The sequence below is a fragment of the Zalophus californianus genome, chromosome 13, assembly GCF_009762305.2.
Source record: "Zalophus californianus isolate mZalCal1 chromosome 13, mZalCal1.pri.v2, whole genome shotgun sequence".
In the NCBI taxonomy this organism is placed as follows: domain Eukaryota; kingdom Metazoa; phylum Chordata; class Mammalia; order Carnivora; family Otariidae; genus Zalophus; species Zalophus californianus.
The window spans coordinates 36,883,810-37,009,776 of record NC_045607.1 but is presented as its reverse complement, the minus strand read 5'-3'; the positions used below and the strand labels follow the sequence as shown (position 1 = coordinate 37,009,776).

At 40.9% G+C, this 125,967-nt stretch overlaps 3 protein-coding genes and 1 pseudogene across 5 annotated transcripts; 2 read left to right on the top strand and 2 right to left on the bottom strand.

The window, feature by feature from the left end:
- Positions 1-7,867: 7,867 nt before the first annotated feature.
- Positions 7,868-8,170, top strand: LOC118356230 (60S ribosomal protein L39-like). Its single transcript, XM_035723797.1, has one exon. It carries the CDS (start codon positions 7,883-7,885, stop codon positions 8,153-8,155), a length of 273 nt encoding a protein of 90 aa, XP_035579690.1. The 5' UTR covers positions 7,868-7,882; the 3' UTR covers positions 8,156-8,170.
- A 15,058-nt stretch (positions 8,171-23,228) lies between these two features.
- Positions 23,229-30,243, bottom strand: FAM205A (family with sequence similarity 205 member A). The gene is made up of 4 exons (XM_035723795.1): positions 30,017-30,243; positions 29,345-29,384; positions 28,762-28,822; positions 23,229-27,350 (listed from the first exon to the last, which is right to left on the bottom strand). Exons 1-4 carry the CDS (start codon positions 30,158-30,160, stop codon positions 23,525-23,527), a joined length of 4,071 nt encoding a protein of 1,356 aa, XP_035579688.1. The 5' UTR covers positions 30,161-30,243; the 3' UTR covers positions 23,229-23,524.
- On the bottom strand, positions 29,370-64,264 carry FAM205C (family with sequence similarity 205 member C). Of its 3 annotated transcripts, none has more exons than XR_004819550.1 (7): positions 64,088-64,264; positions 63,549-63,594; positions 62,963-63,023; positions 61,209-61,693; positions 57,800-58,299; positions 48,542-48,611; positions 29,370-29,384 (listed from the first exon to the last, which is right to left on the bottom strand). XR_004819550.1 is itself a non-coding variant. In XM_035723796.1 (5 exons), exons 1-5 carry the CDS (start codon positions 64,229-64,231, stop codon positions 58,073-58,075), a joined length of 963 nt encoding a protein of 320 aa, XP_035579689.1. In that variant the 5' UTR covers positions 64,232-64,264; the 3' UTR covers positions 57,753-58,072. The 3 variants fall into 3 exon arrangements, 1 of the variants encoding a protein (XP_035579689.1); XR_004819551.1 differs by having other exon boundaries at positions 57,800-58,021; XM_035723796.1 differs by lacking the exons at positions 29,370-29,384; positions 48,542-48,611 and having other exon boundaries at positions 57,753-58,299.
- Positions 64,265-96,091: 31,827 nt separating this feature from the next.
- On the top strand, positions 96,092-96,902 carry LOC113934327 (annotated as a pseudogene).
- The last annotated feature ends 29,065 nt before the right edge of the window (positions 96,903-125,967 follow it).

Sequence of the window (125,967 nt, the reverse complement as noted above, 5' to 3'; positions counted from 1 at the left end):
ACTCTGACTGATGATGAACTGATGTAGGCTCATCAGTTGTAACAAATGTACCACTATGATGGGGGATATTGATAATGGAGGAGGCTGTGTGTGTTGTGGGGGCCAGAGGTATATGGGAAATCTCTGTACCTTTCACTCATTATCTGTGAACCAAAATGACTCTAAAAAATAAAGTCTATTAAAATTTAAAGCTTTATTTTATTTTTTTAAAGATTTTATTTATTTAATTGACAGAGAGAGAGAGAGACAGTGAGAGAGGGAACACAAGCAGGGGGAGTGGGAGAGGGAGAAGCGAAGCGGGGCTCGATCCCAGGACCCTGGAACCATGACCCAAGCCCAAGGCAGACATTTAACAAACTGAGCCACCCAGGTGCCCCTAAAATTAAAAATTTTAAAAGCAGCAGGCCACCAGAATCCTGGACTCAGCATATTCTGAATCTGTTAAGAGGCCAGAGTTAGGTCAGAAAAAAACAATAGGAGATGAAGGGAAGTGGGTGGGTGATGGTATTAAAGGCAGCACTTGTGATGAGCACTGGATGTGGTATGTAAGTTATGAATCACTGAATTCTACTCCAGAAACCAATATTTCACTGTATGTTAACTAACAAAATTTAAATTAAAAAAAAGAAAAGAAAAAAGAAAAAGGGTAAGGTATGGAGTATAAGGACAGAGGCTGAAGAGGACAGGAACTATTTCCTTTGAAATTCAACAGCTTGGTAGCATGCAGCCAGAATAGTTCCATTATTTTACTGGGTGTATCAAGCCTAGTCAACAGTCTCATCAGACTAATGTTCTAAGAGCCTTCCTCAAGAAAATGCTGTAGGATGGAAGAGATGACCAGAATGCCATTTTCAGTTGAAATAGGCACCGTTTACACTCTTCTTTGGTCAGTAAGGATTGGCTCCTTGTAGATCCTCTTAAGTACTAAAATAAAATATACATTTTAGTGCTGGAGAAGGACATCATACATAGTGCAAAGCAATAATATATGGCATTAGTATGCATTCTCTTGATAAAATTCTCCAATGCTTAAAAAATCCATCCTTCACATAGCTGCTGTGAGAAATCTGATTTTTTGAAAGATTTATTTATGTATTTATTTGAGAAACAGAGAAAGAGAGAGAGAGAGAGAACACAAGTAGGGGCAGAGGGAGAGAACCTTCAAGTAGACTCTCCGCTGATCGCAGACCCATGAGATCATGACCTGAGTCGAAATCAAGAATCTGATGCGTAACCAACTGAGCCACCCAGGTGCCCCTTAGATTTTTTAAAATACAGATGCTGAGAAAGATGTTTTCTCTTTCCTCTGAGGCTGCTAAACTGGAATGACATAATCCTGAAACTGCCTGCAGCTATGTTACTACTGTCCCAGTTTGGCTCAGTAGGTGTGATATTAAAGAGAAAAATTGTTTGTGATACTTGTTAAAGAATAAGGCAGACTTTACTCAGGGTGACTATCGCAATAGATATAGGGACCACTACAATGGGTTTTGCAGTAGAGGAGAGATATTGGGCCCAACCCCAAATATAACAAGGAAAAGTGGGAATTTATAGCCAAGGAGTGGGGGGGTGGTGGTGGTCAGTGAATGGAAAATTGAAAGGAAACATCAAGGCTAAGGGAGGAGTCTAGAAAAACAACCTAACATTCTTGCTGAAGGCAGGCCAGGGAGATCAGACCTCACCTGGGGGATGGTGGAAGATGAGGAACCCTATCAGATATTGAGGGTGATCAGATATCAAGGATGGGGGATTCTGGTTGAATTGACTCAGTGGGATTCTTGCAAACTGGACAATGCAGGGGTAACACAGAAGCTCAAAAGTCAGGGCTTGGTTGAGAAAAGAGTTCAGAGGAGCCTGACTAAACTTTGGTTAAAGAGAGACTCTGCCAGTGAAACGGGGTCACAGAGAGGAAATCAGATCCAAGATTGGAAAGAAATGATAATTTTTGAGTATGTGAACTCAGCTCCACCCCTGGATTTCCCAATTTCCTGTTATATGAACCAATAAATTTATTTTTGTCCTTCAAATTTATTTGAATTAGGTGTCTGTCATTTGCAAATGGAAGAAAGCTCATTAATTTGAAGAGAGAATTGATTTGATGAATAAGTTTGAGGTGATGGGTAGAAGATTAAAAGCAGTCAGTCAATGGCAAAATAAGAGAGTATACATTTCTAAGCTAACACATCATCATACACAATATACAAACTTCCTATATACCATTCTTACTGTGTTCTCAGGGCTATAGGCTTAAAGGGAGTATTATATAAATGGCATAGAAATATTTGTGAAATTGGGATTCCAGAACTGAACAGTTTTGCAAGATTGGGCAATATAATAGCTGACACTTATTAGATATGTGCTTTATTCTAGGCATGCTAAGTGTTTTATATGCATTATTTTAATTAATCCCCATTTCATGGACTCAGAGACATCAAGATATTAAGACCTATTCCAAGGACAGATAGCTACTAATTACAGTTTTAGGATCTGAACATAAATCTATGCACTATAAAAAAAGTTTTATTGAGATATAATTCACATATCATAGCATACATACCAGATTCAACCATTTAATGTATGCAATTCAATGCTTTTGGTATATTCACCACTACTATAGTTTTTGAACATTTTAATCACCTAAAAAAAAAACCACTATACCTTTTAGCTATCACCCCCATGTCCTCCCCAACCCCCAACCCTAAGCAACCACTAATCTACTTTCTGTTTTTATAGATTTCCCTGTTCTGGACTTTCATATAAATGGAACCATAGAGTATGTTATCTTTTGTGACTGGCTTCTTTCACCTACTATTATGTTTCTGAAATTCATCATAGCATGTATCCAGTACTTAATTTTTTAAATATTTTATTTATTTATTTGAGAGAGAGAGCACAAGGGGGAAGGGGCAGAGGGACAAGCAGACTCCCCACTGAGCGCAGAGCCTGTCTCGGGGCTCGATCTAATGATCCTGAAATCATGACCTGAGCCAAAGTCAGACGCTTAACCTACTGAGCCACCCAGGTGGCCCCTCAGCACTTCATTTTTTATGGCTGAATACTATTCCTTTGGAGATATCACATTTTACTTATCTACTCATCCATTGATGAATATTTGTGTTGTTTCCACTTTTGGCTATTATAAATAATGCTGCTATAAATATTCATGTACAAGTTTCTGTGTGGACATGTTTCATTTCTCTTGAAAATACACCTAAGAGTGGAATTACTGGGTCATATGGTAACTCTATGTTTAATAATTTGAGGAACTGCCAGAGTGTGTTCCAAAGTGGCTGCACCATTTTACATTATCATCAGCAGTGTAAGAGGTTTCATTTCTCCAATCCTTGCTAACACTTGTTATCTGACTTTTTGATTTGAGCCATTCTAGTAGGTATGAAGTGTTATCTCATGGTAGTTTTGATTTGCATTTCTTTGATGACTAATGATACTGAATGTCATTTCATGTACTTTCTGGCTATATGTATATCTTTGAAGAAATGTCTTTCAGATCCATTGCCCATTTAGAATATGATTGTCTTTTTGTTATTATATATATATATATATATTCTAGATGCAAATTCCTTATTAAATATGATTTGTAAATATTTTTATCCCATTCCATGGGCTGTATTTTCACAATCTCGATAGTGTCCCTTGATGCACAAAAGTTTTTAATTTTGGTGAAATCCAGTTGTTTTTTCTTTTGTTGCCTGTGCCTTTGGTGTCATATCCAAGAAATCATTGCTAAGTCTAATGCCATGAATATTTTCCCCTTGTTTTCTTCTAAGAGTTTCATAGTTTAACTCTTATGTTTAGGTCTTTGATCCATTTTGAGTTAATTTTTGTATATGGTGTAAGATAACTTCATTGTTTTGCATGTGGATATCCAGTTGTCCCAGCACCATCTATTGAAGAGACTATCCTTATCCCATTGAATAGTTTTGGCACTCTTGTTGAAAATCAGTTGGCCATAGATGTATGGGTTTATTTCTGGACTCCAATTTTGTTTCATTGATACATACATCTATCCTTGTTGACAAAGTAACACACTGTTGCTTTATAGTAAATTTTGAAATGAGGAAGTGTGAGTCCTCCTACTTTATTCTTTTTCAGGATTATTTTAGCTATTCAAGATCCCTTGTAATTCCATATGAATTTTATTTTTATTTTTTAAAGATTTTATTTATTTATTTGACAGAGAGAGACACAGCAAGAGAGAGAACACAAGCAGAGGGAGTAGGAGAGGGAGAAGCAGGCTACCCGCTGAGCAGGGAGCCCGATGCAGGGCTTGATCCCAGGACCCTGGGATCATGACCTGAGCCAAAGACAGATGCTTAACAACTGAGCCACCCAGGTGCCCCTCCATATGAATTTTAGAATCAGCTTATCAATTTCTAAAAAAAAAGTCGGCTGGGATTCTGGTAGATATTGTGTTGAATCTGTAGATCAATCTACGGAATACTGCCATCTTAATAATGTCTTCTGATTCATGAACATGGGATTTAAAAAATCTTTACTTAGATCTTTAATTTCTTTTCAATAATTCTTCATAGTTTTCAGAGTATAAGTTTTATACTTCTTTTGTTAAATTTATTCCTAAATATTTTATTCTTTTTGATACTATTAAGTTTTGAGAGAGCTTTAGAAGCCAGTATTCACAGGTGGCAAGACGGATGATGTGGTGTCATAAGTAATAATATAACTAGCATTAAAAAAATAGTATTAGGAAATTAGACAGGCACGAAGACTTATATTATTTCAAGACACACAGGTTCTGAGAAGTTATGGCCTTGTGAGTACTAAGACTATTATTACATTCTTCTCATGTGTGAGATGTAAAATTAGCCAGCATTAGTGCATAGGAAATAAAGACAGAAAGAGATGGTACGTAGACAGTACCAAGAATCTTTATGTGCACTGATATGACAGCAACAAATATGTAAGTACCACTTTTATACCCATTATCCCAAACTTCATTAATAAAACATTATATCTCACATGGGATCATGAATTTTATAACACATCTTTTAATAATATTATTTACACAATCAATGTCCTTGAAAAAAATATTTCTGTGGGATGATGCATATCCTTACGGTGGTTCTGGAGGCGGTGCAGTAAAACAAATGGTTAGAAAAATGGGCTCTGGAGTCAGAATACCTAGATTCCATGGATTAGCTATGTGATCTTAGGCAGGTGGTTTAACCTCTCTGTGCCTCTCTGCATCTGTATAATCTAAGCAATGAAATACAATACTTTATGGTGATGTTGTGAAATTTAAATTACTTAATATATACAGTGTTTATTATCTGGCATTTTGTTTAAAGGTGGATAGCTGTATATAGTACTGTACTTACTTTATATTCCCTATTTCTAAGTTTCATGATGGTAAGGACAAAATAAGTTTGTCTTTGTATCCCCCACAGGATGAAGTGAATTTTATTTTTGAATTTATCTGTAAACATGAAGTATATTAAAAATGTAAATATTAAACATTTAAAAATAATTTAAATAAAAATCTTCAGCATATCATTTGTATTTCTTCAGTTACTGCTTTATAATTAGCTGTTAGGGACTTCATGACTTCTGACATTCTTTTTGTTACCCTCACTTTCTTCAAAGCACCTAGTTATGGTGTAATGCACGTCAGAGCCCTCAGAACCGCTAACGGGGTAGTTTTGAGGGATGAGGCTGCAGCAGCAAAGAGTGGGTCATATCAAGGTACAGCTTTGCTGCTGGAGGTGGAGGACCAATAACCTCAGAAAACAGCGCACAGGAACAGTTGGGCCAGCAGAGCACTTTGTGACGGCTCATTTGGACACTCCGCAGTGGGGTACGGCCAAGGTAAGAGCCCTAACGCGCGGGTCGTCCGCCCGGAGGCCTTGACGGGGCACTTGGGTCTGACGCGAGAGGGAAGGGCTCGGGCCGAGGCCGCTTGGATGAGTCATTCTCACCTCCCCAGGCAGGTGCGGGTGGCAGGACGCTTCGCCTAGGCGGGCGGGAGCCGAGAGCCGCCGCGGAGTCCCCTCTCGGGACGCCTCCTCCGGGCGGGCACTGACCTTGTCGCTGGCGGCCCGACTGCCGAGAGGACCCGGCAGACCCCGCAGAGCCGGGCGCTGGTCCGGGGCGCCCACTGCCTCCCGGACCCACAGGTCGTCGGAGCCGGCCGCCGCCCTCCTGCGCTCCCTCGGCGGCTCAGTCCCACGCGAGGTCGCCCGCTGAGCCCAGAGGGCCGCGCCGCGAGGCGCAGAAGGGCGGGGCGGGGCGCGCGCCCACCGGCCCGCGGAGGTCGTCTCGCGCGGGCGCACGCGCCGCAGCCGCGCGGGGCGGGGGGTGGGGAGGGTGGGTGTGCTTGGGGCGCGCGCGCCGCCGCCGCTGCCGCCTCAGCCTGCTGCTCCGCCCGCGCCGCCTGCTTCCGGCGCTCGGCCCCAGCACGCCGGCTCCCGAGCGGCCACGGGCGGCGCGGGGTTCGCGGTGTAGAGTCCGCCAGTCCCGGACTCGCGTCCCGCACCCTGACGGTCCCGGTAAGCGGGGGCGGGGGCGGCGGGGACCCGGCAGGCACCCTAAGGGACGGGTCTGCGGGCCTCGGACAACCCTTTGGGGACTCTGAGGTGTTGTGTGGGAGCCGTCCCTAAGGGAGTCCTTGAGTACGGGGATAAACCCCCAAGTGTCCCTGCCTCTGCCCCTTGGGAGAGTCCCGGAGGCGGTGCGGGGAGCCGCCCCCAAGGAGGACCCCTGTGTGAATGCAGACTCCCAGGGCTCTCTCTGCATTTGCTGCCATGGGGAGGCGCAGTGTGGAGGCACCGTCCCCGCAGAGAGACCGTCTGTATAAGTACCGGAGGGCAAGGGTGGTCTCTGGTGGTGTCTCAATGGAAGACCATTTGAGAGCATAGCGGAGCCTCGGGAGCCTGCGCGGTGGAGATGGAGCCCACAGAGGACCCCTGTATAAAGGAATACTTTAGACTGTGCCCTAGAACTGCCTGGAAGGAACCTCTGACAGGAAGGAGAGGAGCCTGCCACGGGATCTAGGCCAGGAGTAATTCCCCATATGCCCACAGGACTTTGGCCTTGACCTTTCTAGGGCTCAGTGTGCCCTAAATTGCGTCCCTCCAAGGTGGCCGAGAGGCTGGGGCCCTGCGGGACTGCTGCCTTTGTCCCTTCCAACCCCCACCCCATTCGAAATTTTATTCTCCGTGGTAGCGCAGGTTGTCTCCAAGCTGGATTTTTGTGGAGGCAGGAACTTCTATTAGAGCAAAGGGCATTAAGGGAAGGGAGGACCGGTGAGGCCTCTGAAGCAAAGATAGGAGACTTGGGGTCCGGGGCTTGACTGTCCACAAGCAAGCCGTTAAGATCGGGTGGAATAATTGATGCTGGCAGGTCCTGGAAGAGAAAGTCCTTTGAAGGAAGAAGAATGCATGGGATTATTGAGCTCCAGTGTGCTAGGCACTATACTATGTTTAAACATATAACTCTTAAAACAATCTTGTGAAATTATCCCTTTACTTAAACTGAGACTCAGAGATTTTAAGCAATTTGAAAAAGGTCACAAAGCTTGGAATCCTGAAATCTGTTTTTCGGGGGTTTTTTTGGGAAGAGATATCAAAGAGAGAAGAAAGAATGTATGTTTGCTTAAGTTTAAAAGGTAAAATTATATAAAACTCTTAGAAAAAAACAGGGAAATATCTTTACAACCTTGGATTTGGCAATGGTTTCTTAAGTATAACATCAAAAGCACAGACAACAAGAGAAAAAATAGAAAAATGGACCTCCTCAAAATTTAAACTTGTGCATCAAAGGATTCACTGAAGAGAGTGAAAGGACACCCATGGAATAGGAGAAAATATTTGCAAATCATATATCTAGTAAGCAATTAATATCTACTATGTATAAAGAGCTCCTACAAGTCAACGACAACAACAACTACACTCAGTTCAAAAATGGAAAGGATGTGGCTTTTTTTCGCCGCCATCCTGCTCTGCGTGGCTGGCTGCTTCTCGCCATGTCTTCTCACAAGACTTTCAGAATCAAGCGATTCCTGGCCAAGAAACAAAAGCAGAATCGTCCCATTCCCCAGTGGATTCGGATGAAAACTGGTAATAAGATCAGGTACAACTCCAAAAGGAGGCACTGGAGAAGAACCAACCTGGGTCTGTAAGGCGTCACACGTCATGAGATGACACACCTAATTGGCATACATATTTAATTAAGCTGCGTAAAGATCATGTGTTCTATCATTCTGTAAACATCCTTCCTACCTGGCCATAGACTTGTCTTATCATGGAAATGATTTTTCTCTCTGACTATTCCTCTGCACCAGTAGGTTGGTTCAGTAATAAATTTGAGACCTCTCGGCTCTAAAAAAAAAAAAAAAAAGGAAAGGATGTGAATAGACGTTTCTTCAAAGAAGATACATAAATGGCTAACCAGCACTATTCTCAAAAATAGAAAATAATGGGAGGATATGGAGAAATTGGGATGCTGGTACATTGCTGGTAGAAATGTAAAGTGATGCAGCTGCTGTGGAAGTGTTTCATGGTTCCTCAAAAATCTAAAAAGAATTTTCATATGACCCAGCATTTCTACTCTTCAGTATATATCCAAAAGAAATGTGATATGATATGGAAACTGGCCAAATTACAAATTTGGTAGCTCTCTCCTGTGATCAAAGAAATGACCCACTTCTGTAGTATTGGTTACCTATCATCATCCCTGCTAACTGCAACTCACCAATCAGGTTCCGTCTCTGAGGAAGCACAGTGGATATGATGAGTTCACGATTACACTGTTTCTAGAAACAAGTTCTAAAGAATTGGTCTTCTCAGACCCTTATGGCCCACTTTGAACTATAGAGAGGATACTGACACTGTGATCTCAAACTCTTTGCTTCCTCCAACCATCTTTGCAGTATTTCTGTAAGAAAGATTTATTCAACACTTGTTCTGTGTAAAGCAATGAGAACTATTCTGATTGTTCCTCCTTCCTGAACCCAAAGAAAATCTGGAGCTCCTGTTTCTACCTGTGAAACTTACTGATTTGGGTTGTTTTCTCCACTTCCCTTTTCAGAGGTTTCTTTTACTTTATTACTTCCTGGGGGACATCCCTCCCCATCGTCTACAAGATCACTGTTATATCTTTGAGCCTTTCACAGATATCTGCTATTCCCATATCAAAAATCAAATGAAGGCACAAAAGGGTAATTTACATTTAATATGTAGGATGAGATGGTTCCAGCCTGTTAGGAAGGTTGCAGACTCTCCACAGCTATGTGTCTTTATAGAATGAGCTGAGGGAGAGGAGTTACCTAAATGCCTTCTCCTTCCCTGTGTCTTCCCAAGCTCATACTGTGAAACAGCCCCCTTTTCATCCTAACTCTATTTGCTCTTGTAAATAATCTCACTGAACTTTAAGCAAGTGCTCTGCAGAGAATGGGTGTGCCTTGTACCCACACAAACTGCATGCTGCCCACATATACCTTACTGTCAGACACTTTTACTTTCATGGCTACAGCAGTGTATTAGTTTTTTTTTTTTTAAAGATTTTATTTATTTGAGAGAGAGACACAGCAAGAGAGGGAACACAAGCAGAGGGAGTGGGAGAGGGAGACGCAGGCTTCCTGCCGAGCAGGGAGCCCGATGCAGGGCTCGATCCCAGGACTCTGGGATCATGACCTGAGCCAAAGGCAGATGCTTAACGACTGAGCCACCCAGGCACCCCGTGTATTAGTTTTCTATTACTCTGCAACAAGTTACCACAAATGTAGTGGCTTAAAATAATACACAATTTATGATCTCACAGTCTCTGTGAGTCAGAATTCCAGCTTAGTCTTCTGTTTATGGTCTGACAAGACTATAAAGTATTCGCTGGGCTGTGTTCTTATCTGGAGGCTTGAATGGGGAAGAATCTTCCAAGCCCACTCAGGTTGTTGGCAGAATTCATTTCTTTGCAGTCATATGACCAAGGACACTGGATTCTTGTTGACTCTTAGCTGGAGGCCACACTCAGCATCTAAAGGCCATTTACAGTTCCTAGAGGGTACATGGACTTTCCCAACGAGGCCACTTTATCAGGCCAGAAAGGAGAGTCTTAGAATAAGTATGCTAGAAGACAGTCTTATATAATGTAATATAAGTACAAGAGTAACATCCTATTACTTTTTCCATCATTCTGTTAATTACAATTAAATCACAGGTCTGTCCACACTCAAGAGGATGGGATGACACAAAGCACGAACACCAGGGGTTGGGAACATGGGAGAAGCCACCTTGGTACTCTTTAGCCACAAAGAGTACCAAGGAAAGGTTTAGGTTGTCATCTGTTCTCATTTCTTCCATTTTGTTTGACTAAATGGGCCTATTCTACTTTCTTTTTTTTTATTTATTTTAATTTATTTTTTTTAAGATTTTATTTATTTGAGAGAGAGAGAATGAGAGATAGAGAGCACGAGAGGGAAGAGGGTCAGAGGGAGAAGCAGACTCCCTGCTGAGCAGGGAGCCCGATGCGGGACTCGATCCTGGGACTCCAGGATCATGACCTGAGCTGAAGGCAGTCGCTTAACCAACTGAGCCACCCAGGCACCCGGGCCTATTCTACTTTCTTGTCCCATTGGGATTTACCACCACTTGCCCCTGACCCCTGAAGGTTTTTTTTTTCAAGCCCTTCTCAAGTTACCACAGATTCTTCAACATTCATGTTGTCTCCATGATAATATCTTCTATCTCTCTTTTCTTCTTTGATAAGGACACAGAAAACCCCAATTCTACTTATCAGCTAAAAAAGTAATCATTAAGCATAATTTGTGGGGTATTTCTGAATTGATTTTCTTTTTAACCTGGGTATCTCTCCTAGGACTTATTCCAGGACATAGAAAGCACTTTTTTTTTTCTCACCATTCATTTGTTTTTAACCATTGCTAGTTATGGTTGAGAGAGACAACCTACTATGGGCTCTTTGCATCCCTGAATGTTTTTACTGGGTATGCCAAGAATGTAGGACACTGACTGCTTTCCAGGCCGTTTCTCAGAATTGTATTTACAACAAGCAACCTTGAAAGATAAGGAAACATTTCTCCCTAGACAAAGATCAGACTTGCTTTTTCTTCCTATAAAAGGAGTGTAACCCCAAACCTTAGCATTCTTCTCCTGTAACACAGCCCACTGTATGAGTAGGCACCGGTCATACATCCTGTGCCACACCCAAGGCATTTGATAGACATGGGGAACTGATACAACAAAACAAAACAAAAAAACATGCTAAAGCTCTTGCTGTGGCTGTTCTGTGAGTAATAAAATCCTTGATAACTCACCGAGGAGTCTTGTGTCTTCTGCCAGCATTCACGAAGCAGTAATAGAATATCTTGCTAACTTTAAAACAGAGTAAAATCTAGGGATGTCTGGGTGGCTTGGTTGGTTGGGTGTCTGGTTCTTGATTTTGGCTGGGGTCATGATCTCAGAGTCCTGGGATCGAGCCCCGCATCAGGGTCCATGCCCAGCGCAGAGTCTATTTGAGATTCTCTCCCTCTGGCCCTCCCCCAACTTGTGCTCTCTCCCCCACCTAAAATAGATAAATAAATCCTTTTAAAAAATAGAGTAAAATCCCAGCCCCTGCACAGTTCTTGACAATCACTACCACTTGTTTTTCTAGAGGTTAGAACTGATTTTGTTAATTTCTCAAGCACCTTGTGCATATTTTGGAGCTTGTAGCCCTGAACCAAGCCCATCTTTTGGTCCCCAGGCCAGGCTGGATGTAGACGTTGGGGAAGGGGTCACAAGCTTGGATAGCTAATGTCTGAGTTGTGAGTGTCCACCCAAGGGTTGCAACTGTTGGGTGAAGATTTTGGTTTGGTGAACTCCTGACAGAGCCTAAGTAGTGTTTGACAATCTCTAGGGTGGCTGGGGTGCAGAGGAGTCCTATACTAGAGGTTCTGGTGCCTGGTGTTCAGAAGTGAGGGGTAAGTGGATTAGGGAGGTACAATGGCTGACTTCAGCTTTATCTCTGTTGATGAGTTCATTGTGAATATATCCTTTCACTAGATTGAGATCCTGGAGTAGGGGGAGAGAGGTGTGCTAATTCACCCTTATTCTCCTCCAATGTCAGTAGATCCACTTATCTATTTAGGAGAGACACCTAGGCCAGGCTCTGAGGTAGAACTCCTAGGTATTATTGTTGCAAGAGTCTGGAATCCCCACATCCCTTCAGCCCCCAGTCCTAGGCACATTTACTCCTACCTGGATGGGAGTTCCAGGGCAACAGATGCTCCCAGCTTGACATTAAGGAGCCAGGAAGGGGTATAGTGGGAATTTGAGCTCAGAGGCTGGGCTAGTTCCAGAACAGGGCTTGGAGTGGGCTGGGCCCCCGTAGGCTTTTCTGTCTAACAAGGGTCAAAAGGCCTTGGCACCTTGGTGCTCCTGGGTTCCCAGCTGAACACTGAGCCCTCCAGGGACATCCTGCTCTGATGACTATGCAGGTGTTACTGAAGGAGCTACTGAGTTCCTGGAGTGCAGATAACCCATACTGTCATAAGTGTGTGATATTTGTGGGACTAGTGGAGGTGCAGACATTACTCAGTGTATAGCTATCTAGGGTTAGGTAACTGCCTAGAATAGCCTTGATGTAGTTGGTTACAGATTGGAGGTAGACAGTGGTAAGCATAAGGCAAGGTAAAGATTTTGGGAGGTAATACCCACCAGCATTATTTTGAAAGGTCTGCTTTATTCTTCCCTTAGGGTTTGTGTCTGCTGAGAGGCTGGGGGTCCGGACCTTGCAGTAAACTGGGGACACTCCTGGGGATGGAGATGGGTGTATAGGTGAGGGATGGGGCTGCCGAAGAGGGCAGTGGACTCACTTGCTGATCTTGTCATTTCTTTGAAGCCCACAACCAAGTTGTTGAGACCAGAGGTATGCATGTGAATCCAAGACTGTCCTTACTAAAGGACAAGCAATGGGACAGAAGTTAGAAAGCAGGGTTTAGAGGAGGGAAAGACAGGCCTGGTTGAAGGTGGCCTAGGAGCTTTATGGAGGAGAGCAACTTTGAGGGATGAATTTGGCCTGTATTTGTGTTTGTAGGTCTGCAAGATGGTCTGTATGTGTTTGCAAATGTGGAGACTGTCTTTGTGCCGGCATGTGTGCCTGTGCCAGCTCTGCTCCTGCACGTCTGACTCAGGGTGTTCTTGAGCCTACGTAGGTGTGTTTCCTGGACATGTCTCCGGGTACCCTGAACTAGTTTTGGAGTGGCAACATTGAATTTGTGTCTTTGTGTTTATGCATCTGTGTGGCTGGATGTGTGTGTCCATGTGCCTTTGACTATGTGTGGGATTCTGCTCCGGCCTCTCACTTTACCCTGCCCCTCTCCCCTGACACTCCCCAGCTGCCAGCATCATTTACCGCAAGGAATGGCTTCCGTTCCCTTCCCGCTGTCTGGATTCCCACGGGTCCAGCTGCCTGCATAGGGTCCTGCCCCTGTGGCCTCTGTAGCAGGCTCGACCTTGGGAGCGATACACTCTGGAAAGCCCCCAGTGCGCTCCTTGCCTGGCCACAGACCCAGAGAAGTTACAGTGGAGAAGAGGGGCAAGGCGGGAAAGGGGGGGCAGTTGGCAGGGCCCACCCCTCCTTCTGGAAACAGAGATCTCCCTCTGGCCCCTTCCCAGGCCTCCTTTCCCTCCTCATGCTCTCATCCAGACCAAGTATTCAGGGTCCCGGCCTCGCTGTCTCTGGGGATAGGAATGAACAGTCCGCGGCAGGCCCAGCCAGAGCCATAGGGCTCTTGTCCTCTGTGTCCCCCAGCACCTTACATGTCTGCACTGTGTTCCTTCCTCATCTCCCCACCTGAAGTCCAGGCGGTCTTCCCTTCTTTCCTCTTCCTGCATTGGACGCAGCAACTATTCTTGTTCTTCATTCTCTGACAGCCCTGGCCTCTGCCATGGGCCCCTGACCCAGGTGGAAAATTAGGCTTTGGATGGCTGGGAAAGAGCAGAAGCCCAGCCTCCTCTCACGTGGTGCAGAATTCCTGTTCTCATTCTGTGTTCACTGCTGTGCCTGGCTGGGCTGTGGTACGCAGGTACAAAAATGAAGCAGTCATGGTCTCTATCCTCTAGCACTCAGTGTTGGACAAGAGGAGTGATTTTGTGGAGAAGCCACTTTCCTCCATCACAGGTAGTCAGTTGCCTGAAATTCTCTCCATAGAATTCTTAGGTGTCCTCGGCAGAGGTCGAGGGAAGGGCTCCAGAAGGTCAGAACCTTTCACCATGACATGTTATTTCAGAGGGCCAGAGGTGAACTCCAGAGTTTCCGAGCAAGCACTGATACATTCCTAGCATCTACCACCAATTCTGGAGTTGTAAATTCTTGAGTTTCTGTCCTCCATGAGGCCATTTATTCTGATTTTAACTTCTGTTGAGCCTAGGGAAAGCTGGAAGGTGGGGCTTGTGCTAGGGTTATGGGATGGGATGAACAAGGCTTCATCCTTCAACAACATCCTGTGTGAGTCACAGGCTCTGACCCTGTCCTCTCTCAGCTCTTGACTTTGCTGAAAACTGAGAATCCTGAAGGTGTTTGTTCCAGCTCATCTTTATGCCCTCAACCCTTTGTTGTAGGACTTTAGTCAGCACTATGAACTCACACTGCTCTGGGACAGGTAGGAGCCTTAGGGGACCATGGAAAGGACCTGTTCCACCTAAGTCAGGATGTGTGTACATTAACCTTGGCTTCCCACGTGATGCTGCTGTGACCTTTCTGGGTCATTCCCTTCATGCTGCCCCCCCTTCCCCTGTATCTCCTTGCTCTGTGGCTGTCTGCCCAACTCTCACCAGGCAGGGAGGATGTGCCTGTCACAAATCTCCTTTGGTCTTTGGGGATGCTTTGGGAAAACAGCTGGAGGGTGTTGGCTCATCAGGCCTGGGCCTTGTATCTTCTCACTTTGGGGGCCACAACAGAGGCTGGGTCCTCATCTAATAGGCCCAGAGTCACCATTCAGAGGAGGAACACATTCATGCTTCTCTCCATCCTGGGTTTTCTGCATCCTGCTAGCAGTGGACAAATTGTGGTAAGTGCTAGGGTCCTATCATGGAGGAGAGTCCTGCCACCACCTCTTGATTTGATGGGATGTTGGGTTTCATAGGGAGACTACACCACTTTGTGCACTTCCTCTAGCTCTTGGCTCCTATGTGGTAGGTCAGAAGGTGGGAATGCAGCTGTTTCACCTTCTGAGAAATGTGAGGTATCCAAAACAGAGGTCCATCCCATCCACTCAGGGCAACCTTTCTTTTCTGCCTTCCAGTTCTCTCCTCCCACCCCTAAACCTCCCTAATCTCTAAACACTAGGATGCTATACCTGCCCTCTTTGTCTCTAGCTTCATGCACTAGGCCCCACACATCTAGAACTTCTCTGAAATCTCTCCCACTGCTCCAGTCATCTGAGAGCATCTTTATAGACATGATCAGCAATGGAAATACTTTTTTATGCTCACCTGGCCTCTCTGTTGGGACACCTACTCCATAGGCTCTAATAGTAATTTGCCATGGTAACTTCCAGAATCCATCTCTACCTCCAGCTTTTGGTTTTGGTTCTCCATACCCCTCTCTCCATCCCCGGCCATGGTCTATTTCTTGCTTCTCCCTTATCCTTTTGGGCCTTTGCCCACACTCTGTTACATGTGAGGGAACCTTTTTTTCTTCTTTCTCTTCCTTCCTTCCTTCCTTCCTTCCTTCCTTCCTTCCTTCCTTCCTTCCTTCCTTCCTTCCTTCCTTCCTTCCTTCCTTCCTTCCTTCCTTCCTTCCTTCCTTCCTTCCTTCCTTCCTTCCTTCCTTCCTTCCTTCCTTCCTTCCTTCCTTCCTTCCTTCATTTTATTTGAGAGAGAGAGCATGAGGGAGAGAGCGCACAAGCAGGGTGAGGGGCAGAGGGAGAGGGAGAAACAGGCTCGCTGCTGAGCAGGGAGGCTGAAGCTGGGCTTGATCTCAGGACCCTGGGATCATGACCTGAACTGAAGGCAGACGCTTAATGGACTGAGCCACCCAGGCACCGCACGTGTAAGGGAACCTTTCTTGTAAGCCATGCTGTCTTTCCTCAATGCTACTTTCTACTTACCACCAGTGAAGTGGTACTTTTAGCCAAGGCCATCTTTTGGACATGGGCATTTGGTCCTATCCCCTACTTCTACACCACCTCATTACTCCAGCAGTTCTTTCTTTGTTCTCCCTTATCATCTGCCTGACATCATTTCAGTCAACATCCAACATGTTATGTCTCTCACTTTTTTTCCCTTACTGTTTTCCGTAATGGCTGCACCAATTTAAATTCCCACCAATAGTACACAAATGTTTACTTTCTCTATATCCTCACCAACATTCATCTCTTGTTTTCTTGAGTATAGTCATTGTAACAGGTGTGAGATAATATCTCATTGTGGTTTTGATTTGCATTTCCCTGATGAGTAATGTTGAACATCTCATCATGTACCTGTTTGATATTCAAATGTCTTGTTTGAAAAAATAGTCTAATTAGTTCCTCTGCCTATTTTTATTTTATTTTATTCTATTTATTTTGTTTTTATTTAAATTTCAGTTAACATACAGTGTAATATTAGTTTCAGGTATACACTGTAGTGATTCAGCACTTCCATACAACACCCAGTGCTCATCACAAGTGTACTCCTTAATCCCCATCACCTATTTAACCCATCCCCTCCAACCTCCCCTCTGGTAACCATCAGTTTATTCTTTATAATTAAGAGTCTGTTTCTTGGGGGAACCCTCCTACACTGTTGGTGGGAATGCAAACTGGTGCAGCCACTCTGCAAAACAGTATGGAGGTTCCTCAAAAAGTTGAAAATAGAGCTACCCTATGAGCCAGCAATTGCAGTACTGGGTATTTACCCCAAAGATACAAATGTAGTGATCTGAAGGGGTATGTGCACCTCAATGTTTATAGCAGCAATGTCTACAATAGCCAAACTATGGAACGAGCCTAGAGGTCCATCGACAGATGAATGGATAAAGATGATGTGGTATATATACACAATGGACTATTATGCAGCCATTAAAAAAACGAAATCTTGCCATTTGCAACAACATGGATGGAACTAGAGGGTATTATGCTAAGAGAAATAAGTCAATCAGAGAAAGACAATTATCATATGATCTCAATGATATGTGAAATTTGACAAATAAGGCAGAAGATCATAGGGGAAGAGAGGAAAAAATAAAACAAGACAAAACCAGAGAGGGAGACAAACCATAAGAGATTCTTAATCTCAGGAAACAAACTGAGGGTTGCTGGAGTAGGGGGGGTGGGAGGGATGGGGTGGCTGGGGGATGGACATTGGGGAGGGTATGTGCTATGGGGAATGCTGTGAATTGTGTAAGACTGTTGAATCATAGACCTGTACCCTTGAAACAAATCATACATTATATGTTAATAAAAAAATAAGGGGCCCCTGTGTGGCTCAGTCATTAAGCATCTGCCTTCGGCTCAGGTCATGATCCCAGGGCCCTGGGATCGAGCCCCGCATTTGGGGTCCCTGCTTGGCAGGAAGCCTGCTTCTCCCTCTCCCACTCTCCCTGCTGTGTTCCCTCTTTTGCTGTGTCTCTCTCTGTCAAATAAATAAAATCTTTAAAAAATTAAAAAAAAAAGAGTTTGTTTCTTGGTTTGTCTCTCTTTTTTTCCTTTTGCTCATTTGTTTTGTTTTTTAAATTCCACAAATGAGTGAAATCATATGGTATTTTTCTTTCTCTAATTTCAGTTAGCATAATACTCTCTAGTTCCATATATACTACATTTTCTTTATCCATATGACAGTTGATGGACACTTGAGCAGTTTCCATAATTTTACTATTAAATCAGACTTTGTTGTTGTCATTGATGTCACGCACCCCCCTTTTTAAAAAGATTTATTTGAGAGAGAGAGAGAGCACGAGTGGGGAAAGGAGCAGAGGGAGAGGAAGCAGACTCCCTACTGAGTGTGGAGCCCCACGCGGGGACTCACTCCCAAGACCCCGAAATCATGACCTGAGCCAAAGTCAGACGCTTAACCAACTGAGCCACCCAGGCACCCCTGATGTCACTCACCTTTTAAAAAAGTCTTCTCTGGGTCTCTCTTCCTCCTACTGCTATTTCCTCATTTTTCTGCACTTCTATGAAACAAACTTCCTTGAAAGAATTGACTACACTTGCTAACACCGGTTATTCTTCTTCCATTCTTTTAAGATTTTATTTATTTGAGAGAGAGAGAATGAGAGCAAGAAAGAGAGCACATGAGAGGGGGGAGGGTCAGAGGGAGAAGCAGACTCCCTGCTGAGCAGGGAGCCCAATGCAGGACTACATCCTGGGACTCGATCCTGGGATTCCAGGATCATGACCTGAGCCGAAGGCAGTCGCTTAACCAACTGAGCCACCCAGATGCCCCACCTTCCATTCTTTCTTGAATCCATTCCAGTCATGCCTTCATGTCCATCATTCATCAGACTATTCTCAAGGCCATGAGTGATTCTGTGTTGCTGAATCTAATGGTCAATTCTAAGTCCTCATTTTCTTTGGCCCAATCACAACTTTTGACACAGTTGCTCACTATCTCCTTGCAGTATTTTTCTCCTCTTGGCTTATGGTATACCACACTCTTCTGCTTTTCCTTCCTCCCTGGGTACTGCTTCTTAGTCTCCTTTCTTACTGGATCCCCTTTTCCCTCCAATTTCTTACCGTTAGAATATCCCAGAGCCCAGTCCTTTGGGTTTTTCCTTCATTTCACTCATTCCCTTGGTGATCTTATCTAATCTCATGGTTTTACATAAATCAGCCAATCAATCAATCAATCAATCAATCATCTCTCTCTGAGGACCATCAGGTTTCTGTGTTTATTTTTTTTTAATTTTATTAATATTTTATTTATTTTACAGAGAGAGAGAGAGCATAAGCGGGGGAACTGCAGAGGGTAGAAGAGAAGCAGGCTTCCCACTAAGCAGGGAGCCCGATGCAGGGCTTGATCCCTGGACCCTAGGATCATGACCTGAGCCGAAGGCAGTCGCTTAACCGACTAAGCCACCCAGGCACCCCAGGTTTCTGTGTTTAGAATAGATTTTGGAGGTATGGTCTCAGGAAGAATCAGAGAGGTTAGTTATGATACTATTCCAATAACTGTAGAGGCAAAGGGAGTGCAAAGTGATTATGTTCTGGATTCTTTTTTTAAATTTAAGATTTTATTTTTTAAAAGATTTTATTTGACAGAGAGAGAGAGAGAGAGAGAGCACGCAGGGAGCAGCAGGCAGAGGGAGAAGGAGAAGCAGGCTTCCCGCTGAGCAGGGACCCTGATGCGGGGCTCAGTCCCAGGACCCTGGGATCATGACCTGAGTCGAAGGCAGACGCTTAACTGACTGAGCCACCCCAGCGCCCCAAGATTTTATTTATTTTAGAGAGTGTGTGTGAGAGTGGGGGTGGGGGGGGCAGAGAGAGAGGGAGAGGGACAAGCAGATAAGCAGACTCTGTGCTGAGCACAGAGCCCATGCGGGGCTCCATTGCATGACCCTGAGATCATGACCTGAGCTGAAATTAAGAGTTGGACGCTCAAATGACTGAGCCACCCAGGGGCCCCATGCATTCATTTTGAAGGCAGAGATTTTCTCATGGATTGGATATGGACTGTTAGAGATAAAACATCAAAATGACACCAGTGGTTTCAGCCTGAACAACAGACAAGAGGAGGTGCCATTAACTGATGTGGGAAATACTGCAATTAGAATAGGTCTGGTATGTGTGACTGGGTGGTGGTAAGGGAGCAGGGAATCAGGATTTCACTTTTGAGATAAATATTGGACATCCATGTGTATGTTTTTTTTAAAGATTTATTTGAGAGAGTGAGAGAGCATGAGTGGGGGGTGGGAGAGGCAGAGGGAGAGGGAGAAGCAGACTCCCTACTGAGCAGGGAACCCAACTCTGGGCTCCATCCCAGGACCCTGGGATCATGACCTGAGCTGAAGGCAGATGCTTAACCAACTGAGCCACCCAGGCGCCCCTGTATATGTTGATTAGACAATTTGGAGGCATGAGACTACCCCCATAGAGTAATGATCTCCATGGAGGCAACGCCTGTGTCTTGGTGATTGTTTTGTCTGGCATAGTTCCTGGCACACAAATATTTTAATTGTCAAATGCAAGATGCCTCTCAAGGTCATTTTTATTGTGACCCTTTTATGTGACCCTAGGGTCCTCCTCATCAGCTGAGTATTTCCTCCTGTGGCAGGATCCCATAGACCATAGCACTCATCACATTGATGTAGTAATTTATCTGCTTCCTCAGGCCAGACTTTGGATTCAAGTCTATTAAGGTATTACCATGCACAGCCCCTATCCTAAGCCCTGGAGATATGAGATACTATTGTAATTTTTTAGGAAAGAGAGGACATGAAACTGAACTATAAGCAGAGGCATTAAAAAGAAAGGAAAGGGGAAACCTGAGAGATATCAAAATTAGAACCCAGAGAGGGACACCTGGGTGGCTCAGTCAAGTAAAGCGTCTGCCTTCGGCTTGGGTCATGATCCCAGGGTTCTGGGATGAGTCCCGAGTTGGGCTCCTTGCTCCGTGGGGAGCCTGCTTCTCCCTCTGCCTGCTCTGCCTGTTGCTCCCCCTGCTTGTACTCTCTCTCTGAAAAATAAATAAAATCTTTTTTTTCCTAATAAATTCTTACTTAGACTTGTGGTTTATTTCAGATCGAAATTGTATCATCTTCCTGTGAAATATGGAAATGTATGGCCAAAACCACCAACTCTGCCTTTGGCAAATTCTTGTGGCCTCATGAAAACATGAACAATACTGTTTAGACTGTTTTGTCTATAAATACTGACTATAAATAAAGTCTTAAAAAAATTAGAACCCAGTGACTGACTTGATGTATGGTCTAAAAAAAAAAAGTAGATGTATAGTGATACCATTCCGGGACATTAGAAAGCAGTTTGGTGGGGTAGAGGATATTTGGAAATTTTGAATTAATCTGCATTGTCTTTGGAGCAAGATGGAGTTTCTTCCTGTCTGTTGGCTATACAGTTGGAGCTCAGAGGAAAGACTAGAGCAACAAAGTGACTTTGGGAATCACCAGTATATCAACAGTAATTGAGGTTTGGGGTTTGGATGTACAGTTGTCCCCCTTTCCAGATAAAGAAATTGGTGCTCAGAAATGTTAAGTAACTTGCCAAATGTTAGAGTTAGGATTTTAACTCTGATTTCTTTTCACATGCCAGTCTTGTGACTTTGGCCTTAAAATCTGCATCCTCTCCAAGGGTCACACATTTGGCTTGAAAATTGTAAAAACACATGCTCAAGGATTTTGTAATGTTTTCCTTGTGTTGTAGTTTTGTTGCCCTTTATTCATGCTTATCATCTTTTTCTGAAATCATTCTCTGGTCATTTCAGTCAGAAGTTTCCTTCTGAAGGTGACCCAAATCTTTTATTCATACTTAACCTTATATCGAGTGGAATAAGCACAACCTTCAGCTGTGCTGTTCAGCTGTAGCCTCCTTAAAGGCCAGGATTTCAGTCTTCCTTCCAAGGACACCATACCTGCCCCAACCCAGTTAATGGAGAAGGTAGGAGAGGTCCAATCACACCTCCTTGGGAGGTCAAGGAATATGAGTCTGATGGTCACCATTAAGAGATTCACTTTGTGGCCAGGGTTACATAGGCTGGTGGTGGTGCTGGGGGGTGGGAGTGAGGTTGACTGAACAGGAAGTGGGAAAGAGCTCTAATACTGCCTTAGTATGGCAAGTTATTGGAGAGGCCTCATAAAACAAGTCTGTAGAAGGAACTTCATTTAGTCTATGTATGAGGGAGTGTGTAGACAAGATATGGTCAGATCTCAGCTTGCCTCTCAGTCTTCCTCTTGGGGTTCTCCATTACATTCCAGGGGTTTCAGAGAATTTCACATCACCTTTCCATTAATGATAAACAGATATTACTATGAAATAGCCAATTATTGGACATTCCAGAAAGATCGAAGGGGCCACAGTCCCTGTTCAGTGCTGAGCAGTTTATCTGCTTTAGAGCCTCATGTGTGGCACTAAATTCTGGATCCCTGTCCACTTTCCATGACTGTTCAATGGAACAGAACACTATAAAACGCTAAAGGTTTTTTGTTTTGTTTTATTTGTTTGTTTTGACAGTCAAAATGAGTGGTTCTGGTGCTTTTTGAAATGTAGGGGGACATAAGAAATGGGGAATGATGACAGGCACCGAGGGCCGGAGTAGTCAGACTAATTGGTGCTATCTTTGCCTGGGGAGAGGACAAGAGTCATCCTCTGAGGGGAAGATACCAGGCAGATCCTGGGAGAGGATACAGCTGAGTTCAATACCATATAATATGCATGAACATATATACACTTATATATGTGTATGTATATTCAGGAAGGCAAGACTGGTGGAAAGGAGGAAAGTAGAGAAGGATTGAGGTTGTAGGTGGCACAGAAATAAGACATAGCAGTGGGGCTGGGTACAAGCTGCTGGCAGTACTTGACAAGACTGGATGTGTTTAGAAAACTACTTGTGTTTGTGGGTCCTTTCCCAGCAGCTTCAACACTTAGCCAACCACTCTTAATAACACTAAGGGCAAATAGATTGAAACTCAGATTTACTCACCTACTTCCCCCAAAAGCACTTGAACCTTGGGTTGGCTTCCTGGCTCCAGGCTCTTTTGAGTGCAAAGTAAATTGGCTTTGCTCCCTTATACCCTGCTCAGGAACAGTCAGCCTCTGTCCCAGGTACTCAGACCTCCATCTACATGCTCCCCTTCCCTGATTCTCTCCCTGCCTGCCCTTGGGAGGGGAGGACAAGCCCCTCTTCATGGCCTACTGTGATCTTCATTCCAAGGGTCACTATTCCATGCAGCTGGCCGGCAGTGGAGGCGGGATATAGGCAAGAGAGTTACAGCAGCTTCCCAGATGAATTCTCCAGAAAGATCTTGCCAATAACCAACAGGGAGCAGAGCAGGGGAGATTTTATCGTTTGCTTTTGACATCCTGTCATATTAGCTACATGCTTTTGAATAAACACAAAGTACCTCCTCAAGGTGGGAGTGCTGTGGCACTCCTCTGAAAACCTCCCCTGCAGACCGTGGGCCTTTACGGAAGTCATCAGTGAATTCTGCCTGTGGGATTCCTGGCCACTCCTCCTCGCCACTACTATCCTCGTGTCCACATTGCTCCTCTGGGCCTAAGGACACCAATGGGAAGCCATGCTAGAATTCAAGCCTGACCTTTATTTACCTTACCTTCCTTCTCTGCTCAAGCCCCTTTATCCACAGTCCAGGGTGGGCTGGGAGGAGTTGTGTGGAATGCTGACCCAGCTTAAGTGTGGGTTAAAGCTCCTTCTCTAGATGGGAAGGACATTTTAGCCTCCCCTCGTACCTTCCCTTAACACACCACAGTGGAGAGAAGGAGGAGACAGTGCTTTGCTTAGAGACAGAGAGTGTATTTTGGGGGGCACTCTGCCCCACCTGCACACTAATGAAAATGACAGTAGCAGTCCTCTTCAAGGGACACAGATGTTGGGGGAGCCTACCAAGTCTTTTGACTGTGTTGGGTCTTCTTGAGCAGACCGTTTCCCTCTGAGGTGAGAGGTGAGATCCAGGGTACATTCCTTGGTTGGGTGGCACAAGCCGCTTGAGGACAGTGCCGAGGGCAGTGGCGGGGGTGGCCCAGGACTGAGGCAGAATGGAGTCGGTGAGAGCGGGAGCGGTGCCGGAGCTTACTGTCTGGGGAATGGGGACCATCCAAGAAGGCCAGGCCCACGTGCTTCTCAGTGGGGGAAGATCGGGCCTTGGAGTCCCCTCTTATCCTCTCTGTCTTGGTTCGCCCCATGGGACTTTTGGCTGGAGCCAGGCCCTTTTCTACATTTTCTTTTCTGGTGTTGGCCACTTTCCCAGCTATAGAGAACATGGATTCCTCATGCACTTTGCCTTTTGCCTTGGAGTTAAAACAGTGCAGAAAGGATTTCATCTTACTTCTCAAGCCTGATTCTGGAAGGCTGGGCCTCTTGTGGGTATGGACTGGCATCACCTGTCCCTGCAAAACCTGACCTTTCAGAGTTTGGCCCCGCAAAGTCTTACTGTGAATGAGTTGGCCCAGGAAAAGCTGGCCCTGTGATGCCTGGGGCACCACAGGTAGGGCGTTCTTAGGAATCCTTGCTGGTTTGAGGATGACATTAAGCTTGGTTTGACTGCTGTGCAGGTCATTCTTCTCAGATACCTTCACCCCAGGGATTCCTGGAGGTGGCTCTGGGAGCTTCATCTGAGGGTGATGCCGGGTACTGTGCTCACAGGGAGCATCAAGAGGAAAGCTATGGCTCCGTCGCCAGGGGCTATGGGGCGTCCTGTTCAGAAGTATCCCTTTTGGCCTCTGGGCTTCATCAGGGAGGCTTATGTCTCTTGTAGAGGAGTGTGCAAACCCTGCATCCCCTTCTCCGTGGTCCCCTGCCAATTTGGGTTTCCCTGGGTCCTCTCTCTTTTCTGACAGCATGGGGACTTGGGCTGAGTCCTTGCTGTGGCCAGGGCTTTGGGGCTCAGGGCTCCAGGGCTCCTCCAGGCTGGGGCTGTTCACATTGGCCTCCAAGTGAACACAAAGCACCTGGGCCTCTGTCATGTCCCCACTGGGTTGTGAGGTCCAGTGGGCAGAACCATGAGGTATTGGTCTTGAACTAGGTTGCTTCTGGTTCTGCTGCACTGCCTTTAACTCAAGGGCCAGCTGTTCTTTAAGGTGGAGCCATTCTGGATCTGGGACATGAGGAGTGTCTGGTGGGATGGGGAGATCCTGGAGCCATGTTTTTCCTTGGTTGTTTAGACTCCCTAGAGACTCCTGTGTGGATGTGTTGTCTGGGGTTGCTACAGTTTGTTCTCTGGACAACCTTGCCTTTATGGGAATTCCCAGTTGTATCTCTAGGATCTTCTTTCTTAGATGGAAATTTAGTTTGGCTAAAATGGGTTTCTTGAGTGTGTAGGGCCCAGAGGCCTCTGCCTGGCTTTCTAGAGGCACCGTCTTGATCACTTCTTCCACCTGCTCTTCAACCTGGAGCTCATCTTCAATGTCTGCACAAGTCTCGTTGGCATCTTGAAAGCATGGCCCAGGACTCAGACACCGCTCTTCAGATGAGATCATCTGAGTCAGAGGTTCACTTGGGAATTCACCAGGCCCAGCCACCATTCCTGCGATTACAGCTTGGGTAGAGATTGCCGGTGCCATGGCCCTAGAGAGAGCCACATAATAAAGAGCAGGCAGCCCTGACAAGAAGGCCAGGTACTTGTGCCGCAAAGTTGTCTCCAGTTTCTCAATGGCTCCCTCGGACAGGACTTGGGACAGCTTAGTGTGTTCAGTGACAGCATCTGGTGAGGCTTGTTGCTGTTGATCAAGGGCCATTGGTATCCAGGGCACAGCTTTTTGTTTTAGGGCAGGGTCAGTTGCTGCCTGTAGCTCCAAGGGCTTGCTTTCTGGGATGCAGGTGAAGGGAGCCACTTGCAGGTCCCCAGGAATTATGCACTGCCAAGAGCTATATACACGAGCAGGGACCTTGCCCTGGTGAATCTGCCCACATTTGAAGTTGATGTGGCCCTGCAATATTGCCTTGGCCTGGTCAAACAAGTGTGGCATGGAGACTGGCCCTGGGTCTGTGATGGGTGAGAATGGGTCACTGGCCCCAGTGGCCTCTAGGGCTGTAGGTTGGGGATGCACGTTGGCTAGGGCTGTGCTGCTCCAGGACAGAGTTGACTGATCAGTGGGGGGCAGGAGCAATTGGATGGACTCCTGGATCTTTTGGGGCAGGCCCCAGCGGTGGTGAATCAACTGCCGCTGGAGGTGGAATTCTAGCAGCCTCCGGGCATGCTCCGGGAAGAAGACTAGTTCCCTAGTGAGGACTGTGATGGGTCTCATTGGCCAGGAAGTTTTCACTGTCTCAGGAGACTGGGCTTTGCCACAGGGTCTATACTGCTTGGGGTTCTGGGTGTGCTGAGGTCTCTGGAAAACAGCTGGCAAGCCCCACTGAAGCTGGAGCTGCCTCTGCAGCAGGTGCCACTCCAGGGCATCACACTCGGCCAGAGTCAGAAATGGGACACTGATTTGAGGTTGTGGGTCAGATGGAATGACCCAATTTGGGGAAGGTGGGGAAGAGGGTGTGGCAGACTGGGGTGGAGTTTTAGGTAGCAGAGGGAGAATGGAGAGTTCCTTGAAGAGAAAAGAATCCTTCAAGGGATGCTTGGACATTCTCCCATTTGTGGAGTAACTTTGAGAGCCCAGGAAGGTGTTAACCAGGGACTCACTGTGCAGAGAAGGGAGTCCACAGAATAGCTGGCTGTATTTCTGCTGCAGATGGTCCACTGAGTCATGATCCTGGTACCCAGGAAGTGCATAGAGGCCACTTGAGTCTTTAAGGGCTGGAGAGGTCAAGGCCAGAGCCATATGGTTTGGGATTTGCTGGTGGTGGTGTCTTTGTTCTGGATCCATAATGGACCATTCAGAAACCCAGAAGGCCTGGGTAGGCTGGCTGGCCATACATGAACCCCAGGTCTGGTAGGAATAGGTTCCGAATTTTTCAATAGAGAACTTAGAAGTATTCTTCTGGATGAAAGAAACTGGTTGGTTATTTACAGGTTGGTAAAACAACGGCGGATTTGGCATAAGCTGCCTCAGGGACTCCACCACACGTTTGGGTAGCCCCCACCTCTGGAAATGCATCCATTTTTTCACATGTACCTCAAGAAGCCTTAGGACTTCAGGACTGAGGAATGGCAGGTGGGCAGGGAGGACAGTAACCATATGCAAGGCCATAGGGTGTGTCAGGGTAGTGATTTCTCGGTTCAGGGTCTGCATAGAGACCTGGGAATTCAAAGGCTGTTGCCCTTGGTTTCCACAGACAAGGGTGGGGCTGCTCTGCATCATCTCCTGCTGGTTCACTGGAACCCTAGGCTCCTCAAGTCTTGAACAACACAAAGTCTCTGGGCCCCTGGGCACCTCTGGCATTTGAAATCCCTGCCCCAGCTGGAGGTGTTCAGCCCAGCAATCATGGATCCTGACTGTACCAGCTGACTGGACAGCTGACTGTGTTAAGGATTTCTGATCCACTAATTGCAACACTGGGGGGGGTGCAGATCGAAGTGCAAGTGCTTTGGAGTATAGGGAATGTTGCTGCAGACTCTGGTTGAAAGACACAGTAGACATGGACAAAATCTCTAGGCAAGAGGAGCCCTGCAATGGCCCCGATGAAGGGGGAGAGATCAGGGTGTTCTCACCCACCAGCAACTGCTGAATCTCCAGAGCCATGGCATTGCAGATGGGGCAGGTAGGATCTGCACACAGGAGCTGCCTCACACTTCCCTCCTTAGGAAGCCAGTCCTGGCTGGGAAGGGAGGATGGCAACAGTTACTGATGGAATGACACCTACTTTTTTCTTTTGTTTTGCCTTTTTAAAGTAGGCTCCACACCTAGCATGGAGCCCAGTGCGGGGCTTGAACTCACAACCCTTAGATCAAGACCTGAGCTGAGATAAAGAGTAGGATGCTTAACCAACTGAGCGACCCAGGCACCCCAACACCTGCCTCTTTAAATATGTGTGGCCTGGAGATTTGGTCCACCCTCCCCTAGTCCTGGAACCCTTGGGGCCTGTACCCTCATGGTGTTTACCCATCTCCTTTGCCTCCTAGGAAAATGCCATTGGCAAATTATGTTGGGCTGGGCTGGGCTGAGGGTCTGGAGCTTGTTGGGCAAGGTCTCAGACAACCCATGGGAGTGCAGGGCCGTGAGAGACTAAAAGGTGGGGTGTATTGTTTGTTGATCTATGTTGAGAAGCTGAACCAGGAGAAGGAAACCAGGCAGAGGCAGGGAGCCAATGGTTAGCTGATGGGGCATCACCAGGAACATTCCCAGGAAGAATCTGGAGTCTATCTCATCTGGGATTAAGATGGCCACAACCCAGGGGTGCCTGGGTGACTCAGTTGGTTGGGTGACTGCCTTCATCTGGGGTCATGGTCCCATGGTCCTGGAATCAAGCCCCGCATCGGGCTCCCTGCTTCTCTCTCTCCCACTCCCCCTGCTTGTGTTCCCTCTCTCCCTGTCTCTCTCTCTCTCTCTCTGTCAATTAAATATATAAATAAAATCTTTATAACTAACTAACTAACTAACTAACTAAAGAAGGCCACAGCCTGGCATTCAGTATTCCTAAACTGTGGAAAATGAGGTCTTTGTGGGAACTCTGCATTCTGGGGACTATGGAGTGTCCTAGCTCCTGCACATAGCATCTCTTAAAGGCCAATCCCATTCTTTAGAGATTTTAAGAAGAGGATAAGATGACACGATCCTTTCTGAGGTCTGTCCCAGGAATTGGCCTCTCTGAAGAAAAAAACCATGGAGGTAATATCAGCAGGTTCCACGGGTCTGCCCTTGAATAGTTGTAACTATAAAGGGAATATGACATGGTGATTTATTTATGCATGCATTTATCTATTCTCTTGACTGGATAACTTATCTGTGGCTGAGTACAAACTCATGTAGAGTCGTCAATGAATTACATAGCAAAATCCTGAATTTCAGGACCACTGTGAACCTAGCCCAGAGCAGAACTGGAAGACTCCTCCTTCCTGAGACACCTGATCCCCCTCTGCCCTGACAACCCTCGCAACCAGTCCTCAGCATCCACTGTGTCTGACTCCCTCCCAGACATTATCCCTCTTCTCCTCCCTGCTCCAGGCCAAGCAGAGAAATCATCACAGGCCAGGCCGGAGGTTTGGAGACTGCAAAGAGCAAGTGATCACCTTTTCATGATAGAGAGCAGCTCCCACGGCTTCTCAGCTTCTTCCTGGCAAAACCTCCTAGCTGAAAAACCAGGACAGTGTTACAAGGAATGAGAGGATGCAGGGACATCCTATAGCAAGCCGCAGGCCTTTGAGTAAGAAGAGGCTGAAAACCCCAACAGTCAATGCTCTAAGGCACGTCTGTGTACAACTTAACCTGCTGCAACATGTTGTCCTGGACCTAATTTCATTTGATCATCACAACCACACCGTGAGTGAGGCAGGCTCATGATATGCCCATTTCATGGATCACAGACTGAGAGATGAAGCGACTTCCACAGGGTCATAAAGCTAGTAAATGACACAGCTAAAGGCTTCCGTCCTACTTCCTCATTCTTCATTCCCAGGGGCAGGGTAAGGTAGAGGATTTTGGAACATTCCTAGGCCCTGATTTCCCACCCAAGAAAGTCTTCTGGGAGAATTTGTCAACTGGGGTAATTGGAGCCTTCAGTGGTTAGAGCACCAGGCTACTTGTTGGAGTAGGAGTAGGAGTCAGGGGAATCTTGTCCATAGTGAGGGGAGTCAGAACAGAGACAGACCTTACCTCTTGTTGCTGCATCTCTTATCCTGACTTTTCTGTGACGCTTAAAGACAAAATGTTAGAGTATGAAGCTGGGATACCATTTCTTTTCATGATTAAAACATGACAAAGCTAATACACATTTCCCAATCCCTTTCTATGTGTCTGTCTATATTTTATTTACTTTCCTAATTTTCCTTTCCATACCCGTTTCTTTTCACCTCAACATTTCCCTTCTCTGCTTGTTTTTTATTTATTTCAAGGCTCTTCCATACTCAATACCTCTCATTTATTTCCCAGGAAAAGTTATGCATGAGGTTTATGATGAAGCAAGAGAAAGAGTAGAATAGATTAAAGGGTGTGTAGGTGTAATAGCCAAAGGATTCTGTTAACAAATGTCTATAGAAACCACCAACCAGAAAAATCCTGCTTACTGGGAGGTATTCTGAGATCCAGGATGTAGATTCCATTTCATCTAGGCCCCAACCCAAACCAGATTGAGATTATTTTCAACTAGAATACACTGTAGGGTGGCCTGGAAAGGAATTATTACTAGTCTCTGAGAAGTACCATATAAAAGTTACTGAATGCATGGTATAAAAATTGGGGAGTGGTGGTAAAAGAAGAGACTCTGAGATCTTAAAAGCTTCTTATCTGAGGCTTAATTAGTTCAGTCATGGTCTCATGTTTCCCTACCTGGCAGCAGATCCTTTTAGGTTCCAACCTTAATCCACAGTAACTCCTTGTTACTTGCCAGATAATTAGAAGAATAATGAAGATGAAGACATAGGTATATAAGGGATACTTGAAATCCCACAGAACAACAGTATGGCTCAACATAGTCTAAACCGCATTGGCATGAGGAGAGCAACCATCCCTATATCTAGGCATTCAGGGTCCTGGTGCCTAATGACTCCCAGTGCTATGCCTTGTCATCTCCACCTCATAGATGATGGAACCAGGCCACGAGACTGCATCACAAAGCCCTTCTGTTTCGCAAGGCAGGCGTAGTGTAAAAGACTTTTATCTGTTTAGGAAAGCTTATATGGTGATTTAGTCTGTAGAAGAAGGTGTCCAGTTGTCTGTAAGGGTTACAGAGCCTGGGACTAAAGGTGTCTACTCATAGGCAGTGTCTATGCCTCCACTTTGTCTCTACTCTGCAAACTCTACACCAGCCTAATGTCTTGGCTCTCTCCTTTACATCTAGTCACCCGTCCCCAGAAAACTGAATGTTTAGGGACATAGGCACCTTTTGAGGAAGAGTGGCTGGGACAGAGGAATCTCCATTAACTCCCTCACCTGTACTAGAAATATATCTGTGAAGCACACATGAAGTTAGGGAGAGCAGAGTCTGATTATGGCTTGAGAATGGAGAGCTTTGATATTACAGGCATTGGGTGATGGGGAATCAAAAGTATATAGAGGGGACCATGGCTTATATAGGAGGAAAAGGGCAAGGTGACACCTTTAACTGACATTGTGGGAAGCAGGAAGGAATGCCTCCTGGTGTGTGTGGTCTCAAGCTTACAGATAGGTGGGAAGAGATATAAACACTGCCTTCCATGGAGATAGAGTAAGGAGATTCATTTATTGACCTCTTTAAAAGTTGGTTTTCTAGAGCAGTTTTTACCATGTTATAGAATTCTGTCTGCTCATGAATATGACTACCTCCAGAGAGGGGTTAGTGGCCACTTCTGACTTAAGGTCATAAACTAGTTGGTGATCATGGTTAGATCTACTCAGCTACTCTGGATATAAGCTGTTTGCCTCAAGGAGGGTTTTTGGTTTTGTTATTTTTTTTTAACTTGGATTTTTGAAACCTTTAAGCAATCCAGTTGTTTTCTAATTTATTTCTAATCTATTCTCTGCCCATTTATTTATACATTTATGTTACCTAATTGACCTCTGTGGTTACTGTCATATTTTTCCAACACTGAACTTCTGAATTTCCTTGAGAGTCTTACCCTGGTGACAGCAGTCTCGTGGCCAAAAAAATCCCTGTGCTCAAAATCTCTGAAGAGGCTATTTTGGTCTCTTCTCCAGCATCCAGTCCTCCACCCAGCTGGCATGGTGAGCCCTCAGTATGTGCTCATCCCTAAACTGGTTATAGTGTCATGGGTACAAAGTCGTTTGAGTTGTGTTGCCTTCCTGCTCTCAAGACACTTAACTATCTGGTTACCAAGATAAGACTAATTCACACAAAGCAGGAGCTAGTAATCTAGAACAAATAAAATTACATACTCATTTGCAAAGTCTAGGTTATAAATATCCCATTTTAGAGGAGAGAAACCATAGTGAGGGATCAGGGTGGTCAGAGAGGGCTCCTGGGTAGAGTGACATAGGAGTTGGGTCTAAAAGTGCAGGCTGTGGGGAAGGAGCAAATTCCAGGTGGGAGAGAAACTTACGAACAAATGCAGAACACAGAGCAATGGGCCATAGAGTGCATTTGGCAGTAAGAAATGCAGTCTATCTAGCAGAGGTGGAGATGGGTGGATTGGAGAGGACTTGTGACAGAAGATTAGAGTAGCAGGGATGAGGTCTCTTGATGGAGGGCCAGTGCATTTAATTGATTTTAATTACTGAAACTGTTTTAAAAAGTAGGCATACATATACATAGTACAACATTCAATGGGCAGAATAAGGTATGTAGTAAATATCTCTGCTCACCCTTGTCTCTCATTTCCCATTTTTCCTCTCTTGAGCCAGTTATTCCTATCAGATTTCTGTGTATCTTCCCAAACTAGTCCAGCATAGCCAAAAACAAATGAATTATGTTTTTCTTCACAAATGGAAGTATAGTATGACAGCTTTTCCTTTTATTTCATTTAATAATACACATATATCTTGTACATACCATTAAATTAATGGCTGTAATGTCTTCCTTGTTATGGCTATAACACAACTCATCTTAATTCTTTATTAATGGATATTTAGTTATTTACAGTCTTTTGTTCTGAAGAATAATGCTGACACAAACCTCATATATTTATAAATCTATGTACACATATGTGAGTATATTTGTAGGAAAAATTCCTGTGAGTGAATTGACACTTGAACAATATTAAGTTTTTTTGATCCATGGATATGGTATATCTCTCCATTTATTTAATTTAATTTCTCTCAGAAATATTTTTTGTACATGTTTTGTACATATTTTGTGAATTTACCCCTATTTCACATTTTATGATACTGCTTTTTAATTTTATTTTCTAATTTTTATTGTTAATATGTAGAAATAGAATTTGTTTGAATATCTTATATCCTGCAATCTTGTTAAATTCACATTTTAGTTGTAATAGCTTTTTTTAGTGAATTCTTTAGTATTTTCCAAAATGATGATAATATCTGATCATTTTCATCTTCTTTTCCAATTTGAATGCATTTTATTTCTCTTTTTTACCTTATTGCACTGATTAGAACATTCAGTATAATGTTGAATAGAAGTGGTGAGAGCAGACATCTTTGCTTTGTTACTGATCTTAGGGGGAAAGCATTCTTTTTTTCTGCTCCTCAGACTTGTTAATTTCTTTTTCCCCCCCTTTTTATTTTATTTTATTTTAAAGATTTTATTTATTCATTTGAGACACAGAGATACAGAGAGAGAAAGCATGAGCAGGGAGAGAGGCAGAGGGAGAAGCAGGCTCCTCGCTGAGCCAGGAGCCCGATGTGGGGCTCGATCCCATGACCCTGGGATCATGACCTGAGTCGAACGCAGACGCTTAACCATCTGAGCCACCCAGGCATGCCCCATTTTAATTTTTTTTATTATGTTATGTTAATCACCATACATTACATCATTAGTTTTTGATGTAGTGTTCCATGGTTCATTGTTTGCGTATAACACCCAGTGCTCCATGCAGTACATGCCCTCTTTAATACCCATCACCAGGCTAACCCATCCCCCCACGCCCCTCCCCGCTAGAACCCTCAGTTTGTTTCTCAGAGTCCATAGTCTCTCATGGTTTGTCTCCCTCTCTGATTTCCTCCCCTTAATTCTTCCCTTCCTGCTATCTTCTTCTTCTTCTTTTTTTTTTTTTAACATATAATGTATTATTTGTTTCAGAGGTACAGGTCTGTGATTCAACAGTCTTACACAATTCACAGTGCTCATCATAGTACATACCCTCCCCAGACTTGTTAATTTCAAATGTCCTGTCTATACATCTGCTGATTCTTTCTTCTGCCTGCACAAATCTAACATTGAATTCCTCTAGTGAACATTTCCATTTACTTATTGTATTTTGTCAGGTTCAGAATTGTTAGTTGATTTTTGTTTTTGTTTTTAATAATTTCTATCCCTTGGGGCACCTAGGTGGCTCAGTCAGTTAAGTGTCCAACTCTTGGTCTCAGCTCAGATCTCTATCTTATGGTTGTGAGTTCAAGCCTCACATAGGGCTCCACAATGGGTGTGGAGCCAACTTTAAAAAAAAAATTTCAAGATTAGGGGTACAGTCAACTGTGTCAAGTGCTAATGAAAGGTCTAGTAAGAATAAAATAGAAAATGATCACTCAAAAGATATGAGTCATTTGTGACCTTGACAAGGTCCATTTCAGTAGAGCCATGGGAAAAAAGCCTGGTTAGAGGAGGTTCAGCAAACAATGGGAACTGAAAAAGTAGGGCAAATGAATAGAGATAGACATTAAAAAAATTTTGCTGTGGGGTGCCTGGGGGCTCAGTCGTTAAGCATCTGCCTTCGGCTCAGGTCATGATCCCAGGATCCTGGGATCGAGGCCTGCATCAGGTTCCCTGCTCCACGGGAAGCCTGCTTCTCCCTCTCCCACTCCCCCTGCTTGTGTTCCCTCTCTCCCTGTGTCTCTCTGTGTCAAATAAATAAATAAAATCTTAAAAAAACTTTGCTGTGAAGGAAAAGCAAAAGAATTGTTTGATAACTAGAAAGAGTATAGGATCAAAGGATGTGCATGAGAGAGAGAAAGGAGGGGGGAAGGGAGGGAAGGAGGAAGAAAGTGGGAAAGAGGAGGGGGGAAGGGAGATTTGATAGTACTACCACATGTTAGTGTGTTGATGAGAATGATCTAGATAGGAAGAAATTGATGGAAAGTTGGAGGACTACTTGGTGCAGTTTAGCTTAGAGAAAAGGCATATTATGTGAATACAGAAGGAGGAATATTGGTAGAATTTGTACTGAGAAAATGAGAACATTTCTTTTCCAATTATACTTATTTTCTATATGAAATTATAATTGTTCCTCACCTCAGTGTTAGGGGGAGAGGATAATATAGATATAAAGAAAGTGAGGGTGGGAAATGGTTAGCTTGGGAAGATTTGAGAATTATGGTAACATATGTAATATGAATCCAGTCAGCATTGATTTTCTCCTGCAAGGCTCAATAGCTGTGTGAACTAAACAGATTATTTAGTTTGGCCAGAGTGTGACTTTTACCAGGCAAGAATTATGGGCAGAAAAGAGAAGCAAGGGGCTTTAGGTGTTTAAAAAAGACCATTTTTAGTGCTAGGCCATGGACTCTAGACTGGCTAAGAAAAGTGATAAGGGTGTACGATGTGAAAAAGTTTGGTCATTGAATTGGAATTCATAATAGCCAAAGAAAAGGAAACAATCAATTGAATGGACAATTAAGTATGCCATATCCATAAGATGAAATATTATTTAGCAAATGAAGTATTGGTATATGCTACAACATGGGTGAACTGTGAAAACATTATGTTAAGTGAAGAAGCCAGTCACAAAAGACCACATATTGTATTATTACAATACATTTTCGGGTGCCTGGGTGGTTCAGTTGGTTAAGCGTCTGCTCAGATCATGATCCCGGGGTCCTGGGATTGAGCTGGGCTCCCTGCTCAGCAGGGAGTCTGCTTCTCCCTCTCCCTCTGCTCCTCCCTTGCTCGTGTTTGCTCTCTCTCTCTTGCTCGCTCACTCTCTCAAATAAATAAATAAAATCTTTAAAAATAAAAACAAAAATAGGGGCGCCTGGGTGGCTCAGTCGATAAGCGTCTGCCTTCGGCTCAGGTCATGATCCCAGGGTCCTGGGATCGAGCCCCGCATCAGGCTACCTGCTCTGTGGGAAGCCTGCTTCTCCTCCCACTCCCCCTGCTTGTGTTTCCTCTCTCACTGTGTCTCTCTCTGTCAAATAAATAAATAAAATCTTTAAAAAAATAAAAATAAAAACAAAAATAAAAAGAAATGAAGAAAACTACAAATGGTAAGAATACATGTAAACATATATTTTTCCTATTATTGATATCTCTTTAAAGATAAGTGACTGAACAGAAATAACAATATATTGTGCATTTAAAAATATATGTATAAGTAAAATATATGACAACAATACCATAAAGGCATGGAATGGAGAAATAGAAATATACTATTATAAAGTTCTCATACATGAAGTGGCATAGTATCACTTGAAGGTAGTTGGTAATAAGTTTAATAGTTAAACTGTAAACCCTAACATAACCACCAAAATAACAAAAATATTTATAGAAAATCAAATGAGATCAAATGAAATCACAGAAAACACTTGAAGGCAGAAGAAAAGAGGAAAAATGGAAAAAGGACACAGAAAGTGAATAGTAGGATGATAAGCTTAAAACCAACCATATCAATAATAACAATTACAATAAAAAAGCAGAGGTTGTGTGATTACAAAAGCAAAACTGAATTGTATGCTGTCTATAAGAAACAAATTTCAAATATAAAGACAAATCTGCTAAAAAGATAGAAAAAGATAAACCATGCTAACTCTAATAAAAAGAAAGCTGCAGGGGCGCCTGGGTGGCTCAGTCATTAAGCGTCTGCCTTCAGCTCAGGTCATGATCCCAGGGTCCTGGGACTGAGCCCCGCATCGGGCTCCCTGCTCCGTGGGAAGTCTGCTTCTCCCTCTCCCACTCCCCCTGCTTGTGTTCCCTCTCTCGCTGTGTCTCTCTCTGTCAAATAAATAAAATCTTTAAAAAAAAAAGAAAGAAAGCTGCAGTGGCCATATTAATATTAGACAAAGATTTTACAACAAAGGGTGCACAGATAAAAGTCATTTCATAGTGCTAAATGGGTTAATTTATCAAGAGAACATAACAATCCTAAACATTTATGCTCCCAATAACATAGCTTCAAAATAAGTAAAGGAAAAAAGGATTGAAGGAGAAATAAATCTATTATATTCAGAGATTTTAATAAATGATAGAATAAGTAAAAAAAAGTCAGTAAAATATAAAAGGCTTGAAAACTGCTACCAATTAATATAAATGTCAGTTATAGGAACATTTCACCCAATAACAGCAGAATATAAATTTTCTTTAAGTGCACATGAAACACCAAGATAGAAAATATTCTGTCATAATGCAAATCTCAATAAATTTAAAAGAATTCAAGTCATACAAAGTATGTCCTCTGATCACAATGGAATTAAATTAGAAATTAAATTACAGAAATACATCTGGAAAAGCACCAAATATTTGAAAAAACAACACATTTCTATATAACTCATCAGTAAAAGGAAAAATCAAAAGGGAAATTAAAAAGTATTTTGAACTGCATTTTAAAATATTTCTGAATGAAAATTAGAATACAATTTGTGGGGTGCAGGAGAAAGAAATATATAGTACTAACGAGTTATATGCATAAAGACTCAAATCAACAATTTCGGGTTCCGGGGTGCCTGGGTGGCTCAGTCGGTTAAGCATCTGCTTTCAGCTCAGGTCATGATCCCTGGGTCCTGGAATCGAGCCCCGCATCGGGCTCCCTGCTCAGCGAGAATCCTGCTTCTCCCTCTCCCTCTGCCTGCCACTCTGCCTACTTGTGCTCTCTCTATCTCTCTGTCAAATAAATAAATAAAATCTTAAAAAACAAAACAAAACAAAACAAGATTTCAGGTTCCACCTTAGAAACAAGAAAAAAAGAGCAAATAAAATTCAAAGTAAGCAAAAGGAAGGAAATAATAAATATGAGAAATCTATAAAATAGAAAATAGAAATAAAATAGAAAATAGAAATACAATAGAGAAAATTGATAATTCCAAAAGCTGCTGCTTTGAGACAATTAATAAAATTGATAAACTCTAGCCAGACTGATCAGGAAAAATAGAGGATTGAAATTACCAATATAAGGAATGAGGGATGGACAGCACCACCAATCTTACAGATAACAAAAGAAATAAGAGCCTATTATGAACAACTTTATGCCAATAAACTCAACAACTTAGATGAAAATGACAAATTTCTGGAAAAATGCAAACTACCAAGGCTCACTTGAGAAGAAGTAAACAACCTAATAGTCCTGTATCTATAAAGGAAATTGAATTTTTAGTCAAAGACCTTCCCAGAAAGAAATCTCCAGCCCAGGTGCCTTCATTGGTTAATTCTACTAAATATTTATGAAAGAAATAATACCAATTCTCCACAAACTCTTTTAGAGTAAAATTGAAGAGGAGAGAATATTTACCAACTTGTTCCATGAGACCATCACTTGATGACAAAACCAGACAAAGACATTACAAGAAATAAAAGTACAGACAAATATCCCTCACAAGCATAGATAGAAAACTTTAAAACAAAATTTTAGCAAATTGAAACAAAAAATATATAAAAAGGATAATACATCATGACCAAGTGGGGTTATCCCAGGAATGCAGAGTTGGCTTAATATTTCAAAAATCAATTGGTGTAATTCATCATATTAACAAACTAAAAAAAAAAAAAAACACAATATGATCATGTCAATAGATGTAGAAAAGACATTTGACAAAATACAAGATGCATTCCTGATTTTTAAAATTAACAGACTAAGAAAAGAATTCTTCCAGCTGATAAAGGGCATCTGTGAAAACCCCACAGCTAAGATCATAGTTAATGACGAAAGACCAGATGCCTATTCGCTAAGATTAATAATAATACAAGGATATCTATCCTTAGAACTTCTATTCAGCATTGTTTTTTTTTTTTTAAGATTTTATTTATTTGAGATAGAGGGAGAGCACAAGCAGGTGGAAGGATAGAGGGAGAGGGAGAAGCAGGATCTCCACTGAGCAGGGAGCCCAACATGGGGCTCAATCCCAGGACCCTGGGATCATGACCTGAGCTGAAGGCAGATGCTTAACGACTGAGCCACCCAGGTGCCCCTTCTATTCAGCATTGTACTAGAGGTTCTAGCCAGTGCTATGAGGCAAGGAAAAGAAATAAAAGGCATCCAGTTGGAAATAAAGAAGGAAAATTGCCTTTATTCACAGATGACATGATCATTTATGTAGAAATCCTGTGGAATCTGCAAAAAAAAAAATGCCGTTAGAACTGTATCAATGGGACGCCTGGGTGGCTCATTTTGTTAGGCGTCGGCCTTCGGCTCAGGTCATGATCCCAGGGTCCTGAGATCAAGTCCCACATCGGGCTCCTTGCTCAGCACGGAGCCTACTTCTCCCTCTGCCTGCCACTCCCCTGCTTGTGCTCTCTGTCTCTCTCTGACAAATAAATAAATAAAATAAAATAAAAACTGTATCAAAATCCTAGAGGAGAACATAGGCAGTAACCTCTTTGACATTGGCCAAAGCAACTTCTTTCAAGACACGTCTCCAAAGGCAAAGGAAACAAAAGAGAAAATGAACTTTTGGGACTTCATCAAGATAAAAAGCTTCTGCACAGCAAAGGAAACAGTCAACAAAACAAAGAGGCAACCCACAGAATGGGAGAAGATATTTACAAATGACACTACAGATAAAGGGCTGGTATCCAAGATCTATAAAGAACTTCTCAAACTCAACATGCAAAAAACAAATAATCAAGTCAAAAAATGGGCGGAAGACATGAACAGACACTTCTCCAAAGACATACGAATGGCTAACAGACACATGAAAAAATGTTCAACATCATTAACCATCAGGGAAATTCAAATCAAAACCACATTGAGATACCACCTTACACCAGTTAGAATGGCAAAAATGAACAAGGCAGGAAACAAATGTTGGAGAGGATGTGGAGAAAGGGGAACCCTTTTACACTGTTGGTGGGAATCCAAGTTGGTACAGCCACTCTGGAAAACAGTATGGAGGTTCCTCAAAACATTAAAAATAGAGCTACCCTATGATCCAGCAATGCACTACTGGATATTTACCCCAAGGACACAGATGTAGTGAAAAGAAGGGGCATATGCACCCCAATGTTCATAGCAGCAATGTCCACAATAGCCAAACTGTGGAAGGAGCTGAGATGCCCTTCAACAGACAAATGGATAAAGAAGATGTGGTCCATATACACAATGGAATATTAGTCATCAGAAAGGTTGAAGAATACCCATCATTTGCATGGACATGGATGGAACTGGAGGGGATTATGCTAAGTGAAATAAGTCAAGCAGAGAAAGACAATTATCATATGGTTTCACTTATGTGTGGAACATAAGGAATAGCATGGAGGACATTAGGAGAAGGAAGGGAAAAATAAAGGGGGGAAATCAGAGAGGGAGATGAACCATGAGAGACTATGGACTCCAGGAAACAAACTGAAGGTTTCAGAGGGGAGGAGGTGGGGGGTTGGGTTAGCCCAGTGATGGGTATTAAGGAGGGCACGTATTACAATGAGCACTGGGTGTTATATGCAAACAGTGAATCATGGAACACTACAACAAAATCTAATTAAGTACTGTATGGTGACTAATATAAAAGAACTGTAAGTGAATTTAGCAAGGTTGTAAGATATAAATAAAGCTGGTATATAAATTCAATTGTACTTCTGTATATTAGTGATGAACAACTGGACATTGAAATAAAAAAAATACCATTGAAAATAGCATAAAAACATGAAATACGGATAAAATTCTAGCAAAAATGTGCAAGACCAATGCACTGCATCTGCAATACACTGCTGAGAGAAATTAAAGGCTATCTTAAAAAATGGAGAGCTATACCTACCTGTCCATCAATCAGAAGACTCAATATTATTATGATGTCACCTCACCACGCTTAAGAAATTGACATGCTCATTTAAAAATTCTTCTGGAAATACACAGGACCCACAATAGCCAAAACAATTTCGCAAAAGAGTAAAGTTTGAGGGGCGCCTGGGTGGCTCAGTCGTTAAGCGTCTGCCTTTGGCTCAGGTCATGATCCCGGGGTCCTGGGATCGAGCCCCGCATCGGGCTCCCTGCTCCGCGGGAAGCCTGCTTCTCTCTCTCCCACTCCCCCTGCTTGTGTTCCCTCTCTCGCTGTGTCTCTCTCCGTCAAATAAATAAATAAAATCCTTAAAAAAAAAAGAGTAAAGTTTGAGGATTAATACTAAATTACTTCAAGACTTATTATAAAGCAACAGAAATTAGGACAATGTGGTATTAGTATAAATATAGACAAATAGATCAATGGAACAGAATAGAGAGTTTAGATATAGACCCACTCATGTATGGACAGCTAATTTTCAACAAAGGAGAAAGTCTTTTCAACAAATGGTGTTGGAATAATTGGTTATCAATATCCAAGAAAATGAATTTCAATTCCTACTTCATGCCATATACAAAAACTTATTCAAAATGGATTGCAGATCAAATGTAAAGCTTAAAACTATAAAATTTATAGAAAACATAGAAGAAAACCCATGAACACGAGTTAGGCAAAAATTTCTCAGATATAGTAATTCTGAAAGTATGATCCATACAAGACAAAAGGGATAAATTGTATTTCATCAAAATTTTAAAACTTCTGCCTCTGAAAGACAATGTTAATAGAATACAAGTCATATAGTGGGAGAAAATGTTTGCATGTTATCTATCTGGAAAAGAACTCATACCCAGAATATATAAAGAACTCTCAAGACTCAACAATAAGAAAGCAAGCAACCCATTTTTTCCCCCAAACAACACAATTTTAAAAAGAGAAAAGGATTTAAATACACACTTCACTAGAGAATTTGTGAGGCACAGGAATGTTGTATCCCAAGGCCTTTGCTGTACTGCAGTACATACATTGAAAGCCCTGGAACTTATCAGAGTTTCCCCACTTCCCGTCTGTATTACTATTGCTGCATAACAAATTACTGTAAAACTTAGTCAGTTACACCAACACATATTTATTATCTCATGCTGTCTATGCGTCAGGAATCCAAACATAGCTTAGTTGTATCCTCTGCCTCATGGTCTCTCATAAGGTCAAAATCAAGGTGTCAGCCACGAATCTGCGGTCTCATCCAAAGTTTCAAACGGGGATCTGCTTCTAAGCTCACTCAGTGGTTGTTGGCAGAATTCAGTTCATTAGGCTCTTTTGGACTGAGAGCTTTAGTTCCTCACTAGTTGTTTGCCACAGGCCAACCTCAGTGGGTAGGCCTCTCCAATATGACAGCTTCATAAAAGTGTGCACATTAAGAAGGCAATAAAGAGAGCTGGCTAGCAAGATGGAAGTAATAATCTTTCGTCACCTAATCATGGAAAATGATACTCCTCAATTTTGCCATAATCTCTTGGCCAGAAGCATGGTACTCAGGAGGGGATTATACAGTGCCATGAATATCAGGAGACAGGGCTCAACAGGAGCCATCTGAGAGACTGCCTACCACACTAGTCACAGGAAATCGAGTTCTCTAGGTCAGTTTATTTTTAAATTTCTGAAATCCAAGGACATATTTCCTTCTTATTACTTTAACCATACGATTTCCAATCAATTCTTTGAGCTAATGATAATTCTATGTGAAAGTAGGTTTCCTTGCCTATTTCTACCCAGCACCCAGTCTGGTTTCATACTACCTGAGCCACAATGCAGGAGAGTGGAGGGGTCTCTGTAGATCTAAGTGCCTGCCTTTCTGTGTGCTTTTACTTCCTTCTGGAATGACTATTCTTTATCCATTGCAGAAACTCTTATCTTTCAAGATTAACTTATGCAACATCTCAAAAAGCCTTCCACTTATGCACCCTACACACATATACTCATACTGCATTCTACAGGCTGAGTGAGGTCCCATTTGTTCATTTTACCAACATTTATTATGAGGCTGATGTGTGCTTGATACATACTAGGTTGCACTCTGCAAATGTTTGTAGTATCAAAAAATAAGTTAATGGTGATAAACAGGATGTAATGAGTACATTAAATAGGACAAAATCTGTGTTTACTGAGTCCAGAGCAGAGAACAGGCAGTGCCTCTCCATCTTGCTAGAAAGTTCTGCCTGCTAAGTGCAGTCATACCAGCCAGTCACTGATATGGGATATTCTTTAACTATTGCTCTGCTTCTGTGGAAAGCCAGCACTGTAGCTTTTCATGAAGATTCACCCAAGGCCCCCAGAGGCTAAAGATCATGCCATAATTTTGTCCCCATGTATGTTAGAGCTTTAGGGGCTTTCAGTAAATATTAAGCAACAGCAGGATCTCACAGATGCCTCATTCTCTTGAGCTGAGTCCAGGAAGACTCAGTTTCAGTCCTTGGAAACCCCAAAATAACTCAGTTAATTTAGGGTGGCCATATTTTCTGGGCTGACTGAAGCTAGTGCTGCTGTACTGGATAAACAAGGGTAAGTGGAGTGACACTGAATCTACAGAGATGGAAACTAAAAATAGCATGCCAAATCACTCTGGCTAAGAATAGGCTCCAAAAGCACTGTGGTGATGTACTCCATTCCTAAAGCAACAGCCAGTGACTGGAGAACAGGCAAATCACTTAAGACTTGGATTTCCTCAAAAAACAGGAGTTTCATGGAGGGGTAAAGAGACTTTTTTTCATATAAATTCACAATTTATTTATTTATTTATTTATTTATTTATTTATTTTTATTATGTTCAGTTAGCCAGCATATAGTACATCATAAGTTTTTGTTGTGGTGTTCAACGATTCATTAGTTGCGTAGAGACTTGTTGTTCTTTTGGTTATGTTTAGAGTCTCATCACTGTTAATAACAGCCAGATGTGCAGTGAGTTCAGGGTGTTGTTATGTGCATTCTACATTTTTTTACAGACCCTAGTTCTGTTGGTTTTCCACTTTCTATGTTAGGTATATGGCTTTCCCTGAGGCTCTCACACAATCATTCAGGCACATGCTTCCAGAAGCCAATTATCAACCACTCTGAAAATTTTCACTGTTATGTGCAGATGCTGCTTGTGCTAAATTTCTCCAGCTCAAACCCAGGACAGAAGAGATGCATTTTGAAGCTTCCTATACATGCCTTTGGGGCAGCTGCCCTCCTGTGGGCCAGTCACAATGCCCCAGGACACAGCATATATGCAGCAAACTTTTGACTTTGGTGTTTTGGTCTCTCTTTTATCATTGTGGTTATGGAAACTGGCTAAATTCTACAATTTTGTAGCTCTCCCCTGTGGCCAGAGAAATCACTTGTAGCTACTATATAATTGCCTATTTTCACCCCTGCTAGCCCTGAATCATCATTCAGGCTCTACCTCTGGAGAAGCAAATTGATGTGATGAGCTGGTACCTGTGTATTTTCTAGAATTGAATTTTTAAAATTTGTCTGATCAGTCTCTCCGGTCCATTTTGAGGAAAAGAAAAGGTACTGATACCATGATCTCAAGCATTTTCTGTTGCCCAGTCATTGATGCAGCATTCATTCAACAAAGATATATAAAACACATGCTTTCTGGAAGGTAGCAAGAATCATCTAGATTCGTTTACCTCTCTTCTGATCTCAATGAAAAGTTGGGGCTTTCTTTTCCACCTTTTGGGCCTTCTTTGGTTGCTTCCACCTGTCCTTCCTTTCAGAGGTTTCTTTTGCTTTGTTTTTGCCTAATGAAGCCCTCTCACTTTTCAGGAGATCACTGTTATTTACTTTCTCAGTTATTTAGCTTTATGGAGAGAGGTTCCTAAACTGCCTTCCAATTCCCTCTCTCCCTTCTCCTGATGCAGAGCAGCACCCCTCCTCCCACTTTGCCCTTAAAAATGAGCAAATTCTCTGCAGAGAATATACATATTTTATACACATATAAACACACAACCCAGTTGCCATGTATATCTTAGTACCTTAGAAAAACATCTAGACAGACTTTTTGGCTGCAGCGGTACCAAGGAAAGATTCAGGTTGTCATCTGCTTTCATTTCCTCTAGTTCAAACAACCAGATGGTCCTATACCTTTATACTTTTTTGTCTCTCTGATTTTGCTCTTCTTCTTCAAAACTGAATTCACTATATAAACTTTAGAATCAGATTTTTTTGGGAATATTTTTTAAAATTTAAACTCAATTTAATTAACATATAGTATATTACTAGTTTCTGAGGTAGAATTTAGTAATTCATCAGTTACATATAACACCTAGGACTCATTCCCTCAAGTGCCCTCCTTAATGCTAGAATCAGTTTATTGATATCTATAAAATAATTTGCTGGAATTTTGATTGGAATTGCATTGAATCTATAGATCAACTGGGAAGAACTGATGTCTTGATAATGTTGAGTCTTCCTTTTCTTTAAAGGTGAAATATCTATTTAGTTTTTAAAAATATTGTTCATTAGAATTTTGTAGTTTTCCTTATATACCTAGGAAAGCAATGGACTTTTGTATATTAATCTTATATCCATAACCTTGCTATAATTGTTTATTACAGTTTTGTCAATTTTTTGGATTTTCTACATACGCATTCATGTTATCTGTAAACAAAGATAGTTTGATTTCTTCCTTACCAGTCTGTATACCTTTCATTTCCTTTTTGTGTCTTATTACATTAGCTAGGCCTCTCCAGACATTTGTTTTTAACTGTCACTAACCACTACCACTTGTTTCTCTGGAAATTCAAGCTGATTTTTTAAATTTCTCAAGTATTCCACGTGTACATTTTGGATATTTGGGAACACTCACTTTTAATCAAGGTGTCTTTTTTATCCATTTTAATTTTTTTTCAAATTTTACTTTTTAAATTTTAATTCCAGTGTAGTTAACATACAGTGTTATATTCATTTCAGGTGTACAGTATAGTGATTCAACAATTCCATATATTATTCAGTGCTTATCAAGATAAATGTACTCTTACAAACCATGAGAGACTATGGACTCTGAGAAACAAACTGAGGGTGTTAGAGGGGAGGGGGTGGGGGGATGGGTTAGCCTGGTGATGGGTATTAAGGAGGGCACGTTCTGCATGGAGCACTGGGTGTTATATGAAAACAATGAAGCATGGATCACTACATCAAAAACAAATGATGTATTGTATGAAGACTAACATAACATAGTAAAATAAAATTTTAAAAAAGGTAAGTGTAGTATTAATCCCCTCCACCTATTTCACCCATGCCCCCACCCACCTCCCCTCTGGTAACTGTTTGTTCTATATACTTAAGAGTCTGTTTTTTGGTTTGTCTCTTTTGCTTTTCCTTTTTTCATTTGTTTTGTTTCTTAAATTCCACATATGAGTGAAACCATGTAGTATTTGTCTATCTCTGACTGGCTTATTTTCCTTAGCATTAAATTCTCTAAATCCATCCATGTTGTTTCAAATGGCAAGATTTCACTCTTTTTATGGCTGAATAATATTCCATTGTGTGTGTGTGTGTATGTGTATATATATGGTATATGGTACATATATATATACCAATATATACACCACATCTTTCTTATCCATTCATCAATTGATGGACAGTTAGGTCCTTCCATAATTTGGCTCTTACAAATAATGCAGCTGTAAACATAGGGGTGCATGTATCCTTTTGAATTAGTGTTTTTGTATTCTTTGGGTAAAAATCCAGTAGTGTGATTTCATAGGGTAGATCTATTTTTAATCTTTTTGAGAAATCTCCCTACTGTTTTCTTTTTTTTTTTTAAGATTTTATTTATTTATTTGAGAGAGAGAATGAGAGAGAGAAAGCACATGAGAGGGGGGAGGATCAGAGGGAGAAGCATACTCCCTGCTGAGCAGGGAGCCCGATGCAGGACTCGATCCAGGGACTCCAGGATCATGACCTGAGCCGAAGGCAGTCGCTCAACCAACTGAGCCACCCAGGCGCCCTCCCTACTGTTTTCTATAGTGACTGTACCAGTTTGCATTCCAACCAACAGTGCATGAGGGTTGCCTTTTAAAACTCTCATTCCTTGCCAACACTTGTTGTTTCTGTGTTTTTTATTTTAGCCGTTCTGACAGGTGTGAGGTAATATCTTATTGTGTTTTTGATTTTCATTTCCTTGATGATGAATGATGTTGAGCATCTTTTCATGTGTCTGTTGGCCATCTATGTGTTTTCTTTGGAGAAATGTGTGTTCATGTCTTCTGCCTGTTTTTAAATTAGATTATTATTTTTTTGGGGGGTGTTAAGTTGTATAAGTTCTTTGTATATTTTGGATACTAGCCCTTTACTGAGTATGTCGTTTGCAAATATCTTCTCCTATTTGGTAGGGTATCTTTTAGTTTTGGTTGTTTCCTTTGCTGTGAAGAAACTTTTTATTTTGATGTAGAACCAACAGTTTATTTTTGCTTTTGTTTTCCTTGCCTCAGGAGGCGTATCTAGAAAAATGTTATGGCAGATATCAGAGAAATTACTGCCTGTGCTCTCTTATAGGGTTTTTATGGTTTCAGTTCTCACATTCAGGTCTTTAATCTATTTTGAATTTATTTTTGCATATGGTGTAAACAAGTGGTCCAGTTTCATTCATTTGCATGTAGCTGTACACTCTTCCCAACACCATCTGTTGAAGAGACCAAGGTTTGATCCTCTCCTCCATTAACCATTAAAAACTTTGGCCTCATTCATTAAGCCTAGTTCTTTTGTGTCCTCACAGTTTACTCTCAAAATCAAAGCCATATCAATTCAAATTGACAAGATCTTGTTTGGATTTTGTTGTTTTCTTTTATTTTACATTTTCTGCCTTTAGAGAGGGGAAAATGTGGCTAGGAAAGGAGCCATCTCAGGTAAAAGGAACAGAAGTGCTCTTAGAGTCTGGTCAGGGTTGGAAAGCGTTGGGGTATTTGGGTGTTTTTCTGGGAGGAAGATGTGGAGGGGTGTTGTGTGGGTTTTTTTTTTTTATTTCTTTTACTGGTAGATGTCCATTTTAGTTCATTGAAATTCCTTTAAAGACAGTCTCCCAAAGCCACTGTAATGACATGATTAACAACTGAGATAGCTTAATAGTGATTCTTGTTATCCTTATAGAGAATAATGGTTGTAGCAGGACTACAGTGTATTAGGAGGTGCCTGTAGTTAATTTGCTGATACAATATTAATGAGTCAGTTCACTTAAAGTGTAACTCCCCAATTGGCTGGGCTTTGTTCAATAACTCTTATTATGTTTGTCTGAAAAAGCCTGTAAGGATTAAATGATTACCACTGATTTTCCTCCAAGGAATAATTCTTGAAAAGTTAAAATTTCAAGTATGTTTATTCTAGGTCTTTGAACAAGTGTTTCTCAGCTTTTAAAATGTAAACATTTTATGACTGCTCCCTAAAACTTCTAATACAACTTCTGGGAGGGGGCTTCCCCAAACTATTTAGAGAACTGGTACCTTCTGTGTCTTCCCAAGAAGGAAGAAGATACTGTAAACCTCCACTGTTTTGTAGTCTATGTTACAAAAAAAAGGGGGGGGTAATGTGTTTTTTTTTTTTAAGATTTTATTTATTTATTCATGAGAGGCAGAGGGAGAGAGAGAGGGAGAGAGAGAGAGAGAGAGAAGCAGAGGGAGAAGCAGGGAGCCCGATGCGGGACTCGATCCCAGGACCCTGAGATCATGACCCGAGCCGAAGGCAGACGCTTAACCATCTGAGCCACCCAGGTGCCCCGGGGTAATGTGTTTTAATATTTGTCTTCCAAATATAAATATGTATATTCTAATTAATATGCTTTTTCAATCCACTCATTTCTCTCCCTCTTCTTGGAGTTTCTTATAGACACCTCCCACCTGCCCAGGATCCATTCAGTTCACCATTTAAGAATCATTGCTCTAGACTTTGTATTCCTGTTGAGATTGTTTCCACATTTTAAAAAATTTTCATTTATTAGAGAGACAGAGATAGTGAGAGAGAGCAGGAGCAGGGAGGAGAGAAGGATGTGGGGCTCGATCCCAGCACCCTGGGATCACGACCTGAGCCGAAGGGAGATGCTTAACTGACTGAGCCACCCAGGCACCCCTATTTCCACATTTAAATCACTAAAAACAGTGCTCCAATAAACATTCTTTTATATATATTCACAGGTCAAAAAGGATCAGCCTCTCATATAGAGTACTTTTTTTTTCAGTCAAAGGTATATTAGTAGCTGTCCATCTCTGTTAGACCTTCCAACCACATAGACTCTTAAGACAAGCTTGAGAATTCTGTTCTTGCACCACAGAAGTTAAGGGGAAGGCTTACCTTATACTCCACAATGTTGTCCTTGTCTTTTAGAGGTAGCCATCTTTAAATCAAGACAAAAAAGGTAGTTCTGTAATCAAAAATGTAAAATTATCCTAAGGCTGTGTTTCTCAAATTGTAGGTCCAGACTCATTGGGAAGTCATGAAATCATCTGAGAGAGTCACTATCAGGACTGTTTTAATGAAATAGGATAAAAAGTATAGAAAATATCAGGGAACGTCACATGTAGTAAAAGTAGGACTGTTTCACAAAACTTTGGGTTCAGGTCTAGATCTACAAACACATGTTTATAACTGTGTATATACAGCTATATTTCTTGCTATGGATCACAGTAAAAAAAATTTGATGGGGCACCTGGGTGGCTCACTTGGTTAAGCATCTGACTTGGTTTCAGCTCAGGTCATGATCTCAAGGTTATGAGATTGAGCCCCATATTGGGCTCTGTGCTGGGTGTAGAGCCTGCTTAAGATTTCTTGAGAGAGAGAGTGGGAGGGGCAGAGGGAGAGGGAGAGAGAATCCCAAGCAGACCCCATGCTGAGCACACGATGGGGGGGTCTCAATCGCAGGACCCCGAGATCATGACCTGAGATGAAACCAGAAGTGGGATGCTTAACCAACTGCACCACCCAGGTACCCCAATATTCTGCCATTTTTGTATCATTTATACTTTCACTTATTCCCTACCACCTCATTCTATGATCATCATCATCATCATTAATATATGATCATTTTTGGTAATATTTACATACATTGAAGTGTACAGTTTTTAGCTGTATACTTTTGACAAAAGGATATTACAGTATAGAACATTTCCAACACCCTGGAAAGTTCCCTTGTATCCTTTTTCAGTCAATGTCTAACCTATAAGAAATAATAACTGTTTTGATTTTTTTCACTTTAGTTTTTCTTTCTCTAGTTAGTGTGTTCTTTTTTGTTATTGCTGAATAGTAATCCATTGTGTGAATGTAACACTAGATTTTCATTTTTTACTATTGTAAATAAAACTGCTATGAACATGCCTATACATAAAAAAAAAAACACAACATTCTCTCTCTCCCCCTCTCCTTCTGCCCCTGCCCCACTTGTGCACGCTCTCTCTCTCTCCAAAAAAAAAAAGTAAAATAAAAATCTGAAAGACTTACCAGAAAAGTTTTCTGAGAAAAAATGTGGCCTTGGAAATAATAATTGATCACGAGGAAGGTCCACAGTGAAGGATTGTGTGTCAGTTTTTTTTTTTAAGATTTTATTTATTTATTTGAGAGAGAGCAAGTGGGGGAGGGGCAGGGGGAGAGGGACAGAGAATCACAAGCAGACTCCACGATAAGCAAGGAGCCCATCATGGGGCTCAATCCTAGGACCCTGTGATCGTGACCTGAGCCAAAACCAAGAGTTAGCGGCTCAACGGACTGAGCCACCCAGGCTCCCCTCAGTTGTTGTTTTTTTAAGATTAATTTGTTTTAGAGAAAGAGAGAGCACACATGAGAGAGCACAGGGGGGAGGGGCAGAGGGAGAGAGTCTCAAGCAGACTGCACACTGAGCAGGGAGCCTGACTGGGAATTTGATCTCACGACCCTGAGATCATGACCTGAGCTGAAACCAGTTACATGCTTAACTGACTGCACCATCCAGGTACCCCACCCTTGCTTTTCTTTTTTTTTTAAGATTTATTTATTTGAGAGAGAGTATGCATGATAGCACAGAGCAGATTTTTAAATTAAATTTTTTGTGTATAGTCGACACACAATGTTATGTTTCCAGTGTACAACATAGTGATTCAACAAGTTTATGCCATGTTCACCACAAGTGTAGCTACCACCTGTCCACATACATCACTATTACAGTATCATTGACTATATTCTTTATGCTGTATCTCCCACTCCCTTCACCCATTTTGCCCAACAACCCCACCGGCTCCCCTTGGGAAACCATCAATTTGTTCTCTGTATTTATAGGTCTGATTCTGCTTTTTTGTTTATTCATTTTTTTATTCCAAATATTAGTGAAATCATATGGCATTTGTCTTAGTCTGCATTATTTCACTTAGCATATACCCTCTAGGTCCATTCATTGTCTCAAATGGCATGATCTAATCCTTTTTATGGCTGCATAATATTCTGTTATATATATAAGGGGGGTGTGTGTGTGTGTGTGTCTTCTGCACCTTCCTTGTCCATTCATCTATTGATAGACATTTAGGTTGCTTCCATATCTTGGCTATTGGAAATGGCTGCAGTAAACAAAGGGGTGCATATATCTTTTTGAATTAATGTTTTCATTTTTTTTGGGTAAATACACAATAATGGAATTATTGGATCTTATGGTATCTGTATTTTTAATTTTTGAGGAACCTCCATACTGTTTTCCACAGTGGTTGTACCAATTTATGTTCCAGGTTGTATGTCAGTTTCACATTCTCCTCCCCTGGTGTGGTGTGCCTGTTCCCCTCATGGGGACCTGCTTTCCCACCTCACCATAGAGCACAGCTGGTGCTCATGAGGCATGTGGACAGTGTCTGGAAACTATAGACCCAGCCTCTTACTTCAATAAACTCCTAGGTGAATAGCCTTAAAAATGTTTACACATTGACACACAGTCCTCCCCTGCCCCATAGCTGGATACACCCTGGCTGGATGCTTCAATTAAGTCCATGGACTTTTTAAAGAACTTGGAAAAAAAGTGTGAGTATGCTAGATGTTATGACAGAAAGGGAACTCTGTGATTTCTCTGTTCCAGTACTCCATGATAGATAGGGAAACTGAAACCCGAAGTGGTAAAACTTTGTCTTCTGGGTCACAGAGTGCTATATGTAAAACTAAAAGAAGCCACCTTGTTGCCAACTCTGGTATTTTTAAATGATATAAAAAAGTATGTAATTAATTTGCAATGTAAAAAAATTAGAAAATACACATTAACAAAAGATGAAAAATAGAAACATACATATATTTTTTCTTTCAAGAATGAGATTATGAGAAAATCTATAGGATCTTGGGTTTGATGATGACTTCTTAGATGCATCACCAAAAGCTCAATCTATGAAAAAAAATTAAGTTGGACTTCATTAAAACAAAAAACTTCTTTCCAAAAGACACTACTAAGAGAATGAAATAACAAGCCACACTTGGAGAAAATCTTTGCAAAACACATACCTGATAAAGGACTGGTATCTAAAATATACAAAAAATTATTAAAACTCAACAATAAGAAAATAACCCAATTTACAAATGGACAAAAGACCTGAACCCTTCACCAAAAAAGATACAGAAAGATATTCAACATTATATGTCATTAGAGAATTAAAAATTAAAACCACTATGAGATACCATTACACACCTATTAGAATGGCCAAAATCCAGAACACTGACAATAGTGAATGCGGTAAGGATGTGGAGCAATAAGAACTCTTATTCGTTGCTGGTGGAAAGGCAAAATGCTGCTGTGGAAAACAATTTGGTGGCAGTTTCTCTAAAAGTTAAACATAAAATTACCATATGATTTGACAATTCCACTTCTAGGTACATATCCAAAGGAATAGAAAGCAGGGACTCAAGCAGATACTTGCACACCAATGTTCCTAGCAGCATTTCTCACAGTAGCTAAAAGTGGAAAAAATCCAAGTGTCCATCAATGGATAAATGGATAAGAAAAGTGTAATATATACATAAAGTGGAATATTTAGCAATAAAAAGAAATTAAATACTGATACATCTACAATATAGATGGATGAACACATTATGTTATGTCAGAAGCAAATAAGCCAGACACAAAAGGAGAGATATTGCATGATTCCTCTTATATGAAGTACCTAAAATAAGGAAATTGATAGAGACAGAAAATAGAAGTTACCAGGCGCTGGGGTAGGGTGGGGTTTGGGGGTTATTGTTTAATGAGTATAGAGTTTCTGTTTGGGTTGATGAAAAAGTTTTAGAAATAGTGATGTTGGTTATACAACACTGTGAATGTACTTAATGCTACTGAATTATACACTTAAAAATGGTTAAAAGAGTAAATTTCATGTTATGTATATTTTACCACAATTAAAAAAAAAAGGATGAATGGCTGCCAAGGGTTTGGGGGAAGGGAAAAAGGAATGATTAGGTGGAACACAGGGAATTCTTAGGGTACAGACACTATTCTGTATGATACCTTAATGGTGGATATACATCATCATACATTGGTCAAAACCCATAGTATGTATAACACAAAGAATGAATCCTAATGTAAACTATGAACCTTGTTTAATAATAATGAATCAATACTGGCACATCAATTTTAATAAATATACCACACTAAATGCAAGATGTTAAAAGAGGGGAAACTGTATGTGGCCAAGGGTGGGAACAGGTGTATGGGAATTCCCTGTACTTGCTGCTCAATATTTCTGCAAACCTAAAACTGCTCTAAAAATAAAATCTATTAATATTTTTAAAATGAGACTGTAATATGATTATTTTTGTAACTTGCTTTTTTCACTACTATGTTCATATTTACTATCATCCTTCCAGGGATTCAGCCTGGACAGTGAAGGGCAAGTAGAGGGTGGTGATGGGAAATTAGGCCAAAACAGAGATAAGGCTGTGGAAAGGAGGATGAGATTCAGAGGATGTGGGAATTTAGGAGCAGGGGATATTTTACCCAAAGACCTACAAAGTAGAGAACTAGAATTTTGAGCAGATGAGCAAAGATAACTGAGCCCTTGAAGCTAAGGATCTCCAACAGGTTAGGAATTTGAGTAGGGCAGGGAGTTTCAACTCATGTTCATGGAATCCTGGTCCCCTGCTGGCATGACAGAATTGAGCAAGAGTAAGGAAATAAAGTCTCACACACTTAACTCCTGTGCTCAGAATATTCTATGACCTCCCTGCCATAGCGGAATGAGCAGGAAAAGAGTCTAGCAGTTATAGTCAGCTGTTTGAAATTTCCGTGATAGAAATCTACTGGGGGCAGGTAGGAGCCTGTGGGGGACCATGGGAAGGGCCTGTTCCACCTAAGCCAGGATGTGTGCACATTAACCTTGGCTTTTCACCTGATGCTGTTGTGACCCTTCTGAGTCACATTCCTTCTCTTGGGCATCCTCCTACATGGCTCTCTGCCCAACTCCCACCAGGCAGGGAGGATGTGCCTGTCACAAGACCTCCTATGATCTCGGGGATGCTTTAGGAAAACACGTGGAGGGTGTTGGCTCAGCAAGCTTGGGTCTTGGGCCCCCTCACCCTGAGGGTCACAACAGGGGCTGGGCCCCCATCCATTAGGCACAGAATCATCATTCAGAGGAGGGACACACTGATGTTTCCGTCCTGGGTTTTCTGCAACTTGCTCGCAGTTGGGTCCTATCAGTGGAAGAGAGTCCTGCCACCACCTCTTGGTTTACCGGGATACTGAGTCATTCTGGATTTCCTTACCAATCAGTGGAGCAGGACTGTCCCATAGTCCCCCATACCACATCATAGGGAGATTACAGCACTTTCCTGCACTTCCTTTAGCTCTTGGTTCCTGTGTGGTAGGTCAGAAGGTGGGAATGCAGAGTTGGGGAATGCAGAGGTGCCACCTTCTGAGAGATACAAGGTGTCCAAAACAGAGATCCATACCTTCCACTCAGGGCAGCCTCTGTCTTTCTGCCAGGTCTGGTATGTGTGATTCTGTGATAGAGGGGGACAGGGAATCAGGAGTTCACTTTTAAGATGAATACTGGACATCCATGTGTTTATTTTGATTAGGCAATTTGGGCATGTGAGACTGTCTACCCAGGAGATCATGATCTGCATAGAGGCCAGGCCTGTGTCTTGGTGACTGTTATGTCTGCCATAGTTCCTGGAAGACAGTAAGTACTCAAATATTTTAATTGTTGAATGTAAGATGTCTTTCAAGGTCATTTTTATTGTGACACCTTTATGTGACCCCAGGGTTCTCCTTATCAGCTGAGTACCTCCTCCTGGGACAGGATCCCATATACCATAGCACTCATCACACCGATGTAATAATTTTTCTGTCTCCGTAGCCTGGTCTCATGGTTCGGGGTTTTAAATACATCTATCTATCTATCTATCTATCTATCTATCTATCTATCTATCTATCTATTTATCTATCATTTATCTTCTTCTTCTTCTTCTTCATCATCATCATCGTCATCACCTATGTTTTTCTATTTATCTAGTTGTCTGTCTGCCTAAAGCCTAGGCCCTTCCATGAACTCCAGGGTCATATGCTCAAATTGTCTAATCAATATATACACTTGAATGTCCAGTATCTATCTCTGTGTGGAAGTGAACTCCTAAGTGAACATAATTTTTAAAAATAAATTTAAAAAAAGTGAACTCCTGATTACCACTCCCCCTATCCAATCACACATATCATTCTACTCCAGTCCTAGCATTTCTCACATCAGTTAATGGTAACTCCCTATTGCCAGAAGTTTGGGCCAAAAACATTGGAGTTATCCTTGATTTTTTATTTTTTCTAACTGTCCACATCCAATCTATCAGTAAATGGATATCAGTATCCTATTGTCCTACTCAAAATGAATCCAGTATCTAAACACTTCTGGTCTCCTCTGCTGCTAAGATTACTGGAATAATCTCATGACTAATCCCCTTGCTTCTATCCAAGTCTATACCCTCAACACTGCTGTTAGTGGGCGCCTGGGTGGCTCAGTTGGTTAAGCGACTGCCTTCGGCTCAGGTCATGATCCTGGAGTCCCGGGATCGAGTCCCGCATCGGGCTTCCCGCTCAGCGAGGAACCTGCTTCTCCCTCTGGCCCTCCCCCCTCTCATGTGCTCTCTCTCTCTCTCTCTCTCTCTCTCTCATTCTCACTCTCTCAAAATAAATAAATAAATCTTAAGAAAAAAAACACTGCTGTTAGCAACTCAGCCTGGGTGATCATTTTAAAACATAAGGCAGATTTAAGCAGATCCTCTAACAGCAACTTCCATTTACCCAAAAAGTCAATGACCTTTGCAATGACCTTCCAGGCCTTACCCCATTTGGCCCCTTTACTGCTCTGATTTGTCCTCCATTCCTTTCCCCTTTAATGATTACTTTGCTTTGGGCTCACTGTTCTTCTTCCTTGGAATAGCTCAAGCATGCTCCAGCCTCCAGACCATGTTTCTGACATGAAAGTTGCTCAGTTATCCATGTCTGACATGAAATTTCCTCAGTTACCTATGTGATTTACTCTCTAATCTCTCTCTAGTCCATGCTCACATTTTTTAAAAATTTTATTTATTTATTTGACAGAGAGAGCACAAGCAGGGGGAGCAGCAGGCAGAGGGAGAAGCAGGCTCCCTGCTGAGCAAGGAGCCTGATGAGGGACTTGATCCCAGGACCCTGGATCATAACCTGAGCTGAAGGCAGATGCTTAACTGACTGAGCCACCCAGGCATCCGACATGCCCACATTTTGAAAAAAAAATTTATGTATTTATTTGTCAGAGAGAGAGAGAGAGCACAAGCAAGGGGAGCTGCAGGCAAAGAGGGAAGCAAACTCCCCACCAAGCAAGGAGCCCCACATGGGGCTCAATCCCAGGACCCTGGGATCATGACCTGAGCCAAAGGCAGACACTTAACCAACTGAGCCACCCAGGCACCCTCATGCCCACATTTTTAGTGAGACCTGCCCTGAACTCCCTATTTAAAACTGCACCCCACCTAAGTCTTCCCCAAACTTCTTACCTTTTATATATTTGGTCTTCTTCTACATACTGTATTTTTTACTTATGCTTCTTTTTTTTTTTAAGATTTTATTTATTTGTTTGACAGAGACAGCAAGAGGGAACACAAGCAGGGGGAGTGGGAGAGGGAGAAGCAGGCCTCAAGCAGGAAGCCTGATGCGGGGCTCGATCCCAGGACTGTGGGATTGTGACCTGAGCCGAAGGCAGATGCTTAACGACTGAGCCACCCAGGCGCCCCTACTTATGCTACTTTTATCTCCCTCCCTAGTGTACCATCAATGTAAGCTCATTAAAGACAGATTGTTTTTTCTTCTTTTGTTCATTGCTGTATACTCAGTGCTTATACAAGTGTGGGCGTATAGTGGACACTCAGTATTAGTTGAAGGAATGAAAAAATGCATGAGTGAATGCTATCCATTCTCTAGTTTGGCAATCTCACTCTGATCCCTCAAACATTTTAATATGCTTTTGATTATCATAGGTACTTCTCCAGCAAGTTACTGTTCTCTTACATGGCATACCCATTTGCTTGACACCATACATTTGCTCAGTTTGTACTTTCAGCCTGGGGAAACCCAGAGATTCCCCACTTCCTTCCTGGACAACTTCTTATCCTTTGAAACTCAGTCTACGTATCACCTCTTCTAGGAAAATTTCCATGAACCGCCCCCCCCCCCGCCAAATTAGGTTAAGTGCCCTGTGTGTATTTCCCCTACATCCTCTAACCAGTCCTTATCACAGTGCTTTTAGTAATTTTTATTTGACAGTCTACTCCATGATTCCATAAGCTCAATGGAGGAAGGCCTGGTGTTGTTCACCATTGTGCTCCTAGAGTCTGGCATAGTACCTGGCACATAGTAGTTGAATATTTGAACTGTTGAATGTAAGACTCAGGTCAAAGTCATTTTTATTGTGATCTTTTTGGGAACCTTCTCTTCAACTGATCTTCGTTCTAGGAGGCATTTATCCCATGCAACTGAAAGGCAATGGGGGTCAAACTGGCAACAGGCTACAGCAGACTCCCAGGTGGGTTAGCCCTTTTAAAGATCTAATCAATAATATCAGGGTGCAGAGAGGGGAGATTCTATCATTTGCTTCTGACACATGTCACATTATCTGTGTTCTTTTGTGTTTATCAAGGATGAGCATTGTGACACTCCTGTAAAAAACTTCCCTTCAGACTGTGGGCATATATAGAAGTTATTGGTGAATTGTGCCTATGGGCCAAAAATGCACTAGATTCCTGGCTGCTACTTCTTATACTATCATCATGCCCACATTGTTCCTCTAGGGCCCATAGATGCCACAGGAAGACATGATAGAATTCAAGCCTGGTGCGCCCTCAGTGCACCTTGGACAAGGGTGTTCCTTCTTTGCTCAAGTCCCCCTATCCACAATTCAGGGTGGGACTGAAAGAATTGTGTGGAAAATGCTGATCTATTTGAAATATGAGTTTAAGCTCCTATACTGTATGGGAAGTATTATCTACCTTCTCTACTCTCTACATCACATACAACCTTGAAAATAAGGAGGCACAAACAGGTGGTTCTTTGCTTAGAGGTATAGAGTATATTTGGAGAGGGTCCTGTCTCACCTGCACATTAATGGAAATGATGACATCCTTTTTCATGGGCATGCAGAGGATTGGGAACCTACAAACTCCTTTTTCCTGGACTGGGTATTCTCTTTGTGTAGACCAGTGCCTTCTGCTGAGGTGAGAGCTGAGACGTGGGATGGATTTTCTGGCTGAGTGGCACAAGTCAGCTGAGGACAGTGCTTGGAGCTGTCTTGGGAAAGGCACAGGAACCAGGAGCATCTGGGCGGAAGGGATTGTTGCTTGAGTTCATTGTCCAGAGACTGGGGGGCATCAAAGAAGGTCATGCCCTCCTCCTCTGTTTTCTTCTTCAACTTGGCTCCTCTCACAGGGTGTTTGGTGGGGGGGTGGAGTCTTCTCAACCTTTTTTGTCATGGTTTTGGGCATTGTCTCATCCTTAGAGAGGAGAATGGATTCTTTATGCCCTTGACCTTTCATCTTGGGGTTAATCCAGTGTGGAAAGTGCTTCACCTTATTTCCTAAGCCAGCTTCTGCAGCTTCTGGAAGAATGGGATCTTGTGAATATGGGCTGCTTTTAGTAGACCCTGCAGCTCTTGACCCTAGAAAGTGTGGCCCTATAAATTTTGGCCCTGCAAAGTTTGGATCTCAAAAAATGTGGTTAGTTTCAATGCTGGACTTACAATTTGGCCCAGCAAATAATGGCCCTGTAAGTTGGTCATGTAAGGTATGGCCCATTAAGCTCTGGCGACTCCAGTTTTGGCATTCTGAGGAATCCTTGTTTGGGTGAGATCATTCAGCTTGCTTTAACAACCTTACAGACCATTCTCGTCTGGCCTTTTGACCCAAGGAATCCTAGGGGAAACTCTAGGAACTCAAAGTAAAGGAGAAACTGGTGAAGGTGCTGATAGGGATCAGTCAGCTGAGGGGATGGAAATGGTGGCTCTGCAGATCCAGATAGACCCTTGCTAGTTCCAACTCACTCAAGGCAACCATCTTGACCTAACAAATTATACTTGAGAAAGATCCTGGAGATACATTTGGGAAGTCAGGGGTGCTAAGGGTTCTATTTATGAGTCCCTCCTGGCCTCTGAACCTCAACAGAGTAGATGTTCTCTCCGGTTAGGGAGAGTTTCAAAGCTGCACCCCCTTGTCTGTGATTCTCTGTTGCTTTAAGTCTTCCTGGGTCCTCTGTTTTCTCTGCTGAGGTAGGGAGGATAAGGGTTCCAGGGCTCCTCCAGGTTGAGCTTGTTCACACTGGCCTCCAGCTGAATACAAAGCACCTGGGTCCCTGTTGTGTCCCCAGTGGGTTGTGAGATCTTGGAGGCCCAGTGGGACTAACTTGCCTTTGGTTCTCCTGCACTGCCTTAGTTTAACGGCAAGCTGTTCTTTAAGGTGGAGCATTCTAGAGCATATGGGATGATACCTGGTGGGATGGAGAGATCCTGGAGCAATGTTTTTCCTTGGTTGTTTAGACTCCAAAAGGAGTTCTAGGCACAGATATTCCTTGGGACATCCACAACTTGTTCCTGGACTCCTTTGTCTTTATAAGACTTCCCAAATGTATCTCCAGGAATTTCTTTTTTAGGTAAAAATTTAGTATGGCCAAGATGGGTATCTTGAGTGAACAGGGGCCAGCAGGATGTCTGGCTCTCTAGAGGCACCATCTCCATTCACCTATACTTCAACCTGGAATGCTTATGCACTGTCTGCACAAGTCTCATTGGCATCTTGAAAGCTGGCCCAGGACTTATACATTGGTGTTTAGATGATATTGAGCCATAGGTTCTACTGGCCCCCAACAGGCCCAGACACATCTCTGTTATTGCAGATTGGCTAGTGATTGCCAGGGCCATGGCTTTGGAGAAAGCCACATAGTAAAAAGCTGGCAGCCCTGACAGGAAAGCCAAAACTTGTCTCCAGTTTCTCAATGGCTCCTTGGGAAGATACCCAGGCAGGTGCTGATCAGGATGATCAGTGACAGCAGCAGGTGAGGCTTGTTGCTGCTGGTCAAGGCCTATCAGTATTGAGGATGTAGCTTCCTGATCCACGTAGGGGCTGACAGCTGCCTCCACGTCTAGGGACTTACTTTCTGGGCACAAGAAAACCAAGCTGTTGCCAGGGCACTTGGAATGCTGTACACCCAATGATTTCTAGTCCCAACAGCTGCAAATGTGAACAGGAACAATGCCCTAGCAATTTTTATACCTGTAGTCATTGTAGCTCTGCAACACTGCCTTAGCTGGGCAATCAACTGTGGACCGGCCCTGCTCCCACAGTGGATCAGAAGAGGTCACTATCCCCACTGGCCTCTAGGTCTACAAGCTAGGGGACACTCACACTGGTCAGTGTACAGCTCTGGGGCAGGGGCTGCTGGTGAGGAGGAGACAGGAGCAACTGTCTGGACTGCTGGATCTTCTGGGGCAGGCCCTTGCAATAGTGAATCAATTTGCTAAATCAACCACTTCTGAAAGTAGAACCCAAGCAGCTCTGGGCATGTTTCAGGGAAAAACCACCTCCCTCTTAAAGACTGAAATGGGCTTCTCCTAGCAGGTAGGCCCCTGGGGACAGGCAGAAACATGTCTCAGGGCTTAGTTTTGTAGGGTTCTCTGCATCTACAGAGATTTCTGGGCAACAGCTGGCAAGCCCCACTGAAGATGTGGCTGCCTTTGCAGCTGCTGCCACTCTAAGGCTTTACACTTGAATAGAGGAGGAAGTGGGATATTGATATGGGTTCGTTGTTAGTCAGAGGGAGAAGCCCAAATTTGGGGATGTGAAAAGAAGATGGGGCTAACTTAGGTGGAGGAAATTTTAGACAGTACAGAGATCAAGAAGAAATTATTGAAGAAAAAGGGACTGGGGCACCCCTTCTGTGGAGAGATCTTTATGGGCAAACCGAGGACTCATTGTGCAGAAAAGAAGAATCATAGAAAGGTAGCTATGTTTCTGCTGCAGATATTACACTGAGGCCTCAGTGGGTCCTCCAGGCAATGGATAGAGACCACTTAGAAACTGAAAAGTAGTAGAGGGTAGAGCCAGAGCCATGGAGTTTGGGATTTGCTTGCAGTGTATTTGCTCTGGTTTCATAGTGGATCCTTCTATAACCCAGAAAGTTTGGGCAGACTGGCTCAATTCTCATGAACCCAGGTCAGGGAGATAGTCCATATTTTCAACAGAGGCCTTAGAGGTAGCATTATGATGAAAGAAATGGTTGGTTTTTTTCTCCCAGGCTTGGAAAATATTTGGGACTATGTGTTATAAGCTGTCATAAAAACTCTTCTAAAGATCTTGGGAGCCCTCAGGTATAGAAATGTATGCATTTATATATATGTACTTAAGGATGCCTCAGGGCTTTGGGGAAATAGGAACATGCAAGGCAATGGGGTGTTTTAGGTTCATGAGTTCTGAATTCAGGGAAAGAAAGAGAATCAGATATTCAAGGGCAGCTGACCTTGTTTCTCCAGCACACATTCCGAGTGGCTCTTCCTCTTGTCCTGCTGATTCCCGGGAATCCTAGGCGCCTCACTTGAAGAAGAAAGATCTCCTGCATCCCTGGACACATCTGGCACTTGAAATGCCTTCCTTCGCTGAAGGTGTTCAGCCTGGTGATCTTGGATGCTGATATTGGTTGACTGGGCAGCTGACTGTGTTAAGGATTTCTGATCCGTTAACTGTAACTTTGTGGGGGTTACAGATGGAAGTGAAAGATCTTTGGAGTGCAGGGAACCCTGACTCTGCTCCAAAGGGAGACTAGACTTGGACAAAATCTCTAGGCAAGAGGAGCCCTGCGATGGTCCCGATGAAGGGGGAGAAATCAGGGTGTTCTCACTCGTCAGCAACTGCTGAATTTCCAGAGCCACAGCACTGCAGATGGGGCAGGTGGAATCTGCACACAGGAGCCACCTCACACTTCCCTCCTTAGGAAGCCAGCCCTGGCTGGGAAGGGAAGAGGGCAACAGTTACTGATGGAGTGACACCGGCCTCTTTTTGTTTGTTTGTTTTGTTTTGCTTTTTAAAGTAGGCTCCATACCTAGCATGGAGCCCAATGCGGGGCTTTTTTTTTTTTTTTTTTTTTTTTATGTTATGTTAGTCTCCACACAGTACATCATTAGTTTTTGATGTACTTCCCAATGCAGGGCTTGAACTCACAACCCTTAGATCAAGACTTGAGCTGAGATCAAGAGTGGGATGCTTAACCAACTGAGCCACCCGGGCACCCCAACACCTGCCTCTTTAAATATGTGTGGCCTGGAGATTTGGTCCACCCTCCCCTAGTCCTGGAACCCTTGGGGCCTGTACCCTCATGGGGTTCACCCATCTCCTTTGCCTCCTAGGAAAATGCCATTGGCAAATTATGTTGGGCTGGGCTGAGGGTCTGGAGCTTGTTGGGCAAGGTCTCAGACAACCCATGAGAATGTAAGGCCATGAGTGACTAGGAGGTGGGGTGTATTGTCTGTTGATCTATGTTGAGAAGCTGAACTAGGAGAAGGAAACCAGGCAGAGGCAGGGAGCCAATGGTTAGCTGATGGGGCATCACCAGGAACATTCCCAGAAGAACCTGGAGTCAGTCTCATCTGGGGTTAAGAAGGCCACAGCCTGGCATTCAGTATTCCTAAACTGTGGAAAATGAGGTCTTTGTGGGAACTCTGCATTCTGGGGACTATGGAGTGTCCTAGCTCCTGCACATAGCATCTCTTAAAGGCCAATCCCATTCTTCAGAGATTTTAAGAAGAGGATAAGATGACACGATCCTTTCTGAGGTCTGTCCCAGGAATTGGCCTCTCTGAAGAAAAAAACCATGGAGGTAAGATCAGCAGGTTCCACGGGTCTGCCCTTGAATAGTTGTAACTATAAAGGGAATATGACATGGTGATTTATTTATGCATGCATTTATCTATTCTCTTGACTGGATAACTTATCTGTGGCTGAGTACAAACTCATGTAGAGTCGTCAATGAATTACATGGCAAAATCCTGAATTTCAGGACCACTGTGAACCTAGCCCAGAGCAGAACTGGAAGACTCCTCCTTCCTGAGACACCTGATCCCCCTCTGCCCTGACAACCCTCGCAACCAGTCCTCAGCATCCACTGTGTCTGACTCCCTCCCAGACATTATCCCTCTTCTCCTCCCTGCTCCAGGCCAAGCAGAGAAATCATCACAGGCCAGGCCGGAGGTTTGGAGACTGCAAAGAGCAAGTGATCACCTTTTCATGATAGAGAGCAGCTCCCACGGCTTCTCAGCTTCTTCCTGGCAAAACCTCCTAGCTGAAAAACCAGGACAGTGTTACAAGGAATGAGAGGATGCAGGGACATCCTATAGCAAGCCGCAGGCCTTTGAGTAAGAAGAGGCTGAAAACCCCAACAGTCAATGCTCTAAGGCACGTCTGTGTACAACTTAACCTGCTGCAACATGTTGTCCTGGACCTAATTTCATTTGATCATCACAACCACACCGTGAGTGAGGCAGGCTCATGATATGCCCATTTCATGGATCACAGACTGAGAGATGAAGCGACTTCCACAGGGTCGTAAAGCTAGTAAATGACACAGCTAAAGGCTTCCGTCCTACTTCCTCATTCTTCATTCCCAGGGGCAGGGTAAGGTAGAGAATTTTGGAACATTCCTAGGCCCTGATTTCCCACCCAAGAAAGTCTTCTGGGAGAAACTGGGGTAATTGGAGCCTTCAGTGGTTAGAGCACCTGGCTACTTGTTCCAGGGGTCATAGAGGGACAGGAATCAGAGGAATCTTGCCCATAGTGAGGGGAGTCCAAGGAGAAACTAGGACTTTACCTCTTGATGTTCTATCTTTAGCCCTTTGTTTGACTCTCCTGTGATGCTTGAAAACAAAAAACTTAAGACTATTAAGCTGGGCACCTTTTACTTTTTGTGTCTAAACGAGACAAAACCTGTAAATATTTCCCAAACTTTTTCTATATTCCAATTTTATACACTCTCCTACCATTCTTTCCCCTACTCTATCTTTTTCACCCATCATTTCCCTTCTCTTATTACTAATTCATTTTAAGGCTCTTCTATACTCCATATCTCTACCCCCATTCCCTGAACAAGTTCTGTGGGGAGATCAGAATGAGACAGGAGAAAAGAGGAACAGATTAAAGGATAAGAGGTCTAGTAGCCAAAGGATTTTAGCTATCCAAGGTCCTGAATGTCTCCCAGCCAGAAGAATCAACCCAATTTGGAGCTCTTCTGGGATCCATGAGGAAACCCCCATAAAAAAGTAGGGGTCAGGGTAACAGGAGAAAGTAAGGAGATAAAATTTTCTTGTTTGGGGCTTAATCAGTTCAGGCATGGTCATTGTGTTTCCCTACCCGGCAAGAGCTCCTGTTAGGTCCCAACCTTAATTCTTGGTGGCTCTTTTTCACTTGCCAAATAATTAATGCAATAATGATGATGGAGCCATAAGTGTATAAGGAATATCCAACATCCCACAGAAGAAAGGTAAGGGTCAACATAATCTAAACCTCACTAGCCATCTCTCTTCCTAGGTTTTCAGGGACTTGGAACCTAATGCCTCCAAATTCTAGACCTTGTCATCTCTGCCTCACAGAAGATGGAACCAGGTCACTAAACTACATCACAAAGCTCTCCTATTTCAAAAGGTATGCAGAGCATCACAGGCCTTTATTTGTCTAGGAGAAGCTCATGTGATGCAGTGTTCAGATGAGGTGTCTGGTTGTCTGTTATGAGTTGCAGAGCTTGGGCCCTAGAGGTGCCAAGGTCATGGGCAACATATATTCTTTCATGCTCTATTCCCTATAACCTGATGGCTTAGCTCTCTCCTTAAGACAACAGTCTGGCACCTATCCTTAGATAAGTTAGTCTTTATGTACATGTATGCCCTATAAAAGAGAGACTGGCTAGGTCAGAGGAACTCCATGAACTATATCACCTGTACTGGGAAGATAACTAAAAAAAACACACAAGAGGCTAGGACATGCATTATCTGGTTAACTATTAGAAAGTGAGGATTTTAATGTCACAGGCAATTTGTGGTCAGTATTAAGAGGTTCAAGAAGAGGATCATGTCTGATCTGTCAAGGAAAGGATATAGCTGCTGCCTTTGAAAATAACTATCTGAGAGTTAAGGATTCTTCCTAGTCTATGGTCAAGCTTGGGATGGGTGGAAAAAGACTGTAAATACTGCCTTCCATGAGGCACACAAGTGAGGTTCTCTTCTGGAGCTTGATTTTCCAAAGCAGCCTCTATAGATCTTTCAGCATCCTGCCTATCCCTGGAGATGGGTCACTGGCAACACTTTTGATTAAGGACTACAAACTTGTGGTTCTTTGGTTGAATCCAACATGGCTGGAATGTTTGGCTAAATGTTTTATGAAGTTTGAATTTGAATACCTTCAGGCAGGGCAAGCTTTTTCCTGTTCAACCTGTTACCCACCACTCTTACATCCACTGATTCACATATTAATGTTAATGTCATGACCCCTGTCGACATTGTGAGAAACCTCCAACACCCTAGGACTTCTGAATTTCCTTAAGTTCTTGCCCTATTGATAACAGTGGTCCCATACTCCCAAAATTCTTAGGCTCAACATCTCTGAAAGTGCTACTTGGTCCTTCCTCCAGTCTACCACCAGACAGGTGTGGTGAGCACTCAATCTGAGGTCATCCCTAGACTGGGCAATATCAAAGGCACAAACACATGTGAGTTGTGTTACCTGCCTGTTCTCAAGACACTTAAGAACCTAGTTAAAAGATAAAACTAATTCACATGAATCAAGAATCAACCTTATTAGGACTTGGGGAAGAGGGGATTAAGGAGTTATTATTCAGTGAGTACAGAGTTTCTCTTTGGGATGATGATGAAAAAGTTCTGAAAATGGATAGTAGAGATGACTGCACAATGCTGTAAATGTATTTAATGACACTGAATTATACACCTAAAAATAGTTAAAACAGTAAATTTTATGTTAAGTATATACCACAATTTAAGAAACAAAAGGCAAAAAAACCCTACCAATTATTAGTATGAGGGATCTTTTTTATTAGCTATAAGGAAGAATACTCTGAAAATGATTTCATAAAAAGATGAGTGAATGTTTTTTTAAGTGTCTTTTTTATATAGAACAAAATGCAAACAAAGTACATCCTTACATTTAAGATAACTTAAGAAGAGTCTCACCCTGATGATGGGATGAATTTGAGCCATTTTAACATCTTTCCTGAACTTACAAATACCATTCTACAAAAATAAGAAGACTTTTTCAACCAAAGAGTGCTGAATGTCAAGTTAACAAACAGCTTGCCTCACCTTCTTAGTAGCAGGTCGAGATACCTACAATGTAGCTTGAATCTTTAACTTTTATTATTCCTTCCCAAGCTGCTCGTGCTTTCTGCAGCTGCTGCTGCCTTCTATGCTACTTCAACAGTCCTGTCTTCCATTAACCTGACCTAATGTGGCCCTGCATGGTGTTTGGTGTCCTCCTCCCCTGGGCTGTGAATATATGTGATTAATAAACTGCTGTCAATCTGCTGACAATCTCAACCACCTCCAGAACCCTAGGACACTCCGTCCCTCACCAGTGGGATGAAGAGAAGGTGAACAGAATATTCTCTGTCCTACCCAACCAGCTCTGCTTCCTGCAGCTGCTGCTGCCTTTTTACTGCTGAAACAGTTCTCAGTCTCCTCCTAAACCCCTGCCCATGATAAAACCATCAGATTGCGCAAACCTTGCACTTGCTCCAACCAGTGCACTATTTACCTTACAGATAACCCACACAATGCCATCCTACTAAGCCATTAAAACCATCTGCTGCGAACCCCTCTGCAGCAACTCCCTCACCCTTGTTCCTCTGTCTCCAAACTCAGGAGTTAGAGCCAAAGACAATCTTACATGTTTTTGCAGAGTAGGCCGTTAGTACAGGTTTGTTTACTGCCTTGGTACTCATTGATGAAGGGTCCTTGAGTGGTTAGGACAGTGGGATCAGTGTCTTCCCAAACAAAGGCACATTCATGTAATGAATACATCGATGATGTGGGCATGGATCTTCACATTTGCTCTTCCTGCTTCACAGTTTATAGTGAAGAGCAAACAAGGGAGACGAAGCACCTGAAAAGCCTCTGTGGACTCTGGAGGGCTACACAACTATAAATTCTTTTCATTTGTTTCGAGAAAACTTACCAAAGCCAGACTCTTCTTCTATGAGTGTGCCACAGTGCCACAATTACTGTAATAGTAGAATTTCTTCAGGAAACGGTTCACAGTTGTTGACTCATATGTACCATGGGTCATATCAGAGCCCCATAAAGAAAAATCCTGAAAGACATACCACTGATGTGAGTTTGTCCCTCCACACAAACCTTACAAAGGAGTTCTGCTGTGTCTCAGTATCAGAAAATATTACTGAACATCTAAGATGTGCCAAGGTGCTAGGGACAGAGAAGCACAGTGTGCTATTCAGCAGCAGCATTTTTATAATGAGTGTTTTTATTAATGCCCAAGAATCAAAATTTGCAGGGAGATGGACAGGAAACCCCATAGTAATGTCAGGCAGCAAGACCAGGAGGGCTCATGCAGCAGGTTACAGTAAGCGTTAAATGTAGCAAGCAGCCAGCGACACTAGAGGGCAGCACCTGCCCACCCAATGCTCCTGGTCGAGCGCCCTCTTAGTGACTTTTTTTAATCAAAGATTTTATTTATTTGTCAGAGAGCGAGAGCACGAGCACAAGCAGGGGGAGCAGCAGGCAGAGGGAGAAGCAGGCTCCCCACTGAGCAAGGAGCCTGAGGAGGGACTTGATCCGAGGACCCTGGGATCATGACCTGAACCAAAGGCAGACGCTTAACGACTTGAGCCACCCAGGTGTCCCCTGAATGACTAACTTTAAAAGGTCATCTGTTCTAATGGCTCTCAATCCTGGCCTTACATAAGAATTACTGGGAAGCCTGTAAAAATACAGATTTCCTGGCCTCAGCCCAGACTTAATGAGTCAGAATATCTAGGGGCAGAGTCCAACAATCTATATATTAAGTATCAAAAATAATCATCAAGCAATACAGCACCAAGGTCTGGGTGTATATTTAGGAGATATTGGCAACAGCCCCTCCCACCCTCCAGTTTTCTTGAGATATAATTGACATTGTATTGAAGTGTACAACATAATGATTTATATATACATTGAGAAATGATTACCACTTTTTAACATCCATCTCCTCACAGTTACGATTCTTCTCTTGTGATGAAAACTTTTAAATTAAATCTACTCTCTCAGCAGCTCTCAAATATACAATACAAAGTATTAAATATAGTCACCGTGCTGTATATTAGATCCCCAGAATTTACGAATCTTCTAACTGGAAGTTGGTACCTTTTACCACATTCTCCCCTTTCCTCCACCCTTCACCCCTGCCACTGACAGCCACCAATCTGTTTTCTGTTTCTATTAAGTTTAGGAACTTTTTTTTAGATTACATATATAAGTGAAATAGTACAGTATTTGTCTTTCACTGTTTATTTTTACTTAACATAATGCCCTCAAGATTTATCTATGTTGTTGCAAAAGGCAAGATTTCCTTTTTATGCCTCAATAATATTCCATTGTGTATATATACATACCATATCTTCTTTTTTTAAAAAAAGATTTTATTTATTTATTTGAGAGAGAGAATGAGAGATAGCACGAGAGGGAAGAAGGTCAGAGGGAGAAGCAGACTCCCTGCTGAGCAGGAATCTCGATGTGGGACTCGATCCCGGGACTCCAGGATCATGACCTGAGCCGAAGGCAGTCGCTTAACCAACTGAGCCACCCAGGCGCCCCGTGTACCATATCTTCTTTATCCATTCATCTATTGATGGGCACTTGGGTTGTTTCCATGTCTTGGCTACTGTAAATAGTGCTGCAATGAACATGGGAGTGCAGATAATAATTTTGTTTCCTTCAGGTATATACCCAGAAGTAGGACTGCTGGATTAAATGGTAGTTTTATATTTAAATTTTTGAGGAACCTCCATACTGTTTTCCATAGTGGCTGCACCAATTTACATGTCTACCAGCAGGGCACAAGAGTGCCCTTTTCTCACCAGCATTTGTTATCTCTTGTCTTTTTAATGACAGCCATTCTAACACATTTGAGATGATGTTTCATTGCTTCTCCTTCTCCCTTCGCCTCTCCCCTGACTCATGTGTTTTCTCTCTCTCTCTCCTCTCTCAAAAATGAATAAAAATCTTTAAAAAATTAAAAAGAAGAAATAGGAAAGTATGTGGAAGCAAATGAGAATGAATACATAACAGTCCAAAACCTTCAGGATGCAGCAAAGGCAGTCCTAAGGGAAGTATATTGCAATACAGGCCAACCTCAAGAAGCAAGAAAATTCTCAATTACACAACCTAAGCTTACACCTAAAGGAGCTAGAAATGGAACAGCAAATAAAGCCTAAAGCCAGCAGAAGAAGGGAAATAATAAAGATCAGAGCAGAGGGCGCCTGGGTGGCTCAGTTGGTTAGGCGACTGCCTTCGGCTCAGGTCATGATCCCAGAGTCCCGGGATCGAGTCCCGCATCGGGCTCCCTGCTCGGCGAGGAGCCTGCTTCTCCCTCTAACCCTCCCCCCCATGTACTCTCTCTCTCTCATTCTCGATCTCTCAAATAAATAAATAAATCTTTAAAAAAAAGATCAGAGCAGAGATAAATGATATAGAAACAAACAAAAAAGTAGAACAGATCAATGAAACTAAGAGCTGGTTCCTTAGCCAGACTTACCAAAAAGAAAAGAGAAAGGACCTAAATAAATAAAATCATGAATGAAAGAGGAGAGATCACAGCCAACACCACAGAAATACAAATCATAAGAGATTATGAAAAATTATACACACATACACATAATGGAATACTACTCAGCTATCAAAAAGATGAAATCTTGCCATTTGCAATGACGTGGATGGAACTAGAGGGTATTACGCTAAGCGAAATAAGTCTGTCAGAGAAAGACAAATACCATATGATTTCACTCATGTGGATTTAAGAAACAAAACAGATGAACATAGGGGAAGGGAAGGAAAAATAAAATAAGATGAAATCAGAGAGGGAGACAAACCATAAGAGACTCTTAACTATAGGAAACAAACTGAGGGTTGCTGGGGGGGAGGTGGGTAGGGGGATGGGATAACTGGGTGATGGGCATTAAGGAGGGCACTTGATGTAATGAGCACTGGGCATTATATATAACTGATGAATCACTAAATTCTACCCTTGAAACTAATAATACACTATATGTTAATTAAATTGAATTTAATTTTTAAAATACACCTTTTTTCTCATTTAAAGAAATGCTTCTAAATGTTCTGAAAATGACAGATTTCAGTTAAAAAGGAAAGAGCTCTCATGGGAAGGGTGGAGTGAAAGGGGTGACAGCAAAAGACTCATAAAATTTAAACCGATTGTATGTGATATTATGAAATATCCTCCTATAGTAGGTAAGTTTGGTTATCTCTAGCAATGACCTAACGTAGATAGTGAACTATATATGGAGGTTAAAAATTCAGGAACACAAGGAAGAAAGAGGAACCTTTCTAAGATTGTCCCATTCACACTCCTGGCTTGATGACAGGCTCATCACTCTGACTAGAATATAACTTTCAATGTAAATAAACTTGTAAGAAGAGAATGCCCTGACCAGCAAATGGGAGTATGACAAGTCACTTGGGATTATATTTTCCAGTGTAAATTAGTATATTAGTATTATAATTTATGTCTCACATTTTTTTAAGATTTTATTTTATTTTTAAAGATTTTATTTATTTGACAGAGAGAGACACAGTGAGAGAGGGAACACAAGCAGGGGGAGTGGGAGAGGGAGAAGCCGGCTTCCCGCCGAGCAGAGAGCCCAATGCGGGGCTCAATCCCAGGACCGGATCAGGACCTGAGCCAAAGGCAGACACTTAACAACTGAGTGACCCAGGCGCCCCAAGATTTTATTTTTTTTTATTTAATTTAATTTTATTATGTTATGTCACCATACATCATTAGTTTTTGATGTGGTGGTCCCAGATTTTATTTTTAATTAAACTCTATACCCAACATGGGGCTCCAACTCACCACCCTGAGATCAAAAGTTGCATGCTCCAATGACTGACCCAGCCAGGTGCCCCACATTCTTTTCCATTTAATTACAGTTTGTCCATTCTGAAGAAACCAATTGGCTCACAGAACTTTGACAAGATGGAGTCTTTCTACTTGTAAAGCTGAGGAACGCTGACTCCTACTTCACCCTCCTTTCTGTTCCTCCTAGTTAGTAGTTTCCATCCTCCCAGCCAGCTGCAGAGGCAGGGAGAGCAATCCTAAACATCAGGCTACTGCAATGACCACAATCTCCAGCATCCTCAGAGGAGAGAGAGTGCCACTGTTTCTCAGTCTAAGCTGACTTCCTCTTACGTGCCTTAGTTTTCTCTCATTAGTATAAAGTATTATCTATTAAAAACTATTTAATAAAGCATGAGGAGTAATAAATGTTATCTAGAAGTGAATCCTGATCACTTGAAAGTTGTATGTTTTCAGCTTGGTAGGAAATAATAGGTAGTCATACAAAAATACTCAAGATCTCATAGTGTGCCTCATACAGACAAACTACTATATAAGTGTCCTATAAAGAGGAGAGAGATTATTTTTGGCTGAAGTGATCTGGGAAAGCTTCATGTAGAAAATGGCATTTAATCTACTGCTTGAAGCAGAGAGAAAATTATAATGTGTGGAATTGGAAGAGAAAGTGATCCAAATGCAGGAGTCAGTACGTACATAGAGTTTGCTGGTGTTTCTGTGTAATGATATGTGGGGATAACAGAAGGATACTTGAAATATTTATTTTACTCTGGGTACATTTTATTTTGTATAAATTTTATCTCAGTGCAGTGAGGTTTAGACTTCATTTTGTCTTTGTGTGGAAACTGAGGTTTTGGATATCTCCTTGTGGCTGTATTTTTCTGCATGATGTGGACATAAACTGTGGAGATAGGTCTCCTGAATCTGACCATATGTGTTTCTAGGTATAAACGTCTGTGTGGGTGCATTTCTCTGCAGATATTTTGGTCTTTGTGGGTGTGTGCACATGCAGTCCTGAGACGATAGGAAGAAAGGACAAAGGAAGGATTAGAAGGGTGGCAGTGTAGGGGGGAAGAAAGTGAGCTGCTGACAGAACCTGTCTGAAGCCCAAATATGAAACTGCTATACATTATTAGTAATTTAAGTAGTTGATAATTCATTGCCACATGGACCTCAGAAGTTCTTTTTCTAATAAAACATTTATTGGTAAAAGGCTATTTTTTATCCATTACAGTGCCATTTTTTATCCATCACATTTATCTCTTTTCATTGTCCTTCCTTTCATCCAATTTACCCCTCTTTTTGGAGGTTTTTCTTTCAATTTCTTTTTTTTTTTTTTTTTGGCTGTAAAAATAAAATTTTATTTCTTCCTTTCCTTTTCTTAGCCTTCCAGTTCTATCCATTTCTTCACTGAAATTTTCTCTTTCTGTTTTTCCTTTCTCTTCAATGTATGGAGCTAATACCATACCCCACCCATACCCCAGAATCTATTGTTTTTAAATTGGGAAAGGGGGTACAAATATCTTGTTGTAAAGATATTTTAGGCTCAATCTTGGGCTTTTGTCTTCACTGTCACTGCCACAGTCAGTTCATTCATTGATTCAACAAATTTTAATTGGGTGCTTTTGTGTATGTTAAAGGCCTTGTTCTGATTACTGGAGAAACAGAAAAAATACCTAGTACACCAACCAATTATATTAATTATCATCTTTATTGAAAGTAACGAACTTTTCTTTTCTCCAGACATAGGAGAAAATTAAAAGACAGAAATGCAAAAGTGATTTAGCTAGTTTTTTTACAGGCACCTACTATATATCATTTTAAGAAAATTGAGGTAGTAAATAATCATCCAGTACATTTGCATATTTTTTCATATTTGTTAATATAGTGCCACTCTAGGAAATAAGGACAAATCAGAATTATGTTTTGTGAGCAGTATTTCTACATTTGTTTCTTAGAAATAGTTCAGGCATTGAGATATTTTTATTACTTAACCTGATCATGTTTAATGATTAAAGTTTTAAAGTTAGTTAAGAATCTGGAAATACAATTTTAGCTAATATATTATACCCTTATGACTTCTAGAATTATAAGAATTTCATAAAATTAAACTCCTTTGAAAAGATATCCATTATTACCACCATTTCATTTATTTTTTTATTTTTTTGAAGTACACAGAGAGAGAGACAGAGAGAGCAGGAACACAAGCAGGGGGAGTGGGAGAGGGAGAAGCAGGCTTCCTGCCGAGCAGGGAGCCCAATGTGGGACTCGATCCCAGGACCCTGGGATCATGACCTGAGCCAACGGCAGACACTTAACAACTGAGCCACCCAGGCGTCCACCACCATTTCATTTAAACTAATATATACAGGGGCACCTGGGTGGTTCGGTCGTTAAGCGTCTGCCTTCAGCTCAGGTCGTGATCCCGGGGTCGTGGGATCGAGCCCCGCATCGGGCTCCCTGCTGGGTAGGAAGCCTGCTTCTCCCTCTCCCACTCCACCTGCTTGTGTTCCCTCTCTCACTGTGTCTTTCTCTGTCAAATAAATAAAATCTTCAAAAAAAAATAAACTAATATATACATATGTAATATGTATATCATTGGTAGAGAAAATATATTTCAAGAAATAATGGCTGAAAATTGCCTAAATTTAATGAAAGTTATAAATTCACACATTCAAAAACTCAGTGAAGCCTAAATAGGATAAACTAAAAGAAACCCATTCCTAGACCCATCATAATCAAGCTTCTTAAAACCAAAGAAATCTAGAAAACAATAAGAGAAAAACAATATGTTACAGTTCAAATGATTGGATTTCTCATGAAAAACCATACAGGCCAGAAGACGGTGTAACAACATCTTTAAAGTGTTTAAAAAAAAAAAACTATCAATCCACAATGTTATATCTAGCTAAAATGTCCTTTAAAATGAAGATGAACTAGAAACATTCTCACAGGAAAGAAAACTAAGAGAATTTGCTGCCAGCAGACCTGCTCTAAAAGAAATGCTAAAAGAAGTTCTTCAGATGTGATCCCAGAAGGAAACTTTGAACTTCAGGTATTAAGGAAGAGTAATAGAAAGGGTAAATATCAGGGTAAATAGACTGTTTTTCTACTCCTATCAAAATATGTAAGAATGTTGAAAGCAATAATTATAACATTGTATTTATATGTAATACATAAGATACCTTTTTATAAAGGGAGAGGATAAGGACTTTTATGGTTAGAAGACTTCTGTGTTTCACTTGAAGTGATAAAATATTAAATCTAAATAGACTGCGTAAGTGCTAGGTATGTATTTTATAATTACTGGAGCAACCACTAAAAAATAATGCAAAGCTATATAGCCAAAAAGCCAACAGATAGATTAAAATAGAATACTAATAAATATGCAAAAATTCCAAAAAAGGCCAGGCATAGGAAAAAAGGAGCAGAAAACAGAGAAGACAAACAGAAAAATAATATAGTAGTACACCTAAACCCAACCATTTCAATTACCATAGTAAATGTGAATGGTCTATACATACAAATTAAAATATAGAAACTCTTAGATTTTGTTTTAAAAAGACCAAGCTGTATAACTATATGGTGCTTTCAAGAAACCTACTTTAAATATAATTCTACATATATGGAATTATACATACACACACACGAGTTGGAAAACATATGCTCTACAAACACTAATCAGAAAAAAGCCAGATTAGCTCTTTAATATCAGAAAAGTAGTCTTCAGAACAAGGAAAATTACCAGCAGTAAAGAAGAAAATTATATAGCTATGAATGGGTCAACTACCAAAGAAGATGGAACAATTTTTAATGTATATGTACCTAAGGACAGAGATCCAGAATACATGAAGCAAAACCTGACAGAACTGAAAAGAAAGACAAATGCACATGTATAGCTGGAGACATCAAACACTTCTTTCTCTTTAATAGGTAGAGAGAAAATAAGCAAGGATACAGGAAACCTAAAGAAGGCATTAACCAAGCTCACCATATTGACATTTTTTTAAAGTTTTATTTAAATTCCAGTTAGTTAACATACAGTGTAATATTAGTTTCAGGTGTACAATGATTCAACACTCCCATATGACACTCAGTACTCATCACAAGCGCACTCCCCTCAGTCCCCATCACCTATTTAACCCACCCTCCCACCTACCTTCCCTCTGGTAACCATCAGTTCTCTATCTTTAAGAGTCTGTTTCTTGGTTTGCCCCCCTTTTTCCTCCTTTGCCTATTTGTTTTGTTTCTTAAATTCCACATGAGTGAAATCACATGGTATTTGTCTTTCTCTGACAGACTTATTTCGCCTAGCAAAATACTCTCTAGCTCCATCCATGTCATTGCAAATGGCAAGATTTCATTATTTTTTAATGGCTGAGTAATATCCCATTGTATGTATATGTATATATACCACATCTTTATTCATTCATTAATCAATGGACACTTGGGCTGTTTCCATAATTTGGCTGTTGTAGATAATCCTGCTATAAACATCAGGGTACATGTATGCCTTTGAATTAGTATTTTTGCATTCTCTGGGTAAATAGTAGTGCAACTGCTGGAGCATAGGGTCGTTTTATTTTTAACTTTTTGAGGAACCTCTATACTGTTTTCCAGAGTGGCTGCACAGTTAATTCCTACCAACAATGCAAGAGGGTTCCTCTTTCTCCATATCCTCACCAATATTTGTCGTTTCTTGTGTTGTTGATTTTAGCCATTGTGACAGGTGTGAAGTGATTTCTCATTGTGATTTTGATTTGTATTTCCCTAATGATGAGTATCTTTTGTGTCTGTTGGTCCTCTGTATGTCTTCCTTGTAAAAATGTCTATTCGTGTCTTCTGCCCATTTTTTAATTGGATTATTCAATTCTGGAGTGTTGAGTTTTATTCTTTATATATTCTGCATATTAACCCTTTATCAGATATATCATTTGCAAATATCCTCACCCATTCCATGGGTTGCCTTTTAGTTTTGTTGATTGTTTCCTTCACTGTGCAGAAGCTTTTTATTTTGATGAAATCCCAATAGTTTATTTTTGCTTTTGTTTCCCTTGCCTCAGGAGACATAGCTAGAAAGAAGTTGCTATGGCCTATGTCAAAGAGGTTACTACCTGTGCTCTCTTCTAGGATTTTTATAGTTTCAAGTCTCACACTGGCATTTACAGAGCACTCCACTCAACAAGAGCAAAATGCCCATTCGTTGCAAGTGCACATGAAGTAATTCATCAAGACAGAACATATTATGGGCCATAAAACAAAACTTAAATTTTTAAAAACAGAAATTGTACAAAGTATATTATCTCACCATAACAGAATTAAACTAGAAGTAATAGTTTAAGGACTAGAAATATATCTGGAAAATCCCTAAATATTGGCTATTACAAAATGTTGATGAAAGAAATCAGAGAAGACCTAAATAAACAAAGAGACATATTAAGTTCAAAGACTGGAAAAGTTAATATTGTTAACATTTCAATTTTGCCCAGATCGATCAGTTATTTCCAGCAGGATTTTTTGTAAATTTATATGGAAAGGCAAAGAAAGTAAAATACAAAACAACTGAGGAAAAGAAGAATAAAGTGGAGGATCACTTTATTATTTATAAATCACATTACCTGATTTCAAGACCTATTATAAAGCTACAATAACCAGTACAGTGGGGTACCAGAGAAAAGAGATAACAAAAATCAATGGAATAGATTAGAGCAGTTGGTAAAGTGGAGCTTGTGGTCCAAATCTGACCCACTGCCTATTTTTGAAAATAAAGTTTTACAGAATACAGTCATGCCCATTTTACATATTGTACATATGGCTGCTTTCATGCTAAAACAGTCAAGTTGAGTAGTTGCTACAGAGACCATATGGCCTGAATATTTAGTAACTAGTAGCCTTAAATATTTACTATCTGGCCCTTTAAGGGGAAAAGTCAATTCCTGAAATAGAGAGTCCAGAAATAGACCCAACACATAAATGGTCAAATGATTTTTGACCAAAGTGAAAAGCCAAAACAATAGAAAAATGATAGTCTTTCAACAAATAGTGCCAGAATAATTGGGCATACATTTGTGCCCCCACCATAAAAAAACCCAACTGAATCTTGACCTATACCTCACACATTCCAAATTAACTCAAACTTGATCATAGAACTAAATGCAAAATATAAAACTATAAAACTCTTAGAAGAAAACATGAAAGACCTTTGTGACTTTGAGCTAGGCAAGGAGCTTTTGGATACACCATCCAAGCAAGAACCATAAAAGAACACACTGATAAACTGGACTTCATCAAAATTCTAAACTTGTGCTTTTGAAAGACACTGTCAAGCAAATGAAAAGACAAGCCACAGACTAGGAGATAATATTTGCAAATCAGATATGTGACAAAGGACTTGCATCCAGAATACGTAAAGAACTCTTGAAACTTAACAGTATTAAAACAAAGGGCCCAATGAAAAATGTTTATAGCAGCAATATCCACAATAGGCAAAATACGGAATGACCCCAGATGTCCATCTACAGATGAATAGATAAAGAAGATGTGGTATATATATACAATGGAATATTATTCAGCGCTTTCAAAAAGAATGAAGGGTTTGCAACAACGTGGATGGAACTAGAGAGTATTATGCTAAGCAAAATAAGTCAGTCAGAGAAAGACAAATACCATACGATTACTCATGTGGAATTTTAGAAACAAAACAGATGAACATAGGAGAAGGGAAGGAAAAATAAAGTAAGATGAAAATTGAGAGGGAGGCAAATCATAAGAGACACAAAACTCTAGGAAACAAACAGGGTTGCTAGAGGGGAGGTGGGTGAGGGGAAGGGATAAAAGGGTGATGGGCATTAAGGAGGGCACTTGATGTAATGAGCACTGGGTGTTATATGCAATATGCAACTGATGAATCACTAAATTCTACCTCTGAAAACTAAAAAACAAACAAACAAACAAAAAAACAGGCCAAAGACCTTAATAGACACCTCACCAAAGATATACAGATGGCAAATAAGCATATGAAAAGAATGCTCCACATCATATGTCATCAGGGAAATACAAATTAAAACAATGAGATACCACTATACAACTATTAGAAACACCAAAATCTGGAACACTGACAACACCACATCCTGGTGAGGAGTGAGGCAACAGGAACCCTCATATATTGCTGGTGGGAATGTGCAATGATACAGCCACTTTGGAAGACAGATTTCTTACAAAATGGAACATACTCTTACTATATGATCCAGCAATCATGCTCTTTGGTATTCATTCAAAGGAGTTGAAAACTTATTCCACACAAAAATCTGGACCTTTACTCATAATTGTCAAAACTTGGAAGCAACCCAGATGTCCCTCCATAGGTAAATAAAGAAATAAACTGGTACATCCCAACAATGGAATATTATTCAGCACAAAAAAGAAATGAGCTATCAAGCCATGAAAAGACATGGAGGAAACTTTAATGTATATTACTAAGTGAAAGAAGCCAATCTGAAAAGGCTACATACTGTTTGATTCCAACTATTTGACATTCAGGAAAAGGTTGAACTATGGTGACAGTACAAGAATCAGTGGTTACCAGAAGTTGGGAGTCTAGGGAAGGATGAATAGATAGAGCACAGAGGACTTTTAGGGCAATGAAAATACTGTGTATGATACTATAATGATGGATATGTGTCATTATACATTTGTCCAAACCCATAGAATGCAACACTGGGAATGAACCCTAGTGTAACTGTGGACTTTGGGTGATTATGACGTGTCCATGTAGATTCATCAATTGTAACACAGTTACCATTCTGGGGGGGGTGTTGATAATGGAAGAGGTTATGCATGTGTGGGGGCAGGGATATATGGGAACTCTCTGTACCTCACTCTGAATTTTGCTGTGAACCTAAACTGCTCTAAAAAGATAGTCTTTAATTTTTTTTAAGGGAAAAAAATCAATGGAAACTCTTGACACCAAATTTAGTACCTTGAAATAATCTCTAATTTTTTAAATGGGCAAAAGACTTGTATAGACACTTCACCAAAGAAGATGTACAATTATCATATGGTTTCACTCATATGTGGAATTTAGGAAACAAAACAGGATCATAGAGGAAGGGAGGGAAAAATAAAATAAGAAGAAATCATAGAGGGAGACAAACCATAAGAGACTCTTAACTATAGGAAACAAACTGAGGGTTGCTGGCAGGGAGGTGGGTAGGGGGATGAGGTAACTTGGTGATGGGCATTAAGGACGGCATATGAATGTAATAAGCACTGGGTGTTATATGCAATTGATGAATAACCGAACTCTACATCTGAGACTAATGATACACTATAAGTTAATTAATTGAATTTAAATAAGATAAACTTAAAAAGATGTACAGATGACAAATAAGCACATAAAAAGATGCTCAATATTATTACTCATTAAGGAAATGCAAATTAAAACCACAATGAGATACTAATATAAACCTAAAAGAATGCCTAATAAACAAACAGAAACAACAATGAAAACTGACAATACCAAGTGAGGATGTGGAACAATTGGAACTCTCATACGTTGCTGGTAGAGACGCAAAATGGTACAGCTACTTCGTAAAACATTTTTCCGGTTTCTTACAAATTTAAAATATTTACCATACCACCTAATAATCCCAGTCCTACTTATTACTAAAGTGAAGTGAAAGCCTCTGTTCACACAAAAACCTGTATGTGAATTTTTCTCATTTTTCTCTCATCCTCAGCCTTGATCCTACTTCCAGACGGCTCAACTGCTTTTGACTTCTCAGCCTGACTCTCAGCTTTGCTTACAAACTGTCTTTATAACTTTCCCTCTAATCATCCTGCTCCTTACTACCTTCAGGAGGTTACACCTTCTTAGCATCAGCCCCTGGAAACTAACCCCTGGCACTGGCAAATGATCTACCCAGGACAATCAGTTCAATTATAAACATATCATGCAAGCCCACTGCTGTTTTATCTATAAGCGTTTTATGAGAGCTTAATAGTTCACTGGACTCTAGGTTCCCTTCTCTATATCACTTTTTGGGCTCTTAATATTTATCAGATCCTTACAGTTATGTAAGACTCCAGAAAACGGAGTCCTGCATTGGGACTTAATGACCAACTAGGTTCCTTATTAAAAATATCAGATAAAATAAATAGTGGAGTCTGAAATAAAATCTGAACTCAAATTTAGCTTCTTAATTGTATATTATTGCTTCTCTTGTTCTAATCTACTTGCTATCCTCAGGCACTATTAAAACTTTTCTTTGAGATTAGTCAAACTTCATCCACTCACTGAATTTTTAAGTCTATACCTTGAGTACACCACCCTTTCAGATAGCTTTTGAACACTGTCTCCAAGAAGCTAGCAATGAATGGATTTGACAACTGTTTATTCTGCGTGTAAGTTGGCACCAGAGCAGCCTCTGTGGGTAACCTTGCTGCAGAAGTGGCAAAAACCTTTTAACCTAAAATATGCCCTAAGGAAGGGTATTCATAAATGAATTTGGTTTTGCAGCCAGTGAGGTTATCTTTTTTTTTTTAAGATTTATTTATTTATTTGTCAGAGAGAGAGAGAGGGAACGAACAAGCAGGGGGAGCAGCAGGCAGAGGGAGAAGCAGACTCCCCGCTGAGCAAGGAGCCTGATGTGGGACTCAATCCCAGGACCCTGGGATCATGAACTGGGCCCAAGGCAGACGCTTAACCGACTGAGCCACCCAGGCATACCTGCCAGTGAAGTACCTTGCCCTTTGATTAGAGTTTCTTGGCATTGAACAATTAGTTGTATGATTTTGTATGTGCTTGAGTGAAAGTGCTTACAACATAGGTAGGTGGGTGAGTATGGAACCAACTTATCAGTGACAATCTTAGCTAGTATTTCATGCTTCAGAGAGAAGGAAATGGGGAAATGGTTACTACAAGTTTGGAACTTACAGAGTATATTGGGGCTAAAAGACATTTTTAAACATACTAAATCTAATTGTTGAAATAATAAATTTGTTTTTTTTTCCTACTTTGGAGTTATAGGGATCTGAGAGAATTCCAAAACATTATTAGTCTAAGTCCCTCTTTTGAGCAAGGTTCAGCCTCTATAAGAACCAGATGATGTGGTAGATGCAGGGAAATATCTTGGTCCACACACTGTCAAGCTCTTATGATCTGAAGGTTTCTGTCTTCTGGCCTTTAATCTCACATGTCTTCCTCAGTACCATGTAGCTCCAGCTCTTAAAATAAATTTATTTGATGATGACTTTCACTGTCCTATACCTGTGCTCTGAATTTTTAAGTGTTAGCAGTGAATACAGGGATGCGGACCAAATGAATCCTCTCATTTTTCAGTATCCCTATAAAATGAGTATAAATCCTCTCAATAAGTCATAGTCTTCTCATAATAGCTAATCAAATTTTAAGATAGTAAAAGGATTAGGGCAAATTTTGTAGACATGTAGGATATACGCAGAACTCACCTGGCATAGTTCCCAAATGCACAAATTTCAGTTACCACAGTTCAGTTAAATAACACCAGTTCTGAAACAACATAGTTCAGATTTCAGTTACCACAGTATATTAGCTGTGAGTAACTACATGAAGTACAAACTTCATACTAACCTTTTAGTCCACAAATCCCTATGTAAGTAACAGATAAGCATTGGTCAGTGGCCAATGCATCACTTCTTTCAAAGCGTGTCAGTGATTGATCACTGTATGATTATTCAGTTTACACAGAAATAACAGAGTACAGCTGTGTGACCTCCTTATCTCTGGGTGATAAACCATACGCACTTTACTAAGATAGATACCTGACAGAGGGAATTAAGTCAACAAAGATGAGAGTACAGCAAAGAAACAAAAAGTAATAATACTAGGGGTGAAATGTGAATCAAATGTAAAGTAAATGGAGTTATAGAAGAAACAGATGACCATGGATGACAGAGCCACCATTTGAGAGACCCTAGATATGTAGCAAAGAGGAATGTAGTGAAGGTGAACTTAAATAAATGGGGAAGGATGATCATGTCCCAGAAAAAGTGATGCCAGCAAAATACCTCACATTAAAGTAACTCTCAGAGATATTTTATAACACTGAAAGTGCAAAGGATAAAATGTTGGAAGTTGATCCAGACTTAGGAGTATGATAATCTGCAAAGGCATAGAAAAGATACTCAATCCATACCCTAAGCTACATTACAAGAAGGCAAGCATGATTCAAATCATTCTTGATAATTTTTTTTTGGTAGAAGGTGTTTTATTAAATCCTAGCAAGACAGTTCAGAGGGTATTTGAAAGCATTATCACCACTGTTAACACTGTGCAACCCTGTTAAAAGGTTAGGTTTTCAAAGAGAAATACATATTTTCCATGTACATGAACAATAATACAGTAAAAAGAAAAATTCTTTTTTCCTATGTAAATTATTCTGTATCTTTGAAAAATTTTAAAAAGCACTGAATAGTTTGAAAACTCGTAAGCTTGGGCGCCTGGTCAGTTGAGCATCTGATTCTGAATTTTGGCTCAAGTCATGGTCTCACCGTTGTGAGATCAAGCTCCACATCCGGTTCCACGCTCAGCAGGGAATGTGCTTGAGATTCTTTCCCTCTCCCTTTACACCATCCTCTGTTGCGTGCTCACACTAGTACTCTCTCTCTCTCTCTCTCAAATAAATAAATCTTGGGGCACCTGGATGGCTCAGTCGTTAAGCATCTGCCTTCGGCTCAGGTCATGATCCCGGGGTCCTGGGATCGAGCCCCGCATCGGGCTCCCTGCTCAGCGGGGAGCCTGCTTCTCCCTCTCCCACTCCCCCTGCTTGTGTTCCCTCTCTCTCTGTGTTTCTCTCTGTCAAATAAATAAATGAAAATCTTAAAAATAAATAAATAAATAAATCTTTAAAAAATAAGCTTTAAAAAAATATAAGCTTTTGAATATTAGAGTACTGATGAACAAAAATCATGGGGGATTTTTGTTTACAAAGTTATTGAAGTGTCCATACCCATAAAATTCTTCAGTGTTGAAAAGAAAAAGATATAAAACATATCCTCTAAAATGTCTCCTGTAGGGCGCCTGGGTGGCTCAGATGGTTAAGCGTCTGCCTTCGGCTCAGGTCATGATCCCAGAGTCCTGGGATTGAGTCCCGCATCAGGCTCCCTGCTCCTTGGGAGCCTGCTTCTCCCTCTGCCTCTCTCTCTCTCTCTGTCTCTCATGAATAAATAAATAAAATCTTTAAAAAATAAAATAAAATAAAATAAAAAATAAAATGTCTCCTGTAATTAGGAAAGACCAATCTGTAAGCCTTAAGGTATCAGTTCACCATTTAGAGACAGACAAAGGGAAAATCCTTAGCAGTAGTATCTTATTAAGTTTCCTTACAAAAAATAAAAATAAAAAATAAAACACTTGAAAGCTCAGTATTTCATTATTAATGGCAATAAGAGGATTTTTAATATTTGGACAAAACAATTTTAAAGGTCACTAAACAATTGTAATTTTCCCCATTGATTATTTAAGATCACTTTACATGTTTTCAGCTTGCACAGTCCTTTTTATGGTCCCAGGCTACTATGCAAAGTAAGAACTGCCTGTGCTGGAAACTGAATTACCTTAAGAATCATTTATATTGGGGGCGCCTGGGTGGCTCAGTCGTTGAGCTTCTGCCTTCGGCTCAGGTCATGATCTCGGGGTCCTGGGATCGAGCCCCGCATCGGGCTCCCTGCTCCGCGGGAAGCCTGCTTCTCCCTCTCCCACTCCCCCTGCCTGTGTTCCCTCTCTCGCTGTGTCTCTGTCTGTCAAAAAATAAATAAAATCTTAAAAAAAAAAAAAAAAGAATCATTTATATTGATTAGACTAGTAGTTTTCATATTGTGCTCTGCAAAATCCTGGGTTCTAGCAAAGTGTTCCAGGGCTTTCAAACATTTCACAAATGTTGGTTTTAATTTCATTTTTAAAATGTAGTTTAACTATTTCCCTTAACAAACTATTTTTTGGAAGTTTTAGATATACAGAAAAATTGAAGTGACAGTGCTAAAAGTTCCCTCCCTTCCTCAGGCCCCTCACACATTTTCCCTTGTTACTTTTTATTATTATATTAGAATGGCACACTTGTTATAATTCATGAACCAGTATTAATATATTATTATTAATCAAGGTCCACATTTTAGTTAAATTTCCTTAATTTCTAACTAATGCTCCTTTCTTGTTTCTGGATGCTATCCAGGATACCACATTACATTTAGTTGTCATTTCTCCTTTAGGATCCTCTTGGCTGTGGCAGTTCCTCAGGCTTCCCCTGTTTTTGATGGCCTTGACAGTTTTGAGGAGTACTGGTCAGGAACACTGTAAGATGCCTCTCTATTGGAATTTGTCTGTTGTTATTCTCATGAATAGACTGGGGTTATGGGGTTTGGAGAGGAGGATGACACAGGTAAAGTGCCATTTTTATCGCTATTAGCTATTTTTTTAATGAATATATAATAACTGCCTCTTTTTTTTTTTTTAAGATTTATTTATTTGACAGAGAGAGACACAACGAGAGAGGGAACACAAGCAGGGGGAGCGGGAGAGGGAGAAGCAGGCTTCCCGCGGAGCGGGGAGCCCGATGCGGGGCTCGATCCCAGGACTCTGGGATCATGACCTGAGCCGAAGGCAGACGCTTAACTGACTGAGCCACCCAGGCGCCCCTAATAACTGCCTCTTGGTGGCGCCATGGCTCCTGCACTCCAGCCAGGCTCTGCGGCTGCTGGAGGAGCAAGATCAAGAGGTGGCAGTGCCCCAAGAGAAAACTAAGACATTTAAAAGTACAGTTTCCCGGGGGAGGAGTCCAAGATGGCAGAGGAATAGGAGACCTTAATTTCATCTGGTCCCAAGAATTCAGCTAGGTAGCAATCAAATAATTCTGAACACCTGCGAACTCAACTGGAGAGCTAAGAAAATAGCGGCAACTCTACAAATAGAAAAGCAACCACTTTCTGCAAGAATGACAAGATGGAAAAACTCACCTCAAAAAAGAGAACAAGAGGCAGTACTGACTGCCAGGAACCTAATCAGTATAGACATAAGTTAGTTGTTGGAACTAGAGTTCAGAATAATGATTATAAAGATACAAACTAGGCTTGTAAAAAGCATAGAAGACACTAGAGATTCCCTTTCTGGAGAAATAAAAGAACTAAAATCTAACCAAGTCGAAATCAAAAAGGTTATTAATGAGATAAAATAAAAAAAAATGGATGCTCCAACTGCTAGGATAAATGGGGCAGAAGAGAATTAGTGATATAGAAGATCAAATAATGGAGAACAAAGAAGCTGAGAAAAAGAGATAAACAACTACTGGATCACGAGGAGAGATTTTAAGAGATAAGTGATACCATAAAGTGAAACAATATTAGAATAATGGGGATCCGAGAAGAAGAGGAAAGAGAGAGGGGCAGAAGGTATACTGGAGCAAATTATAATAGAGAACTTCCCTAATATGGGGAAGGAAACAGGCATCAAAATCCAGGAGGCACAGAGAACCCCCCTCAAAATCAATAAAAATACATCAAAACCCTGACGTAGAATAGTGAAATTTACAAATCTCAGAGACAAAGAGAAAATCCTGAAAGCAGCTCAGGACAAGAGCTACAAGGGTAGGAACATTAGACTGGCAGCAGACCTAGCCACAGAGACCTGACAGGCCAGAAAGGACTGGCATGATATATTCAGGGTGCTAAATGAGAAAAGTATGCAGCCAAGAATATTTTATCCAACTACAATGTCATTCAAAATAGAAGGAGTGATAAAAAGCTTCCAGGACAAACAGAAACTAAAAGAATTTGATCAAACCAGCCCTACAGGGGCACCTGGGTGGCTCAGTCGTTAAGCGTCTGCCTTCAGCTCAGGTCATGATCCCGGGGTCCTGGAATCGAGACCCGCATCAGGCTCCTTGCTCAGCAGGAAGCCTGCTTCTCCCTCTCTCACTCCCCCTGCTTGTGTTCTCTCTCTCGCTGTGTCTCTCTCTGTCAAATAAATAAATAAAATCTATAAAAAAAGAAAAAAAACCCAGCCCTACAAGAAATATTAAAAGGGATCCTCTAAGCAAAGAGAGAGCCCAAAAGTAACAAAGACCAGAAAGGAACAGAGACAATATACAGTAACAGTCACTTTACAGGTAATTCAATGGCACTAAATTCATATCTTTCAATAGTTACTCTGAATGTAAATGGGTTAAATGCCCCAATCAAAAAACACAGGGTATCAGATTGGATAAAAAAGCAAGGCCCATTGATATGCTGTCTGCAAGAGACTCATTTTAGACCCAAAGACAGCTCCAGATTTAAAGTGAGGGGTGGAAAACCATTTATCATGCTAATGTACGTCAAAAGAAAGCTGAGGCAGCAATCCTTATAACAGACAAATTAAATTTTAAACAAAAGACTGTAATAAGAGATGAGGAAGGTCACTATATCATAATTAAAGGGTCTACCCAACAAGAAGATCTAACAATTGTAAATATCTATGCCCCTAACATGGGAGCAGTCAATTATATGAGCCAATTAATAACAAAATTAAAGAAACACATCGATAATAATACAATAATGGTAGGGGACTTTAATACCACTCTCACTGCAATGGACAGATCACCTAAGCAGAAGATCAACAAGGAAATAAGGGCTCTGAATGACACACTGAACCAGATAGACTTCACAGATATATTCAAAACATTCCATCCTTAAGTAACAGAATACACATTCTTCTCAAGTGCACATGGAATATTCTCCAAAATAGATCACATACTGGGTCACAAATCAGGTCTCAACCAGTACCAAAAGATTGGGATCATTCCCTGCATATTTTTGGACCACAGTGCTTTGAAACTGGAACTCAATCACAAGAGGAAATTTGGAAAGAACTCAAATACATGGAGGCTGAAGACCATCCTACTAAAGAATGAATGGGTCAAACAGGAAATTAAAGAAGAATTTTAAAAAATTCATGGAAACAAATGAAAATGAAAACAAAACTGTTCAAAATCTTTGGGATGCAGCAAAGGGGTCCTAAGAGGGAAGTATATAACAATACAAGCCTTTCTCAAGAAGCAAGAAAGGTCTCAAATACACAACCTAATCTTGCACCTAAAGGAGATGGAGAAAGAACAACAAATAAAGCCTAAACCGAGCAGGAGAAGAGAAATAATAAAGATCAAAGCAGAAATCAAAAGAACAGTAGAACAGATCAATGACACTTGGAGCTACTTCTTCGAAAGAATTAATAAGATTGATAAACCCCAGGCCACACTTATCAAAAAGAAAAAAGAAAGGAGGGGCGCCTGGGTGGCTCAGATGGTTAAGCGTCTGCCTTCGGCTCAGTCATGATCCCAAGGTCCTGGGATCGAGCCCCGCATGAGGCTCCCGGCTCAGTGGGGAGCCTGCTTCTGCCTCTCCCCCTGCTCATGCTCTCTCTCTCTCTGTATCTCTGTGTCTCAAATGAATAAAAAAAAAAAAAAAAAGAAAGAAAGAAAGAAAAAAGAAAGGACCCAAATGAATAAAATCACGAATGAAAGGGGAGAGATCACAAATAACATTGAAGAAAAACAAACAATTATAAGAACATATTATACAAACATATAAGAATATATATGTCAACAAGTTAGGCAAACTGGAAGAAATGGATGCATTCCTAGAGACATATAAACTACCAAAACTGAAACAGGAAGAAATAGAAAACCTGAGGGGCGCTTGAGTGGCTCAGTCGTTGGGCGTCTGCCTTCGGCTCAGGTCATGATCCCAGGTTCCTGGGATCGAGCCCTGCATCGGGTTCCCTGCTCTGCGGGAAGCCTGATGCTCCCTCTCCCATTCCTCCTGCTTGTATTCCCTCTCTCACTGTGTCTCTCTCTGTCAAATAAATACATAAAATCTTTAAAAAAATAAAAAGAAATAGAAAACCTGAACAGACCCCAAACCAGCAAGGAAATTGAAGGAGTAATCAAAAATCTCCCAACAAACAAGAGCCAGGCCAGATGGCCTCCCAGGGGAATTCTACCAAACATTTAAAGAAGAATTAATACCTATTATTCTGAAGCTGTTTCATTTTTTTTATTATGTTCAGTTAGCCACTGTATATTACATCATTAGTTTTCGATGTCATGTTCAATGATTCATTAGTTACGTATAACACCCAGTGCTCATCACAACACATGCTCAAAAAATAGAAGGAAAACTTCCAAACTCTTTCTATGAGGCCAGCATTACCTTGATCCCAAAACCAGACAAAAACCCCACCAAAAAGGATAATTACAGACCAATATCCCTGATGAACATGGATGCAAAAATTCTCACCAAAATACTAGGCAGTAGGATCCAACACTATATTAGAAGGATTATTCACCACGACCAAGTGGGATTTATTCCTGGGCTGCAAGGGTGGTTCAACATCTGCAAATCAATCAATGTGATACACCACATTAATAAAAGAAAGGATAAGAACCATAAGATCCTCTCAATAGATGAGGAAAAAGCATTTGACAAAGTATAGCATCCTTTCTTGATTAAAACTCTTCACAGTATAGGGATAGAGGGAACATACCTCAATATCATAAAAGCCATTTATGAAAAATCCACAGCGAATATCATTCTCAATGGGGAAAAATTGAGAGCTTTTCCTGGAAGGTCAGGAACATGGCAGGGATGTCCACTATCACTACTGCTGTTCAACATAGTACTAGAAGTCCTAGCCTCAGCAATCAGACAACAAAAAGAAATAAAAGGCATCAGAATTGGCACTCTTTGCAGGTGACATGATACTCTATGTGGAAAACCCCAAAGATTCCACCCCAAAATTGCTAGAACTCATACAGGAATTCAGCAAAGTGGCAGGATATAAAATCAATGCAGAGAAATCAGTTGCATTTCTATACACTAACAATGAGACAGAAGAAAAAGAAATTAAGGAGCAGATCTCATTTACAATTGCAACCAAAACCATAAGATACCTAGGAATAAACCTAACCAAAGAGGCAAAGGATCTGTACTCAGAAAACTATACAACACTCATGAAAGAAATTGAGGAAGATACAAACAAATGGAAAAACGATTGTTTTGGATTGGAAGAACAAATATTAAAATGTCTATGCTACCAGAGCAATCTACACATTCAATGTAATCCCTATCAAAATACCATCAATTTTTTCACAGAGCTGGAATAAATAATCCTAAAAGTTGTATGGAACCAGAAAAGACCCTGAAGAGCCAAAGGAATATTGAAAAGGAAACCAAAGCTGGTGGCACCACAATTCCAGACTTCAAGCTCTATTACAAAGCTGTAATCATCAAGACAGCATGGTACTGGCACAAAAACAGGCACATAGATCAATGGAACAGAATAGAGAACCCAGAAATGGACCCACAACTCTACAGTCAACTAATCTTTGACAAAGCAGGAAAGAACTTCAAATGGAAAAATGACAGTCTTTTCAACAAATGGTGTTGGGAAAATTGGACAGCCACATGCAGAAGAAACTGGACCATTTCCTTACACCATATACAAAAATAAACTCAAAATGGATGAAAGACCTAAATGTGAGACAGGAAACCATCAAAATCCTAGAGGAGAACACAGGCAGTAACCTCTGTGACCTCGACTGCAGCAACTTCTTGCTAGACACATCTCCAAAGGCAAGGGAAACAAAGGCAAAAATGAACTATTGGGACCTCATCAAGATAAAAAGCTTTTGCACAGCAAAGGAAACAGTTGGCAAAACCAAAAGACCAGCGACAGAATGGGAGAAGATATTTGCAAATGACATATCAGATAAAGGGCTAGTATCCAAAATCTATGAAGAACTTACCAAATTCAACACCCAAAGAACAAATAATCCAATCAAGGAATGGGCAGAAGACATGAACAGACATATCTCCAAAGAAGACATCCAAATGGCCAACAGATACATGGAAAAATGCTCCACATAACTTGGCATCAGGGAAATCCAAATCAAAACCTCAATGAGATACCACCTCACACCAGTCAGAATGGCTAAAATTAACAAGTCAGGAAATGACAGATGTTGGCAAGGATGCAGAGAAAAGGGGAACCCTCCCACAGTGTTGGTGGGAATGCAAGCTGGTGCAGCCACTCTGGAAAACAGTATGGAGGTTCCTCAAAAAGTTGAAAATAGGGGAACCTGGGTGGCTCCGTCAGTTAAACATCTGCCTTCGGCTCAGGTCATGATCCCAGGGTCCTGGGATCGAGTCCCAGGTTGGACTTCCTGCTCAGCAGGGAGTCTGATTCTCCCTCTCCCTCTGTGTGCTGCTCCCCCTGCCTGTGCACTCTCTCTCACTACCGTTCTCTGTCAAATAAATAAATAAAATCTATTTTTAAAAAAGTTGAAAATAGAGCTACCCTATGACCCAGCAATTGCACTACTGGGTATTTACCCCAAAGATACAAATGTAGTGGTCTGAATTTGTGCACCTGCACCCCAATGTTTATAGCAGCAATGGCCACAATAGCCAAAATATGGAAAGAGCCCAGATGTCCATCGACAGATGAATGGATAAAGATGTGGTGTGTGTATACACACACACACACACACACACACACACACACACACACACACACACACACACACAAAATGGAATTTTACTCAGTCATCAAAAAAATGAAATCTTGCCATTTGCAATGACAGGGATAGAACTAGAGGGTATTATGCTAAGCAAAATAAGTCAATCAGAGAAAGACAATTATCATATGATCTCACTGATATGTGGAATTTAAGAAAGAAAACAGAGGATCATAAGGGAAGAGAGGGAAAAATAAAAGAAGACAAAACCAGAGAGGGAGACAAACCATAAGAGACTCTTAATCATAGGAAACAAACAGGGTTGTTGGAGGGGAAGGGGTGGATGGATGGGGTAACTGGGTGATGGACATTAAGGAGGGAATGTGATGTAATGAGCACTGGGTATTATATAAGACTGATGAATCACAGACCTGTATCTCTGAAACCAATAATACATTATATGTTAATTAACTGAATTTAAATAAAAATGTTTAGATTACGCCCCCCCCAAAAAACCTATATTCCAACAAATTAGAAAACCTAGAAGAACTGGATAAATTTCTAGAAACACAACCTATCAAAACTGAAACAGGAAGAAATAGAAAATTTGAACAGACCAATTACCAGCAAGGAGATTGAATCAGTAATCAAAAAACTCCCAAGAAACAAAACTCCAGGATCAGATGGCTTCACAGGCAAATTCTATCAAACATTTACAGAAGAGTTAATACCTATTAAGTCTACTGGAATTAAAAATTTTCTTAAATGTCAAAAAATAAAATAGAAAAAAAATACCTATTAATTCTCAAATTATTCCAAAAAATAGAAGGAAAACCTCCAAATTCATTCTATGAAGCCAGTATCACCCTGAAACCAAAACCAGAGTACTACAAAAAAAGAGTACTACAAGCCAATATCTCTGATGAACATAAACACAAAAATCCTCAACAAAATACTAGCAAACCAAATCCAACAATACATTAAATAAATCATTCACCATGGCCAAGTGGGATTTATTCCTGGGATGCAAGGCTGGTTGAATATTTGCAAATCAATCAACATGATACATCACATATCAATAAGAGAAAGGATAAAAACCATATGATCATTTCAATAGACACAGAAAAAGGATTTTGGACAAAGTACAACATCCATTCATGAGAAAATCCCTCAACAAAGTAGGGTTACAGGGAACATACCTCAACATAATAAAGGCTATATATGAAAAACTCACAAGCATCATGCTCAATGGGGAAAAACTGAGAGCTTTCCCCCTAAGGTCAGTAATAAAACAAGGATGCCCATTCTCACTACTTTTATTCAACATAGTACTGGAAGTCCTAGCCACAGCAATTAGACAACAAAAAGATATAATAAAAGGCATCCAAATTGGTAAAGAAGAAGTAGAACTTTCACTATTTGCAGATAATATGATACTATATATAGAAAACCCTAAAGACTCCACCAAAAAATCTACTAGAACTGATAAATGAATTCAGTAAAATCACAGAATTCAAAATCAATGTGCAAAAATCTGTTGCATTTTTATACACTAACAATGAAGCAGCAGAAAGAGAAATTAAGGAAATAATTCCATTTACAAATGCACCAAAAATAATAAGATACCTACAAATAAACCTAACCAAAGAGGTTAAGGACCTGTACTCTGAAAACTATAAAACACTAATGAAAGAAATTGAAGACAACACAAAGAAATGGAAAGACATTCCATGCTCATGGATTGGAAGAAGAAATATTGTTAAAATGTTTATACCATCCATGATGAATCACTAAATTCTCCTGAAACCAATAATACACTATATATTAACTAACTAGAATTTAAATAAAATTTTTGAAAAAAAAGAAAAAATGTCTATACCGCTCAAAGCCATCTATAGATTTAATGTAATCCCTATCAAAATACCAACAGCATTTTGCACAGAACTAGAACAAAAAAATCCTAAAATTTATATGAAACCACAAAAGACCAAAGCAACTTTGAAAAAAGAAAAGCAAAGCTGGAGGTATCACAATTCCAGATTTCAAGTTATATTACAAAGCTATAGTAATCAAAACAGTATGGCACTGGCACAAAAATAGACACAGATCAATGGAATAGAAAACTCAAAAATAAACCCACAATTATATAGTCAATTAATCTTTGACAAAGCAGGAAAGAATACCCAATGGGAAAAAGATAGTTTCTTCAACAAATGGTGCTGAAAAGACTGGTTAGCTACATGCAAAAGAATGAAACTGGACCACTTTCTTACACCATACACAAAAATAAATTCAGGGGCACCTGGGTGGCTCAGATGGTTAAGCATCTGCCTTTGGCTCAGGTCATGATCCCATGGTCCTGGGATTGAGCCCTGCATCGGGCTCCCTGCTCTGCAGGAGGCCAGCTTCTGCCTCTCCTGCTCCCCCTGCTTGTGTTCTCTCTCTGGCTGTCTTTCTCTCTGTCAAATAAATAAAATCTTTAAATAAATGAATAAATAAATAAATAAATAAATAAATTCAAAATAGATTGAAGACCTAAATATGAGACCTGAAATCATAAAAATCCTAGAAGAGAACACAGGCAGTAATGTCTCTGACATCAGCCATAGCAATATTTTTCTAGATATGTCTCCTGAGACAAGGGAAATAAAAGCAAAAATAAACTATTGGGACTACATCAAAATAAAAAGCTTCTGCACAGCAAAGGTAACAATCAACAAAACTAAAAGACAACCTACTGAGTGAGAGAAGATATTTTCAAATGATATATCCAATAAAGGGTTAGTATCCAAAATATATAAAGAACTGATACAACTCAACACCCAAAAAACAAATAATCAAATTTTTAAAATGGGCAGAAGAGGGGCGCCTGGGTGGCTCAGTCCTTAAGTGTCTGCCTTCGGCTCAGGTCATGATCTCAGGGTCCTGGGATCGAGCCCTGCATCAGAGCCTGCTTCTCCCTCTCCCACTCCCCCTGCTGGTGTTCCCTCCCTCACTGTGTCTCTCTCTGTCAAATAAATAAAATCTTTAAAAAATAAAATAAAATAAAATAAAATAAAACAAAATAAAATAAAATGGGCAGAAGACATGAATAGTTCTCCAAAGGAGACATCCAGGTTTAGTATCCAAAATATATAAAGAACTGATACAACTCAACACCCAAAAAACAAATAATCAAATTTTTAAAATGGGCAGAAGACATGAATAGTTCTCCAAAGGAGACATCCAGATGGCCAAGAGACACATGAAAAGATGCTCAACATCACTCATCATCAGGGAAATGCAAATCAAAACCACAGTGAGATATCACCTCATACCTCTCAGCATGGCTAAAATAAAAAACACAAGAAACAAGTGTTGGCCAGGAACTGGAGAAAAAGGAACCCTCTTGCACTGTGATGGGAATGCAAACTACTATGGAAGACATATGGAAATTCCTCAAAAAGTTAAAAGTAATTGCACTACTGGGTATTTACCCCAAGAAAAACCCTAAAACCATTACCCCAAAGGATACTTGCACCCCCATATTTATAGCAGCCTTACCTACAATAGCCAAATCATGGAAGCAGCCTGAGTGTCCACCCATAGATGAATGGATAAAAAAGATGTGAGATATATATATATATGTAATATTGTTCAGCCATAAAAAAGAATGAAATCTTGCCATTTGCATGGATGGAGCTAGAAAGTATAATTTTAAGTGAAATAAGTCAGTCAGAGTAAGACATACCATATGATTTCACTCATATGTGAATTTAAGAAACAAAACAAATGAGCAAAGGGGAAAAAAGGGAGAAACAAAGAAAGAGACTTTTAACTATAGAGAACAAACTGATGGTTACCAGAGGGGAGGTGGGTTGAGGGATGAGTGAAATAGGTGATGGGGATTAAGGAGTGCACTTGTGATGATGCGCCCTGGATGATTGTGAAATTGTTGAATCACTATACTTTACACCTGAAATAACAACACTGTATGTTAACTACAATGGAATTAAAATGAAATAAAAATAAATAAATAATAAATAAAATTGTAAAAACAATAAACAAAATTTTAAGATCGTAATAAGATGGAAGCATAGGCTCTATAAATAAATACATACATACATAAATAAGAAGAAAAAAATTTTTAATGAACAAACAAAAAGCAAAATCAGACCTATAAAGACCTTTACAAAGAACAAACTGATGGTTGCCAAGGCGTAGGGGTTGGGGGGATTGTCAAAATATGTGAAGGAGACTGGGAGATACAGGCTTCCATTTATGGAATGAGTAAATCACAGGAATAAAAGGCACAACATAAGAAATACAGTCAATGATACTATAATGGCGTTGAATGGTGACAGATGGTAGCTATACTTACAAACATAGAATACAGCATAGTATAACATATAAACTTGTTGAATAACTGTTGTACACCTGAAACTAATGTAATACTCTGTCAACTATACTAAAAAAAGAAATTTTTTTAAAGATTTTTATTTATTTATTTGGCAGAGAGAGAGTACAAGCAGGGGGAGTAGCAGGCAGAGGAAAGTGAGAAGCAGGCTCCCCGCTGAGCAGAGAGCCTGACATGGGGCTCGATCCCAGGACCATGGGATCATGACCTGAGCTGAAGGCAGATGTTTAGCCAACTGAGCCACCCAGGCGCCCCTAAAAAAATTTTTTTTAAATACATACACAATAGCACACACTCTCTAACAGACCCTCTACTAATTTTTTTTAACAAACTGGAAACTACCAAACTATGAATTTTTTTAAAAATTGGAACAAAGCTTCTTTTAATATCTGTTTTAAGAAAATCCTGAGATTGTAAGACAGTAAATAAATATAAATTGTTACCGTTTACAACTACTTAGCAATATGTATAAGAACTTTCAAGGTACTTGGGTGGCTCAGTCGGTTAAGCATCTGCCTTTGGCTCAGGTCCTGATCCAAGGGTCCTTGGGATCAAGCCCTACATCAGGCTCTCTGCTCAGCAGGGAGTCTGCTTCTCCCTCTCCCCCTGCCTGCCACTCCCCTGCTTGTGCGCACTCTCTGTGTCAAATAAATAAAATCTTTAAAAAAAAAAACAAACTTTCCTAATGCTGTTCAAAACAAAAGTCAGAAATATAAACAAGGGGCTGGAAAGTAAGATTAGATCAGTTTTTTTTTTAAAGCTACTTTTCTTTGTTGTATGTGTTTGTTTTAAAATTTTGATCCAACCTCCCACCAGCACTACATTATCACACAAATAAATATAAAATCACACACAAAAAAGTGCTACTTGGGGAAAAGTAGGGTATTCTGACTGTATAGTACTGGAACGTAGCCTAACCTTGGGGATGTGGCTGTCAGAGAAAGCTTTGCAGGGGAAGTGACATTTAGATTGAGACCAAAAGAGTGAGTTAATTTGAAGAAAAACATTCTACACAGAGGTAATAATGTATAAAAAGGTGTTGAAGTGGGGCGCCTGGGTGGTACAGTCGGTTAAGCATCTCACTCTTGGGTTTGGCTCAGGTCATGATCTCAGGGTCGTGAGATTGAGAACCATGATGAACTCTGTGCTCAGCATGGAGTCTGCTTTAGACTCTCTCTCTCTCCCTCTGCCCCTCCCCCATTCTCTCTCTCTCAAATAAATAAATCTTAAAAAAAAAAAAAAAAAGGGAGGCTCAAGCTGCTGTGCACCCAAAAGAGGAATCGGGGCTTGGCGTCCCCCCCCTCGCCCCGGGCCAGGCCCTGCCCCACCTTATTCTTCCTGGTTGAGATGGGCTCAGCCAAGAGCGCCCCAGTGGGGCGTGGCCTCTGCCGCACAACAAGCTTCTGACCCGAGTGACGGACCCCCGTTCACCTAGTGCCGGCATCCTGCGCACTCCCATCCAGGTGGAGAGCTCTCCACAGCCAAACCTACCAGCAGGGGAGCAGCTGGAGGGTCCCAATCAGGCCCAAGACTCAGATCCCCACTCTCTTACCCTTGGCATTGCACGGACACCTATGAAGACCAGCAGTGGAGAACCCCCAAGCCCACTGGTGAAACAGCTGAGTGAAGTATTTGAGACCAAAGCCCCCAAATCGAATCTGCCCCCAGAGCCTGTTCTGCCCTTAGATGCAACTTCATCTTCTGAATTGGACTTGCCTCTGGGCACCCAGTTTTCCCTTGAGGACCAGATGCCACCTGGAGCCAGACTGAGCTCCCCTCCAAGCAGTTGTACTCCAAGGAGGAAGCAGGACAACCCTCAGAAACCCCCATAGCCAGCCAGGGCTCGGACAAGCCCTTGAGAGACCCTGAGACTTCCCGATCTTCAGGTTCTAAGCACAATAGACGGAAAGCAAATGGCAAGGTACTAGGGAGATCTCCCCTCACAATCCTACAAGTTGACAACTCCCCCGTGGTGGAGGTGGTGACAACACCACGACAAGGTAAGTAGCCTTCTCCCCTGAGTGACAATGCTAAGGAGCTAAAGGAAGGGGCCATTCTGGGAACTGGACAACTTCTGAAAACTGGAGGCCGAGTGTGGGAGCAGGGCCAGGACCAGGACAAGGAAAATCAGCACTTTCCAAACTTGGTGGAGAACTAGGCAGAGTATGGCCCCAGCACCGGCTTCACCGGGGGCCTAGTGATGTTGCATCCCCTCAACCCCATCTTTCCCTGGGAGACTGGAAAGGCTTGTTGTCTTCAACCCCCCCATAAACTCCCACCTAGGGACTGAATGCTTTCTTGGGCTCCCTTTGTGTCTCATGTGTTTCTTGTATACTAAAGAAAGTGGTTTTTAAAAAAACAAAACAAACAAACAAAAAAACCCAAAGGTGTTGAAGTGGAAAGAGCTTGCACATGAGGAAGTGAAACAAGCAATACAGTGTGGTGGTGAAGAGTTCAGGTTCCAAAGTCAAATGGCCTGGATTTGAATCCCAGCTATACCCTCCACTTGCTGTGTGACCTTGGATAATTTACATAACCTCTCTGGACCTTGGTTTCCTCATTTATACGTACCACATAGGATGTTTGTGAGGAGAGTAATTGTTCAATAAATATTAGTTTATTATTATAATAACTGGTGAAACTAGAATGGTGCTACAGGTATTGGAGAGGTAGGCAGGGCAATAAGATCATGGAGGCTTCTAGGCTCTATTATGTACCTCTGAAACAAATAATACATTATATGTTTAAAAAAAAAAAAGATAGCAGGAAGGGAAAAATGAAGAGGGGGGGAATTGGAGGGGAAGACGAACCATGAGAGACTATGGACTCTGAGGAACAAACTGAGGATTCTAGAGGGGAGGGGGGTGGGGGGATGGGTTAGCCTGGGCACGTACTGAATGGAGCACTGGGTGTTATACACAAACAATGAATCATGGAAAACTACATCAAAAACTAATGATGTAATGTATGGTAATTAATATAACATAATAAATAAAAAATAAATAAGTAAATACATACATACATACATACATAAACAGGATGGAGGAGGTGCCTGGGTGACTCAGTTGGTTAAGCGTCTGCCTTCAGCTAAGGTCATGACCTCGGGGTCCTGGGATCGAGTCCTGCATCGGGCTCTGTGCTCAGCGGGGAGTCTGCTTGACCCTCACCTTCTGCCCCTCCTGCTTGTGCTCTCTCTCTCTTAAATAAATAAATAAAATCTTTAAAAATAAAAAAAATTAAAAAAAAGAATTTAGGATTCATCCTAAATGCAATGGGAAGCCACTGAAGAATTTTAAGCAGAGGTATAATATCCTGAAACTTGTGTTTTAAAACATTAACCAACAAATATTATGCTTCTGCTTTGTGGCAAAAAAGACTCATGAGCTAAACCTTTCCTATCAGTTCAGCCTTCTTTTCATTCTCTCCTTTGCCCCTTGATTTTTCATGTGTGATAGTTGCTTTCTGGTAAGTTTTAAGTCATTTCAAAGTTCAGCCCTCATAGGAGTGTTCTTCCCCGCCCTTTCCTCCTTCTCAACCACAATGTCCTGGTGTAAGGGAATGCTTATTAGTCTTCCCTGGTAACATGGAGGTACAGATGGTCTCCATTCTCTTTTTCTGCGGGCCTTCAGTTGAGCTGTTTCATCCTGGTTATCTCTAATCCATCCTTATCAGTTTCTATCCTTCTAGAATCCATTTGGGATGAACAAGCACCACCACCAGAACTCTGGGAGCATCAACCTCCATTATTGCCATCATCTCAGTAACCCAGGAGTCCCTGGGTCTTGCTGTGTTCACAATATTCTGGGGCCATAGAGGAACTTTTGAATCTCTTTTATTCTAGATACAGACCACTAGGAACCAGCAGCATTATTTGGGAAGGCCTACCTAGACACTTGCCTTCACAGATGCTCCCCTGCTGCCTACTCTCAGACCCTCTCTATCTCCATGTCAAACACAGAGCTTCTCTTAGGCTTGTACCTGCCACCAAGCTCAAAGGATCTCAGGTCACCCTTCTCCCAGTGTCAATATTTCTACTGCATCTTACCACCTCCATATCCCTACTCTCAATAAAAGTGCTTCCTTTTACTTCATCTTCTTCTCTAGAGGGAATTTCCCCTTTACAGTATGTCCCTTCTTTAGGTAGGGACCATATTGGTGGAATGGCTGCAGAGGAATATGACTGGATTTGGGAAACATGATTGGGGGTAGGATGCCCATGATAAAAAGCCACATTAGTTTATTGTCAAAATATCATCTCCAATTAAATTGTTTGTCTCAACCACAAGATACAAGCTCCAAGAGGGATGGGTCTCCTTTGTCTGTTTTCTTAACTGCTATATCTCCAGTACCTGTTAATTAAATATTTGTGGAAAGAATGAAGAAATAATATGAGCAAACCAATAGATGAGTGATTTTGTGCTGTTGGCACTGGGATCCACTGGAGGATTTTGAGCAGAGGATTGAAGCAATCAGATTTGCAGGTTATCAAATATTTTGTTATGAACTATATGGTTGTGTTCCCCCTCCAAATTCATATGTTGAAACCCTAACCCCAGTGTGCTGGTATTGGGAAGTGGGGCCTTGGGGCATCTTGGTGGCTCAGTCGTTAAGCATCGGTCTTCGGCTCAGGTCATGATCCCGGGGTCCTGGGATCAAGCCCCACATCGGGCTCCCTGCTCTGCGGGAAGCCTGCTTCTCCCTCTCCCACTCCCCCTGCTTGTGTTCCCTCTCTCGCTATGTCTCTGTCAAATAATAAATAAAATAAAAAAAAAAAAGGAAGTGGGGCCTTTGGAAGGTAAGTAGGATTAGATGAGGTCATGGGTGTGGAGGCCTCACAAATGGGATTAGTTCCGTTAAGGAAATGACTTGCTTTCCCTCTCTGCTTTCTACCATCTGAGGTTACAGCAAGAAGACAGCCAGGAAGCAGCCCTCACAAGACACTGAATCCAGCACCTTAATCTTGGACTTCCCAGCCCCAGAACTGTGCGAATTAATTTCTGTTGTTTACAAGCCACCCAGTCTATTGTATTTTGATATAGAAGCCCAAGCATACTAAGATAGTCTTCAAGCTATCACAGTCGTCATAAGCAGCAGTCTGTATTATCCACCCAAGTAACAGTTATTAACTCTCAAGTACTCATACTCCAGTGAGAGAATACACTACTATAAATATTCAAATCCATGAACAGCCTCCTGAGAAGAACTAACATGTCACAAACATTAAAACTGCCTCACCTTCTCTATCTTCTTTTTACCCCCTCCTTCTCCTAACATTAGGGCTCTTTAGTCAGTGGAACTAGCTAGCCATTTGTAACCCTTTCAGAGAATTTCAGCTAAAATCTGGATATCCAGCCCACTCTGATGTGGTATTTGCCTTTCATGCTTAATTTGTCTATAACATTACAAATTTCATACTCCTACATTTCTACTGTTAAAATCATAATACTATTTTAGTACTTCTCTTTTGCAAGTGAAATTAGCATTAACATCTAAAATTGAAAAGTTGTTGGTTGTCGCCCTAATGTGTCTAGGGACTTAATCCAAGCCTGAAGTCTAAATTCTCTGTGCCTAAGATGACCTATGTTTTGTGCAGGTTTCTCAGCATACTTAAGTGCTACTGTGGACTTATACCTGGGTCTCTTTGTATCAGAGGATGACCTGGTTGACTTTTCCTTTGGTAAAATGGAAAGAACCTGAGATCAGAGACATCATCTGGGAGTATTCTTCTGAAATGTTCTCTTGTTCTTTACCCTTACAGGATTTTCCAACAGAAGGGCAGAGCATGGATGCCTCTCCATTAAAGGAGGCACCAGGAATCCTGTGGGCCTCATGTCTAGAATAAAAAATCTTGGAAGGTTTTTTCTAGATATGCCTCCTAAGGCAAGGGAAATAAAAGCAAAAAATAAACTATTGGGACTACATCAAAGTAAAACGCTTCTGCACAGCAAAGGAAACAATCAACGAAACAAAAAGACAACCTACTGAATGGGAGAAAATATTTGCAAATGATACATCTGAGAAAGAGTTAGTGTCCAAAATACATTAAGAACTTCTACAACTCAACACCTAAAAAACAAATAACCCAATTAAAAAAATGGGTAGAAGACATGAACAGACATTTCTCCAAAGAAGACATACAGATGGCCAATGGACTTGAAAAAATTGAACATTACTCATCATCAGGGAAATGCAAATCAAAACCACAATGAGCTATCACCTCACACCTGTCAGAATGGCTAAAATCAAAAACATGAAATAACAAGTTTTTTAAAGATTTATTTATTTATTTGAGAGAGAGAGGGAGGGAGTGGGGGGAGGGCAGAGGGAGAGAGAGAGAGAGAATCTTAAGCAGGTTCCACACCCAGTGCAAAGCCCTACTCAGGGCTTGATCTCACGACCCTAAGATCACAACCTGAGCCAAAACCAACAGTCAGATGCTTAATTAACTGTGCCACCCAGGCAGCCCAAGAAATAAGTTTTGTGAGGATGTGGAGAAAAAGGAACCCTCACTCACTGTTGGTAGGAATACACAATGCTACAGCCACTATGGAAAACAGTATGGAGGTTCCTCAAAAAATTAAAAATAAAATCACTATATGATTCAATAATCCCACTATTGGGTATTTACCCAAAGAATACAAAAACACTAATTCAAAAAGATATATGCACCCTTATGTTTACTGAAGAATTATTTACAATAGCCAAATTATGGAAGCAACCCAAGTGTCCAACAATAGATGAATGGATAAAGAAGGTATGGTTTATATATATAATGGAAAGTTACTCGGCCATAAAAAAAGAATGAAATCTTGCCATTTGCAGCAAAATGGATGGATCTAGAAGGTATAGTGCTAAGTGAAAGAAGTCCATCAGATAAAGACAAATACCATATGATTTTACTCATATGTGGAATTTAAAAAACAAAACAAACAAACAAACAAAGAAAAAAGAGACAAAGAACCAGACTCTTAAATATACAAAACAAACTGGTGATTACAGGGGTGGGAGGAGATGGGTTAGGGAATGGGTGAAAGAGATGAAGGGGATTAAGCATACACATGTCCTTTTTTATTTTTTAGATTTTATTTTTATGTAATCTCAACACAACACAACATGGGGCTCAAACTCACAACCCCGAGACCAATAGTCACATACTCTACTAACTAAGCCAGCCAGGTGCCCCAAGAGTACATGTATCTTGATGAGCACTGAGTAATGTATAGGATTGTTGAATCACTACACTGTACATCTTAAATTAATATAACACTGTACAGTAATTATACTGGAACTAAATACATAAATAAAAATTAAAACAAACAAAAAAAAGCCTTAGGGTTTTGCAGCTAGTGCTCATGTCCAGAGCAGAATCAAGATAGTGTCTCAGGAAAGTGGCTAGAAGGAAGCAGAAGAGCCCTAAACATATTCCCATAAAGATCAGGGACATTTACTCCTGGTACTTATGAAGATTTCTAATAATTGTGTGACTGTTGTTCTTATTTTATGTAATTTTGCCATTAGCGAGCTAACATTTTAAGCAGAACAAAGAAACCAATAAACTTTTCAGACAGGGCCAGGGACATGGAGAGGAACTTCCCAGATGATCTTTTTCAATTTTATAACTCTATTCTAACCCTAAAAATCTAAAAATTGTTCATAAACTCCTTTCAGCATCTGAAAAGTAAGGAATAAATTAGGAAACTGCATCCCAATTTAGATGTATCTAGGCAAGAACCGAGCCTAAGAAGACATTGGTGGCAGCAGGAAAAGAAAGCAAGAGGCCAAATCCATGACCTATAGAACTCAAAATTAACTTGTTTCAAAATTATCTTGGAAGGGACTCTGGCTTGCCTCTCAATCCATAGCCCCAATATCCTAACAGAAAGAAAAGTGCAAGTCTATGTTGCAGGGGTAGTATTTCTCCAGAAATCACCTAAGTTTGAGAAGGCAACAGTGAGAATCTGAGTCTCCTCTCTACTTCCAGAACCTTCTCTCTGGTCTTCAGGCATCTGACATAACCCAGGTTTGAATCCTGCTTCTGTCTACTCATCTTTTCAGCATAGCCAATATACCTCTCTCTTTACCTCATCTCTTCAGAGCAGGCTCTGGGCTGAGTTCAGAATGCCTTTATGTGTTATTCCCTCCCACTGCTGCCATCCCACTGCACTGTCTGCGGCCCCAAGCCATGGCCAAATGTCAGGAAACAGCCCATTTTTTTCCATGCTGAAACAGCATGGGAAAATGCTTAGGAAATATATGCTGAATAAACTATATACAAATATATGCTAAGGCAATTTAAAAAGAATAATATTGTAGTGAAATTATGGATAATTCTTCTATTTTTAAAAATTTCAACATAGTGAGTGGTATTATTTATATAATCATAAATAAAATAATACTTGCTTTTCAAATTTTTCTAAATTCGTAAGTATATTTATTTTTAAAATAAAATATATAATTATACATTTAAATACTTTTATAAAAATGAATAGCTTATAAATACTTAACCTACTGCTATAATAAAAAACTGTTTTTGTATAAAAGTCAGAAATAAGTTTCCCACATATTTTCTAAATATACCCTCATCATGCTTCTATCCTCTCTATCTTGGCCTAACTCCCACTGGAATGTAAGCCCACCACCATGATAATGTGAGTCCTCTCCCTCCTACCAAAATATAAACTTCGTGAGAGCAGGAAGTCCTTCTTGTTTACCATTGTATCCCTAGCTCCAGCAACACTGCATGGTAAATGGTAGTCACTCAGTAAATATTGCTGAGTAAGTGAATGTATGTCTGCATGCATCTTTATCCAAAAACAGGAACACTAATGTAATCAAATGGAAGCAAAAAGAATACATACATTATATGGGTCTTATTACAGTATTGATAAGGGGTAATGTTTATTAAGCATTTATTAATATACAAGGCACTAGGCTAAATACTTGATATGTAAAAATGATATAGGTACTATTATTATTTTTTTAAAAAACCTGGAGGACAATGAATTTGAGAGGTTAGTATTATTACATACCTACATATATCTTTTTTGTAAAGATTTATTTATTTGAGAGAGAGAGAGAAAGAGTATGTGCACAGGAGGAGGGGCAGGGGGAGAGGGAGAAGCAGACTTCTGGCTGAGTGAGAAGCCCGACTCAGGGCTTGATCTCATGACCCTGAGATCGGATCCTGGGGGGAGGGGCAGAGGGAGAGGAAGAGAGAGAATCTCAAGCAGACTCTGTACTGAGCATGGAGCCCAATGCAGGGTTCCATCTCATGACCCTGAGATCATGACCTGAGCCTAAACCAAGAGTCCGACACTTAACCAACTGAGCCACCCAGGTGCCCCTACATATATCTTTTTTAATTTACAAAACCCCTGATCCATCTTTATGAGTTGTTCTTCATAATAAAATTATAGAGTAAGACAATGTTCAAGTTCTCATTTGGATTCTCAAAATCACACAGTGAGTGAAAGAGCTGCAGTAAGGATTTTGATTCCTTCATCCTAATCTGTGGCCAAAGCAGCTCATATTTCTTCCCAGAAGATAAAAACAAACATTTGTAGTAATGTTGCCTATGTCACAAGGCTCTTGTGAGGGAGAGTTAATAAGTGATTACAAAACTCTGAGTAAATACAAGTTGCTGTAGAAAGGCAAAACATCTCCAACAACAGTAATTAATTTTAATCATCTCTTTTCTATGTGCAGCTGTCTCTCAAAATTCACTTTGGGGATTTAATCACAATTCAACAAATAAAGTAACCGCCCTCTTTCTCAAACCCTACGAAGAAGCTACCCCCAGCTGCTGAAGTTCTTCTCCTCCCCACCCCTATACATTTCCTACTCCCAGGTGATTAGCAAAGGCTGAATGCTGACATTAATCAGAAAAATAGTACAGACTGAGACTTGAGCCTTTCAAAATCCCTGAATTTCATTTTTTAAATTTCAAGTTTTTATTTAAATTCTAGTTAGTTAACATACATGGTAAAATTGGTTTCAGGTGTAGAATTTAGTGATTCATCACTTACATATACCACCCAGTGCTCATCACAAGTGCCCTCCTTCATATCCATCACCCATTCAGCCCATCCCCCACCCACCTCCCTCCATCAACCCTGTTTGTTCTCTATCGTTAAGAGTCTCTTATAGTTTGCTTCCCTCTCTCCCTTTTCTCCCCGTTCCCCATGTTCATCTGTTTTGTTTCTTAAATTCCACATATGAGTGAAATCATATGGTATTTGTCTTTCACTGACTGACTTATTTTGCTTAGCATAATACACTAGCTCCATCCATGTCATTGCAAATGGCAAGATTTCATTCTTTTTGATGGCTGAGTAATATTGTGTATACTACATCTTTTTTTTTTAAGATTTTATTCATTTATTTGTCAGAGAGAGAGAGACAGCACAAGCAGGGGGAGCGGCAGGCAGAGGGAGAAGGAGACTCCCCACTGTGCAGGGAGCCCAATGCGGGATTCGATCCCAGGACCTGGGATCATGACCTGAGCTGAAGGCAGACGCTTAACTGACTGAGCCACCCAGGCGTCCCTACCACATCTTCTTTATCCATTTATCAGCCGATGCACATTTGGGCTCTTTCCATAGTTTGGCTATTGTTGATAATGCTGGTGGAAACACTGGGGTGCATGTGCTACCCAAAGCAATCTATGCATTTAATGCAATCCCTATCAAAATATCACCAGCATTTTTCACAGAGTTAGAACAAACAATCATAAAACTTGTATGTGAAATAACCCAAGCCATCTTGAAAAAAAAAAAAAAAAAAAGCAAAGCTGGAGGCATCACAATTCTGGACTTCAAGCTATATTACAAAGCTGAAGTCATCAAGACAGCATGGTACTAAAACAAAAATAGACACATAGATCAATGGAACAGAATAGAGAACCCAGAAACGGACCCACAACTCTACGATCAACTAATCTTCGACAAAGCAGGAAAGAATATCCAATGGAAAAAAGATAGTCTCAACAAATGGGGTTGGGAAAACTGGACAGCCACATGCAGAACATGAAACTGGACCACTTTCTAATACCATATACAAAAATAAACTCAAAATGGATGAAAGACCTAAATGTGAGACAGGAAACCATCAAAATCCTAGAGGAGAACACAGGCAGCAACCTCTTTGACCTCAGCTGCAGCAACTTCTTACTAGACACGTTGCCAGAGGCAAGGGAAACAAAAAGCAAAAATGAACTAGTGGGACCTCATCAAGATAAAAAGCTCCTGCAAAGTGAAGAAATAATCAACAAAACTAAAAGGCAGCCTACAGAATGGGAGAAGATATTTGCAAGTGACATATCAGATAAAGGGTTAGTATCCAAAATCTATAAATAACTTATCAAACTCAACACCCAATAAATAAGTAATCTAGTTAAGAAATGGGCAGAAGATGGGGCGCCTTGGTGACTCAGTCAGTTAAGCATCCAACTCTTGGTTTCAGCTCAGGTCATGATCTTGGGGTGGTGAGATGGAGCCCCATGTCGGGTTCTGCACTCAGTGGAGAGTCTGCTTGAGATTCTCTCCTTCTCCCTCTGCCCCTCCCACTGCTCACACTCTCTAAAATAAATGTCTTTTTAAAAAGTTTTAAATATTTGGGGCGTCTGGGTGGCTCAGTCATTAAGCATCTGCCTTCGACTCGGGTCATGATCCCGGGGTCCTGGGACTGAGCCCCGCATTGGGCTCCCTGCTCGGCGGGAGGTCTGCTTCTCCCTCTCCCATCTCCCTGCTTGTGTTCCCTCTCTTACTGTGTCTCTCTCTGTCAAATAAATAAATAAAATCTTTAAAACAATTTTTTTAATATTTAAAAATAAAAATCAGGCACACTAAGAGATCAACAAAAATAACTAATAATAGAATAATTGTAACAATATATTGTAATAAAAGGTTTATGAATGTGGTCTCTCTCAAAATATCTTATTGTAATGTATTTTCCCTTCTTCTTCTTGTAATGATGTGAGATGATAAAATGCCTACATGATGAGATGAAATGAGGTAAATGACATAAGCATTGTGACATACTGTTAAACTACTATTGACATTCTGCTGCTGCATCAGGAGGATCATCTGCTTCCAGACTGCGAGTAATGGAAACCACAGATAATGGGCTTCTTGAGTAGTAGTAACAGAGGACAAATGGCCACAAAACAAAAAATATTTAGTATCTGGCCCAATACAGAAGTAGTTTGCCAACCCCTGATAGGGTGAGGCCTGAGTTCTAGAGCACTCCAATATAATGGAAATAAGAGGGGTGCCTGGGTGGCTCAGTCAGTTAAGCATCCAACTCTTGATTTCAGCTCAGGTCATGATCTCAGGGTCATGAGATTGAGCCCCATGTCAGGCTCTGTACTGGGTGTGGAACCTGCTTAAGATTCTCTTTCCCAGACATACAAATGGCCAATAGAGACTTGAAAAAATACTCAACATCACTCAGCATCAGGGAAATACAAATCAAAACCACAATGAGATACCACTTCACACTGGTCAGAATGGCTAAAATTAACAACTCAGGAAACAACGGAAGTTGGCAAGGATGTGGAGAAAGGGGAACCCTCTTACACTGTTGGTGGGAATGCAAACTGGTCAAGAGTTTGGAAGACAGACATACTGTCTGGAAGACAGTATGGAAGTTCCTCAAAAAGTTAAAAATAGAGCTACCCTATGACCCAGCAATTGCACTATCAGGTATTTATCCAAAGGATACAAACATAGTGATTCGAAGGGGCCCATGCACCACAATGTTTATAGCAGCAATGTCCACAATAGACAAAATATGTAAAGAGCCCAGATGTCCACTGACAGATGAATGGATAAAGAAGATGTGGTGTGTACACACACACACACACACACACACACACACAAGAATATTACTCGGCCATTAAAAAGAATGAAATCTTGCCATCTGCAACAACGTCAATGGAACTAGAGGGTATTATGCTAAGTGAAATAAGTCAGTCAGAGGAAGACAAATATATGATCTCACTCATATATGGAATTTAAGAAACCAAACAAATGAACATGGGGAAGGGAAGGAAAAATAAGATAAAAACAGAGAGGGAAAAAACTATAAGAGACTCTTAACTCTAGGAAAAAAACTGAGGGTTGCTGGAGGGGAGAGGGTGGGGGGATGGGATAACTGGGTGATGGGCATTTAGGAGGGCACTTGATGTAATGAGTACTGGGTGTTATATGCAGCTAATGAATCACTAAATTACCTCTGAAACTAATAACACGCTATATGTTAATTAAATTGAATTTAAAAATAAAAGATTCTCTCTTTGCCTCTCCCTCTGCTCTTCCCACCCTCACTCCCCCTTCTCTAAAAAAATTTATACTTTGAGGAGGAGCAGTTCATGATATGGCAGAAAACCAGGGAAATGTGGTGTCTCCAAAGATAGGTGAAGACAAAGACCATTTTAAGGTAAGAGGGAGTGATCAAATATGTTAATATTGCCTAGAGGACAAGCAAAATGGGAACTGAGAAAATGAAAGTTGAACTTCATAACCTAAAGGCCACCAGGGACCTTCACAAGAACATTCTCTTTGGAACAGTAGGAAATGATGTGGGAGTTCAACAAAGAATGGGAAGAGAGGCAGTGGAGACAGGTAAGAGAACAGAGAAACTGATCAGGAAAAGGTGAATGAATCCATAGGCACAGCACCTGGGCACAAAATCCAGATAGCCCTTGGTTTTCATTTCAGTGTTAACCATTAAAATTTTGTGTTTTATTTAATAAAAAAGAGGAAACCTTATAAAATCATAGAAGATTTTGTGTGGAGAGACATGTTCTAATAAGATAACAAGTATAAAGGCATATGGTTCGCTTATAAAACAAAATTTAACTCGTTCATAATTTAACTCTTCAAGGAGACTTTCCAGGCAGCAAAGGGCAAGCTCAGCAAAACTGCTCCAACTGTGTTTTCTGAGTTTCTCTTTCCCCAGGGAGACTCTTTAACTTCAAGAACTGGCACAGACCCCAGGAATACAAATGTTCTTCCTTTCACATTCTGGTACAAGTGTAGTCAAAAACTCCTCCTACCTTTGCAAGGTAGAGACAGATTGGAATATCCAAAAGCCTTTCCAGGAGACTAAGGGAGAATGAAGCAAACAGAAAGGGCAGAGGCAGGAAAACAGGAATATGAAATTTAGGCACACAGGCTTTGATACCAGATAATCTTGGATTTAAATCATTGCTCTGCCACTAAGTGGCTGTATAACTTTGTGCAGGTTACTTAACTTCTCTGAAGCATAGTTTCTTCATCTATACAATGGGTAAATTTATACCTACCTGTGTTCATTCAGGTCCTCCAAGAAGTAAACACCAAGATCAGATCAGATTTGCAAGAAATTGCTGGGAATGTTTATGAAAGAAAATGGAGAGGGAGCTGGGGAAGGATGAAATCTGTCAGACAATGATACACATCTGACCCATAGGAGGGAGAAACGGAAAGAAGGAAGGATAGGAAGAGCCTTAGACTACCATGAAGCTTTCAGAAAGTTTCTCGGGCCAAAACCATCAGCCAGAGGAGTCCTCTGTCTCACAGGAATGGGCCTGCTGCAATATCCCTGCTGTGCACCTCACTGGCTAAAAGAGACCGCAGGAAACATAGCCTCAGAGCAAATGCAGTGTTGTATTTAGAATACAGCAGTTGGGGACATCAGTCAATTATGCCCCCCACAGTAGGAGATCTGAGAGGCACATTCTCATATTTGCACACATCTCTCTCTCTACAGGGGATTGTGGAGCAGTTCCTCCTTGGTTCCCAGGGGCCTTTCTTCTTGAGGAAGGGCCAGGTTTAGCGGAATGAACTACAGGCCTCATCACTGCTGTTGATTTCAGGCCTGCAACTGATACTCATACTCTGCCTTCTCCATTCTAAATTCTCCTCACTGTCATCTGTCACCTCGGCTGGTCTTGGTGGCTTACCTGGTGGTGTGACATGAGCCTTCATTCCTGAAGGGTCTGGTAATCATATAGTTAGTAATCACACCCTTCTCAGGCTGGAGTTGCTGCATGTGTCCATTCAATGGGACAAGGGAATACCAGGAGACACCCCACTGCATCACATAGATTCCACACATATTCCCTCCCTGTCCCTATTGTATAAAAGCAGCCTTACATTTTCCTGCTGATCAGGGTCAACTACCTTTGCCAATATTGGTGACACCTCTTCTCTCAGGCTGGTCCCTGGATACAAGGAATCCAAAATTGTCCTCATGGCAGCCATAGCTTATATTTCAGTGGGAGCTTTGCAGCATCCCCTAGCAAGAATTACACCTTCTTAGGGAATCAGGACCTCCAACTTTGCAAAGCTCGGAGCTGCAGGAACAGAAAATACAAAATCCCCTATTGGGTCATTGTGAGTAATTGGTAAATGGAGTTACTCCTGCTTGCACCCCTTGGTTCCCAGACCTGTGTATTCTTCCCATTGGGGACCTAACACCAAAATTTTCTCTATGTATTTCCCCTCCTTTTAGAGGGTTATCACAAAGCTGGCACTTTAGCTGTGCCTTTAAAAGACTCTTCCAACATTTTCTAAGGCCAGCTGCCCCTGGATGGTGCAATATATGACCAGTGGGCCCATGCCCACTTCACACATCCTCTACTGTGAAGGGGGTTCCATGTTTGGATACTAAGCTGTGTGAGAATCCTGCTTGTAGATTAGGCATTCCATAAGCCCCTAAATAGTGATGGTGGCCAAGGCACTACAGGTAGGAAATGCAAACTCATACCCAAAACAAGTCACCTATCCCATCTACCCCTATTCACCTATCCCTAACCACTGGCCCTTCCATTATAGATAAGGCCCAGTGTAGTTGACTTGCCACCAAGTAGCTGGTTGGCTTCCTCAAAGAATAGTGCCCCATCAAGGGCTCAGCATTGATCTCTAATGTTGACAAGTTGAACATTCAGAGGCAGCAATAGTCAGAATTCTAAAGGTCTGCACTGTGATTCTCCCACTATAGCTTAACAAAATCTCCATACTGCATCTTTTCCCAACACTGACACTTCCAACACCAGAGGGTTCTCCAGATCCTCTTGGCAGAGCCCTTTTCTTTTCCAGGTCTCACTCAGAGCTGGCAACCTTCCATGTTATCTGGTATATGAACCAAAGCAATGATCCTAGGTGTAGAATATACTGCTTCCAGAACTCAAAGAGGACTACTGCCACTGTGCTTCCATCTTTGTGGTAGGGAATAAAAGATGCTGCAATTTTTTACTTTGGAGAGCTATCCCAACATACTCCTGACCATCAGATTCCTAAAACCTTCATTGAAACGGCAGGTTCCTTAATCTTTGTAGGATTTATCTCCCACCATCTGGAGCACACCAGCATGCCATCAATGAAATGGGTCAGTGTGATGGTTCTGTGGAATACCTAGGCAGTCCAGATCTCATCAAACTATATTATGACAGTGGGCAGGAAAGTTGACATAGCCCTGAGCCCAAAGTATAAATGAATACTGTTGGCCATCTCACATGAATACAAACTGTTCCTGATACTCTTTCCTGATTGAAATTGAAAAGAATTGCTTTTGTCAGATCAATGGCCATATATCATATATCTGAAGACTTATCGATCTGCTCTAGCAATTAGGCCATATCTGGCACAGTAGATATGATGAAGGCTACTGCTTGTTTAAGCCAGCAATAGTCTTCAGTCATTCTCCAGGGATATGATATTGTTTCTGATTTATTATCTTGGCTGGGAAAGGAAGGAAGGTGAAGGAACAGTTTCAAAGGTTTCTACTTGGCTTTCCTCACTCTATCTTTTACCCTACAGACTAAGAACCTAATGTGAGACTTATTCTAACATTCAAGTATATCAGTGCAATCAGGAACAGACAAAATGACCTCTGGTGCCTCCACTAACCTAGCAGCCCCATTCTGAGCAGACTTTACTGACGACTTAATTTATTACTCAGTCCCTGTAGGCCCTCCCTTTTAGAACTATAATGATGCTTTGGGTCTCCAGGTATCAGTGACAACTCAGACTGTGTGTCTAATAGTTCTCAAAATGTCTGAGCAGTTTATCCTCCCCAGTATACAATCACCCAAGTAAACTGTCAGAGGTACCTTTCAAAAAAGAACTAGGGGAATAGTATGTACTTGCCATGGTATTGCTACTTCTTTTTCTGCCAGAGACATCATGCTCTATTACCATCTCTACAATTCTGTGCAGCTCAAGTCCCTTGGCTGTACCCTCAGATCTTGAAAGTCATTATAATTATTGCGGCCTCTATTACATTGAAAGTCATCATCCCTACGGATATTAATGAGCCCCACTTTGTAACCACCTCTTCTACCATCAGGCCTGACCTGCAGAGAAGAGCCACCACTATGATGCTGATGCTATTCCCACTAGTGCTTTCCTGATGGTCTCATGAATGGTGTGTCTTCTGAGCCCTCCCATAGAACAAAATCAACCGGTATGTTTTGTGGCCATAACACAGCCATTCCTGCTTGCCCACTTTCCTTAGCCTCTTTATTCCTTCTACTATCTGCCAGGATAGCTCAAGCATTTCTACTTCATTCAACATTGGCCATTCCTCTCTTAAAGACTCTAAGAACCACCTCATCCTCTAGGGTTCTTGCCAATGTGTTAAATCCTGTGATCGCAAAAAATGGTCTATAAGTCTATGAATTCCTGATTATCCAGTCTTATAGTCTAACCCCCTCATAAAGTACCCTCAAAATACAATCCCAGGTATACCACCTTGCTTCTGCTAGCTAATTCTTCCAGTTCCTTCAGTGTATAACATCTTTTGTCTCTTACCAGGTCCAGCATTTCCCTGGCCAGGTTGTGCTAGTATTTAACCCTAAGTTATTGACCTGACGGCCAGGAGAGGAGGTAGGGCTGCTGAGGGGGCACCTGCTGCCTTATGGGAGAAAGGATTATACAACTTACATTATAATACAATGTCTATCAATGCAAAAGTGCTAGCTCTTACCATAGAAGAGTAGGCTACCTCTGCAAATTCTTAGAGTTTAGGGGAGTCTTTAGAAGCATTCATTCAGATGTCCCTATCCCATAAATCAGGGTCACAGGTTTTCCCAGCCAGGACCCTTACCTTAGCATAACAGACCTGCCTTGACTGATAATTTATTTTTTTTAAATTTTTTTAAAGATTTTATTTATTTATTTGAGAGAGAGAGATAGCGAGAGCAGGAACACAAGCAGGGGGAGTGGGAGAGGGAGAAGCAGGCTCCCTGCTGAGCAGGGAGCCCAATGTGGGGCTCAATCCCAGGACCCTGGGATCATGACCTGAGCCGAAGGCAGACGCTTAACGACTGAGCCACCCAGGCACCCATGACTGATAATTTAAATGTCTCTGGCGTTTGGGGCACCTGGTTGGCTCAGTTGGTTAAGCATTCGACTCTTGGTTTGGCTCAGGTCATGATCTTAGGGTTGTGGGATCAAGCCCCACGTTGGGCTCCACACTCAGCTGGGAGTCTGCTTGAGATTCTCTCCCTCCATCTGCCCCTCCCCCTTCCCTCCTCTCACATGCACACTCAAGCACTCTCTCTCTAAAATAAATAAATAAATCTTTTAAACAATGTTTCTGGAGCTCTGCCATTCTAATCAGATCATCTGTTTGCTGCTTAGCTATGTCCTCTCTTCCACTGCAGTGTATAAGGGCTCTCATACTTAGACTTTAACTATTTAATAGCCTTCTGATTCTCATCCCTCTGCAAAGGGAGTGTCCCTTCAGCTTAGCAGTAGCCAACCAACTCCACTGTCTTTGTATGCATTGTTCTCTCCATATCTTTCAAATGACTGAATCAAAGTCAAAAAATTAGCAAAGTCAATCCTCTCAACCAGGAATTTTTCCCAGTAGCAACTGGCCCACCACTGTGTACCAGGGACTATTCATACTTCACATATCACCCAGGAGGGAATAATCTTTACCCACTGAGAAACAGGTGAACCATATCCAGAATCCCATCTTACCACCTGTTTTCTTGGACCATGTGTATTGGTTGAATCATCTAAGGAGAGAATTCAAGATAAAATTAGATACACAAGAAATCTGTGGTGGGAGCAAGATGAACTCCTGTGAGGGAAAATGGGGAGGGAACCAGAGAAGGGTGAGAGACCTATCAGAACATGATACAGGTCTGTCCCCTTGTATAAGAAAGGCAGAAAAAGGGCGCCTGGGTGGCTCAGTTGGTTAAGCGACTGCCTTCGGCTCAGGTCATGGTCCTGGAGTCCCGGGATCAAGTCCCACATCGGGCTCCCTGCTCAGCAGGGAGTCTGCTTCTCCCTCTGACCCTCTTCCCTCTCATGCTCTCTATCTCTCATTCTCTCTCTCTCAAATAAATAAATCTTTAAAAAAAAAAAAAAAGAAAGAAAGGCAGAAAAAAGCAAGGTTGGGTAAGAAGAGTCTTAGATGGCCATTCAGTCCAAAGAAAATTTTGGCAAGGCCAATGGGAGATCGTTAAGCCAAAGGAACCTGCCAAAGGAGTCCTCCATCTTGTAGGACTGGCCTGCCTTAGTAAGGCTGATGTGCTCAGTCATTGGCTAAGAACAGCTGGTGGGAAGTGTGGCCTTAGTGCAAATGCAGTGGTAGGTTCAGAGTGCAGCAGCATGTGAGTGGAAGGAGCTACACAGAGAGAAAAACCAGACCTAAGAGACGACATTTTTTAAGAACCTACAGTCAGCTCCACCCGACATCCCAATTACATAAAACTTTGTTTGAATTTTTCTTTGTTCAAATTTGTTTGAATTGGGCTTCTGTCTTTGTAAGTGAAAGAGAACTCAGATACCTAAGGAGAGAATTAATTTGATAAAAAGTTTGAGGTAATGAAAGGAAGATTAAAAGGAGTCAATGTCAGAATAAGAAAGCCTATATTTCCAAACTAACAGATAAGCACATATGGTACATAAAAGTATATACCATCTCTATTATGTCCACGTGTCTATAGGTTTAAGAGAATATTGTTTATGAAATTTGGATTCCAGCACTGAACAATTTTATAATTTTGGGCAATATAATAACTGATATTTATTAAGTACATACTTTATGCCAAGCATGACCCTAAGAGCTTTATATGCATTACTTTATTTAACCACTATTTCACAGATGAAGAGAAGACTATGACTCAGAGATATTAAGAAACCACCTCTGGGGGCGCCTGGGTGGCTCAGTTGGTTAAGCGACTGCCTTCGGCTCAGGTCATGATCCTGGAGTCCCGGGATTGAGTGCCACATTGGGCTCCCTGCTCAGCAGGGAGTCTGCTTCTCCCTCTGATCCTCTCCCCTCTCATGCTCTCTATCTCATTCTCTCTCTCAAATAAATAAATAAAATCTTAAAAAAAGAAAGAAAGAAAGAAAGAAAGAAACCACCTCTGGGGCACCTGGTTGGCTCAGTTGGAGGAGGGTGTGACTCTTGATCTTGGTGTCATGAGTTTGAGCCCCACGTTGAGTGTGGAGATTACTTAAAAATAAACTTAAAAAAAAAAAAAAGGAACCACCCTCAAGGGCACATATCTACTAAATGCAGTTTTAGGATCTGAATACAGATCTCTCTGACTCCAGAACCCATGCCCTTTACCAGCATATTATATGGCCTCTCTTGAAGTCAATTTGTGTCTATTACCCGAGGCTAAAATGCATTAAAATTCACAGATGTCCTTTCACTAATATTCATAATCCCTCTACTTGCTGGAGTTCTTAAAAACTATGGAATAATTATGAAAATCTGTTTTTCAGATAATAAAATTTCTGGCTTGGGGTGCCGGGGTGGCTCAGTCGGTTAAGCAGCTGCCTTCGGCCCGGGTCATGATCCCAGGGTCCTGGGATCAAGTCCCACATCGGGCTCCTTGCTCAGCAGGGAGCCTGCTTCTCCCTCTCTCTCCCTCTGCTTGTGCTTTCTCTGTCAAATAAATAAAATCTTTAAAAAATAAAAAATAAATAAAATTTCTGGCTATATTTAATAACTTAGAGCTAGAATATGGAGCTCCTACTCCACCCGAAGTCTAACATTGACAATTTCACACAGACAGTGCAAACTGATTTGATATAAATGGTAAATCTTGTGTAGAGGCACCAAGAACACAAAAGTTTGTAGTTACTTTCTGAGGGATTTATCCTCTTTTTATCAGAATCCCCAGAAGACTGGAAAATATACAGTCACTCTTTCCCTGCCCTTTGCAATCATTTTGCCCAAGGTATTTAAAGGAAATTTATATCAAATAAAGGAGAAACCAGAAACACAAGAAGGTCCTCAATAGTTGGGGTATAGTAAAGAAAAGACTCTTCATTTTCTTCTCCATCTCCAGGATACTTAGTATAAGTCCTCACTATCATTTATAATCTCACTGAAAGACATTTTCTGTATAAGAATCCATTAGGCATGTGAAAACCTTGGCTGAGTGTAATTCCCTCTAATGTGGACATCTATCATTTTGCTAGATATTGGCAGGACACATATCAGAATTCCATTACTTCCAGTCTGGCTCCTGTCACCAGTCCCTCCACTAAAATTGCTCTTTCCCAGTCCCCAGCAACACCCACATTGCCTAATACAATGACTATTTTTTAATGCTTATTGTTCTGGAACTCAGAAACAGTTATTGAGTTGGTCACCTCTTGGTCTGTTCTCCTGCCTTCCTCAGACTCCTTGCTCCATCTTCTGGTCACATTCCCTCCCAGTTTTTCTTTTTGTCCTGACCTTCCTTCAGTCTCTTTCAAAGGCTTTTCTTCTTTTTCTGGCCCCTTAAAAGAATTTGTTTTTGGTCTCCTTCTATGTGCTCTCTATTCACTCTCCGTGGATGATCTCAACTATATCCATGGCTTCAAGAGGTACCCTGATGACTCCCAAATCTGTATCTCCAGCCCTGACCTCTCTTGTGAACTCCCAACCCATATATCCTTCATCTGCATCTGGATGTCCCACAGGCATCTCAAACCTAACACAGCATAAATGAACTCATCTTTTCACCAGTACCTGGACCTTCACCTTCTCTCTATATCTCCATTAATGTCTCCATGGTCCCACAGTCACCTTGCCCTGTCTTCAAGAAGTTATTCCAGAGTCCTTCCTCTCCCTCTTCAATCTCACCTATATATCTTCACTCATCTAACTTCTACTCATTCTTCTTGTTTCAGCTTGGACATCATTTTCCCCAGGAACTTTTTGCCAACTCCACAAGTCTATGTAAGTTACTCCTTCTATGTGTTCCTAGAACACCTTAAACTTTCCCTCTCATAGTACTTATCACAACATAGTATTGTAATTGCCAGGTTACTTGTCTACTAGTTTCACAGACAACAAGAGTGGACCTTGTCTAAATTTCTTGTTGTTATAGTCTCAATGTCTAACACAATCCCTGGCACATGGTAGGTACTCATTAAATATTTGTTGAAGGAGTGAACAAATGAATCACTAAAACTTCAGATGGATTCAACAGTTCAATAATGATTACAGTTCAATATGTACTGTGCCTATCATGTGCCATTTTATTTCCAAAATTGTTTACTGAATATGTTCCCATATCTTATCTATAATGCCACTGTCTTAGCTAAGATTCCAGTAACTTCTTGACCAGGCTACTTAAGCAGTTTCTTAACTCAAACCTCAATCCTTTCTGCTCTATTCTCCACACAGCTTTCAGAATGATCTAAAATCAAATTAGATCATACCACTCCTGAGTTTAATGACTTCAGTGGGTTCACTATAGCCCTAGGATAGTCCAAAACCTAAGCAGGGTATAACAGAAACCTCCATGCTTTGGCTCCTGCCTACCTATTCTCCAGCCATATCACTCAACACTCCCCACAGGCACCTACTAAGTTAGACTACTAGTCCCTCCACATATACACAATCTCCAACTGTCTACCCTGACTCACTCCTATTCTTTCATAAAATGTTTATTGACCACTTGATATGTGCCAGCCAATGTTCTAGGTACTGGAGACTATGTGATGAATACCAAGACAAAAATCTCTGCCCTCTTGGTGAATTTTCTCTCTATTCAAATGCTACCTTGAATTGGATGCCTTTCTTCAGTGCTTCTACAGAACTATCAGAATATCTTTATGATACTTTATCACAACATGCCATAATTGTTGATGTACTTGAATGCTAGGGTAAATCTAGGTTTTATGATCCCTAAAGCTTATGCAATTTGGTTTTGTGCACCTGAGGGGGCATCTTTAAGAAAAAAATATTACTAATATAATATTGCTAAGCCCTTTCCAGGCAGGGCCTTGGAAGGGGCCTATGCAAATCATTTCATGGTAAATCCACTCCTATTTACCCATCTTTTCCAACAGACTATGAACTTTTTGTTTCTATACCTCCACTCTGTGCCATTTCAGAGTGCTTTCTCACAAATCTTTGTTTACTGCTTGCCCACAAAGTCTACTACAGAATAAGAATCTTGCCTAGGAGCTCTAGCTACCTGTCTTCTCTTATGGAACTTGCTCTTGAGCTAGTGAATCACTAATTCTAACACTTCATTTCAATTCTGCATCCTTTACTGAAAGTAAAAATCCTCTTAGAAGACTACTCACTGGCTCTCCAGGGGCTTCCAGACACTTCAATTAGTGTAGTCTATTTCCATAATGCACAGGACCTCTCAAAGCAGATTAATAACTTGTACAAGGGTGTTCCCGACAATCACTAGAGGATTTCAAAACTGTTTATAATAGGGGCTGTCACATGTACAAAGCGCAGACCCAGAGTCCAGATTTAGAAAAATTCTTTCTTTCTCACTCAGTCTACATTTAAGACTTTAAGGCTACCTAAATCTGCAGTTTTCTTGGTCAAAAATCACTTTGGCTTTTTCCTCTGGATATATATACTGTATTGATCCAAACATTTCCTGAGCTGCCCAAAATCAGAGAATCAAGAGATTTTAGAGTAAGAAGGAACTGAGAGTTAAAAAAAATCATATATTAGTGTATCTATTATGTGCGAGCCATTGTGAGGAAAACAAAGAAGAGTAACATATCCCAGTTCTCAAGGAGCATATAAAAAAGTCTTTCCATGGCCAGATTTTTCTTACCTCTGGTGTTATTTTTCCATCCTTTCTCCAGCTCTGAACATTTTATTTTTCTAGGATCTTACTGAACTTTAAATCAGTCCCATTAATAAATCACATGCTACTGGCACAAATTACAAATAACTGCAGAAAAAGATCATACTTATTAACTACTCTCCTAAATGTGGTAGACAAACAGAGAAAATTGCCTTTTTTAATACCTTAGAACCAGGCAGCGTATCCTAGAAATTAGCTAAATTTCATTTGCTGGAAACCAAGCAACTGAGCTCTAAGGAATGACTAAGGGCTTCCACGAGCTTCCATGGCCTCATAGATCTACATCACTGATGAGTCCCACACTGCAAATAATTCAGTTTCGAGGAAGATAAAGAATTTAAGGATATTAAAAGTTAATATCCATCAAACATTTATGTTTGTGCCTTTGAGGATCCACTAAATCTCAGACATTGAAAATAAAACATGGTCCCTGCCCTTAAGAAACTCATAGGCTAGTAATACAGACAGAAATCCTGCAGATAATAGTACAAAATGGCCGAATGATGATAGCGATAAGCACAGGGTACTACGTGAATCCAGAGGATGGGTACTAACCTAGCTGGTATGGAGGAAATAATATTTGACCTGACTTTTTTTTTTTTAAGATTTTTACTTATTTACTTGAGAGAGAGAATGAGAGACAGAGAGCATGAGAGGGAGGAGGATCAGAGGGAGAAGCAGACTCCCCGCTGAGCAGGGAGCCCAATGTGGGACTCGATGCCAGGACTCCAGGATCATGACCTGAGCTGAAGGCAGTTGCTTAACCAACTGAGCCACCCAGGGACCCCTGACCTGACTTTTTAAAAAGATAAGTTTTAGACAGCAAAACTGAGAGGCAAAGTAAGGCAAGGTGCATACCAGTCATGTTACCAATGAATCAACAGAAAACAAACTTGGGATGATTTAATTAGAAAAAGAATTTATTAAAAAAGGTGCTGTGTAGCTCAGAGAACCCTTAGACTGATGATGCAAGATTAAAAAATAGGACACAAAAAGATGATGCTCAGGGTAAACACAGTCAAAATCATACCAGATAATGCATCCAATGAAAGTACTGTTGCTGCCATCATTGAACTCTGGATTTTTTAGCTTAAATTGCCAATGTTGCTGTACTGGACACTGGATGCTGGCACTGAACAGTGGATGCTGATACTAGATACTGGATGTCCAGTGCAAGACACTGGTTGACCCTCTGCAATCTTCAAAACTCATAAAATTTGTGATTCCTAAACCATACCAAGGAGATTCCAATACTGACAGTTAAAAAGAGGCATGGGGCAATTGGATGACTCAGTTGGTAAAGGACATGACTCTGGATCTCAAGGTTGTAGATTCAAGCCCCACACTGAATGTAGAGATTACTAAAAAATAAAATATAGCAGCATTCTAAGGAGAGGAGAGAGCAAGCGAAAATACACAGCTAATTTTTTTTAAAAAAGCCTATATTAGAAAAGAATGATCATGTATCAATAACTTTAGGCTTTAAACTTAAGAAGACAGGAAAAGATGAACAAACTAAATGCTAAGCTATCCGTGGGATGCCTGGGTGGCTCAGTTGGTTAAGCAGCTGCCTTCGGTTCAGGTCATGATCCCAGGGTCCTGGGATTGAGTTCCTCATCAGGCTCCTTGCTCAGCAGGGAGCCTATTTCTCCTTCTGCCTGCTCTGCCTGCCACTCACCTGCTTGTACTCTCTCCTCTCTGACAAAAAAATAAAATCTTTAAAAAATTAAATAAATAAATAAATGCTAAGCTAGCGGGATAAAAGGAAATAAAGAACACAATAATAATCGATGAAATAGAAAACAAAAACAATGAAGGAAATCAATAAAACCAAAAGTCGGTCTTTGTTTTTTTGTTTTTTAAAGAGTTTGTCAGAGAGAGAGAAGAGCGCAAGCAGGAGGAACAGCAGGCAGAGCGGGCAGAGGGGAAAGCAGGCAGAGGAGAAGCAGGTAGAGGGAGAAGCAGGCTCCCCACTGAGCAAGGAGCCCAATGTAGGACTTGATCCTAGGACCCTGGGATCATGACCTGAGCCAAAGGCAGATGCTTAATGACTGAGCCACCTAGACTCAACCAAAAGTTGGTTCTTCAAAAAGAATAAATTTGACAAACCTTTAGTTAGACTAACAAAGAAAAAAAGAAAGAAGATAGAAATTACTAAAATAGAAATGTAAAAGGAAACTTCACTACAAATCTTCGAGAAATTAAAAGGGTTATAAAAGGAATGATATAAACAACTTTATGCCAATAATTTGGACAACTTATATAAAAAAGATAAAGTCCTAAAAAGACACAAATTACCAAAACTAATTCAAGAAGAAATGGAAAATCCAACTAGATCCATAACAAATAAAGAAGATGAATCAATAATTTAAAATCTCTCCACAAATAAAATCCCAGGCCCAGATAGTTTCAATGGTGAATTGTATCAAAATTTCAAGAATGTGTAATATTCTTGGAATCTTTCACAAACTCTTTGGAAAATAGCAGAGAAAGAATCATTTCTCAATTTCTCTCAATTTCTCAATTTCTCAACTTATTCTTTTAGGTCAATATTACCAAATATTACCAAATACAAATGCTGGACAAAGACATCAAAAGAAAAAAATCATAAACCAAATTCCTTCATGAATACAGACACAAAAATCCTCAACAAAATAATAGGAAATTGAATCTAGCAAAATATAAAATAGATTAAACAATACGACCAACTGGAATTTATCCCAGGAATACAAATCTGATTTAACATATAAAAACCAACTAATGTAATATATCACGGTAATATTAAAAAGGACAAAAACTATATGATCACCTTAAAAGGTGCAGAAAAAACATTCAACAAGCTCCAACAGCAATTCGTGGGGAAAATTTTCTTTTTTTTAAATTAGAGTTTGTGGTACACATAAAAATAGTTTGCAATTGGGAGCTCTCTAACAGGGAATGAGACTCACAGGTATACTGTTATAAGACACCTTAAATAGTGAGAATGCAGAGGTTGTTTATTATTTTCAATGATTTATTATATCATTAGAGTTTTACTAATGATTGAGGATTGGTTAAAAGTGACCACCTCATGCCAATTTGGGGGAACAGCTTGAATTTTACCTATGATTTTCAGAGGCATATACAAGAAATAGCCCAAGGTAATTTTCACTTATTTTGCAGAATAAGCTAAGGTTGGATATAGTAATTTTCCTAATAGCATAATCAAAATGATCTATTGTCATTATTCTACAATCTGTGCTATTAATCTTCATCATTTGAGTCAAATCAAACTGTGTGATTACAGAGTGAGTCTAGAACATGCCCTAAATTAGGTCCAGTACCTTTAAGATTTTCCATGCATAGGGACAGATTGCTAGCAATGAAGTCTGAGTGGTTATGGGCCATCGTTTGGCTTCCAAGCTTCCTCCCAGTACCAGATTAATTAGTCATAAGTGTTAGTTGAATGGCCAAGGGATGGATACCATTCCTTTTTGTAAAGCCATTTTCCTGTCATCCAAGCATGCATAGGAGCTAGTTCTAATATTAACTGAGAATCTTTCTAAGCATTTAAGTGGCTACATAACCAACAATCATTTTGATTAATAAAGGAGGGTATGCATTGAGTGGTAGGCCTTAAGTAAAGAAAATCTCTAACAGAAAAAGGAACATGAGTATGAATGTTTTGTGTTAGTTCGTAAAACAGTAATATCACAATAATTGTTATAAAGAATGAGTTCTGCGAAAAAGACAGGGGATCTAGTAGAATCTTGTTCAGTGGTCTTGGGTGTAACCTATCTTCTTTGCCTTATTGTCTGCTTCAAGGGAAGTTTTTTTTCCCCTGGAAAATCCTTAATTTTAAGTTTACCATAGGTTTACAAGTCCAATAGTTGAGGAACAGGGAGGATTCTCTTCAACTGAGAGACATGACCCAAGTAATTTAACTGCTGTGTGAAAAAAGAGAACCTGATAGAGCCCTTTTCATCAAGGTTCAAGTGCTGTTGTGAAAAAAAATTTCAATGAACTAGGAAGATAAGAGAATTTCCTCAGCCTAGTAAATAACATTTATAAAAAAGCCATAGCTAACATCATACTTATGGTGATTATGAAATATTGGGTGATTTCCTCCTAAAATCAAGGCAAGGCAATGATGTCTACACTCACCATTGCTATGTACCATTGTACTGGAGATTCTAGCCAGTACAACTAGGTAAGAAAATGAAATAAGAGGCATCCATGTTGGAAAGGAAGAAGTAGAACTATCTTTATTCACAGATAACATAATCTTGTGAGTAAAAAAATTCCTAAGGAATAAAAAACAAACAAAAAATTAGTAAAACTAATGAATGAGTTAATTAAGCTCACAAGATTCAAGATCAATACACAAAAAAGAAATGCATTTCTAAATACCACCAATGAGTCATCCAAAAATCAAATTAAGAAAACAACTCTCAGGAATTTAACAAAGAAATGTAAGAACTATACATAGGAAACTATGAACCATTACCAAGAGAAAGAGCTAAATAAATTGAGAGACATTTCATCTTCATAGATTAGAAGATGAAATATTATTAAACAGCAATTCTCTCCAAATCTATCTATAGATTCAATGCAATCCCTATTAAAATATAAGTTGTCTTTGTTGCAGAAATTGACAAGTTGATACTAAGTTTTATGTGAAAATTCAAAGGACCCAAAATAGAAAAAGCAATTTTGAAGAACAAACTTTTATTTTCTGATTTCAAAACTAATGGGAAGCTACAGTAATCAAGACAGCAGGATTCTAGTGTAAGGACAGCCATATAGATCAACAAAAGAGAACTGATAGCCTAGAAATAAATGGCCAAATAGCCAAAAACTTCATGAATTAATCCAAATGTCCATCTGCTGGTGAATGGGTATACAAAAAACATGGCATCCATAAAATGGACTTACTAGGAGGCAATAAAAAGGAAAGAAGTGATATATGCTACAACATAGCTGAAACTCAGAAACATGCTACATTAAATATCCAGGTGCAAGAGGCCATATACTGTATAATTCCATTTATATGAAATGTCCAGAAAAAGTTAATCTACACAGACAGAAAGTAGATTCACGGATGACTGGGGTTAGGAATGAGGAGTAACTGTATATGAGCAAGAGGGATCTTTCTGTGATGGTAAAACTATTCTAAAACTGAACCGTGGTGATGGTTACAAAACTCTATACATGTATTAAAAATCACTGAATTGCGGGCGCCTGGGTGGCTCAGTTGTTAGGTGTCTGCCTTCGGCTCAGGTCATGATCCCAGGGTCTTGGAATCAAGCCCCGCATCCGGCTCCCTGCTCAGTGGGAAGCCTGCTTCTCCCTCTCCCACTCCCCCTGCTTGTGTTCCCTCTCTCGCTCTCTCCCTGTCAAAAAATAAATAAAATCTTTAAAAAAATAATCACTGAATTGTACACTTAAGTGGATTCAGGTATGTAAATTAATTCTCAATAAAGGAGTTAAAAACAATTGTTGGATGACTGAATAAGGAACATGGAGAGGAAGAGACCTAAATCTATGTATCAATAACTATGTTAAATATAAATAGTTTAAACACACCAATTAAACAATAACATTGTCAGACTAAATAAAAATAATATCCAACTATATGCTATCTATAGGAAATCCACTTTAAATAATAAGATATAGATAAAGAGTTAAAAGATGGAAAAATAAATACCATTGGAAACTAATTAAAAGAAATCTGGAGTGCCTATATTAATATTAGACTTCAGAACAAGGATCGTTATCAGGAAAAAGAGCCACATTATGTAATGATAAAAGGGTTAATTCACAAAGGTAGCATCACAATCCTAAAGGTGTATGTACCTAATAGAAGATGTTCAAAACACATAGAGCAAAAACTGGTATTACTAGAAGTCAAATTCGTAAGTATATCTAAAAGCTTAAACACTGCTCTCTCAGTAATCAATAGAACAAATAAATAAAAAATCAGTAAGGATATAGAAGATCTGAAGAACACTATCAACCAACTTGACCCAAATGACATTTATAGAGTACTGCAGCTAACAAAATTCTTTTAAAGAGCACTTGAGGGGTGCCTGGGTGGCTCAGTTGTTGGGCTTCTGACTCGATTTCAGCTCAGGTCATGATCTCAGGGTTGTGAGATTGAGCCCCGAGTCAGGTTCAGTGCTGGGCCTGGAACCTGCTTAGGATTCTCTCTCTCCCTTTTCCTCTGCCCCACCCCAACCCCCACCCTGATTCGTGCACATATGCACACACCCTCTCTCAGAAAAAAAAAAAAAAAAAGAGCACTTGAAAGATTCACCACGATAGACCATATTTCATATTTCTAGGCCATAAAATAAACTATAATGAATTTAAAGGAATTGAAATCATAGAGAGTCTGTTCTTGGACCTTAATGAAATAAACAGAAAAGTATCTGGGAAAATCCTAAAATAGATGGAAATTAAACAAGACACTACAAATAACTCATGCACCAGAGCATAAATCTCAAGGGAAATGAGAAAATATTTTTGAACTGAGTGAAAATACAACATATCAACTTGGAGATATTTACATTAATAAAGAAGAATGTTCTGAAATTAAATAGTGGTGACCATTACACAACAATGTTAATATACTAAAACCACTGAACTGCATTTTTAAAGGTGGGTTTTATGGTATGTGAATTATATATCTCAATTTAAAATCATAAAAGAAAGAAGAAATGTCTCAAAACAAAAATCTAAGTTTCCACCTTAAACCAAAACCAGAAGAGCAAACTAAACCCAAAGAAACAAAAGGAAGAAAATAATAAAGGTAAGAGCAGTTTTTTTAAAAAGATTTTATTTATTTATTTGAGGGAGAGAGATAAAGAGAACACACAAGCAGGGAGAGAGGGGCAGAGGGAGAAGCAAACTCCCTGCTGAGCAGGAAAGCCAACACGGGACTTGATCCCAGGACCCTGGGATCATGACCTGACCTGAAGGCAGATGCTTAACCGACTGATTCACCCAGGTTGCCCTAGGAGTATTTTATAATAAAATTAGAAATTGAAAAACAATAGAGAAAAATCAAAGAAAACAAAAGCTGATTCTTTGAAATGATCAATAAAATTGACAAACCTCTAGCCAGACTGAGAGTGGGGAAAAAGACACATATTACTAATATTGGAAATAAAATAGGGTG

Coding starts and splice junctions, on each gene's coding strand:
- LOC118356230 (XM_035723797.1), top strand. CDS start 7,883: ATGTATAAAGAGCTCCTACAAGTCAACGACAACAACAACTACACTCAG.
- FAM205A (XM_035723795.1), bottom strand. CDS start 30,160: ATGTTGAGCCATACTGTTGTTCTGTGGGATTTCAAGTATCCCTTATAT. Junction 29,385..30,016: donor CTAAAAGGATCTGCTGCCAG/GTAGGGAAACAT, acceptor TTTGTCTTTAAG/CGTCACAGAAAAGTCAGGAT. Junction 28,823..29,344: donor AAGAGATGCAGCAACAAGAG/GTAAGGTCTGTC, acceptor CTGGTTTTTCAG/CTAGGAGGTTTTGCCAGGAA.
- FAM205C (XM_035723796.1), bottom strand. CDS start 64,231: ATGTTGACCCTTACCTTTCTTCTGTGGGATGTTGGATATTCCTTATAC. Junction 61,694..62,962: donor CTGCTCTCTATCATGAAAAG/GTGATCACTTGC, acceptor TTCCCTTCCCAG/CCAGGGCTGGCTTCCTAAGG. Junction 58,300..61,208: donor ATGTGTGCTGGAGAAACAAG/GTCAGCTGCCCT, acceptor CCATTCTTCCAG/AAGCTGCAGAAGCTGGCTTA.